General features: G+C 36.7%; 1 protein-coding gene across 4 annotated transcripts; it reads right to left on the bottom strand.

Moving 5' to 3' along the window:
- Nucleotides 1-26,795: 26,795 nt before the first annotated feature.
- Nucleotides 26,796-99,924, bottom strand: NRG1 (neuregulin 1). Of its 4 annotated transcripts, XM_053462945.1 has the most exons (11): nucleotides 99,197-99,924; nucleotides 77,071-77,260; nucleotides 76,678-76,796; nucleotides 44,312-44,426; nucleotides 42,529-42,596; nucleotides 36,979-37,002; nucleotides 31,843-31,945; nucleotides 30,690-30,816; nucleotides 30,257-30,387; nucleotides 28,603-28,803; nucleotides 26,796-27,582 (listed from the first exon to the last, which is right to left on the bottom strand). In XM_053462945.1, exons 1-11 carry the CDS (start codon nucleotides 99,303-99,305, stop codon nucleotides 26,910-26,912), a joined length of 1,860 nt encoding a protein of 619 aa, XP_053318920.1. In that variant the 5' UTR covers nucleotides 99,306-99,924; the 3' UTR covers nucleotides 26,796-26,909. The 4 variants fall into 4 exon arrangements, with proteins under 4 accessions (XP_053318920.1, XP_053318911.1, XP_053318938.1 ...); XM_053462936.1 differs by lacking the exons at nucleotides 76,678-76,796; nucleotides 77,071-77,260; nucleotides 99,197-99,924 and adding an exon at nucleotides 63,107-65,079; XM_053462963.1 differs by lacking the exons at nucleotides 42,529-42,596; nucleotides 76,678-76,796; nucleotides 77,071-77,260; nucleotides 99,197-99,924 and adding exons at nucleotides 41,993-42,051; nucleotides 63,107-65,079.
- Nucleotides 99,925-144,179: the final 44,255 nt, after the last annotated feature.

Here is a 144,179-nt window from a genome sequence, read left to right as displayed (position 1 = left end):
TGACCAGAATATGACTGATCAGGTAGCATCATAGTATTCTTATTACAGAATGTCATGAATTACAAGGTCGTCGTTATTGTAAGGCAAAAGTAGCAGTTGGCCCAGGCTAGATATACCTTAAGGACCCAAGACAGCTTTCCCTTTTTCTCCCCACCTCCATTGCTGTATGCATGCATGCTTCTGGTGGCAGGTAAAACTGGGCTGTGGGTGCCCCACTATGGGAGGCTTTTTTACTAAAGGTGGCCTTGACGAATATTGTGGAGGTATGGTAAAAAATGGTTAGCATAGAGTTAGATCAGAGGGACATTAAATGAATGCTCTGTGGAACTGTTTTCCCTGGGCACCTAATATATCAGTGATCTAATCTAATACTGACAGAAGGAATACAGCTGTTAAACAAACGTTAGTTTCCAAAAGCATTACACAGTGGTTGGGTTACAATTCACATTCTGTCATTGGATACAATGATTTTCCATGGATTATTCATTTTGTTTTCCACTGTATCAATTAAAAAGCATGCTGATAAACAATTTCTGTTTCTGTAGTCTGCTTTGTATAAATAATTCAAGTATTTTTTATAGAATAGAGACAACTCTAGTATTATATATATATATATATATATATATATATATATATATATATATATATATATCTATATATATATATATATCAACACAAATCTAGGGCTTTACCAAATCATATATTATAGTTCTACTGTAACTTCTAACCACTTCTAGAAAAGTGATTCAGAACTGTCTCAGAGACAGCAGCATCTTTATTTGAAGGTAGTGACTTTTATTGGGTCAACATAGTGTTGCATAAACTCTCAATGAGGTCCCATAAGCTTATGTGATGCTAGGTCTATATACATTTTATTTGTTAAATGCACAGTTCGCGTTTAAAAGTTAGGCTACGCTTTTGGTGATTTTCACACGTATGTGAAACAATCATCGGTGACTAATCCCACGCATGAAGACAGGATAGGGCTCAAATATCAACGCCATACCTACATTTTGGCGTTCTTGGTTAGTATGGTTTGTATTAAGACCGGAATTTGGTATATGCCTTTCTACTCCAAGGGAAAACCTCTGGCGTGTGAGAATATCTCAATTTAGAGGCTGAAGCGCCAAAAAATCTAAAATGTAAAAACTCTTGGGTATGCAGTTTTAACTTTGCATAAAGTAGTACGCTTTCTTAAACGTGTTACTTATAACAAAATAATTTTGTTTTTTGAAAAATAGTGACAAAATGAAGATCTCATCTGCTAAAAAATATTACTCCTGATGGGAAGGGCTCTGTTTTTTTAAGAGCAAAATTATACATTGTAAAAATGTTTACAGTTGTATACAGTATACTATATTAAATTAGCCAAAATATTTTTTGCAGCAACAGTTCTTTGTAATCGCATAAAATACTTGCTAGGTCATACAAGTTACATTTATTATGATGCCAGAACCTTACATTTATTGCCTGATTTAGAATGCAGATTAGCAGCTCAGTTTGACATGTCATCAGCTGCCACTATTCAATCAAAAAGAAGAAAGTAATAAAAAAATAATTACTTTTTTTAACTGATGAAACAAATATGTTTTCATTTCTTTTCTCAAGTCACTTAAGTAATGTTTTAACGCATTTCCTTTTTACGTTATAGCAATACAATATGGTTTAGTTAGTTCTATTTAACAATATAGAAATGCAGTTATTCTAAAATATGTATTTTCATGTCTAGAAACCAGACAACAAAAGTTATGCATAGGAAATAATGCTGGTAAAAACATCTGATGAAACGACACAGTTATTAGTTGTGACACCCACCCCCAGGTCCCCGCCGCTCCGGTCCCACAGCAGGTTCCTCAAGAGCATGGTCTCTATGTCCCTGCTGTACAGCGGTGCATGGCAGGAATGTTTTCACCTTGCCTCACCATGCTAATCTGCAAAGATTTATAGGGCGACACCTACCCTATGTTTTTAATGGGGAATACATGCCCAGATTTAATTGCTGGTATTCCCTTATACCTTTATATACCCTTACTTACCTTGTAGCCCTTGTCCATGAAAGAGTCTCTGGGTTATATTCCTTGTTATGACCTTGTCCTGGTTCATGCACCGGTTTTCAGTTCCTTGCCTTGACAAGTTATCATGTTGTACTGTCACCATTGGATTCTGAACTGTTTACCAGACCTCTGCTTGGCCTTGACCTTCGTTCATCCCTTTCCACTGATGTCTCAAGTTCTGCTCCGGCATACCTAACCTCAGACTTCCTTGACTAAGATTCTTCCTTTTACTGTTCTTATGTCATATTTTGCCCATCAGGTTATATTAGCTCTGCATTGCAGATCTATACCCAACACCTGTACCTGGTGTGACAGTAGAAACATTTTTTGGTAGGAACATGTGTCAAGTGATAACCCCTTATCTATTAAGTATTGCTCCCCTGCCCAGTTCATGGAAAATATAAGTTTATGAGATAACTTTAAACACAAACAAAAAGTTAACCAGTGGATGTTACAATCTATAAGATATATAATTTAAAAAGATTGCTGTCTGATGCCAAAGAGTAACAATACATATAGATTCCATTTGTCTAACTAGTATATACTGTGCATGTGGTATAAGTCAAGGCTTCTTCTTGCCCTGACATTTTGCTGCTCCATAGTATCAGAATAGGATGGAACTGTTTACTTATTTTTATTGTTTTATTTTTAGCGAATGGCCTTTCTTCTAAAAGGTTTATAGATTCCAGAAAGAAATGACCTCTTCTTGTGCATTAATTCCATCAACCAGGCCATTAAGTGTAAGTGACTGCTGTACAATCAAATTCTGTAGATGAGAAGGGGCAGTGTCTGGTGACATTTCTGAAGACAGATTAAAATGATATTTCAAAGAGAAACAAAAGCAGTGTACATAGAAAATGTCAATCAGGACAAATTTAATCTTTCTGTTTTTACTTGTTATAAACATGATAAAGCACAATATCAAATTACCTGTATGTCTACTCATGATTCAACATCTTGATTAAAAAATATGATATGGGTTAGGATATATTTCAAAATAATAGAACGCTTACTGATATGCTTATAAACTTCCCATCTTACAACAAATACAAAATATTAATCTGATATCATTAGTTAGTAACTAAACAGATTTTTTTTACTTGCCCTTTAATGCCTTTTTTGTCTGTGCCAGCATTTCTACAAATTTATACCTGTACATCTCTAGACTGTAAGCTCATTTCAGCAGGGCCCTCCTCACCTGTTGTCTCCGTTAGTCAATTTGTTATGTTACATACTACTTGTTATGTACAGTCTACCCATTGTACAGCGCTACGGAATTTGATGGCGCTATATAAAACAATAAATAATAATAACAATAATAATAAATGTATATATGTAAGTTACATAGGGCCATGCTTCTTAACATCAGCTCACAGGTTATTCCACCTGGGCACATTTTCAGGGTCTTCTCACATGATGAGTGGTTCTTTAGTATAAGCATGTCTGTCAGAAATACTAGGAAGCTCCTTAATTAACCTCTGGGCATTGATGTTCATGGCCTAGGTTGGCTTCTTGTGTTTGTGTGACTAGCTTGGATTTTGTAAAAGTCATTTGAATCTGTCTCTGTTTAATCTGTAAAAAATGCTTTTACAGATATTTTTGTGTATGTTAAATTGGTTAATTGGTAATATGTCATTTGTCAGTGATACAGATGACAAACCCACCATTTTAAACTACTTGGCATTTGCCTATGGAAATATTGAGAGCCAATTGGCCTAGGAAAATGTTCGTGAAGAATTCTTCAAAAATGTCACTCAACTCTTGTGAGAATGTACAAGTTCATTTGATGTTCTAACACATGAGTAATGAATGTGTCATGCACATTCTACCCCGTTGCATACAATTATTTGTAATCTAAGATACTGGATACACCATTCAACAAACCATAAATAACCATGAACCAAGAGTTTGCTCTTGGGTGGTATAACTTAAAAAAAAGTTGTTCACACAGAAATATGCCAAAAATCTAAAAATAAAATAGTTGTGAAGGACTAACATAGTTTCAACTTCTAATTTCAAACATTAAAAAATGTATTATGTGTTAGACCTATGGACCTATAGCAGATCTATTCTTAATCCAAACTGTCATTTCCTTTAACTTTATGATTTAAACTGGCTATGCCCACTATAACTATAACTATTTAAAATGCACCCCCAACACAACACATATATATAATTTACTACCTTAATTACTGCTCTTTACTGAAAGCATGAGATTTGGATGGTTGCCATACATGTTTTTCAGAGACCTTTTTATTTTTTAATTTTGGCAAAAAGAATGTATTTCATATTTTAAATTCAGCATACTGATGAAAAACATGATTCCAGCACCTGAAGCTGAAATCATCTATTTTAATCAGTCATTTATGCTAACATGACATTTTCGCTATCACCTTGGTTGAAGCACGGTACTAGTGTTGTGTACTTTTCAGATCTTGTTAGCATCCTCGTCACCTTCCTGGAATGTCAAGAATTTTACGTTTTACTTGAATTAACTGAACATTTTCTTCCAGACATTACAATATTATGGTCTACATAAAATGTTCTGCGTTCTGTTAATGTAAACTCTGAATCAGCAATCGACTTGCCATAACTATAAATTATTCAATTTACGATATAATCAAATTATGGAAATTATGACTCCAGTTTATGTATACAAAGAACAACTGGCCAAAGATTTTTTTTTCCTCACAACAAAAACATATAGCAAGTCAACAAAAGCTTTATTATTCAAATGTATTTAGCCACGTGTACAATGCTAGTGGGTTGCACTTTATGGATCTATGGTGCAGTATTATCTTTGGATGATGCAGCATTCTTTTTATGTGATCTTCTTACATGCCACATCACAACAACAACCCTAATATTCCAACTACAAGTGATTTCTTGAAAAACTGGAGTAGTGTCCACTAGTTTTCTGAAACCTGCGTTCCTTACATTTTGGCTGGAAACAATGTGATTTCATATTAATTACCAGTTGTGTCATGTGAACCTTTATTTTTCTTGTGACCTTACTCTTAATATGCCCATCTGGTATCTTTGATAATATGTAATAAAAGCCATGAATCCATTCATTGAAGACTTCTGCTTTTACTAAATACTGCAAGATCACAGTAGATACAGATGGGAATGTTACTAATTTCATTTTTTAATGGTTGGAGCCCGCAGGTACACGGAAATCTAAAAAATGCCAGTAGTATAAGAAATATGTGGGTGGCACATAAGCCCTTTTTGCCAATCATGTATCTCTTATGAGTTTACGATAAAATAATTAAGTTACAGCACATGATTAATATGTTCAAGTGTGATATGGACATTTCTAAAGATACTTCATGTACAGACAATCTCATAATATATACCGTATGAGTTGACTTTACTGAATTCATGCACATATAAAAAAAAATATGTAGGCATGGGTTTTTAACATTATACAATGTCTTCTTTCATGATATTTATAGCTTTTCATTGATAGTGATCAGGATTTACATAGAGATTCTGATTAGGCATTTATAGCTTTTCCTTGGTAGTGATCAGAATTTACATAGAGATTTTGATTAGTCATTCAAACCAGATGCTGTTTTAAACAGATGAATGAAAATGACATAAGTACATACCAAAACATATGAAACTACTGTCAACAAAGCAGAAATCAGCAAGTTTCCCCACCTGTCCCTACACAGGAAAAGTAATGTGAGTGCAGTCCTAAATGTTAGGCAACAATTCTGGTGAGAACACCCATTTAGAACAGAAACATATGCTTCCCAGATGGTGCCTGTCCATCTATTTTGCAACTGATTAAAGAAGGAAAGAATATTGTGAAGAACTATCGTGGAGTTTTGCTGTACATTGAGCAAAAAAACAAGATCAGTTACCAAGCCTGTAAATCAATCTGTTTACAAATCAATGGTTCAGTGGACAAACATCTGTGAAACATTTGCATGGAGTATTTTCAGTAATATTCAATTTATATCTTCAACATGTGGAGTTTAGGACCTGATAAAATGTTAAGAGTTAAATTGTTTTTTCATGAGTATTTATCTATTATGAATATATGTTATATAGTCTTTTTTATGAAAACTGAAAGATTAGTACTGTGAATGAACTCTAAGAGTTTATTAAGATGCCTTACAAATGGATTTCCTTAACTTTGCTATAGCTATGTTGCTTCAAAATATAAATAACATCATTAATTTGCATATCATTTGAACTCTAAAGGCAAGTGTAAACTAATTGGTGCATCTAGTTTGCCTCTTTTTGTATTTGTGAAAACCTCAAACCTTATTCAATTCTTGGTCTTGCCTTGTATTTAGATTATGCCTATATCTTATTCCAAATAGATACTCCTTGTGACATAAAACTTTCTTACATTAAATCCTCATGACCATACCTGTGAACTTTTGGTCTCCGGCTACCTAGAGCCTTCCCTTGCGAGATGCGACCAGGACTGCTGGAAACACTCCTAATTCAAAGGAAAATGGACGGGGAGCGGGCATGTCAAGACCCCGCTCCCTCGACCTGGCGCTTCACCCGGCAATCCCCGGGTCAAACCCGGAAAATGCCATGTATGCTCATGTCTGAAACTTTAGTTTAAGACCCATTGGCTAAGCTAACAATGTATATTTTTTTCTCACACTGCTAATGTCTTTTGTGTTTTTGTCCTCTTGTGTATCGCCCCCAGCCAGCCCTATGTGTATTGATGCCGCCAGCCCCCACATGTATTTCTGCACTCCAGTAACTCACCTGTAGCTCTCTATATGGCTGCTTACACACTATGCGAGCAGCTTTGCTTTAACCACGGAGTCACATAACACAGAGTTACGTGACCTCACTGCATTCGTTCTGTGACAGGACGACCTGTATTCCGACTCGGTACTCCTGCCAAGCTGCGCTTCCTTCTACTGAGACACCAGTGCCTTCAGCACCAGACAGAACAAGCGTTGTAGAGAGAAGGGGGATGAAGCTGCACCAAACCTGCGTTGAGGCTGTAGCTAGCCATAGCTTAGCGTATTCAGCACTTGTACTGTCCTGAACTGATGTTGAGGTGAAAACAGGACTGACTTTATTGGGAACAGCACAGATTTTTATAGACACAAACATAATTAGATCAGGCGTATAATCCCATCAGAGGGCCCGGCGCCTCCATACAGTTCTACAGCCAGAAATGCCCACCCAACAAATAGTCACTATTTTAGGGTGATTCTGAGGGAGTGTTGTCAACCCCAGGCTACCAGAGGAGAGCTTAGGGTCCAAGCATGTTATGTTCTAAGAAATTAGTTGATCCATCGTCTGGACTCTTAGTGACAGTGTCGAGAACCATCACTGCAATCCCTAGCCTCTGCACAGTTTCATGGATTTGCGGCTAGGTCTCGGTCAGGTGCATGAAGTGCTTCAGGCCGTGTAGAGCCACTATAGCCAGCTAGTCCATGGAAATCTGGTTAGGGCAGACAACACAGGGTTTCCTGTCACCCTGTGCCCCTCCAATGAGCACAGGGTGACTTAGACATAAGAGAGGATTGGGCAGGCAGGCAAGGAGTCTACTCAGGAATCCATCATTGCCCCCTCCCAAATTCAAACCCACCCCTATGTGTCCTGAGCATTGGGGGTTACCGTGACACTTGCCTCCCTGGGCCGGTTCAGAATTGTTCATACAAGCATGGTCTAGTTCCCACTTAAAGGAGCATTTTTAATGCCTTAACATAGTCCCCAAAATCAGGACTATTGTAAGGTATTCTGGCATATTCATGTATTAACTCAGTTCGTGCCCTCAAAGATGTACTGGTACATTAATATGTAAATACATCCACTCACATAATATGCACCGATAGCCTCACATTGACCAGTATATATATATATATATATATATATATATATATATACACACACTCACAGTGAAAGAAACACACAATTATACTTTGTCATCTGTGATATGAATCCTAATAACATTTGCTTACATTTTTATTAGGTAAGGGACATTATCATTTAGATGCAAGTGAAGCACAGATATCTACTTTAGCACTTTGCTTGCAATGTATTTTCATTGAAAGAAAGCATGTTGGGATATGATGCCATAGGCCTGCACTCTCTTTCTGTAACAGATATGCATCTCCCTCCACTGAGTATCACTCGGCATAGGGAGAAGGCACGTTACACAATTTGCGAAGGGCCTCCTTTACAGGAGCAGCTTAGGGACCTTGAGGTAACGATCACAGTTACCTCAATATTAATGTATCCCTATGTAATAATCTCAGGATTTATGTGAATATTCCCCAACATTAACATACCCCTGAATGCTTCCCCTGCACAAAGGATAGTCCTATCTAAGGATTTATCTCTGCTCCTTTTTCTTCCCCTGGTGTTCATCTTTTATAGGAGATTGGAATGTGCATCACAGTGTTTTACAGTGCCAAAATGCAGTACATAAAGTCACATAAGAAGGTTTTAGTAAAGGCATGCCTCTAATTATACCCACTAATGGTTGGGAAGAGTCAGTGGAACAAGCCAGGCAGAAAAAAGTTGGTATTTTAGATTAAATTGTTTACCTGAAGGAATCTATACACAAAAGCTTTAGGATAGATCCAGAGAGTTCCTGGGTATATACACAGACACACAGCTAGTATATTTAAAAAAATAATATGTAATGTTATGTAAGAACTAGGCCCATCTACTTTCTCTGGTGTGAAAAACTTTAATAAATACGACAATTGAGACCCTTAACGTTTTAAGGTTCTATAAACACAGTTAATAAAATAGAAAGTAATGCATCAGTGGTTCGAATTCATAAAAGAAGAAGAAAACACTGCAGTCACAAATTGCCTATTTTAATTCTGTTGTTTTTATATAAATAGTACTTTTTGTTTCCATCTGAATGTTGATTGATGACAATTTTCATTGACAAATAGTTCATCAGTGACGACCTTCTAAAAGAACAAAAACATTCAGACATTTCCTGCAAGTGTGGCTGCATCGTCTGATTGTCTGAGATTAATGCTTATATCAGGGAATTCTTTAAAAAATGTTGTTTCTAGAACAACTGTCCTGTATTGTGCCATATAAGAAAATACAAAGAATTCCAAAAACCTTACTGAGATATACTATAGAAGCCATTTTGCTATCTAGAAATAACATTCTATTGGAATGTAGCCTTTAAAAGTTCAAGAGCGATGAATTTATAACATATAGTCAGTTAATATAGCATCATTTATTGTTTTACATAGCACCATCATATTCCGCAGTGCTGTATAATGGGTAAACAAGCCATAACAAGTAGTATATAACATAACCATTTCACTTACAGAAACACAGGTAAAGAGGACCCAGCTCAAATGAGCTTACAATCTAGAGAGGGTTACTGTTAGGGATAGACCAGCCACAGTAGTATAAATAAGTCTGTAGGCATCCTTAAAAAAGTGGGTCTTGAAAATAAGGTAATCAAAACATTTGCTACTGCAAACATTTTAGATGAAAAAGTTCCATTTTATTCAGTGGAACAAAATAGTGATCACATTATTCTTCACGATATTCTTGTAAGAAACTTTTATTTCTTTATTAATTCATGTTAACATTTTTTTTATATTTAAGAAAAGCTGTGATTGAGAAAAATATTGTTTTTTTTTTATTTCCTTTTATTTGCCAACCTGCCCCCCAGTTATGCACATCTGCCCCCAGGCTTGCCACTCTGTCCCCAGAAATGCCTTATACCGCCCTATATACCACTCTGCCTCCCTGATATGCCTTATACCCTCCTATATGCCACTCTGCCCCATGATATGCCTTTTAACCCCCCTATATGTCACTCTGCGTCCATAAATGGCTTTTGACCCCCTATATGCCACTCTGCTTCCAGAAATGGCTTTTGACCCCCTATATACCACTCTGCTTCCAGAAATGGCTTTTGACCCCCTATATACCACTCTGCTTCCAGAAATGCCTTATACCCCTATATGCCATTCTGGCATATAGGGGTTAAAAGGCATATCATGGGACAGAGTGGCATATAGGGGGTTAAAAGGCATTTCTGGAGGCAGAGTGACATATAGGGGGTTAAAAGGCATTTCTAGAGGCAGAGTGGCATGAAGGGGGTTAAAAGGCATATCATGGTGCACTCTGCCTCCAGAAAAGCCTTAAGCCACACACACCCCTCCCCGACTTCTGCTTCTGGTGTCTGGTGAGGGCAGCGGGTGTAGGCCGGCATTCATGAAGTTAAAGGGGTCGGTGTTCACGCACTGCGCCGCCCAATGGTCGTGCCTCAGTTCTTCGTACCCACCCCTTTTAAGACGTGGGACGAAGTGCACACCGGTCCCCTTAACTTCATTAGGCGCCGGCGGTGTGAGGAGGCGGCCTGGGTGCTACTTTCAATGCTGATCTGCGGCTGTTTGGAAGGTTGGTCTGCCGTTGACCGGTCCACCGGGAAATTTCACGGTATCTCGGTGGGCCAGTCCGGCACTGAGGGGGAAAGATGGATAGGCCGGGTAAAGGAAGTCTTGTAAGTGTGAATGAGAACTAGAGATCAGAGGGGAGAACAGACAGAGATCATTGGGTGACCAGAGAGACTGGGTAGGAGAGATGAGTGAGGAGATGTAAGAAGGGGAACCACTATGAAGAGCTTTGAAGGTAAGAGTCAGGATTTTAAAATAAATTCTGAAGTGCACAGGCAGCCAGCAAAGAGACTGAAAAAGGAGAAAGGTGTTAGTAAACCTATGGTGGAGAAAGATAAGCCTGGTAGATCCTAGAGGATCATGGTGGATCCTAGAGGGGTAAGACGGGTATAAGGGAGACGTTCTAAGATTGAGATAATGAGGGCATGGACAAGAGCATTATTGGGAACAAATACTGGCAATGTCCATTTTAAAATGGAGACAGCAATTTTTTGAGATAGACTGAATATGGGGGTATGTTTAGAAAGGTAAGATGTTAACCAGAAGAGAGTTCAGAGACCAAGATCACAAAGAGTTTGAAGGAGAATAAGTTGCTCCACAATGTCAAAAGCTGCAGAAAGGTCCAGTAAGACTAGCATGGAGTAGTGACCCTTGAATTTAGCAGTGAGTATGTCATTAGTTACCGTATTTATCGGCGTATAACACGCACTTTTTTAACTAAAATATGAAGCTGAAACCCTACCTGCGTGTTATACGCCGATAAATCCTAGAGCCAGTGGCGGAACTACCGGGGTCGCAGGGGTCGCAACTGCGACCGGGCCCTGGAGTTCTGCCAGTCAGGGGGGCCCAAGGGGTGCCGAGCGGTTGCTGAAGACGACCGCTCGGCAACTCTCGGGCCCCCCTGACTGACAGAAATCCAGGACTGCTCTGCTGGCGGCGGCCGCCACTGCCGCCTGCCTCAGCGCTTCAACTCTTGTGTTGGAAGCGTGAGGCGTTTGTCTCGGGTGCCGGCGCTTCACGCTGGGCGCCGGCATATGACGTCAGACGCCGGCGCTCAGCAGTGAAGCGCCGGCACCCGAGACAAACGCCTCACGCTTCCAAAACAGGAGTTGAAGGTAAGTGACCGGGGGGGGTTAGGGAGAGAGAGGGGAGATCCTGAGAAGGGGGGTTAGGGAGGGAGACGGGAGATCCTGAGAAGGGGGGTTAGGGAGGGAGAGCTGAGATCCTGAGAAGGGGGGTTAGGGAATGAGAGAGGAGATCCTGAGAAGGGGGGTTAGGGAGGGAGAGGGGAGATCCTGAGAAGGGGGGTTAGGGAATGAGAGAGGAGATCCTGAGAAGGGGGGTTAGGGAGGAAGAGGGGAGATCCTGAGAAGGGGGGTTAGGGAGGGAGAGGGGAGATCCTGAGAAAGGGGGTTAGGGAGTGTGTGTCTGAGAGTGTGTCTGAGTGTGTTTGTGTGTGTCTCTGAGTCTGTTTGTGTCTGTGTCTAAGTGTGTGTCTTAGTGTGTGTCTTAGTGTGTGTCTTGGTGTGTGTGTATGTCTTAGTGTGTGTGTGTCAGTGTGTGTGTGTGTCTGAGTGTGTGTGTGTCTGAGTGTGTGTGTGTGTGTCTGAGTGTGTGTGTCTTACTGTGTGTGTCTTACTGTGTGTGTCTTACTGTGTATGTCTTAGTGTGTGTGTCTGAGTGTGAGTGTGTCTTACTGTGTGTTTGTCTGAGTTTGTGTGTGTCTGAGTGTGTGTGTGTCTGAGTGTGTGTGTGTCTTACTGTGTGTGTCTGAGTGTGTGTGTCTTAGCGTGTGTGTCTGAGTGTGAGTGTGTCTTACTGTGTGTGTGTCTGAGTGTGTGTGTGTCTGAGTGTGTGTGTGTCTGAGTGTGTGTGTGTCTTACTGTGTGTGTGTGTGTGTGTGTGTGTGTGTGTGGTTTCCCAGATAGCAGTGATTCTGATGAAGTTTTTTTTGTTCAGTGCTTTTTCTTTCATATTTGCCTTATAAGTGGTATAAATGTTATACCGTATTTGCTCGATTATAAGACGAGGTTTTTTCCAGAGCAAATGCTCTGAAAAATACCCCTCGTCTTATAATCAGGGTCGTCTTATAATCAGACCTCAAATAGGTCTGATTATGAGAGTAAGATCCAGATCCCCCGCAGCGATGCAGAGGACCTGGATCCTCCTGTGTTAACCCCCCCCCCCAACTTACCGGTGCTTCTGAGTCCCCGGTGCTTAGTCCGGGCTGCGTGTAGAGTTCTACGCGATACAACCGCGTAGAGCTCTACACGCTTCCCGGACTAAGCACTGGGGACCCAGATGCAGGGGACCTGGATCCTCCTGTGTTAACCCCCGACCCAACTTACCGGTGCATCTGAGTCCCCGGTGCTTAGTCCGGGCTGCGTGTAGAGCTCTACGCATAACACAGGAGGGTCCCGGACTAAGCACCGGGGACTCAGAAGCACCGGTAAGTTGGAGGGGGCATAACACAGGAGGATGCAGGGCACCTGGGGCTCAGATGCAGGGGACCTGGACCCTCCTGTGTTATGCGCCCCCCCAACTCAGAAGCACCGGTAAGTTTGGAGGAGGGAGGGGGAGTGTTAAATGGGGGGTGTAAGGCATTTCTGGAGGCAGAGTGCTCTGTGAAATGCCTTTTAACCCCTTTAATGCCACTCTGCCTCCTGAAATGCCTTAAACCTCCCCATATGCCACTCTTCCCCATAATATGCCTTTTAACCCTCTAAGTGCCAGAGTGGCATATAGGGTTAAAAGGCATATCATGGGGCACAGTGGCATATAGGGTTAAAAGGCATATCATGGGGCACTGTGGCATTTAGAGGGTTAAAAGGCATATCATGGGGCACAGTGGCATATAGGGGGTATAAGGCACTTCTGGGGCAGATGTGCATAACTGGGGGGCAGGTTGGAAAATAGAAGGAAATAAAACCAAAATATTTTTCTCAAGCATAGCTTTTATTAAAAAAAGTGTTTAAATGAATTAACATTTACTGGTAAAACTTTTTTCCTATAGGGTCGTCTTATATTCAGGCTTTTTCTTTTTTTCCTAAATTAATATTAAGATTTGGGGGGTCGTCTTATAATCAGGGTCGTCTTATAATCGAGCAAATACGGTAATAAATGTTAAAATGTAATAAATATTATTCCAACATTAAGTTCATAGCTTCCAAGTTAAAATTATTTTTTCTTACTCAAATTTCCTTGTTAAAATGGGGGTGCGTGTTATACACCAGTGCGTGTTATACGCCGATAAATACGGTACTTTTGTAAGGGTGGTCTCAGTAGAATTTTGAGAGCGGAATCCAGATTAAAGGGTGGGCAAGTAAGGGGTGAACAATTCCTTGAAGAAGGTTGGAGGCAAGAGGAAGTAGAGAAATGTGACGGTAGTTGGACAGAATATTCAATTTTTACATAGCCTTATATATCTATATAAATCAAATAAGACCTAGGGGAATAACTAAGACCACAAAAAGTGGGCTATTACAGGGGATAGTATCTATAAGAGATTTGGTAACCATCATACCTGGGGGTTTTGTGAGAGCTGCCCTTTTAAGTCTACTTATGGAATGAATTAAGATACTTTTTTATTTATTTTTGTCTCCAATTCTGTGTAGTTATATTATATTCATATATTTAAACACAAGTTTAATAAGGATTAAGAGTTAGCATCATATATAACATCCAGCTGGACACCACTGTATACCACTTTCTACAAATAACTCGTTTGTTTGGCTGTCTATGAACTCGTCAGTTAGGTTTAACAAAGAAATCTGCAAACTGACTGTGTCACAGTCGATATAAACAGAGGTTTAATTATGGTAAAAGAATGGGGCTGAAAACAGGGTGGGTACCTGACAATGGGACTAACAAACAAGAATACTTATAAATCCTATAGATTCATGGGTGCCATTTTATATCCAGGAACAATCAGAGCAACAGAGACCAGTGGAACTGATATGTGGGTTTATGTTGGATGAACATTAAATGCGTGTAATGTAATGAATGTCTAGAATTCTGCAAAGCAGCTCCTTATTAGTGATGGGAAGTTCGGATCATTAAAGTGAATCGGATCATTTCGATTCGTTCACTGAAATGATCCGATTCATGATCCGGATCTTCGGATCACTCAGTGTGTCTGCACGGAGTTACTGTTTTCCAGTAACTCCGTGCAGGCACACTAACGATTGGCCCCGCCCCTTTTATTATGAATCCTCCCCCCAGTGATGTCAATGAAGGCAGAGAGTCGTTCAAAGATTCGGATCTTACAGGGATCCGAATCTTACAGTGATCCGGATCATTGTAAGATCCGGATCATTGTAAGATCCGGATCATTGTAAGATCCGGATCTTTGAACGACTCTCTGCCTTCATTGGCATTCTAATCATTAAGAGAATGTCACCATACTGTTATAAATAAATATATTAATAATCACTGCTCCCAGGATTTACATTCCCCTTTACCTGCAACTGCACCTTAAGCTAACTTTATTAAATTAACCCTCACCATTAAATTAACCCTAAACACCCCATCAACCATGACTGCCCTAAAATTAACCCTTAACACACCATCAACCATGACTGCCCCTAAAATTAACCCTTAACACCCCATTAAGCATAACTGCCCCTAAATTAACCCTAAACACCCCGTTAAGCATAACTGCCCCCAAATTAACCCTAAACACCCCATTAAGCATAACTGCCCCCAAATTAACACTAAAGACCCCATTAAGCATAACTGCCCCTAAATTATCCTTAAACACCCCATTAAGCATAACTGCCCCCAAATTAACACTAAAGACCCCATCAACCATACCAATTTATTAGGTAATTTATCTGGAGTACATGCAATTAATTTAGGGGTAGTTATGGTTAATGGAGTATTTAGGGTTAATCTCAGGGGCCGTTATGGTTAATGGGGTCTTTAGGGTTAATTTCAGGGGCCGTTATGGTTAATGGGATCTTTACGGTTAATTTCAGGGGCAGTTATGGTTGATGGGGTATAAGGGTTAATTTTATGCTGATGACTGAGGGTTAATTTAATTAATTTAATAAAGTTAACTGTAGGTGCAGTTATAGGTAAAGGGGGGCAAACTCAGGGGAATCTAAATCCTGGGGGCAGTGTGAACATTATTAATGTATTAACTGGATTTTAGAAAAGGTGTAAAGAAGTGAGGCCATATAAATTGAGTCCAGGAGAAATAGGATTATTGAAGAAAACAGTTTGGAAATTAGAGAATTGTATGCCCATTCACAAGAAAGGCAGTCTGGCAATTACAGGCCTGTGAGTCTTACATCAGTAGTGAGGAACAGGGGTGTACCTATAGTATTTGGCACCCGGGACGGGTCCTGTACGTGGCACCACCCCTCACACTTTAAAATATATATACAATAATTAAGCAATATTCCAATATTGTTTCATAGATTAGACAGTGGCAGACAACAGAGACTTGCAGTCAATGAAGTATATTCAGAGCAAGGTCTTGTTACCAGTGAGGTACCTCAGTGATCTGTACTTGGACTCATTAGTGATATTGCAGAAGGTCTTGGTGGTAAGATATGTATTTTTGCTTTTGACACAAAGATTTGCAACAGGGTTGATGTTCCTGGAGGGAAAGGTGAAATGGCAAATTATTTAGGTAAACTGGAAAAATGGTCTGAGCTGTGGCAGCTGGCACTTAATGTGGATAAGTGCAAGATAATGCACCTGTGGTATAAAAACCCAAGGGCAGAGTATAAAATATTTGATACCGTCCTAACCTGTCCTAATCTGAGGAAAGCGTTTTTTAGAGGAAATTATTCCAGAGCACTTAAAGGTAGGTAGACAATGCAATAGAGCAGCAGGAAATGCTAGCAGAATGCTTGCTTGTATAGGGAGAGGTTTTATCAGTAGAAAGAGGGAAGTGCTCATGCTGTTGTACAGAGCACTGGTGAGACCTCAATTGGAGTATTGTGTACAGTACTGGAGACCAGATCTCCAGAAGGATATAGATACTTTGGAGAAATTTAAGATAAGGGCTACAGAAATGGTTCATAACCCAGGATAAAACTTACCAGGAAAGGTTAAAGGATCTTAACATACACCGATCAGACATAACATTATGACCACTGATAGGGGAAGTGAATAACACTAATAATCTTGTTATCATGGCACCTGTCAGCAGCTCTTGTGGGGTTTTCCCGGCCTGCAGTGGTCAAAAGTGTTCCAGAGAAGGAAAAGCAGTGAACAGACAACAGGGTCATGGGCGGCCAAGGTTCATTGATGATGGAGGGTGAAGGCTGGCCCATGTGATCAAATCCAACAGACGAGTACTGTAGCTCAAATTGCTGAAAAAGTTAATGCTGGTTCTCATAGAAAGGTGTTAGAACACACAGTGCATTGTAGTCTGTTGCGTATGGGGATGTGTACCCACAGACCAGTGAGGGTGCCCATGCTGACCCCTGTCCTCTGCCAAACCTGTCTACAATGGGCACGTGAGGATAAGAAATGGACCACGGAAAAATGGAAGACGGTTACCTGGGTCTGATGAATCATGTTTTCTTTTAAATCACGTGGATGGCGGTGGGTGTGTGCGTCGCCTACCTGGAGAACATATGGCATCAAGATGCATCTATGGATGCTTCACCTCACAGCTTACATGATTTAAAGAATCTGCTGCTAAAGTCTTGTGTCAGATACCACAGCAGACCTTTAAAAGTCTAGTGGAGTTCATACCTCGACAGATCAGGGCTGTTTTGGAGGCAAAGGGGGGACCTACACAATATTAGGCAGATGGTCATAATGTTATGGCTGATAGGTATAATTAGCCTGGAAGAAAGACGTGACAGGAGGATATGATAGAAACATTTAAATACTTAAAGGTAGACATGCACATAAATTTTTTGACAAATTTTACCGTTTTGTATATGCGTCAGAACAAGGAATGAACGAATGCAACATTGGACGAAAGAAACAAAAAAACAAATGTGCAAAATGAAAAATTTCGTTCATTCGTTCCGTTGTCATGGCCGCCATTTTAACTTCATTATGAGAAAGAGAATCTGGCTATTTTGCCTGCTGAGGGCTTGCCCAATGACTGTGCTGCATCGTTCAAAGGAAATAAAAGCAGACTAGTAAGGAAGAGAGCCTATATAAGAGCAGAGCAGGCAGGGGATCCGTTCATTGCATTGTAACACTGCTGTGCTGCATCTGAGCATTTTACAGAGTGAGATTCTTCTGTGTCAGCCTCAGCTTGCCATGTCTTACAGTGTCTAAGACTCTCTAAAGTTTTGATTTAATTAAGATACTTAATGAAATTAACGAATGAATGTAATTAAATAAGTTAATTAAGATTATTTAACAAGTTCACTAATATCCTTAACTGTAACCCTATAACGTAATTTTGACCCTCTTTCTTCCATCCATTGGTGTCTCTCTTGAAGTTCTTGTACATTCTTATTTTTGTTTCCATGGTAACCGGACAAACGAATTGGATTTCTGAAAACGAAAATGTTGAATTTCGTTTTAATACGAAGACGAATACGAAGAAAATTTTATCCCCGAAAATGAACAGGAGCTTTCCGCCGGTGCCCAAGTCTACTTAAAGGGAATCAACAAGATAAAAAGAATAAATACTACCACATACATACTATTTCAAAGAATAAATACTACCACAACAAGAGGACATTGTCTTAAACTAGAGGGGCCAAGGTTTGAAAGTAATTTCAGGAAATATTATTTTACTGGATGGGGGATGCGTTGGCATGAGTGAGCTGGAGAGAGCAACAGGAGAAGCAGTGCTACATGAGGTTTGAGTTACAGCACAAAAGTGTAAGGAACTAGAGGTGTAGTGGTCATGTATGGCAAAACATGCATTCTAGTAAAGTACAGTTAAAAGGAGGGCACGAGGAGTGGCAGGTTATGTGGATAAGATTATTGAGGTTTCTAAAACCTTGAGTGACAGAGGAAAGGGAAGAGAGCAGTAAGGGAGGCCCATGCTTTTGAAAGACATCCACAGCTGCTTAATAGGGGAGAAAGAGTTAGTCATAGTAAAAAGTGCCTGGAATGAGAGTTGCGGAGAAAAAACAATGTAATGAGGGAGCAATAAAAATTTAGTTTGGCTGTGCTAGTGACTGGAAAGAGTGAACTGTTCTACAGTAATGATAACAGAGGAGATGTCATGGTTCTGGCCTACTTTCACTGTCTTTCCTCCCCCTCCTTGTGGTTTTTTCCACCCACTTCTTGTTATAGCTTCTGAATCTTGCTAAACCACTCCTCTTCCTTCAGGTTGTGCCTATAATTAGCTTGCTGGTTCAGTAACTTATTGCCCTTTATGTGGTTTCAGACCTCTAATTGCGTTCCTGTTATCTCTTTGTGGATTCCCATGTATGACCTGGCCTTGCTGATTATCGTTGTGGTTCCTGACTCTGGCTTGTTCCTGAAATCGTGATTTTCCATACTTCTGAGCCTGCTTCTTCTGACTACCTACTCCAGTTCCTTTCTTTGGCTTGTTGTTGTGTGTTTTCCAAATTTTTTTGGTCTCCGTCTTGATTCTGTTATCCTGACAGGAGATTCAGAAAAGCAACAAGACAATTGTGGACAGAAATGGACAAAATCTAAACCATTATTAAGGAGTTGATGAAGGTTCAGTGAGGTATTGATTGAAGGGGTATTCCAGTTTCCTCTTTTCCTTTCTTGTAACCTAAGGAGCTCTTTGCTGAAATTATTTGGTAAAATCCTACTTAGTGGCACATATAAAATTGCCACGTAGTTGAAAAAGTTGACCTGTGCCCCCAAAGTCAGTATAGGAATAAGGGTTGGCTGTGTGTTTATTAACTGGTTAATTACCCTGCAATAAAATCACAGACACACAGTATTTTATATGACTAATATGATAGTGCTTTGTGAATTTCTGTAACTTCATTTTTTTAGTTTTAACAATTCTGTTTTAAAACATAACAACCTCCTAATATATGTAGTTTAAGAAAAAGAAATGCATTTAAATATGAAACAGTGATCCCTGGACCCCTATTAACCAAAAGGGCAATGATTGCCCTCCTCTACCTCCACATGAGCGGTGGGGTGGATAATAAAATACAGGGGTTAAAGGCCCCATGAATACTACATTTACCCCCACACTGCACCAGGTGCCCCATGCCTAAATTTCCAGGTATGGAATGGATGGACAGGAATGTATTATTCGAATGAGCCTTAGTAACAAAGTAACAATGTAATTTAGGTTGAAAACAGACCTTAGTCAACCAAGTTCAACCCTTCTACCTGTCATTCCTGCTTTTGGTCCAAAAGATGGCACACAAACACATTGTTTTTGCTTCAGGGAGGGCTCTTCTTGAATCCAAAAGGCAATTAGATCATTGATCCTTGGATCAAGAAGCTCTGAAATATGAATTTTTATTCTATCATTTATAGCCTATGATAAAGGTTCTTTGGAGGCCAGAGGCATAAAGGACATCGGCAAACCAGACAGTTACTCTTTGTGCTTAAGGAGATCCCATGCATCCATTGACTAAGTGGGTCTTGGTTCCCTTTTTACCTTTTTTCAAAGAACAGTAGTTATCCAGCTTTGAGCATGTCTATTTAACAACAGTTTCATTTTAGGTGCTGAAATTTAGAAGTGCTGTTCTACCCAGTCTGCCTAATTTAGCACTTAAATGCAATATTATTCCTTGTACTGCTGAATTGTCAGATTTGCTAAGGCTTGCTTGTTTAACGTACTAAAGTGTGATTAGTGTTTTGTGTTAGTAGAACAGCACCTCTAAAAACACAGAAGCTTAAGTATATTTTGGATCACCTGGTCATTGTAGAGTTTTGCTGTATCTTGGTCACCCTTATCCTGCTCAGCACTATGCCTTGTTATGTTTTGATCTCTGCCTTGCTTTGTTATGCATTGTTGCAAGGCTAGGCATAAGGGTAATGGTTCCCAGGGCGGCCTTGATTTGAGGATATTAGGGCCAAGGCTTGGATGGCTCTTTATTTCTGGGGGTGTAATGTACTTCCCATACAGTTTCTGCTGGACAGACCCACAAGTATATATTAGGTACCTTTGCCTGTTCAATGTGTTATAGGTTATAATATTACAGGGTTTGTCCCCTGGACTGAAATCTACCAGTCCTCCCCTATTGTATATTAAATGTACCTATGCTTTGACATACTGTACAGGTGTCTGTTTTTTTTTTTTTTTTTACTGTTTTTCCCACTGTTGCATGTTATATACCCCAAAATTAAAAAAGTGTACTCTTCATCATCTTTGTTTCCCTTTTGATCAGATAAACATGCCTTTTCTTTTATTTCTTGTGTGCATACTTCCAAACTTTCCTAGAGTCTTCTCTTTGTCATATTCCCTCTTCATTTGGGGTTTAGAGGGGCTGAGTTATGCTGGCATTTATTGAGAGTAGCAGCAGGATTATGACTTAAAAAAAAAATTCATCAGTGTGATACCTATACATAACAATTATCATTCTGAATACTAACTCTTTGAATATTATTATTGTTGTTGTTGTTTAAAGTAGAGTGTGAGTCAGTAATTATTACCTTTTTTTGGCCAATATATTCATTATAAATATAGAATTAAAAAAATCAGTACACACATGTGGCTATTACAAATGCTATAGCTCTTATTAAAACAAAGGAGAACAAACATATTAAAAGTTGTGACTCCTGAAATTCAGGTTTTGAATTTAGAAAATGCCGTTATTTCTGTTATAAAAAGTATGCACATATAATGTATGTAACCTGGTACCAAGTACATAATTGTAAGTGTTGCCTGTCCCTTATCCTTAGCTAAATAAGAACAAACCCAAGGGTTGGTGTAATGTAGCTCACTCAAATCTGCCTAGATAATCTGATTATCATCCTTCAGTGTGGGTGAAAAAAATGGTACAGTACAACCTTGTTAAAATTATTTCAGTTAGACATAAATTAAACATTTCTATATTATGCATGGCTAAGGCTAAATACATTCCTGTTATTGTTCCCTTAAGTTCCCGTAAATCTGCAGTGTGTGTAATGACATTAATAGTGTTAGTAAAATTATAACCCATATTAAAATTGTAACTGTAATTTTAACATAACTGTTATATTCAATTCGTTTATTTTGTCTTTTACATGAAGATTCAGTTGAGGATTGTTCTTATATTGTTTTATATAATCATAAATTCTATCAGTTTTTCAAGAAATCATTGTCCGTGCCATCATTTCCACTTGAATGTTGTAGCAAAATTCTAAACTATATATATATATATATATATCTATATATATAGATATATATATATATATATATATTAAACTTAGGCATTCAAAAGTAATAGAGGAACATTTTCCAAAACAATTTAGAAGAAATATCTAGATGGAATGTAATGTCACTCAACAAAATATAATTTTACCACACAAGCTGTGCAAAAATATATAGGTAGCAGCTCTGCATTATTTCAGTGTTTACACATGCCAAATCTCAATGAAATTGTCTTCTTCATTATGTGAAAATAAAAATACCACCAATTAAATTAATACACCTTTTAAGTTTATTTTTAGTGTGTTTTCTGCCATTTATATGACAATAGTCGCCAAGGTAACTGATGAGGCGCATTAATACAAATAATTCAAGAATGGATTATGACAACTACTCATACTTCATAACATGCTTTCTCAGTTAATCATTGGTAAAATGGCATTGCATATGGGACTACTTTTTATATAAGTGTCAAAATATAAAATTAGATAGACACACATCATACCATTGCTGCACAGTGATGGAATGAATCCCAGAGTTTATAAATTTCATTAAATTATTATGTACAGTTTTAACAAAAAAAAAGCATTCTACATGCCACTCAATATGATGTATTCCTTTCCTCGCTGCATTAACAGAAGGCTACACATATATTTAATGATTATTAAACAGGTAGTTTTTTTTGTATTTAACCTTATTACATATCAATTTAAAGTGTTGATGAGTTGCTGTGAATCAGCACATTTATTTTTCACATGTACAAAATTTGAAAAAAATTCAACCTGAAATATTCAGGAAACAAATATTTTTGCCTTCACAAAATAAATGACAACAAAAAAATATCCAAAAACATAGTCATTTTTGAGTATTTTAACTACTAACAGTCTGTACAATTCTGTAGTGTTCTGTAACATTCACCAAAACCTTTGCGACGTCTCAAATTTTGTGCATGTTCAAAATAAAGAATAATCTGAATAAAATATACCAATAATATTGTGAAAACGACAAAATAGATGTGGTATTTTTGATTTGCAAGTGCGAGTTATTATTAAATTATCCCATATATATACAATTTGAATACTCAACAATTGAATATGAATGTTGGATGTTGCATGCAAGTATTACGTTTACACTGTTGTCTACATATTGAGAGTGATGTTGCAGGTAAAAATAAGTCTGTTTTCCTCCTGTTATTATCCTGTTGTTTTCCTTTGTCCTTGGATTTCACCTGTAAGTATGTGTGACCTTTGTAACCAAAGCTTTAATGTTCTCTATCTATCTATCTATCTATCTATCTATCGAGATAGATAGATAGATAGATAGATAGATAGATAGATAGATAGATAGATAGATAGATAGATAGATATCCTGCGTTATTTATTGAGATGCACATTACAGTATTGCTTCTACAGTTTTTGGAATTACGTGTTCATTGACGTATTCTACTTACAATACATAAAACACCTTGTTGATGAAATCGAGTACTCCCTCTCTAATACTCTTACAACTCTCATTAATGTCTACCTACCACTGGGACACGAAAACCACAAAAACAATTAGGGGTTCATCTTTAGGTAGTGGGGTCAGGAAAGGGGCACCGGATGCTGGATAGAGCTCAGTCTCTGGCTAAGGCAAGGAGAATATCTAGCCTGGGTATTGTGTGTGGATAGTAGTTAATGGGTTACGTCATGGTACAGTTAGCCAAAAGAACAATGAGAATATGGAATCCTCTGTCTAAGGATGGTTGTATTATCTAACTCTATGGATATTTTAAAGAAAAATAACATAAAGGGCTACAGCTGTTAAAAGCACAGTAGTATTAGCAAGTTGATCCAGGAAGTAATCTGATTGCCACTATGGAATCAACAAGGCATCAGTTTAGAAGTGGGTATGAGTGAAAGGTTGAACTTTATGGACTGAAGTCTTTTTTCAACCTACTATAATATACTAAACTATACTAGAAGGTGGATGGAAAAGATGGGTCCTTTAAGCTGGTGACCGGCAGGCTAGGGCTGGCTATTGGCTGGCTTAGCTGCCATTGGTCTGGCTGGATCTCCATAGAAAGGTTGAACCATAACCAGGTTGGCTATGAGCGGTAACGGTTAAAGGGTTAATAAAAGTTTAAATGTTTGTAACTATCTGCTTGTTTCAGGTATCCGATTACCTAAATTTCCTGGTAAATAAAGCTGTAGCCTTCTCTAATCCAAGTAAAGTGTCTCGTGTCATGGATAATTATATGTAAGTGAAGAAACGTAATACCTATGATCCCACCTTTTTTAATAAACTAGATACATTACTTTTAAATAAATGAAACAAGAATCTGTGCCTTACCCCACCCGTATCCTCTGAAGGGTCCCTTAGACCATTGAAGGCTCTAAACACCATTTGAAAACCTGCTTGGGTTTTGCTCCTCTTCACAACTCTATATTGCACTTGATCATAAGGATATTTAACTTTTCTAAAACTGCTCTGAATTTGTTAGATTGACCATTAAACAAGATGTAGAGACTACTTTAACTGACTTCACCATACTAAAATGCCTCTGGTATTTAATACTGGAATATAGCTAAGCCATATTCCATTGTATTTGCCACACTGGAGTCAGACTGATTTTCACATGCAACATTTGTGTGCGGGGGTGTATATATATATATATATATATATATATATATATATAATCCTTTTGTAGGGGAGAACATTTACTTACACTGATATATCTTCTCAAATCTAGACTAAGACTATGTTCATGTGTTACATTTGATGTCGTCATGTCATCTTGCGCTAACAAAATCTCCATCGTACTCAGTAGCATTTTATTACATCAGCAGTTTTTTTTTTTTGCAGAAAATAACCTGAAATCATTCTTTGATAACTTATTGCTTAGTTGGAATAGTAAATTCTTTAGGACTTTCTTAGTACCTTGCAACATATAACTCTTATTTTCACTCATTCCCATCACATTCTTTCTTGTGAACAATAAATTACTGGAAAAAAAAAACAGGATACATAACATTCTAAAATAAATGTAGAAATTAAAACGTTTAAGACAATTATCATAAAATAATCTGAAATATCTCTCCCTAGCACAGTAGCCTAAACATAAATAAAAGGAATTTATTTCTTACATATATATATATCTTTGTACAGAGATGACTAGGAAAGAGCTAATAGACGATAACTGAAAAAGTAAATATCTATGAATATGTATTTACACAAAGAAAATATATATATTGGACCTTGTGATATGTGCCAGTTTTGTTGTTACCATTATTCTGCAGCTTTTTTTTTTTTTATTTTTTTTTTGTTTTATAAAGTACAATTTTATATTAGCCAATGTGGCTTATGAGGCAGAGACAGGCATTGCTACTATGCACTAATATTAGATATGCCCTTTAGAACTACAGGTGCAGATATTAAACAAGCAGACTATTTGAATCAGTATTGGCTTTGCAGGGTCCCACAAATGTAAGTACAATGTGTGCAACTGAAAACTAAGAAAAATAATAAAAAAAAACGCTAAAAAAAACATACAGAATCACATAAGCAAAACATCCAGCATTTGCTAGGGCAGACCACATATAAGCTATTATTAACTATGCTTTGTATTTTCCCCAATAACATACATTCCCAACTCACACTCCCTTATTTCCCTGACCTAATGAAAGAAAATTGTATAGCAATGCAACCTGATGTTTGAGACAAGGTGTAAATTGAACAGCATTACCCCCCTTCCCCAGCTAATTACAGTGAAAATGATGACAATGACATCAATATCCATATCCTTTTCTTTATATGTGATATTATTTACAAGGTTATTATGTTACAGAATTGTTTTTTATTTTCTCTCCGCATAACTTCTTAATAATTATTAACTGTGGAAAGTATTATTTTATTGTTATTATAATAAAAATAGGTAGGTTGCAGTATGCATGCTTAACAAAAAAAAATGGGAAAAATTAAAAGAAAAAAAGGATCCTTCTGTCTGTAAAAAAAAAAGTGCAATATTTCCAAAACGGATCCCAAAGTATTAAAAATTAAACAGTCACTAAGTCTCATGTAATTTCTGTGCCATGCACATTCAAAAACTAGATGCTCATGCGTGTTGGCCTGGAGAATGCAAACATGCCAGTCTACATATAAAGGGGTTTTGTCAAATAAATGCAAATGTCTTCATATGAAAACAGTACCCCTCACTGATAACTTGCTTTTATAACGAAAGATACTACTCCTTTCATTCTTATACTATATTAAGAAACACATCTGCAAGGTATGACTGTTGAAAGGCTAATCAATTATTTGAATAAAAAAATCTGCACACATAAATAATTTGTAATGTGTTTTGATGTCGTTCCTGTTTTATTCAGAAAAGGAAAGTAATATTACGTAGCCCCCAAAAAATAGTCAAGTATGGTAATAAAAAGATTGCGCCTTTATTTCCGTTTTCACTTCCTAAGTACCCTTTCTGTTTGGTTGTTGTAAAGGTATCTGAGGTAACTGAAACATAAATGTATGACTTTGGGGATTCATGCATTCAGCCCATACTAATTTGGTTTTAAAGCATGGAATTCAACACTGTTGAAATCCGTTTATACTACGTCATTTTTAATAAGTTATATCACAGTATTTCCAAAATGAAACATTAATTGTTTGAAGTCTGTGTTCTCCTTCTATTATTAATAGTAACATGCTGTTCAATCTACCGTTATATCAGATGCCCCATAAAGCAAAGTTTTAGATTTAGCTGGCAGACAGCAGACATAAACAGTTTTACATATTGAAAACAATATATTTAAAATAGCTTTTTCCCATATACAGTATGGTTATGAGTACTGCATTAGACACTACTGGGCTGGTAATTTGGGGAACTACCACAAAGCAAATGCTGCAGAGAAAAGCTGCAGCTCTTGGAAATCACACATCCAGTCAACAATTAATGTGATGCACAAAAACGCCTAGAAAAATGAAAGATAGAGAGCTTCTGCAAAATACTGTGGGACAGCTATCACTGGAACATACAAAAACGGTTCTTAACATAATATAACATAAAGGCACCATTGATGTCTTTCTTATTTTGAAATACTGTAAAAAATTGCTACATATGGCACATAACACATTTGTACATATACTTAATTTATAAAACTCTTTTTCTCGTTTTCTACTAGCAGAACTGTTAAAATAAAATAAATTGTTTAATTTAAGGTGGAATACTTCATTATATAAAATAAAGTTTTACAGGTGTATCTATTTTTACTTGTTTTATACCGCAATCGGGTCTTGATTAGCTATTACACTAGAGAGCCTTGCTTGTAACTCTTCTTGAGTTGAGAATCTGCTAGTTGGGTTAGTCCTACTGTCGGCAAGACGGTATGAACTGGCAGACTCTAAACTGGTTGCCAATGGGTTCTGTATGCTCAGGAAAGGTGTATCCTCGCCTATTCTTTCATCTTCTGTCTCACTCTCGGATGTACTGCTCTCTGAGCTTGTGTCGGTGTCCAATTCTAATCTGTTGGAAATGTGGCCATTTGGTTTTGTTCTTTTTGCCCTTCTGCTGTTGACTAATTTCTTTACTGGTTCCTGCGCAGGCTCATACTCTTGTGTGGTTTCGTATTCTTCATCCTCGACTATTCTTAAAGGGCTTGGTGGCAGGCTTCCACTGTCATGAGCAGGATTGTGATGGTAGGTGTTATACTGCTGGTTGAAATGATGGTGGTGATAATACAAGTCATATCGCTTGTCTCTTAAACGTGGTGGAGACACTAAAAGAAGTGGCCTTTCTTCTTCTATAAATGGACTGACTGCTACAGATGGAACCGATACAGCTAAGCTGGATACTGGTGGAGACATTTCCAAAGAAGGGGATTTTGGAGAGACTGGCGTCTGGAAGTCCACAGGTGACATGCGTGCCGGCGTAGTCATGGCTGAAACATATCTATACCATGAAGAACACAGTAAATTATGAAATAAGAAATGCAATAAGATTATGCAATTTGTATTAGGGCAATGCCAGTTTAACAGCAATTAAACTTTGTATTCTCATACCCCCCTTAGGTTTGTGATTCACATGTCCTCATTCTATCTCAACACATGTTGGCCTTGGCTCCTGTTTTATTTGTTAAATGAGTAACATGATCAGTTCTCATATTCTGCTCACTCCTAAGAATTAAAGCATAGCGTATGGATGTCAAATCGATAAGGGGCTAGACGTTTGCAAAATTATTAGTTCCTAGCAAAGCAAAAGAGGAAAACCATATTTGCCTATGATCTTTCTCCAAATGTCTAGTGTCTGAGCTATCCATATTAGGTACAAAATGGAACATTATTTATCAACCATTTTTCCACCAAGTGATCACCTTGCACCCCTTTTGTGAATTTTTTTGTTTTTATTAAGTACAATTAAAGAGGGGCTGACTACTAAACAGATTTTTAAACGTATTTATTAAAACTACTATGAGCTTATGGATTTGTTTTTAAATCATTGTAGCTGGTACTTTGATTGCATTAAGGGAATGTTTTACTTTAGAAAAAACTTCCATAAGGATTATTTGCTGTCCTTGAATCATCTTTCTTAAGAAAAGGTAAGAATAATCCAAACTCAATCTGAAAATCGCACATTACTTTAAAGAATCTGTAGAAGGCACCATGACTTCTGATGTATCGCATCTGCTTGTATGCCAGTATAGCAATAACATCTTTGTTTTTAATCTGTAAAACTTTTAGATAGGCTTACTTGACAATAAATTGTTTGATTCCGGACAGATTCTCAAATTAAACATGTAAATAAGTAACTACCCACTGGCACCAACAAGTTGATGTCCTAGATGAACACTGCCATAGATATAGGGAGACAGGCTTAGAAAGAGACATATAATAAATCAATAACCTTAATAAGTACATCCTTTTGAGTTTCTAAATGAACATACCATAAACCTCAGATCATAGCAAAACATACCTTTCACTGTGAGGTGAATCTCTATATGAATCCGGCGTTTCTCTAGCATGCCTGAGATAACTGCAGTCTCTAGGACCTCCTATGCCATTGAGACGTCCACGTGGTCCTGCTGGACTTGTGTGTCTGCTGTTTTCCACTGAAGATGTCACAATTACTGAGTGACTTTCTGAAATAATGCTTTCCGATTGACCATTACTCCAGCTATTACAAAAAAATTGTAAAAAAAAAAAAGAAAAATATAAAATTAAACCATAGTACTTATTTTAATCACCCGGACACTGAAGTATATAAAATATATGAAGTTATTCCTGGCTACCTATTGATATAAAACATATATAATAAAAACATTTTCAATTGACTAATTAGCATTATTTAATATTAAACTCTTGCAAATTCTTAAAAAATAGGCCAATTTGCTATTTCTATAAAATTTGTTGCATTGCTGACCACATATTTTAGGTGCTTTCACAACTTAAAAACAATATTAAATTCATTTTAATAAAAGTTGAAAAATGTAATCTATTGGCATGACTGTTGATATGCCTTTTGTTATAATCTGAGAAACACAAAGGGGTGACATGTAGTTATCATCAAACAATAGCATGGTGTCACTGCATAGGTGCCATAAATGTACTTATATGTTGCACTAGCTATTTTGATAGCAAATGTACAGATGAAAATATGTGTAGCTAGAAGGTATTTAGCTATTTTCTGAGGTAACACTGAGATATAATGTGCAGCTATGGCTGCTTTGAACAGTTTTTTATAGCCACAAACAAAGTATAATGAATAGCAATCTTGAACAAAAGCACCCAGACCAAGCAACATATTCTTACCTAGACAAACTAGGGACCAGAATTACCCTAACTGGAAGACTGGGAGGCAGATTGCCCTCTTGGGCAATCAGACGCCTTAGCGTGCTGCTGCTCAATGGGCTGGTTACAAGGGAGATCTCCCCAACAAGCCCATTTACACAATGGAACCGGCACAGCAGAATCTAAGCCAGGGAGAGCTACATCATGTCATATTTCAGTGGCTAGAAGGGGCAGATAAGGACACTGCTGAGGGTCAGACCTAGGGCAGTGCCCAAAGTAAATACATCACTGCTCATACCTGGGGATAGGGGATATACCTTATATATAATGACATAAACTTAGATATAGTAGATAAATAAAGGCTCCAGGCCAACGTTAAGACAAGAAACAAGGTTTTGACCTCACAATGAGGTCTTTTTTTAATGAGGTATTTTTTTTAAAAAGACCTTATTGTGAGGTTGAACCGTTGTTTCTTGTCTCAATAAATCTGCCTGCCGTTAGAACTCTTGAGTGCCTGGAGCCTTTATTTACCTACTGGATTTACTGAGGAACTGGCCCTTCCTGGCACAGTTAAGCACCTGGGTTCTCTTGGAGTGTGCAGATTCCTCATCCTGGTTATTCATAAACTTAGATATAGACAGCCTTGTACTTCATACAATGTGGATGTCAGATTCAAAGTAAAGTATGAATAAAGTTTGACCATACAAAGCAGTGCTAAACACATTTTATTTGAGTCAACATTCCTCAATACCTGCTTACATTTACATTTACAATGCCATCTGCAAGTATAACATGCCATTTTCAGAGGACACATTTCAACATATGTATGATGAACACACCTGTGACTTGGTGTTTGAGTAACTGTTGTTGAGTGATGTGTTGTTGAAGTGTAATGGCTTGTTGAAAAAGATGTCTCTGTTTCCCGCTCAATCACATGTTCACTGGATATGACATTTTTAGACATATATTGCTAGAAAAAAAACAATATATAAATGTTATACGCCATCATTTCAAGGATACATACTATATATTTTGTGCACATCCTAAAAACTACATTTAAATCTATGATGTTCTAATTGAAATATGCAAAACATCCTTCTACAGCAAAATCATACTCACTACTAAACTGATTAGGGCACACTTGCGGATATCCCTGATATAGTAATAGAGCAGACAAAACCCTATATTTACAATTACCCTACTTGTCTGTGGCCTTGTATCCAAGATAAGAATAACTTGTATTTTTGATAACATATGATAAAATAAACTTACATTTACCAGCTGGACATTCTCTGGAGGGGGGTTCGGGTGATGAGGTCCATTAGCCATATTTACCATGTTATTTCTTTCTGACCGGAGACTCTGCCTTAGACGATCATGTAACTTTTTCCTTTGTTTCCTGATGGTTGAAAGTTATATACTTATTACTCCATTGAATATCAGCCAATATTAATACACCTTTTATTAAATACAAAATGAAATGTTCCAATGCAATTATTTAGTCTGTCACATTAATGTTTTCCGAGATTGTCTACATAGACAAAAGTATTGGGTACACGCCTCTTAATTATTGAACGTACGTTTTTCAATCAGACCCATTGCCACATGTGTATAAAATCAAGCACCTAGCCATGCAGTCTGTATTTACAAACATTTGTGAAACAAATGGGTGGTTCTGGAGAGCTCAATTAATTCAAGTTGGGTACTGTGATAGTCCATGAAATTTCATCCCTGCTAGATATTCCATGATCAACTGTGTTATTATTGGAAAGTGGAAGTGTTTCAGCCGCAAGGCGGAAGACCACGTGACTTTGACTGGCCCGCACAGCTTTGGGATGAACTGGAACGGATATTGTGAGCCAGTCCTTCTCATCCAACATCATGCCTAACCTCACAAATCCTCTACTGGATGGGACAAAAAATCCCCCAGCAACACTCCAAAATTTTGTGGATGCCCTTCCCAGAAGAGTAGTAGCTGTTATAGCTGTAAAGGGATGGCCAAACTACATATTGTCTATGTCCCTATATTTCTATGTATTTAGAATGTGATACCATAAAAGTCCCTGTTGGTGTAACGATCAGGTGTCCCAATACTTTTGTCCATTTAGCGTATGTTTGGCCATCAAATTTTAGCAAATAGTAAATTAGTTATTGGGGTCAGGCAGCTTCATATAAAAACATGCATCTCTTGTAACTGGTTTGGCCTAATCATCTTTGTTATTGTAATATGGACATCAAGATCATATAATGGCATAACTAATATTAAGCAGTAAGTCTAAAACAATATCTATTGCTTAAAGCCATTCCCTGTTGCAAAATTAATACAGTGTCCACATCATCAGTAATCTAGGGCTAGAATGTTACTTTTATTTACTTTTTTTACATTCATAGATAAAGGAAAATATAAAAAAATAGGAACGTTTACTTGGTTTTGCAGTAGGCCACAACACACATGATGCCAACTACAAGAAGGGCAATGCAGATGCCAGTAATGGTCAACACTCGTTTCTGGTACAACTCCTCGGCTTCTAGAATGGGGAAAAAAAATATTCACATTCTAAATTCGCTTTTTGTGTTAATCTGTAACCCCACACTAATCATGCTACCCACTCCCAGTGCAAAACACTGGATATAGTTAAAATATATAAGAAATTAAATTACTTTACTTTGGAAATCCTCAAGACAACTTAAACAAATATTTCTGATGTTGATCTTGTGAAGACAGCCATTATATATTATAATAGAATAATAGGCAGTACAGGAATGTAAATTGTGTACTGCAGACAGCTTCAGACCTAAAGGCTACAATTATTGTTTGGCAGACTTTCCCTCCGCCACCACACTGGGTTGCTGTTATTTTTATCCAATAAAATCCTTTTCTCCACAGCCTTATATATATATATATATATATATATATACGCATTTAAAACTTGGTTTAGAGGGTTTAGACATAAAGTATATAACATTCTTATTATCTGAAACAAAGTTGGGGGCAGATAGATTAATTTCTCAGGAACATGCTCATTTACACTTAATATGATTGTTCCTCAAACTGGAGAAACCCCTTTAAATTAGTTATTTATTTTCTTTTTTGTTTATGGGGAAAGTACACAAACCATGCTTATAAATATATAATTCACCATTTCAGTTCTCAGCTGTCTCAACAAGATGAACTCAGAGTAAAGCTTTAAAACTATAATACAATTGATACTTGCTTGCATTTATAATTGTATATCTGTAATTTTTTGGTGCCTTAAGAGGTGCACTGCATCTTATTAATACTAACTAATTATACTGGACTTTCTGCCAACTACATGGTATTTTGTTATATACGGAAATCGTGTTCTGATTTAAATCCCTACACCTATTCACAAATATTTTAAATTTATAAAAAGTTGGAAATTGTTACACTGCAACCACAATGTTACAGTAACAAACATGTCTGTAAAGCATTTTACCTATTATTTTTCTCTCTAAAATCAGCTGGGTCAACATTGCAAATTTGTAACAAGTAAATTTGTAATAAAGCTTTATAGCTACCATGTATAAAATATCTAAGCATTCATACTTTTTATAAAGCACGTGCAAGTGTCTTATCATAACGTCAACTTAGTTGTGTTCCTCTATATAAAACACAGCACAGACCATTTTCCTGAGTTCCTGTTCTTTATATATATATATATATATATATATATATATATATATATATACGCACTGTAATTTAGTTTTTAGTTAGAAAACAAAGGTTAGGCATTAATCAGATGACATGACCCGTCTGTGATCTGAAATCCAATCAAGGCATTTGGGCTGACAGATCAATCTTTCATTATAGCTGAATAGGTTAAGGTTATGGAAGACATTCTGAAATGTCATACAATAATATAGCATAAATTAAATATGTTTTGGCGTGTTTTAGAAGAGCTAAAGAAACTGCAATCTACATTTATTTTGGTTTTATTAATTTATTAATACTATAGTTATGTTGTTTTTTTTAATTGTTGTAACTGTTTTGGAGATATAGAGTTGAAATTTCAGGACCTGTGCATCTCTGTATGGTTCAGAGGCAGTTGATGTTCTGAACTCACTATCTGTAATGCTTACGGAATAATCTTCCACAAAGGGTGACAAATACCTTATTGGTATTTCCGAGATTCCGAGCTTTTACAATAAAATGTATCATTATATTTGGATATATAAATAATAACAAAAATATTATAAATTATATTTGAGTATACTGTGTCACCTCGTCTAATTCTGGAGTCATGTTCTTTATTTAACCGATCGACAAATGACAGATTTGGCAGGAGCCATTTATTACTAAGTATTGTACAATGAAGCAGTGCACCTCTTAAATGGAAATGAAGTTCTTTCAAGCCAATGTCATGATTATGAGATATACAGTTAACACATTGTGGACATTATCAAACATAAATGAATTGCAAATATTATTAATAAAGATAAATAATATCAGCTTGAAATAAAAATAGGTGCTACAGCGAAGAAAAATAACATGAAAAACATAAGCAGGAGAACAAAAAAAAAATAAAAAAACATGAAGGACAGGGGCAAACAAGAGTTAGAGTGGGGAAAGTAGAGGCAAAACAAGGTTAAAGGTTAAGGAGTCAACTGTAGGCCTGGCACAGCATGCTTGATACTGGAAAAACAAAGTGAAGAAATGCTTGAAAAAAAGGTTGAAGCAGAGTTTGAAGGGATTTCTCATACAGCATAACTCCTGATCTACTTGGATCAAGTAATGTCTATGCAGATACACTTGTTGGCCTAATAAAATGTGTTGCTTACACTTCAAACTAACATTGGCATGTTTGATGAACTGATAAACCTTGTGAGTAAAAAAAACTAATTGGCACATGCTGCTAATTGTCATTATAACCAGTGACCATCATCACAAAGTGAGTGACCCCTTTAGTTACCGCAGATGTGTGCAGATCAAGTCACATCAAAGCATCACACTTGCATATCAAGGGTCAAAAGTCCAGAAACGTACTAATGCACATTTAAAAATGGAATTATATGTCTGTACACTCTTAACCAACATCTAAAAATATGTATTCATGTAGGAGTAACAGCATAGAACGTTTTGTGATGTGAAAGCAGAATTAAACCTACCCTTTCCTTACACAAACAGAAACATTTTCTTCTTAAATGATTAATTATTATTTATTAAATTACAATAAACATGTATGAGAAGGAATGACTATGGTGGTTAAAAAATGTTGCCTTCCCAAGCTTATTAACCTATTAAATTCTGAAGGTAATAGTGTTCCTACATAAAAATGACTAAACTATAGAAAAGTCTGTGATTTTACATTAATATTTTTGCTAAAGTTGTAAGTAGATTGATAAAGGATAAAAAATATTATCAAGACATATTTGTGCTAATACTATATATCAGTAATCTGACGTGGTAGTTGCTTTCTTAAAATGTTTATGACTCTGCTGCTTCTATTGGCTAAGGGTTAACTTTGATGTCATCCTTATTCTGTATCGTTTCAACAAGAGGGCCTCTTTTTATATATTCATGATTAATACCTAACCGTACCAGAAAATTAAAAGTGAATCGTGAAAAATCGTTATACTTATTTTTCAAGAACTTAAGTTTCATTTAGTAAATTGATACCAATAAATCTGTTTTATTTATGAGGCTTATGACATCGCAAGGAAGATTTTTAATACTGTTTAAATTAGGCAAACTTAATTTTGCTTTTAAGTCTCAATGTAATTAATATGTTTATAATTTAATATAATATGTTTAAATAAATGAATTAACTGTTAAAAATATATGTGCAATAAATATGCACATCTCTAAAATGCATGCTATGAATTATTATTTTTTTTAATTTACGTGTATTAATAGCAAAGTTTATGGAAACAAGCAACTGGTACCTTGACATTTTGTTACCAGTTATTTATCCAAGGGTGTGATTTATAGCATAACATGGTAATATTTGAGTTAGAATCTATAGTATCATAGATAAAATGTACTAATATGATGATGGCAATACATAGCCTTACTGCTACCACCACTACAATTATCTATAACACGATAATAATCATCATCATGATAAATATCTAAACATTGCTCTGTAAAAATATGATTCTCAAATACGGAGGTTCTTTAAATATGTATAGGATTATTATTAATGGAAAATGCAATTTAGTTTAAAAAGCATATTATTGTTATTGTTATCAATGACACTGTATTAGTAGCATTAAAGAAAGGAAAATGTTTTGATGTGAATCAAAAAGAAAGCATTCTAAGTATGCCAAAAATCAATCACATTTTAGCTCCTAAACTATAATTTATAGACCTTTAGTCTTTGCAGATTTCAGCATCTTGAGAAAAGGAGGTAGTACAAAAAATAAAAGAAAATATCTCTCTTCCTCCCTCTACAATACAAAAAAATGTTCTTTCAACTATATTAGTGTATACTAATATTTGTAAATGGCTGCAAATTATATTTTTTTAGAGGAGCAACAAAGTCATAATACATTTTAAAATTGAAATGTTTCTGTTTCCACAGATTATGTTTTAATAAATACTCATATACCTCTAGATGTATAATATATCTTGTTAATACATATACACCACTCAATATAATTTTTAAACAAGCTCCATTGTAATTCAAGCCTTCAACTCCTTCATCAATTATAAAAATATCCAAGTTTGGCTGTGTTTGTGAATCAGTAAAAAAGGGATTTAAACAAGATATCTAGCAATCACACCATAAAATCAAGGGTATTTAAACAAAAGGTTTCCAGTTAACTACTTTACTATTTCCCGTTTTCATTTAGATTCTGTGTAGAAAAAAATATTTTGATGTACTAAGGTTATTTTTTAAAGCCTACATTAATTATTGTAATTATTGAGGGTACCTAAATTATGCCGATTTATGTCATGGAGAAGAAACACATATTTTGTTTAAATTCTAATTATTTAAGGTATTTAACGTATACTGATGTCATGAAGAAAAAAAATACTTTGACAACATATGTCATAGACTTTGTAAAAATTCACTAAAAAATCAATCTAGACTTGCCTTTAAATTAAGAAGCATACTAACAACTATTTAAATAGATTTTCTAATACCACTAGAAAGAAACCTTGAAAGGTTTAAATCAAGGTAAACTAACTTCTACTTGTGACACAATAAGATGTAAGAGATCCTTATAACTAATAACAATATAAATATTAAAATGTACTTGTTGGTTATCTAATCTAATAATCTCTTTTTGATAAGCGTGTGAGTATTGTCTATCAGTTCAGTTTTTCCAAACATTACCTAAGTATTAACTACTTGTAGATAACGGTCAAATCAGTTTAGTGCAAGCCAATGCAACAGTTAATCGTCTGACCTTGGGTTATGTCATATAGATCATAAATGGCATGATTTTTAACCAATAATATCTAGGAATCTGACAGAGAAAAGTGTTATAGCTGTATGATCCCTTCCAAAGCATAAGGAAATTGGTTAGAAATTGAAGGAAAAAGAAGCTTTTAGGCTCTAATATCTGCAGGCTAAAAGGAATGATTGGTCCATACCCATAAATTCAATTCCAAGATGCTCTGCCAATGCAGAAAGTTGACAAAAAGAAAGAAAAGGGAAAAAGTTTCAGAAAAGAGCAATACACTGTACTCAAAACAAATTATACATGAATTCCATGACTACTCTGTGTGTGCACATTGAAGCGGGACACGTGACTCATGATTAAGGGGCAGATCAAGTGTCTATGTCCTCTTTGGGTTTTTAAAGTGGTAACACAGACACTATATGTCAACATGAATACAGGAAGAAATCTGAATGTATATAAAGGTTGGCTCATAAACATAATATTTACGTATAACCAATTTTAAATTTTGGTATCCGAATTTTTAGACATCTGGATATTTTAATATTGGATTTCATTATTCTATAAGTGATATGTATAAAAATGACTTTGTATGATAAGAAATATAATAGAAACAACAAACATTTTTCCTATGCAGAAACAACTAAAAATGAAAAGCTTTTAAATAAACAAAATGAACAAAATATTAGCATATGACTAAAGTTATAAATATACATTTGAGTACAATAATATGTAAGAAACTATATGTTCACGTCATTAAAACAAAAATATTAAATATTTTATAAAGCTAATGTAGTGCATTATTTTTTTTTTTAATAAAACATAAAAGGTTTAGCCAAAAAGATAAACAACAACAAAGAAAAAAATTGAAACTTTCATTGTTCGCAAAGTTCAGATGAATTAAATAACAGATTTTTGGTCCGCAATCAGTAACACTTCAAGGGCTATATAATAAAATAGAATCCATCCAGATTTCTTCCAAAGACAGCCATTATTAGAAGCCTACATTGACATTGCTAATGAAACATATTAGTTGCACAGAAAGCTTAGGTTAGTGGCATGCCCATGCATACATATTTTTGCTTTATGCAATTGTATATGCAGGAAATTTAGCCTATTAGATTAATGTTTGAATACGTTATTAGACTGCTTCTGTTTGAAATAAATCAATTTCAAATTGATCTGTAGAAGCAGGCTTTATTGTGTCTTAACAAGGAAACATGCTGAGAAAACATGCATTACTACAATTCACAGCTATGGCTGCTGTTATAATAACGGAAATCACTTGAACTGAATGGTGAACAATACATATATTGCTTTATTTATCATAGTTTAACCCCTAGTGTAGAAAATACAATGATTTGTAATCATATTTACAAATATCTTTGCAACAAAATCTTATATCTTTTGTTTTGTCCTAAGAAGAGAAAGGTGGAATGGATGGACTATAATGTAATGTTTACAATAATTACATCATTAGCAGGGGCACACTAAAATGGCACCAGGTGCCCCAGTAACAGAGGCACCCAGCAGGGTCATGTAACACATTTAATGTTATCCTGTGGTAATAGGGGCAGCTTGTATAAAGAGTGTGAGTGGCAAAAAAGAGAAAGACTCCATGTGTGAGGTAAGAGGGCGGGTGTACTATGTGAGGTGATGGGAGATAGGAGGGAGAGGAAGAGAAGAAGAGGAGAATAGAAGCAGAAGAGGAGAGGTAAGGAAGAGGGAAAGGGTGATGAGAGGGACAGCGTGAGTGTGTATGTATATGTATAAATGTGTATATTGTGTGTGGCTTTAGAGTGAAATGTATTGTGTTAGAGTGTGCGTGGGCATATTGTGTTAAAGTGTGTGCATTAGTGCATGGTGTTAGCATGTGTGTGTTAAAGTATGGTGTTAGCATGTGTGTGTGAGCGTATCATGTTTACCATGTTTAGATGTGTGAAAGTATGATATTTGCGGGAGCGTGGTGTTGAGTATAGTATGAGAGTATCTGTTACTGTATGCTGTTATTTATGATTGTGTGTCAGCATATGGTGTCAGGGGTAAGCCCATGTGGCTCGGAGTTGGTACCAACCACATAATTCTCAAGCCAGACTCGACCGCAACAGAAGGAATATCCGTATGGATACTTGTGTGGATCAAAGTGCTGAACAAGAAAAGAGTCCTTGTACTAATTTCTTTGTGACAAGGCCAATGCTGGCTCGTAACAAGTCTTGTTCTCAAATGTCAGACCACACTTTATGCATGTCTAACAAATAAAGCAAACGATAAGTCAGACCTTACTCTGGTCTATACAATATAGCGTAAATATACATTTTAAACATTATTCATTTATGTTTTAGATTTTATTTTTCTGTCCAAAAAATTAGTTTCATTTTACTACGTTGCACTTAGTTCTTTCATCTAGACATGGCATATTGGTTTATCTCTCAACTCTTTCCGCAAATACTGACCAAACTGTTGGAATTAATGCTCTGTAATGAAATTGATACTGATTATCAAATTCCAGACTATCAGTATATTGCAATATTTTTATAAAACCTGAAAAACATTTTTCTAATTTAGTGCAATCCTACACAAAAATGTCCTACACAAAATGTAGTGGCATGTTTTTTATTGTCTTGGACAATAAAAGATATTTTCTATGTTAGCAAACACTACAATAAAAGGCATAAAACAGGGTTGTCAGATGAACACAACTCTGCTCAGTTCAGCTGCGATTGCAGACCTAAAATCACATATGGATAACAATATTGTGCCCCTCTGTACCTGTCAAAATCGGTATATAGTGGCTAAAACTGAAACATATAACGCATGTTACTAATTGCTTTTATAGTGATCTTTTATTTGTTGAGGAATATTATAGTGTGGAAAAGCAAGCAGTAAAAAAAAAAATCAGTTTCCAAATGAGCTACTAAATATTTTGTATTATTTAGTATAAATTTCACTTGTAATTATTCAGCGATCTATAGTTAGGAAATATACTCTATTGCATAATTAGACTAAGGAAAAAAATTACTGCTAACTCACCAGCATCAGGTACAAAAACAGCGTGCCCAGATTCATTTGCTGTTTTATTTCATTTACTCCATTGCACTCGGTGCAAGGGTAGCTATTCAATTACTTGATATATTTATGTTTGGTATTGATTCTAGCCCCATGCATTCAAACACTTTTTGGGTTAGGGATGAAAACAACAAAATAAGTAATCACAACAAATGGCAACATTTTTAAAAAAAAATAAAGCCATTAACACTGTTGCTTGCTATGGTGGTTCCACTTACCACTTTGCACTAGATTTGATGATTTTTAAAAGTAAAAGCTAATTTGAGATTAATAGATTAATTATCTAGTTCTACTTTCTAGTTTTACTGTATATTATCAACACTAGTTACTGAATATGTTATGGCATACCAAGAAAGATTCAGATCAATTATATTGTTGTGGTTTTTTACACGGCTCATACGTTTTCAAATCTCACTGCATGTGGACATTTAATTGTGATTAAATTGCTTTACTGATGTATTACAATGCAGCATGCATTGGGTCTTAAAAACAAATATGACAAATAATGAAAAATATTGTGATCAAATGCTGTTGGAAATGAAGGTAATTGATTTGTGCAACATGTTCTAAATATACAGTATGTATGACATCATAAAACACGAAAGCACCGAAACAATCTCTTAACAGGTATTTATAAATGTTTTGGAATACTATCAAGTACTTGTGGGAAATTCTATTTTTTTCTAACATTTGTATTTTAAAACATTAGAGGTTACATTTAAAAAGGCGATTCTGGTGCAAAATAATTCTGATTCAGGAATTGAAAAGTGGTCTTATTACCATATCAACCAATAGAACCATAGCACTACTGAGTGCTATGGTCCACTTTCTGCACACCATTGAATTCATGCAGGTTTGCATTCTGCTTCTGATCCTAAAGCCACCAGCAGGTGGAGCATACGTAATCCCTGAAAGCCCCTACATCCGAATATATTATTGGTTTTGTACTTCTCTGTATCGTGTTTTAATGTTGGATACTATATTAAGACATGATATTTACCTTTTTAAATGTCAAAAGCAGATGTCAAGGCAGGTGTTTTAAACCTGTCTGAGATAAATAAGAGAACATATAGCAAGGGGTGTGGAAAGTGACAGACTGAGGATTTAAATTAGACATACATTTAAAGGCCAGCTTCTGATAAATGAGCTATGTGCAGCCACTTGCATTGCGCACATTTTGCACCATTACACGTTTGTAGTATGTATCCAGGCTGTGGCTAAAAGCCGAAATCTACTGCATAAGCGCCAATAAAGGTACATCAGATGTGGCATTCCAGTCTATGCCTCCGTATGAAATATGAATGTCACTGTATTCCCACCACATAACAAAAATCATTTTTTAATAATAGAGCCAATAGTCCATGATGCCTTCATTATATGTAATTAGGCTCAGGATGTGTAGAATGGGGCCTCTTCTTTCCATCTAACATTTTAGCTATTTATCAGTTATTGTAAATGTAGTCTGTTTTGTTTGATTTGTCTATCTTCTGCTGTTTTTCTATGCGCCCTAACATTTAATGAAAAAACTGTCTCTTTCGCCTTTCAAAAGCTTGTATGTTTTTACAATTTTGATCAGGATTTGATTCAAACACTCATTTGATTTGTATCACAACCATTTCATGTATGAGTTATAACAATAATAACAATAAAAAAAAAACAGGAAAATAGAGCTCAACATTTAGTATCTGCAGCCTATCCATTTGAAAATAGAATATGCTAGAACTATTGTGGGTAAAGAGTAATGATATGTATATGTGTGTGTTATATATATATATATATATATATATATATATATATTTTATAACACATATTAATCTTTAAACTAATACATGTATTATAATATATTTTTTATCTTACCTCCACGTGGCTATATATTTAATATTTAATAACGTATTAACATAATACTGCATGCATGCCCAATAACCTTACACTGAATGAAATATATATTTAAATAATAATAGTAACTATTATTATTGCTTTTTGGTATCATGCTACAGGCAGAGGCAAACAGTACTAAGCCTAGTAGAGAGAACAATAAACCAAGTACGAGGTGAGATCTGAAGAAAGATGCAGCAAGTGGAAAGCAGCACCATTTTGAGCATGCTCCTATTCAAGCAGAGACAGAAAGGAAGTGGACGTACTGTAGAAGCTGGCCATTACGTAGTTTTGGCAGCGATCACCAGTAAATTCATTTGGACACCTGAGAGGAAAGACAAAAAGGGTAGAGAAAACAGAGAAAAAAGAGAAGAAATGAATATATAACAAGAAAGGAGAACCTTCAAGTGTAAACTGATTGTTCTTGGAGATTCACTATCAAAGACAGAACCTCTGCTCCTGTTACTGGCATGGCTGTTGTTTTTTTTTACTGTTATGAAATCCATGAACACATAAAGCCCGGCAATATATGGACACATTTTTTTATGTACTGTTGACCGGCATTTTTTCTATTCCATATAAGCTCTAATCAATAACACGATCAGTAAACACAAAGTGGTTGGTGTCTAAAGATTCAAATCATGAAGCAATTTGGCTCTTTTAAGTCATGTGCAGAACAAAAGAGCAGACAGTTCTATCAGATAAGTGATGGCACCAAGTATAAGAACGTTTCATTTTTTTAATTTGTTGCTGTATTTGGGGGGAGAAAAAAAAAATCAAAGATCAGATTATTTTAACATACTTTCTGGTCTTATGACTCTCATGGGATCATTTTCAGCACATCTTGCTCCAGTGTATCCAGGCTGACACCTAAATGGCAAAAACTTGATGAGCAGAGTAAAAACAAAAAAAGAGGTTTCCACCTGCACCGTTCCCATTGGGCATGAGTAGTTTTCTAAATAACCTGATTCTTAGGAGGAAAAAAGGGTTCAAAAAGCAAAGTTGGAATGTACATAAGATAAACATAAGATCTAGAATAGTGCATTTGAAATAAATATGCATACACAAGATAGAGAACTTTAAAAACAGTGTTGTAGAAGTTTACAGATATCTTATGTTCTTCAGTACATATTCCAGGGTATAGAAAAAAACACTTAAAAAAGATTGAGTCAAATATACAGATACATAGAATGTAATATAAAATGTATACATAAAAAGGAAGAAATAATAACATTATCAGTTGTAAAAAAAAGTAACAGTTCATATTTTGAAGAGCAAAGTAAAATGTTCTACAAATTTCAAATTGTGTCTTGTCAAGAATAATTGATGGTATCTATACATATAACTTCTATTTATGTATTTGGTTACTGAAAGAAACAAATCATTGATGATAATTAATACAAATGAAAGAGTTAATGAATCTGAATTAAATTATATACATTGTTAGCATGCAATAAAAAGTCAAAATAATTAATTTATTCATTTAAGTTAAAGGGAATGTATAATTGAGAGACCAGAAACATCCAAAATAAAATGCTCAGACCTTACAGCCAATGTTCTTTTTCCTTTAACATAGTTGTTTTCATATATTTAATGATGTTTATCTGGCTTGTATTTTTTTTATTTTTTACTGACAATGTTATATGCCTTAAAAACTAAAAACATATATTCTGTTATCACTTTGAGTGGTGTAACAATATACATATTAAAAAAGAAAAAAAAAATTCAAATATGTGCCAGAGTTAAATGTCAAAACTGATGTCAGTGCCCTTTAAATGTATACAGGTGAGACTATAACTAGTAAGCAAAACTCAAAGTGACCTTGAATCACTGACATACCATATGTCTTTGTTTAGCAAATCGACTTTCTTTTATGGATTATGTGTTATATTCATGATACAAATACCAAAATAAATGGCGATCAATTACACAACTATTTAGCATATTAGTAAACATGGTTGTAAATTAAGTGGTACATAGGTGGAAAAAGACTATAGCATTAACACCCAGAGGTAAATAATCATAAAATTCAATGAATGACATAACTCAATAAAAATGTTCTGAAAATTTGCAAGGGTTTATGTAAAATCCAGAACAAGGTTAAGAAGATATGTGCATCCCACCTTCAAATCAGTTATCATTAGAAACTTCCCCTGTCTGCTTTAATATGGACTTAAAAAAAATTCAGATAAATTGAACATTACTGTTAAACACATTGAAATTGTTACTGTAAAACACATTGAATTCTGTATATCGCAGAAATTTGATGACAATAGAATGTTCCTTGCAGAAAATTTACCAAAACCCCACTAACCTTTATGTTTCTACATGTCAAAAAACAAGAAAAAAACGTTGAGGAGAGTTGGATATGAGTTTGTGTGTAGGAGGTAGTCAGATCCAGAAAGTATTGTGCACAGAACTGTGTTCTAATTACTGTCGAAATTATTTTAATAAACAATCCCATTTCTAGTTTTGTAACATTACGTTAAAGATTATGTTGAAAGAAAAACACAAGACTTTTTAAGTACATGATAATGTTAAATATTTTTTTTTGTAAGTAGATTTTGTAAGTAGGTTTTCCTTACTTGCACAAGTATTTCGTGCCGCTTGCAATTCCATTTAGCATATAGCATTCACCTCCATTGACACAGTATGTCTTTTCCTTTTCTGGACATCGTATAAGGTGCCCTGGAGCGGGAGCTGTAAAAAAAAATAAAAGCAGACTTATGTATACTTACAGGTACACAACTTGATCTCTAGATGATATCTGGTATAACATAATCCTACCTCCCCCAACACATTAATAAGGTTTTGGTAGCAGTATAAACTGCTTTGTGTGCCCACTATGTAGGAGGTGAGAGTAGGTTCTCACCCTATTGAGAGTGTGCCTTGACGTGGCGGGTGAGCTTAATTATGCTTTGGCCAATTCATATAACCAAAACCTCTCATTTATATTATGTTTATATATTTGTTGCCAACTTTATTAGGGTGAGAAGCGCAGACAGTTTTTGCTTTTTGTATACATTGTACAGCCAATACACTGTATTTGCAGTATGCTTACACCTGTTTGGTAGGCCTCGTATTATACATTTGTATTTGAGCCTGTGACTAGCTTAGCGCACCGACATTTTTTCTTTTCCCTATAACATAATCCTACCCCTGATGTGGTCACTTTTGATATTCTTTTTGCAAACTTGACTTTCATAATACGACAACCTCCTAGCAATTTTAAATTACACTTATTGGAACAGTTGGCATATATAAATGATCAGAGCCAAGAAAACATACATAAAGTGCATAAAATGCAAACTAAGATTTCAAAGAAATCTAGAATGTGACTACAAAACGTTTAGGTTAGTTTTTAAATTAAATATATGTATTATACATTAGCAACTGATCACTAGCAAGTTATGTAACGGTGGGTTTTTTAAGCTCCCAGATGCTGAAAAGTGGTTGTTCCTGAGTAGCTCCAGCAGCTCTTTCTGCGTTACCGTGCATAAAAGTAAGCAATGGATGCCACAAGGAACTGTGATTTCCAAAGGACAATGTTGAATGCTCTGATTCTTCAAACTGAATTATTACATTAATAGGTGATACCAGCGTTTCATCTTTGATCTATCCACAGTGGCTAAGAAATCCACACTATATTTTATGGGAACAATCAAAACGTTGAATCTTAAGCTTACACAGTATCATACAAACTACATTAACAAACAAGGGTGCTGCTCTTGAGCAGTACAAGACCAGCTGTGGAAACATATTTTGCACTAAGACCCCTATTGTCATCACAAACTGAAATGCCTTAAGACATAGACAATATGGTTCCACTGTGATATGCCACATGCAGCCATTACTAATTACTTGTAATGTGGAAAATGCATGATACATGAAGAATAAACTCATGTACAAATCTCTGTAACCGATGACAACATAGCCTTCATCTACAGTGTACTAAAACTACACTGTTATATCATTTGTTAAATAGGACAGGGTCAAAGAAAATGTGATACAAATATTTTCTTTAATACAGTGCTCTTTTGATATACTGAACTATAGTCGGTATAATGAACAAACCTAATTTTTTCTCCCTTTCACCCTTGTTCTTGGTCCTTGACAATGAGGACAGCAAATATTTGCATAATTTTTTTGTTGTAAAAACAAAATGCAGCCATATCGGCGTGATTAAATAATAATAATAATAATAATAATAATAATAACCAGTATACATGCATCAATGTCAAACTATCCTGGACTTAGAAACTTCCCTTGTGATATAGAAACTGTTTTAAAAATATACCTGAGAACATCTCTTTAGCTCTTCAAAATTGTGAAAATTGGAAAACAGCTAGTTTCCCCCCCCCCCCCAGAATACAGATAAGAAGATTTTAAAGCCTCGGTGTCCGTTCTAGTTATACCTTACAAAGAAGTTTACTGGTTTCTCTTACATTCTCTTGTTTTCATCATGTTTTTCCTTATGGGAATAAGCACAGCACAAGCCTCAGATACCATATCTAAAGGACAAACATTTAACAGATAACGCAAGACAATGTACTTCCTTAAAGCATGTCCAAGAAGACAAAAAAATAGACTGAATGAGGTTTTATTTTACTTAGTGATAATACCAGACGAGTATTCATGTTTTCCTTAAAAAAATGAAATACTTTTTATTTAGGGTTAAGCAAATAAGTCTTACCTGAAAACGTTCTAAACATTCTGTATTCTGCAAAGCACTGTAAAGATGAATCCAATCTCTGTCTCAACCAATAATGATTTCCTTGCTTAATATGTATTTAAAAGGCTACGTCACGGTAATATCAGCGGATACTAACTGCTTGCGTGTCAGGTTTAAAGGTACTTGAGACACCATGCCAGATACTGACACTGAAGATTTCTACTTCCAGTGGATGAATAAGCATATTTTGAAAAGTAACTTCAACTTAAGATGCGCAATGTGCCATAACTGCAATAACATTTTGATAAGACAAAAGGAAAAAGCACCCCACGGTTTTTGAAGAGCGCCCCCCAAGTCAATATGTATTAGTTTTGTTATTTGCTACTGTTTTGTTATGTTTTGTGTATATGTATTACTGTACCTGCATATAATATATGCCTAAGTGTCCTCAAATAAATAAAACAGACATATATTGATACAAGATGTCAAAAAATAACACATACGTATGCAAGCACGGGTAAACTGTATATTACACGGTGTGACTTAATCATAAACATTTAATTATGAATAAAACCCTTCTCTTTGAATAAAACGATACACATGAATGGGCTTAATTGAACGGTGAATTGGATAAACTAAGCTTTTTTTTTCTTTCAGGAGCAGCTGAAAGCTACCGAACCTAAGAAATCCTGAAGTTTCCGCACAGTTTCTTCATTTCAAGCCTTGTTGGACAGATTTGACATGAGCTGAAAGCAGTCACTTCTGTGACTGCAGATTAGCCAAATTGTTATCTCAGGATTTCCTGTGCAAACTGTAATGCTCAAACATTCAGTCTCTAGATGATAAAAGAGTCGTGTTATCAAGGAGCCTCACACATTCCTTGGCAGGTTCAGCCTCGCAGGTATACACGAGTTCAAGAAGAATACTTTTTTTTTTCTCAATAAGAATTTATATCTTATTTTAAAAAAACCTTACAAATGAGTTGCAGAACATTTTTAGTTTTTATTTTTTTAAGAAAAACCCATATCAAGGGTATCTCTGTATTTTTATACTTAAATATTTAAGAGACGTTAGAAAAGGCTTAAATACATTATGCCTGCATGTGTATGTATGTTCATTCCTCTGTGCTCTAAATCATGTTAAGATATAACTGCAACAGGGAACTTTCTATTTTCCGGAGTATTGCTTTGGCCTCTAAATGGAATTGAAGAAGAGTGGTGCCCCAGACAAGATACTATACAAGTCTTTTAGAGAGCCTTCTTTTAATTGTTTTCATGTTGGACTGTTAATCTTAATGAAAGACAGCTTTGGATGTATGAAAACAATTTAGTATTTATTTACAGGTAAGTTACCAAAAAGCATCTATGGTCCTTTGTTTACTTGATTTACTAAAGCTAAAATTGAGATTTGTTATTAGTAATCCAACAGAGTTTTAAATCAAATGTGGCAGGGGCCATAATCCTGAACTGTTGTTGCTATTGCTATTTGCTATTGCTTGGCTGATAATCGGGGCCATGACTTCTATGGTGCAAGATGGGCAGCTGCCCCAGTCAACAAAAGGTGAAGGATATACTCGAGCCATCTGGCCACCTACTTGCCCTTCCATCTGTTTCTGGTAACAGATATGACATGTATTTCTGTACGCACCCCAGGTTCTGAGATCCAAAGGTATGACTCTGATGATCATGAAAGTTGCAGTTTTGCAGAAGCATGTGAGTCATCTGATGACTGCAGTTACTCCACTGCAAATATATGTATATTTGACATGGAATGATTGAGGCTAAAGGGATTGCAGTCTGTGTGTTCAATGTATATCCAACACCTCCTAGTGTTTCTTGTTTAATGAAGTATGACTTAGGAAGACTATTCTGCCACCTGAACAGTCACGGGGAACTGATGTTAGTCATGGTAAAATGATAAAACTAACTTTAGTTCTGAACAGAAAATAATGAAAGAGGACAACACTTGCTTCTGATGTCTGAGACCTAACCTTAAATGTAGACATTAATGGGCTTTGTGTTGTAGGTTATTATCTTAACATCAAAACATTCCTTGTCCTTTGATCCTCTTTTTTGTGGTTTCCAAAATAACCATAAAAGGGAAAATGATGACAAAATTAAAAAAATATATATGCTAGCTGTAGAATGACTGCTATAATAAAGACATAAATTAATAGTCCAATTATACAGATGTTGTTTAATTAAAACTTCTAATTTAATAAGCATATAGAATTGGCATTGTCCATTCTAGTTTCGTTTCTGGAACAGCCAATAACCTAATTAGGCATATTGCTTTTCAGCACAAAAATAGCACAAGCTTCAGTGAAGTGTCACTGATGAAAGTGTTAATGGTTCGTAAAGAGTGTATAGGGCCCTGGGATTCAATACTTCAGAAAGGTAATGAGCGAGAAAAAAAGAATACATAGTCCTCTCAGCATCAGTATTTAGATCAGAAAGAGCTCAATGATAGTATCCGTAATTAATGTTCACTAATTATGTTATCCATTTAGCGATCATGGTTAGGATGCAGCTTATAAGGACTTCCTGTGCTGACTCAAACACTATTGTTGTGCTTACCCTGTTGTTTTAGCAGTATACAGCCCCTATCAAATGAATGTAAAAGCACATTCATGTGTCTGTTGCTGAATAGAAGTACAATGATTTACTTGCTTTTATAGAACAACCACAGTAGCCGAGCCATGAAGTTATTTAAAACTCCAGAAATTGTAGTTCATGGTTCAGTGGAAATGTGTTAGGCGTGCATCCAACATGGGAGTATGTTAAAATCACTTTTTCATCTCTGTAGATTAACCACAGTCTGAAAATATTCCACGTCCACGCATAATTCTGGATACCACCTTAGCAGAGTACAACTTTCTAAATGAGGAAATTCAAGGTATGTACTCCTATCACAGTCTAGAAACATGAGTGTGTGTAGACATGGTCTAAAAAGTACAGCACTTCAGAACCTCCACTTACTAACACATGTTCTATCTCTCCTTGTTATATTAAATATAAGGGCAAAGTTATCCCAACATCAATAATTGACACAATACCTTTCTTTTTTCGCCTAACAATAGTTAGGCACAATAAAGCCACGTATGGAATTGAACATTGTACGAAAATAATTTATATGCACTCAACAAATACTATATTTTTTGAATAATACGACTTATTAATTAACACAAAGTAATACAGACTTTCTGTTTTCTAATACAATTTAAATCATGTAGGTATGTTTTTATTATTTAAATTATTTAAAATATGTTCTAAAGAGAGATAATGAGAGAAAGAAAACCACTAAACAAAGCCAAGGTCGTTCTATAATACATTATTGCTCGGTAAGGTGAGGCAAAAATAGAATTGACTTTGCCTTTTTTTGAAGTATTTTATTACAATCATTTAAAGCTGACATGCTTTTTCCTCTGCATTGTTAAAAGAGGACACTAAAATCAATGCACACACACTATCCGGTTCTGAGAACCTCACATCAAAATTAAAAGCAAGGTTAAATCCTAATGATGAGCCGACAAATCTTCACTAATTCAACATTGTATCTGATTCTGGATCCTTGGCCCTTTTCTTAATGTTGAATTATAGCTTCATTCACTTTGTTAACATTATATTTTATTGATTTGTTTATCAGAAAGATCCTTTAATCTTACACATTTGTTTTTAGAAACAATGAACTTAAATAATTAAAAGGGACCTCTAGTAAAATCATAAAGGAACAGTGTTGTTGTTAACAACTCTGAGCATCACCACTCATCACTATCGGCAACACATACTCATTATAACTTATATTGTACATTTTCACAAGTCCTCTTTTAATTAACTCGGGGCCAGGCTGCTCACCTAACTAAGCGTACTGGATAATATAGATGAGGGTTTAACTAGGCCCCAATAATGATCTGACTGTACACGATGACATGACTTCACTTTTCATTCAAGGGTTTTTATTCATCCTCTGAAGGTGCTTAAGGACCAGATTTACATTAAAACTATATTAATCACCAACAAACGGCAAGCTGTTCATTTAACTGATATCTGGGTCTTTACAACTGCCCTAATTTAATGATTCAATTTTGTGCCATCATGGCCTCCGAGAGCTACTCCATCAATGTCACCTACGGACCAGGAGGAAGTGGAACAGTTTCATTTTTAATGATTACTTAATTAGCCTAAGTGGCTGAGGAACAGAAGTTTCCTTAATGCAAAGAAAGCCTATTTTATAAAAAGTGATAAGTGAAAGATGCACATCCGGTATGTGAGTTTCCCAGGGGATGTTGGGGAGGGGGAGGCTAGATCACTCATTCATAAACCAAATAGAAAGCATCAGATGGATGTGCAGAGACACCATGTACAATAGCAATCTAAGTAAATGTAGCGTACACATATTATAAATTTTCTTAATTACATTGACCAGGACAAGAAGGGCTTTCTTTGGATATCATATGCGATATTATATTGTAAAAAATTAAGATAATATGGGGAAAAATATTTTACTCATCTACAAAAGCTAATGAAACAACCTCCCCTATTGTTATATATATTTTTTTTTTTTGCTTTTTGGTTTGGCTTGCAAGTTATAGGGCAATAAGTAAAAATATCTTATTCCGCACACAATATCACCAAAAGTGACTCTCCCAGCACCTATCCACAACACCAGCTGCACCTTGTCAATGTGTTTTCCCATTCCACATATACCAAATAATACAAAATCCAAAACAGTGATAAAATGTGCAATCTGATTAAAAAAAAGAAAAAAACAACACAGAACCTGAATATAACAATGTATCCAAGGTATAGCAATTCTTGTAAAGATATCTTCAAAATACAACATAAAACAAGAAAAATAGTACAATACAATCCACCAATCCACTTGAAGCTAGCCCTCCCCCATAATGGTTAAATCACAAAGGAGAGAATAGTGTAGGCTTCTCAGGGTATATAACTAGGACCTCCAAGTATACAGTAACCGGTAGAAAAAAGAAGTATCAATTATTAGGCATTAAAGCATCCAATCTTTAATAAGGTAAATAGTATCTTACATATAAACTCGAAGTCTTCCGTTTATTTTGTTCAGAGTCATATATCCAAAAATAAAGTTTGCAAACCAATAATTAAAATCAAAACAATAAAATATGCTGCAGTCCTGTACGCAATGCGCTTTACCCATTCCGGGCTTCGACCAGGCGTTGAATATCTTATTGCCGTAAAATATCTTATTGCTTTTTTATAAGGGTGTAAAATGCCCCCTTACATTATACACTAATTTTTTAATGTTTATTCCTAGTGGGAGGGGCACAAGTTGTTTGGGCACCTATTTTTAATTTTTATTTACAGTTTTATTTTTTTTTATTTTTTTTTTTACTTTTTCTTTTTACATTTTGGTGGAACTGGATGGTTCTTCTTATGATGGAGAATCCTATTATATCAACATATCTTCGATGAAAAGCCTTAACAAGTCTGATGAGCTTATTACCTACTTCTAAGGCAAATACACCAATATCATTCTTGATATAGCAAGTACCAGGCAACACGTCTACATGAAATGATGTGCCATCACTCAGATTGACTTTGCAAAAACCATTGAATGAAAGTGAGTCACACATGATCCATTAGACAGCTGGCAGTAAGCCAACCTGCTAGCCAAGAGTCCTTCACAGCAAATCTTTAGGACAAGCGCCAGAAGCTAACAATTGAATAAAACATTTTGTTACATCAAGCACTAGGCAGGGTATACCAATCAGATTTCAAACAGCCCCTTCCTCTGAGTGAATTGGATGAGGAATTTAATACATTTAACAAAGCACAAATGGCATTGCTAATATTGTTTAACATCAGAGCCATTTTGACTAAAATGTATAATAAACTTGTAATTCTAACCAATCTTTCCTGGCAGCGTTGCAAATAAAAATGAATGCAGGTGGAAAAAATATAAAAATGAAAATCATTGTACAATGTAGTTTTATTGGACCAAAAGGTTCCCTAGAACATGGGTCTTAAAAATAAAAATATAAAATCATTTCAGCTATGAACGACCATGGACAAGTTTTCTAACTTGAATATGAAAGGTCAGGGGTGACCATGTCATGTGAGTATTTTTAAGAAATGTTACTTAGAACATATAAATTTACCATTTAGTTTCCAGATCCTATATATTTTAACCAGACATATAGAACTCCAAGCTAATTTTTGCTTGGAAAGCAGACAGGTGTATGAAAATAAAGTACACCTTGATGAGAGAATGGTAATATGTAATCTCAAAAACACTTGACTAATTCATAAAATATTGAAGGTATGGTACAAATTAGGCCTAGGGTTAAGTGAATTGTAATGTGTAAATGTACTTCACATAGAGAAGAATCATATTTATTTAAATATTTAAATACGTTATATTTAATAATATTTACATTTTTTTAAATAAGTATTATGATGACTCAAATCTGTCCAGCAAATACTGTCATCCAGATTGGCTGTTTATAAAAAATCTAAAATATCCATTGTATAGTGTGTTCTACTGCTAGTAGCTTAAAAATATTAATTTTTATTCAAAAGCATTGTATTTTGTTATAGTTATATATAGTATTTGGAAGAATCATGAGATACATCTATACGTAACCTTGAGATACCATAAATACTTATACGACTTTATGACTACTATATTTAAGAAGAAGCATATAAGGAGCCATGCCAAGGCCCCTCAGTATGAAATGGAAAAAAGTACAGCTTTTAAAACACATAACATGTCTTCATATCTAGCGAAGTAAGCACATGCTATAAGAAGTGGATAATGTCATTTGTTCATTCAGTTTGAAAAGACGGTTTATAGTGCATTGCCCTTCTATATCCTATATCTATATGCCTAAAGGGACATGTTAAATGGTAAGTCATCCTTGCAGCTTTTAGCATAATTGTATTCATTTATTGAGACTGCCTCTATCAGTGTAATTGCTTTGCAGATGTTTTAAAGTTGTGCTCATGGATGCTTGTGGCAGGGCCACGATTATCTGATGAATTTCCTGTCCTGACTCTTCCCCCACCAATATAAAGCCTACCTAAACCAATCAACAACAATCAGCATCATAACAGGATAACAGGAAAGCGATAATGGAGATGAAAAAATTATGCAGGTCCTAAGAAAAGGACATATATGGAAGGATAATCTCTAATTGTAAGCTTGCGAGCAGGGCTCTCTCCACCTAATGTATCGGTTTGGCTTCTAGTCTTCTCATACCCTTCAATATATGTATTGTATAAAGTGCTGCATTTTATTATTATTATTAATAAAATAACTAATAATGTATTATTTTGTTTGATCAGTTTATTCACATCAATAACTCATTTAATCATATTCTAAATATGTGGTTTTTTAAGTGTGATTAGAATCACATTGCATGGGTTTTACCTATCAGTAAACAGATTTATGAGATTGTTAACTAAATATAGGAATTATAGGTTAGTTGAGGTATGATATTTCATCTCTCCAGGGTGATCTTTAATCATAATGAGCTCCTGGACATGCATCATTTAGTGTGCCCCCAAACCTAATGGTGACCCCAGCCCTGCTATTAATGCCGCCACTATGAAATGTGCTGGGAGCTGTCCCTTTACCAAATGTTAAAGACTGGTCAGTAAACAACTCCACAGTATAAAAAGACCTAGCAAAGTGCGTACTAAGCTGTTAGCCATTTATATCACTAGGTAAATAGCTCCGAAACACCGTTTTGACTGATATCACACTAACATGTTGTAAAAAATTATGTTTGTAATGTTTTAGAGCTTTCATATATAATTTTTAATTAAAAGAGACAATCAACGCTGGATATAGATTCTAGTACTTAGCAATGTATTCCATGTCTAGTTTTTAATGCAGAGACTAAAGTTCAATGAATTATGTCTGCAGAGAGTTTTTCCTGTCCACATCAAGCATTCAAAGCTTGTCTGTTGTTAAGTGGTGAGTCAGCACAGACATTATAAATCTCTGGATATTAAAGATACATGACAGCATCTCATTGACCTCTTACATTACAACCAAGGATAAATGGAAGAAACCAGAGCCTTGTTCCAGGACATTTTTTTTCTTGAATTGAAATACATTATGTGTTATCAGGGCAAGCTTAACCTCTCATGTTCCTTGAGTTTGCAATTCTGTGGTTTACTGGAAATAATGTGATAATGGAATACTACTTCCAGCATAATAGAGGTGTGAAGAATTCATATCCAGGTCCAATTTGGATGCTCAGATATTTGAGTCAGTTCCATATTATATGATCTAGATATTGAAGTAAAGTAAAAACAGTGAGTCCCCACATATGTTTATATTAAATTTTAAAAAGAGTTAAAAAATATGGCATGGTCAGAAAGCCTATTCTATTTGGAAACAAAACGTGCAGCTTTTTATATCTTTCTTATTGTATTTTTATATAAAATCAGTATATTTAAATCACCTATTTATGTTCAATGTTAGAACAATCACTTTTTAGGGCAATATCAGATACTTCACATTATCTTTTGGTCTCAGTTACTGAACTAAAACCAAAAACTACATGGCAATAAATTAACATTGTAGTCTAACATTGTAATCTACAACTTGAGCGTGTTTTTGTCAACGTGCTTCTTATCTTTGATGTACCTAGACAGCAAAAGTGGATGAAGTTCAAAAGAGTCTAGGTTTCAATTATAAATCCGTTGGTGAATGTGTCATATTATCAATACCCATGAAACTTATAGTAAACGTGATCAAGTCACTTAATCAGCAAGTGTGTTACTCTGTGTACTGAATGCACATGCGGTGTATAATAATAGCATCTTCTTCCAATGATCAATCTACTGATACTATATTGATAAAATGTATTGCTGTTTATATTTTCTCCCCATTAGGGTTATTAAAATGCCTTATCCAGGAAATTCTTCATTACATTTTTTGCAGTGTCACCTACAGACAAAGGGGATATTGATGCTGGTTCAACCTCATTTTCTTTACCAACTAGCTCTTTCTGCAGGTCAACTGTAGTTTGTACAGTCATAATAGTGGTCACAAAGCATGCAAAACATAGTAACATCAAAGTATTTCAAGTTTTCAAATGTTTAGTCTGCCTTAGTGACTGAATACAGCATGTGCTACAGTTTCCTACTAAAGACTGCAGAAAGTGTGAGCTAATTAGGTGACTCGGAGGTGCATCCAGACATATCAAATAACTACCATTACATATACCTAGTAGAATGACACACCAATACCGGCAGAGACAAGGGGGCATTTAGTTTTACTTTGCAGGTAATGGCCGTTAACGATGCAGGTTTCACACAACATTTGTCAGCCAAGATGCTACCAATAACAAATACATGTCTGTCCTCTGTTAGATTATATAGCACATCTTTGTGCACTTTCTGGTTTTGTCCTATTGGCCTGGATTTGCTGTTATTTTAATAATTGTAAAACAAGGTTTATGTATAATTTTGTCAAAAGGCATGCTTAAAATAATAAATTAGCCACCTAACCTCATAATTACATTATTGATTAAGTGTTATACTACTCACATATTCAAAAACAGCAACCTGATCCACATTTTTTTAAATAATATAATGTTACAGGCATTGTAACTGTGTTTCCTTAGTCTAGTTTAGGAAGACTAGAATATTCGATGAGGCATCTGCTGGATGTTGGAAACAGAAGACCGTGCGATGCATTCTGAGATGCAAGGAGATGACTGAAAAGCTTTGGGAATCCTAAATGGATTACCCTTCTGCTAAAATAATTGATCATAAAGAAATACCAATCCTGAAGAACAGAATTGGACATATTAATGTGCTCCATTGATTTTGAATATTCTTCTACTAAACAAGTCTTGGAATTTAAACGTTTAAAGTACATCAAATTAACATAAAAAAGTGAATTTAGAATCTCATGGCAAAGCTAATCTGTATCCTTATAGTTCTACCAAGCTGAACTGTTACGCTTAGATGTTAGTAACACAGATGTTCCATATTGGTCCTTAGTAGCCACATGTGCTTGTGGACAAGTGCAATTACATTAGTACGACACTAAACCGGGATCACAAATATGCCCCTGAGGATAAAAGCTCCCAAAAGGTCATTAGTTATCTCTATTGCTATCTTATTACGTATTCCTTCCGGTTATGATAGTAACCTGACCGTGAGCAGGCTAACTCATTTCCAGAAAAGTTAATTAAATTATTAGCTTTATTAGACTGCTAAGTTGAGGTTTTCCCTACTTTGACCAATTTGTGTCCTATTCTTCTTTCTGTTTGTTTTGCTTTGCAGTTTTGGTTTTGGTTTTTCAACAAGCAGAAATCAGGTTATATATATCTTTATGCTTACGGGGCTTGGTTGTCTTTGCCCAACCCAAGGCTTTACAAAGAACTTTTATGTGTGTGATCCTGTTAATTAAGTTGTCACTGTCTATCTACAGGGCCATGCTGTTAAGAGCAAGCTTTCTTAGTAACAATTATCCCCCTTAAACTGTACTATAGTGATATTTATTATTTTTAATTTATATAGCACCACTGTATTCTGCATCTGTTTAGTTTTCTGTTATAAAGCTATATTTTATTGTACTGCTAATGAACACAATGTATGTATATATATTTATATATATCTATACATATCTATATATATATATATATATAGATATATATAGATATAGATATATATATATCCTTGTTATTGTGTTTGCTCTTTGATGTATAATCACTAATATATTTTTTTTATATGTATCTAATTACAGACCATATGTAATTTTAGATGGATTTTCACTATAAATAAAAATATACACTTTATGTAACAAGCTATTGAAGATTAGTTTTAACAAGCTAACACATGCTGCTTGGAAACCAATATCCTCTAAAATAAAAGAAACCAGTCTGATCAAGACAAATGCATTCAAGAAAATAACATTATCTCCTCCACAAGACATTTTTGAAGCCAGAGAGTCTGAAATAGGTAATTTGCCTGATTTAAGGTGAGTTATAATTATATTATAATGGATTTTTTGTCACGGCTAAATGTTACTACCGTGCCATTAAAATTAAATCTCATTCCAGGAAAATTCCATCCCGTGAGTTTATGACAAACAAAATCAGGGATAGATCAAACCATTCTTTGTTTTATAATTGTTTTGAAACCATCCTGTAATGATCTAAGAAATGCAAAAGCTTTGAAGTCGATAATGTCTTCATATAAAAAAAACTTGGCTATATACATTTTAACACACCTTAAAGTGCTATATAAGATTATATATAAGTGCTTATAAGTTATAATATAAGATTACATCTGGATTTCCCTTAAATAAGCCAGTACAGAAAAATACATGTTTTTGCAACATGTATTAAGACAACTGCCTTGAAGAATTCAGAGATGGCTTTTGAAGGGTGGGAAACAGATCACCGTACTTTCACTAAAATGTTGTCTTGTAAACATCTTCCTTGTGTTCTTAAATCATGTAATCAGTTTGCTTCCTGTAATATCTAGCCTTGAATATGCAAACCAGGGTGAAGAAGGATATCTGCCAAGAGAGGAATCTCTAGGGTTGCTTACTTTGCACTTGAACGAGCCATGTTATTATGTAGCAAATCATCCCTTCTGAGGGTAAGATATGGATAGAGTGGATAAATAACCCCTCATCTATACAAAAATCATTGGAAACTCCATAAATAGACAATACTTGCCTATTATCACACATCACCTAGACAGTAAAGTGCAATATGCTGCAGTAAATGCAATAGGTGGACCTTCTATTCAAGGTTTTTATCCAAACCAAACAATTCCAGGTAGGCTAGGCCCGGACATGCCATCTGGTACAAGGTCATTTGTTCAGTGGTCCTCTGTCTGGCAGCACCCCATAATCACTCGATCTGGCAAACCAATGTCATATTGTGTGGTGCACAATATTACATTTAGTAATATTGAAAAGTGTCTGAAAAGAAACACTGATTGTACACCAATGATGCCTGTAAGACCTATTACCTTCATTATTTTTCACATAACGAAATTCTTCCATCAAAACTACCTACATGTATAACTTTTTGGAGACACTTGGTTTAAACAGATACATAACTAATTCATTTGCTCTGCTGATGTTATCTCTTCTTTCCTCATCCCACCAACCAACAACAATCAGCAACTTAACAATGGCGGGAAGAGGAATTAATGGAGAATAATAATCAGGTGGGTCCTGAGTACATGAAGTTAAAATGATTACTAAACACACATTTATTTCTATAAGCATAGAAAAACCATTATATATGAATGTTGTGGGGTTTTTTTTACTTTTTCACCCACACATTTGAGCCTTATGTGTACTTCAACTAAACTTCAGCTGACACATGATAGGTAGACTAAGTGTTAAGTAGTTCAAATCACACAGTAGCATACAGCCCTTCACACCATAACTGACAAGATTTTTTCTTAACAACACTTACTCTCGCTTTAAGTACTTGAGTACTGAGTTATTTAGATGCGGAGATGAAAATAACAATCCCAAAAAAGATTCATCAGAATATAAAGTCACCTTCTAAACATTATATACTTTTTAATGCGTTTTGCTAATAGTTTTCCCTAGTTCAGAATAAATTGAACACAATATCAAAGTTAGGAATTTCTAATTTAGGATGACCTACAGGCATTAATGTCTGGATACCAGCTAGAAGGCCCTTTAGGATTTATAATGGCTCCTAGCCTGCATAAGCCATCCACAATTCACTGTATAATTCATAGTGTCCGGCAACCGACTGCACAACACTATTATACAATGATATGTCTGCCATACAAAGCTGAAAAAATTAAAATCACCAAATTTTATTAGTTTACTAGTTTACTATTACCTCTCTCCATGGATAATGATAAACTGTTTAATTTTTACTTTTTTCTACCAAAATATTTTTGGCCAGGTATATAAGGAGGTCACACTAATTTTAAATATTTCAGGATGTTTCTATTTACATTTTGGATTAATAATGAAAATTACAATGCTTTATGGTTCTATCCTGAGGGTCAATTTTATTTTTTGTGAAAAAGGCTTAATCTCCTAATTTCTATTCTCCAAAGTGTTATCTATTATTGGCAAAGCTGTAGAGAGACCAGCCATCTGGATTCAACACCCACAGCTGCTGCATTTTGTTCCTACTGACCACTAACAAGTCTTTTAAAAACAGCAGATTTTTAGTTGAATTCAGACACTATGCAATAATGCATATAGGAAAAAAATGCTTAAAACATGAAAAAAGCACTGCATTGCACCATGTAGATGACATAATTATGTCTGGTGGGCAGAACATCAAATCTGTAAAGCTAGAACGGACATTTTATGGTTAAATCGGTACGTAGAGTTTGTTGAGTGATGCTGATGCACTGGAAACTGCAATGGACAAAAAAGATTAATCTTAATACATTTAAGATATTATAATTGAATCTTAATTTACCACTACTAGGGTATTGCCACCGGTCCAAGTTATTCATCATCAATCCATCTGGACTATTATAAAGAACTAGGTGGTCAGTGAGGGGTGTTGTACTTTATGGGAATCCATTTTTGTTGTTTAGCTTTATCGTAATTTGTTTTCTTAATAAAAAATGTTAACCATACTTTTTCGTCTTCATGTATATATTTTACAAATCTGGGCACTGTAGAAAAACAGTCAGTTTAACAATACTAGATCAACTAGATTCCAAAATTTTCATGATAAACAGCCAACATGTTGTTGATTTTAATATTATTTAGAAATAAATATATGTAGCTATAGTTTAATACATTTAATACAAACATTTAATAAATATGTGTATTTGTGATTAAACAAAATTGATCACTGGACTAAGTTGATCTACTTAACGCTTTAGAGTAATGTGTATCCCTGCTGCTTTAAATATCAAATAGCAAGCACTCCGTTGAACTGGTATCCAGCTGCTTACAAGGAAACAACTAGGAAATCATAGGGGAACAAAACTAATTAAAGCCTGCAATGTGTAACTGAAGAGATGAATAGCCCCAAATGCTTTTAATGGCTTTGTTGACAATGAACAACTAACACATCAGTGGCAAGATAAATTCAAAATTCCCACAAAGATGCTACCTATGTAGTAATATTTTACTATATTGCACAAAGAGTAAAAGTTGTGTATGACCAAGTATATTCATGTTAGGGATCTATATTACTTTAATATTAGTTTAATAATGTTTGATAATTGCTATGAGATAAATAATCTTATTTTCCACATTTTCCCCATAAATGATACATTAAAAATGAAAATGCCAATAAACGGTTAACCACAGAGTCTGTTATGCTGGCTAGGTCTGTATTATTAAATAAGAGTTATTAAATAAGAGTTTTTTTGCATATATATATATATATATACACACACACACACACACATATATATATATATATATATATATATATATCCATATATTTATATCCAAGAGTGCATTGCATAATATTATTATTTGTTGATATAACAGTATAACCCTGTGTTTGTGAAAAGATTCTGCTTTCATAAATCAAGGGGAAAATCTAAAATCCTACGTGCCATAATGAACATTCGCACTGATTTACAAGAGTACTCTAATTCACCAAATCAATACTGTGACAGACTAAAATGCATGTGACAGATTTAAAATCTTAATGTGAGTGTGTGTACCAATGTATGTCTCCCAAGTGGGGGGATTCGGTACCAAGTATGCTATCTACAAATACAGATAGATATACAGGAGATGGATAGATAGATAGATAGATATAGATAGATAGATAGATAGATAGATACATAGATAGATAGATAGATACATAGATAGATAGATAGATAGATAGATAGATAGACATAGATAAATAGATAGATAGATAGATAGATAGATAGACAGATAGATAAATAGATAGATAGATAGATAGATAGATAGATAGATAGATAGATACTCCCATGCATGGCACACTGGTTTGGAATTAAAACATGCAAAACTGCAGGCAGTCAATATTCTTATATACTGAACTGCCATAAAAAAGAACTATCGTATACACCGAGGTGTCAAAAAATGATAACCTTTGCTGATATTTTATTTTATTCACATATCCCCTATTCAGAGGCCTGAGTGAGGTTATGCAGCATAAACTACAGACCTCCCGAATAGCACATGTTCTCTCCATCCTCCCCAGATTATTAATAATGCATGCGGAAGCATTAAGCTAGGATAGGAAGATACACATCAAAATAAAATCTTAAATTAAATCCAATACTGAAAGCAGAAAAATACCAAAATACGAGTATACATGGTATATCTTAGTTATCAGTTGAATTGCTACCGTTATGACTTTAGTGCTTTCTCTTCGCATGCCTTGTTCGACCTTAATTTCAATCTTTGTCTCCCTCCCCCATCTTCGACGATAAAATAAAATCAATTATACATTACCGGGCTATGACCTTGAAGGATATACTTACAAGGAATCTGCTAACTATGTAGTGATCAATTTGACAGGAACAAAGAACATGTTATGCTTATTTAAAATTTCTATAAAAATGTGTTTCTTAAAAAATTACTTTGAACCAGGGAGCTCTATCTAACATACTGTATAGTTTAGTACTTTATATTGTATCATTATTATACAGGCTGTCCTATGGATTAGTAACTTGCTTCTATAGTAAGCATTGGACACGTTCTCAAAAAATTCAACCTTTATTTTTTTCTCCATAAGTCAAAACATTTTTTAGATGGCATTTACTAAACCTTGTTGTAGTGTGAAGACATCATAAGAAAATCAATTTATACCTCCAAGTTCAGCAAATGCATGTAAAAATTAATGAACAGAGATAGAGGTTGTTTTTTCACTAATTGAGATGTCAAACGGGTAAGTCATTCTTCCACCAAATAACACGCTTGTGTAAGTAACAAAATGGACGAAAGATCAGATGTTTGTCATCAGACAAGGCCTATTAATTAGGTACTGGTTGTCAAGAACATTAGTAGATAATTTACGTATTCAACAAGTGGTATGTACAGCTGTCTAAACAGTGGTTCAGTAGGAAACCTAGCTGAAGCGTGTCATTCATGTTTCATATATAAGCAGATATATAATGCACATATGCCATGTTGTGTTAGAATTCAAACACCTTACATAAAATTAAGTGCTGTGCTAATCAAGAAGGCCAGAAGAGAATTCATGATTTCCTAGTGTAACTAGGGACTGATGAAGGTGACAGCTATTCAACGAGTAGATACCTGGCAGAGATATAGTAGAGAGAGAGGTCATGTTAGTCAGCCGCAACTGTATCCATATATATATATATATATATATATATATATATATATATATATATATACACATACACATATACTCGACAGAATACATCATTATGTTCATTGACATAGACATACTGGAAAGCCATATGCTGCCAATATAAGAGAAGTTTTTACCGCAGTGAGAAAAAACTCAGTTTTTTTCAGTTATTCCATGTGCTCTCTCTTGCCTAAGTACATAGGCTGTGTGAAGCACAAAGAAGAGCGTAATAGCTTATAACATTCTGTTTTACATTGTCTCCAAATGGATTTGGGTATCTCAGTCTCGTGGCCAAAGAGCATGCAACGCATTGCAGCATGTTGCGTTGCCCTTCCCCCTTCTAGTGATCACAGGATTGCATTGAAGCTAGAAGCAACTAAATATAGTTTTGCATTAATTAAACATAACAGTAACACCATCTATACTCACCTATTTTTGTAGAACTTGCTATAGTAGATTGTGACACTGAAACAGTAGAGGGCTCAATTAATTTTTCCACGGAAGTGCCCTTAGACACAGAATTTTCACGTGAAAATGGATTGAAAGTAGGTTCTGTGGGTAAAAGAGATGAACCAACTTCTACCACAAAACCAGTTTCCGTTTTAGGCACAAGAAAAGGCAAAGTATATACAGATGAGGCTACCAAGGTAGGTGGTGTCGAGTCAGCATAAATGATCGGATCTTGGCCTATTCTTCCAGGGTCCAAATGCGTTGGAGAGTCATATTCAAATATTTTATCTACAAATACCCACTTAAGGCCAGCAATACACAGACAAAGACTTATCAGACATGCCAGTATGGGAAGGATGCAGATCTTTTCAGAATTAAGGCAGATTCTAAGCCTGTCTGCATCGAGACACACGCAGCAGGTAATAGCAAGGCCTGCCATTCCCTGGGTAGTTTCATCCTCAGCTTGAGTCTCTGGCATGTTTCCTTCATCTTGAACTTCAGAAGGCGGCAGGTCTGAGCTCTGCTCAGAGCAAAAATTCTGAAAACCTTCTGCAGTATCCCCAGGCATCTTAAAAAATTTTCAGTCGACTTGTCTAAATGAATCTTGAATCCTCATGTGGTCCATTAGTTGAATAACAAGGGGTCCGTAAAATAAAAAGTAATGATTCATCTTACAAGGCAAATCAAGGTATATTTTAAGGAGATGATTTCTATCAGGGTAGATACAAATTATATTTCAGTAGCTGAACAGGAGCCTGAAAAAGGTATTTAACTTATTATGTTCTTCTTTACTGTTTTTGCAAGTACGTGCCTTTTATGCCCTTAAAGAACGGGCTTCTGTTAGGGTTTAGGGCACATAAAATCAGTTACTATTTAGTTAGGTATACAAATAGCCCGGAGTGAATTGCTGGCGTCTCACCTGGAGCTTCTGAAGATGGTATCTGTTGGGTAGAAAATAACTCTTCTGAAGCAGCCAAAGGAGAAAAGGCTGTGACAACAACACCAGCAGATCATGCAGCAGTGACAGCGACAATAGCATCCTGTTGTGTTAAAGCTACCAGTGGAAGAGCCTGAATCGCTACAGAGCAGCAGGTGCCTGCTCCATGAGCATCTCTGCTAACGGTATTATTGCAGGGTGTGATTTGAAAGCAGGGCAAGCAGTAGCTCGAAGGTTACTCCCTTCTGTTCCTTTCTGCTTCTTTAGTCCTTTTCAGCATCCTTGTACTGCCTTTCTCTTTTTTGCACATAGAATCTTTCCTTTTTTCCACTCTCCCTGTCACGATTTCTAGCACTTAGTTTCTCCTTTCTCTTCTGACTGCTCTCCCCCACCCACTGCAGGGTTGGTCTGAATAAAATCGAGTACATCCAGCAATACAGTACTACCAGTGACTTCCTACTTTATCCAATTAGAAGGAATGAAGGCCATCAAATCAAATAGGAGCCAGAAGGCAGCGTGTATGATCTCCTCTCTCTCTCTGTCTCTATCTTTTTTTTTTTCTCAGCTTCAGAATCCCTGTTCATGCGACTTGGTTAGAAAAAGGTGTAGCTATCGAATATACAGACCTAACAAAGCAGGGATTGGGAGGAAGTGCAGATATTATCTTTATGGGCTGGTCACAAAGCTCAGCTAGTTTGATATCTGAGACCTCCCAAGAGATGCACTTTTTCGAACTGCTGTTTCTTCCTCAACAATACATTTGTAAAATCTATGAATGGAATATCATTGAGCCGTATTAAAAAAGCAAAAGCCAAATACAATTAATTGATAAATAGATAGATAGATAGATAGATAGATAGATAGATAGATAGATAGATAGATAGGATATATATTTTTTAATTTGACAAGCTACTAGGTATATTCTGGTATATTCATTAACCAACTTAAAAAAGCTAGGTTCTTATTTAGTTTATAATAACACTTTAAAGAATAGAAGATTGAGGATGCAATATAATCATAGAGACATCTGATTTACTGCATTATTAAATGCATTTTGATAAATAATAATATAATATAATATTTTCATAAATACACTCGGTTATTTGGTTGCGTATATATACCATTACAACGCAGCCATTAAAACTGAAATCTGAGATATTGATATTGCAAGCATGCCACATTAGCTTTTCGTTTCACTTCTGCAGATTAAAAAAGAAAGGTGTGGCTAGGATTTTGCTTAGTCATAATGTATTTTTCCGTACTGCAATATGTTAAAACGGCATACAATACAATTACAATGCAATTTTAGTCGGCCGTTATAAAGTGCTCGATCTGTCAATAAGAAAGTAGGGATAGTTAAGCTGATTTTAAAGGGTCAATTCCTTTCATATAACACTATCAGCACAAATAGATACTCCTGATAAATCTCTGCTATATCAATACAATCAATTAAAAATATGCAGCTATCGGCCCAGAAATATTCAGGGTAATTGGGGTATATGCATCACAGACTTGGTGTATTTGTATATCATACTATTATTAGCAGAAAGCCCCATGTTTGTTAGCATCAAGAGATATATCCCAATCTGGCAACTCAGCTATTGCCCTGAGAATAACTTTCTCCCAAAGAAACATGCTCATAATCGATAACATTTCATTTTGCATTTGATAAAAAAGGCTAGATGGGTAAGACAACATGAATGATTAACAGATTTAGATCATATAGATTATATATAGATAACATATTTTATAGCTGTAATAAAAAAAGTATCACACTTTACAAGACCCGATTTATTTTCAACACGTTCAAGGAATGACATGAAATTGAACCCCGATAAGGTATAAAAAAAAATACAATAACAATTGAGCTCTGTAGCACATCTGTCATTCTATAATATTAACACATAATAATCAACTACTTCACACAATGAGTGTAGTCTAGTTAACTACAATATTTTGGGAGAATGAAACATTGGGAAGCATTCAGAAAACATGCAGGCTCTCTTTTACCCAAACACTCAATATAATAAAAAAAATCAGACCAACACTGATATTCTATGCAATATGATACTTTATACCTCCGTTTTGTAACCATGTGTAAGATAAACGTACACATTCTTCAACCACAAACTATTGTATAAGTAGCCTTATTAGTAGATCCTGATGGCGTCTATATACAAAAAGATATTACAGTAGCTCTGTCCAAAGTATATACATAACAGGTTGAGAAATTCTGCTCTGTAAGTATGGTAAGCAGTGCTTTATCAATTTAAGAAGGCGATATTATGCTTAAGGTTATTCTCCAGACATACTGCAGTTGCAAGAAGAAAATTGCTGAATAATTTAAACTAAGCCAAAAATTGCTTTGATTTGAGGTCTGATGTTAAGAGTAACATGGATACCTACTTTGTTTTTTTTTAGTAAGCGTTATTTTCATATGCAGACATTAGTCACAATCTGTCATTCTGTACATCAATTATGAATCATTATAGAGAAATAATCACAAAGATTAACGTCCGTATTCTTCTATTAAAAAAAAAAAATGCACTTGTATTGAAAGAATTTAATGCATGGAATGCTGTGAAAGTTGGATTTCACAGTAATCCTAAAAAACCACAGGGATAGTTTCCGGAGGAGAATGCCACTCATTAGAACGGTTTGATTTTACAATTATACACCCACATACATTTCACATCTTTCCACACTGAACTGAAATAGAAGTAGTCTTGTCATTTCCACCAAAGGCAGAAATCACTCTGCTCTAACCTAATAGAATTAAAAAGCTGACATTAAAAAGTGAATGTCAGGTGGCTGGAATGTGTTGCATCAAGTTGCCCACACGCTGAGAATTTATGTTGAGGTGTGAGCATATGTAACAGTTAGAATGGAAACATAGATTGCGTTTAAATAGCTTTGGTTTTGAAATTATTTCAAATAACTTTGAAAAGAGCTTTAAAATCTCTATCTGGAACATACTCCTTTTTAATGCCTGAATATTTTTTGCAACATTTACAGTAGGATCACTTCATTTGTATATGTTGTGTCTGCTTGTACATGTCTGCTTGCAAACTGTTTAATTATACAATATACAATTTCACTATTTAATTATACAATATGCAGGGCCAATGTTGCCCTTCCTGCAGAAGAAGCTCATCAGGGATGACTCTTCACAATGTACAATAAAGTCAGCAGTTTAGAATGTTTCTACTCACCATAACTCAAATGCAATGTCAACTCTAATGTGGTCAATAAGTAAAACCCAGAAGCCAGGGTTTCAATGGTATTGAGTGATAGACAAGAATAAGATGACCTGAAATATTTTTTTCTTCATTAACAAAGACAAAGCTGAAGGTATGATCCGGGCCACTGATAGATAAAGTTATGGTATGGTGGTGACCTACCGTATGTGATCTAGCTCAGTTTTGACAGCTGCAATTGCATGTGCGGTCTGTGATAAAATACTTACATGGCAATGCAATGAGATTGTCCAGAAAAAGTGTTTGGTTTCTCTTAAGGCAGACCGACAACCTTAAATATAATAGTATCTTAAACATGGCATGTGCAAAGTATACATGAACAATAATTATTTAAATATTTTGTGGTTTCAAGACAACGTTGGTCTTGAATAAAGTGTGGAATCATTTTTGGGGTCACTTAGGTGTTATGGAAAACAATACATTTTTTTTCGCCGTGCTAACATAATTGCAAAAAGCTTTTCTAATCATAAATGAGCCTTTTAAACTTAAACTTGGATTAGAAAACACAAGATGCCATTGGAACACAAGAGTGATGGTTGTCTATGAAGATATTCCATCAGAAAATCAGCAACAATGGTCATTAGCAGTAACAATATCAGAAAAACACAGTTTCGTCACAGAGATTGTTATTTTCTAAAATTATACCAGCTATTTTAGTAGAATAACATAAAGAGACAGGAACTTTAAATAATTGCATGCTACGACTGCATCTACCACATTACTGTCTGATAATTTCAATATCCTGGATAAAAAATTCAAATCAGTCTGCTAGCGCATGTAGTTACAGGAAGTGGGATGCATAATTTAAAAAGCTGCAGAGGCTATCTTACTAACCACTGCAGTGGTGTGATTCAGCTATTGGCAGCAGGATCATTGCCAGTTCATTAGGGAAAGACTAGACATTTGCCAAAAAATAGCATAGTAATAAAAATTATTAAAAATGGCAGATTTCACCTGCTGCGTCTGCCAACATACTGCAGTTAGCTGGGGGAAAAAAATGCAAGTCATTTGATCTCTTAACTGTTTGCCAAATTTTGACAGCCATGGGTTAATTCCACCATGTGCATGTGGAGAAATAATTACTGCTGTAGCAAATAGAGTGATTAGACATGGGAACTGTAAATCTGTCCAGCTTCTCCAGGTACAAAAGCTGATTAATAAGCTAAAGGATCATAGGGTGTGGGGAAGACTATTTTGCTCCACCCGCTACTTCTTGGACCTGTTTACAACCACCTTCTTCACCACCAAATGGGGTAACCCAGCCTTGAGCAGGCTCCAAACCTTCAGCTATACGAAGCAGGTGAGAGGACTGCTTTGATATGAAAACAATTTAACCTTTGCAGTGATGTATTACTAAAGCAATCCAGAAGTCTAGGTTTAGAGTGCACATCTGGATTTATCTGAATTACAAAAAAATCAACGACAGAAAACATTAATATGTTCTAATTAAGTCATCCTTACTCAGAGAAATATAGAGAGGGTGTTTTATGAAACCCAGTCTGACATATAGCATTGTTATAATTATCCATTAAGTACAACATTATATGTCTTACAGTAATAACCACTAGATGCTTTCACCGCCAAGTATTGGTTTGCTTTTTACCTACTATCTATGTATAATGGATATTGTGGCAGGAAGAAGCACAGCCGCAAATCTTGAGGTGACTCCATCTGCCCCAAGTGGTTATCAATTAAAGGCAACCTTATTTAGGATATTCTTTTGGGTTCTAAAAGGCCCTTCAGCACCAAAATGATGAACAGCACCCTGCAGACATTCGCAGACTTTTACATCCTTTCGTGTTGTTGTAATAAATACAAAAACGATCATACATTCGGTCTTATAACCTCATAACATAGTGTGCGATCTGACTTCATTGCACCTCTTATATTATTACTAGCATTATTTTTTTCTTTCTGAGGAAAATTAAGATGAAAGGAAACAAACACAATAAAATCTTAAATCTAAACAGTATTTTATGATTGAATTACATTTTCTCTATTTAAAGAGAATGTATTTTTTTCACAGCTAATATTATTTCTTGATTTATATAGTACCATCATGTTCCACAGCACTGTACGACAGGATTTAAAGATTGTAAGATGTCTGCCCAGTGCAATCAGGCGACCGTCATATCCTTAGGCCGTTATGTTTTAGATACCAATTGTTTTTTATAAAAACTTATTAAAAATAAAGAATTGCTTGGGGCATAATGTCGAGAAATTGAGGGGAACAGATGTTACCATTTGCTTTGTAGTAGTGCTGAATATGAAAATATTCTAGCCTTCCAATGTTCTTTAAAAATCCTTTTTATTTTATGTCCTTATTCTGGAGCCGTGATCCATTACAACCAGCGTTCCAAAATATGGTTGTCATTCATTGTATTTATACATAGGGCCACATTTTCACAAGTCAGAAAAGGCATATATCTAGAGGGTCTAGCAGCCAGAGTGGGAAATGCTTAATTGTGGCCCTTTGCATTTTTTATAGGTTTCCCACTTTTAATCAATTACTGTCTTTCTTTTGCTCAAGCATCATCTTTTGTTTTCGTAATATCTATGTGCATAGTATTACAATTGAAAAAATTACTTGTCAAATCACATTTTATCTAATTTCATGCCTTAGCGTTTTCATACTATGTAAATTATTGTAATAACAAAATAGAAACGTTGCTTGTCTCTATACTGTAGTAAGACTTTTAATTGCATTTCAAGTTTTATCATCTCATTTTCCAGAATTCTTTCCGAAAAGCTGGAGTCCTACAAAGGTCAAAATGTAGATGATGCTGCAGTTTGTCTCTGGATACTCAGCATCTTCAGCGCCAAGGAGCTATGTACCGAATAAATTGCCCTTGTCCATTGGCAGTGGGACATATTATTGTTAATAAAAATAATACAAAAAACTATTTGTCAAATTCTGGCCTACTTGAAACTATATCGTAATAAAGATTGATTTTTTTGGTGAATATAATATATAATTTTTGAAATAAACAATATTGTGCAGATTTTTTTTTTCTCACTCTACCTCTGTACAAAAATGTCTTACCTTGTTATGGTATTAATGATATTGTTAATGCTAATTGTTAAATAAAAAAAAATAATAATAACGGTGTTATCTGCTGTCTTTCCTGGCAAATTGTTGCAGAATTCACTTAAAACAGGTTCAACCTTTTCAGTGAAATGGGGCTGAACAGCATATTTCAATGGAAAACTGATAACAAATTGTATGTTGCCCACCTGACAATATATCCCATTGTCCTTTGTCCACCTTCCTGTTTTTTTAAGTATAGGTGATGTACACATAGATGCAGACTTGCTAGGTTATAACCATTTGTCACGGAAGCCTCTGTGCCATGGCCTCCTGGAGGGGACTGAGTGCCAGCCTCCTTCCTACAGACTATGGGCCCTGGTACAGAGTGCCAGAGTGGCTTTATGTGTCTATTGTATGTAAATTACCCCTTCTGCTGTTTAAATACCCCTGCGTTTCCAAATAAACTGAGCCCTGTTTTCACCTCAACATGAGTGTTGTCTGAAGCTTGGAGTGGGCTGCTATGATCCTTTATTGTCCTTTTCAGGACTGTGTGGCTAAGCTTTGGCTAGCCACAGTACCAACCCAGCTCCGGTGCAGCGACGTCCCCCCTTCTATCTACAATGCTGGTTCTGTCTGGCCCTGAAGGGGTTAATTGCTGTTGTCCCGGCAGGAGGAAGCAACGTTTGGCAGAAGTACCCGGTCGGGGTACAGGGCGTCCCGTCACACCATTCAACAGAGCATTTTACAAGGTTGCTCTATAATAGTTCACTGCTTCTACAGAAATAAGCATTACTTCAAAGGATAAAGGTTTAGATATGATGTAGTTCTACAATTACAACTCTTTGATGAAAATGGAAGCTTTTACAGCATCTATAAAGGTTTGAGTACCGTTGTCTTTTTTTAAAAGAGTACTTATTTCCATGTGAAGCCCGCTAAAAGCCAACTGCTAAGTATAACAGGTAAATGTGCTTTTAGAGTATTATGGAATGGCATTACATCTGCATTGCTGATTATCCATTTAAGATTATTTAAATGGTGCGACCAATGTAGGAAACGTAGTGTACTGATTGTGATTCTTAATAATACAAATACATAGAAATGAATGCTTATAATAACATATAACTGCAGTTGTATGTCTGCAAGTAAATGACTGCAGATAACGTATATATATATATATATATATATATATATATATATATATATGCATTATAAATAATGCGCAATTACTACTGTGTTTTAGTCATGTTCTCCGCTATCAAGCTAACTTGCTTAAATGTGCTTTATTTGATTAAACATATTTAAAATCTTGGAAACATATAGGATGATCCCATTTGTTCATTTAGGAACTCTGGATGCAAACATTAGATTTTCCATGCATAATTGACAGCTGCTTTAAATAGTGACCTTTGACATACTTGGTTTGAATTAAGAAAAGGAAAACATAGTCGAGAGGGCAGAACAAGTAGTTATATAGCCCCAATTATATTACCATAATGTCAATCACAAAATTAATATACAACATACCAACTTACATTTTCTATATATACCTAAATTTTTTTTTTTTAAATGTATTGTATAAGACAAAAATACTGTCAATATCCCTTATTAAACAGGTTGGTTAAGCTTTTTGGCTACGAAATGGTGTGATATTATTCATTTCTAATGAATAGGCTAATTAGGACATTTGGTATGTAAATAGTCTAATGATAGACGATAGATGATTTTTTTGATGTCAGTATTCCATTACAAAAGTGTCATATCTATTTTTTTTTCTTTGTATGATATCAGATATTCTGCAATCGCCAGCATAAAATGTGCAGTCCCATTCCTAATTGATTTGAAAAAGAGAGCTGTTGCCTGTCAGGGATTTCTCTAAGGCCACTTTGGCTCTTTAGATTAAAGAAAAATGACTTCCTCTCTCTATCTGCTTATAGGTGCTTTAAGTTGACCTTGGCAACTCTTATTAATGTTTGCAGGAAGAATTTCAATTACTAAAGATTTGTTCACTTGCTTCATTGAATCATGAAAGGAAATATATTTTTTTTTCACACAGACACACAGAAATGACAAATCAATAATCTTTGTAATCCCCCTCCTCTTTGCTATTAGAAGTACTAGTGATAAGGATGTGGATTCTTGCTGTCATTCCACTAATTGGCACAAGTGGATTGTGTATGTGTGGTATATCGTATTAACTTGCTCTATTTCTATGTTGTAGCGAAAATCTTGTGTTCCTTCTTAGAACGTTTAACCCCTTAATGACAAAGCCCGTACATGTACGGGCCCAAAATGCATTATTTTCAATGGGTTTAGGGACCGCCCATTGTCCTTAAGGGGTTAAACCTAATATTTGTCACATTGCTTATCTGCCTGCATCATACGTTAAGGGCTCAACAACTGTGCATCAGAAGGTCACACCATTATGGTACACGGCTCAATGTGCATAGCTGAAGAATTCAGTTTATCAACTAGCGCCAGACTAGAATCAGGGCATTAAAGTGGAGCCGTGCAGAAGAGGGCAGTCGGGGATAATGTCCAATGAATTTTCAAACAGGGGCAATAGTAAAGATATAAGAAATGTAAAAAAAGTAAATGGTCTAAGGTAACCATAACGTAGATATGGGAGGTAAGCGATAAAACGACTACACAATGACCACTGCCACCCCCATTTTTATTACAATGTTATAAGGGAACATAGGGTAACGCTGTGTTATGTTGTCAGAAAAAAATAATAGGTGTGACATAGCAGAAAATAGTGTGAATACATATCCAAATATGTATATGTCATATAAAACATTATATGTGTAAAATAAATCTGTTGTCTTTCCTTTAATGTGAACAGAGCAATTAAAAATGTGTTACAGCCTCTAACAACCTTTTGTAAACGCAAGAAGTGAAAACGTAATAAATTCAATGTAATATATTCAGTACTAATTATGATGACTGTGTCTTGTGAATGTCATAAATATGTATATGCAGATACAACTCTAAAATAAATGATATTATATGTAATTTATTTCCGGGAAACAGAGACAAAAAAGCAATATTGGCAAGGGACAAAATAAAGTGCATTAGTACTACTTGTTCTCCCTCTGATTGTTATGATGATGTTCCCATAACAAGGAGTTATAGTACCGTTTAAAGGAATTCTCCTTTAGACAGACACGATTATATGCTGAGCCCATCTATTCTTTTTTGGTGATAGACATGCAATTTGATCAATGAATACCTTGTGCAAATCATTGAAGGCATTCTTTACTTACTGGCCTCTACTAGCTGTCTCTACTGAAAGCAGGGAGCATACTGTGGTATACTTCCTGAACTTGATCAGTAGAACGCCTGTTCTGGTCAATGGAAGCTGAGCTCCCATTAAAGTCAACGGGAGTTTGGATGTTTTGTTGTATTTAAATACAACAGGCCGCTGTTTGTGTGACTTCAATGGGACTTCTGCTAAGCTTGGACAAGAAGCTTACATACTAACGTCTGGGGTGAAGGATAAAAAATACAGACATTTAAAAATGCAGTTACCATTCTTGGGACTCGATTTTTGTTGCTATAAGAAATCAGATAAGCATGCCTACATGTCTACATTATTATTTGCTAGTCTGCCATAATTATTTGTTTTGTCCTGTTTCCAATATGTGTTTCTGCAACTAACATCAAAAGCTAAGCTTTCTGGCTTGCTGAGTAATTTACCTTATTGGGGAAACTGCAAGCCAAATTATATGATCTTGCTTGCTAAATGCTTTGGTGAAATTTTCTATGTTTTACGGGCCATCACAATGTAATTATAAAATCATTTGCATAGGAATGGCAAGAAATTAGCATAACCAGGAATTTACAACAAAGCATGTGTTAAATGTCTGCTTTGTTTATTGCACATGCTACTTGTTCATGGATTTATTGAATCTGTCAGCCAAAATATTCCAGTTTGTCTCCTATTTTAAAACGCTATAGTACATAATTAGAAAGCAATTTAAAGCACACTTTGATGGTAAAGGATGTCTATAACTTCTGCAATAACCCATTCACTTGTATTGTATTTGTATGCTCCTTGGGTAAACGTTCCACCAACTGAAAAGAGGGATGCTTCAATTTAAGAGGTTGCGGCTAGAGGAATGGCTAGGGGCTTTTTATGCTACTTTGTGACCAATTATTAGAAGAATTATGTGTTTAATTTCTAAATATATTTGTATTTACATTTTTCTGTTGGTCACGGAGATACTCTCCTCACCTGCCATTGTGAGTTCCTGGAAAAAGAGGGACTTCAGGAGAGTAAAGAGGGACAATGGCACACGAGTGCCAAAGACAGACTATCTCTGCTAAAGATGAACACATGGAAGGTATATGATTATTAATTTAGACATTACTCTGACGCATGCCAAATTAGACATAATAATAATCTTGGAACAGACTAATAAATAAAATGCATGCTGTAGGAAAAGTGCTATACATTCATTTAAAGTGAATTTATGTGTAATAATGAGGGTGATTGACTGAAAAACGAGCACTTGAATGCATGATTAAGTGCTTCCATACTATTATATAAAAATAAGATGTATCTTTGACCTTATAGGAATGCATTTGTTTGCGTTAAGTAGAACTCATGAGAATTAATTTCCTTTGCTATGAGGCTCAGAATAGATTCTAGAAGGAGGGATCATTTGATTCTTTTTTTTCTAACTATGACAACATGTTTTGTAGGAATGAGCATTCCCACATATTTTACAGGTAAGGTAAAGCATTCATAAAGGTAACACCAAGGCCCATCTGGCCTTGTGCAAGAAACATCCCAGGCAACCTGTCAGTTGCAAAAAAAACATTGCTTTTGGAGTAAGGGGGAGAAAAATGGGAGCCCACGTTGCCCTACCCTGCAGATGGTTCCACTGAAGCAATAGGTTCTTAAACATGTCAAGATTTAATTCATATCCCACCAAGAAAACAACTTAAGCAAAAACACCTATTAACATACATGTAAAGAAAAGTTCTATGCTACATGGTGCCAGGTTATCAAGCATGAAAGAGAACTAAACTTCCATGTCCATTGTAAGCAACCAGCAAGGATAACTGACTTCTTAAAATACAGTGACTTTATATAATGCTGCATGATGTAATTGGTGTCCTTGGACTGGCAGTGAGCAGTGAAAAGCTAAATTTAATTTTTATTAATATTAAAATATAATAAAAACATTTATACTGTAACTTCAAAAAAATAGTTATGTATATGTTAAATATGGGTTTATTTATATACATACATTTAACTTTAGTTCCAATTATTTTTAACTGATTTTTTGGACAGATTTACAAAAAAAGCATACAGTTACATTCATACTACTGTTCAAAGGATTGGAGTCACTTACCTGTTTTCATGGAAAACAAGAAAGTTTCTAGTAAGTCTAACATAATTGCAAAAGGGTTTTCTAATGATCAATTGGCCTTTAAAACTAAAAACTTGGATTAGCTAACACAAAGTGCCAGATAAATTAGATAAATTCCATTAAAATCAGTTGTTCATTTACAACATTAACAATGTCTACACAGTATTTTTGATCCACTTTTAATGGAACAAATTTTCTTTTGTTTCAAAAACAATGAAATTTCTACTTTTGAACAGTAGTGGATACTTTCACTCTAAAGAAAATACAGTGTTAGTGTTTTCATTCTTTTAAGCTAAGTTTTGGCCAATGACGGTCTTATATTTTGCACCAGTAAAAAAAAAAAATCTAGAAGATCTAGTTCATGAGCCAACAGCTCTTGCTGAAATCGTATTGTCTCTGAATTGTGTGTATTCAGTGGGAATGTGCATTTCCATAAATCAATAAAGAAGAAAAAAAGAAAAATGTGTATAACTAATGAGAATTGCATCCATAATAGAACAATATGGCAGTAATTGCATGCAACGCTTTGTAAATGGTTGACTGCAAAAACAACCATTGCCATTTTTTTGGGCTATCAGGCGTGCTGCTGCTCAATAAGTCACCTACGGAGGAGATCTCTAATCTCTCCAACCTCCCTATTTACATTATGGACTACTGTGGCAAGCATGTATAGGCTCCATAGCAGGCAATACAAGATACTGTATTTCTTTAAGACATGGAGTGCCAGAATATGATGTCATATCCTGAGTGACATCAGAATATGACGTGATATGATGTCACTCCGCAGTGAGGACATTGCCCCCTGTCAGATCTAGAGCAGCACTTAAAATACATCATTGGGAATACACTTTTTCAAGTTTCCATTGCATGTGGATCTGAACTCACACATTCAACACGAGAAAGCTTTTCGGGATTAATTGCAATAAAGAAAAGAAAGATATACTGCTTACATGGAATTATAGTGACGTTAACTTTCATTGTGTCATTCCCAAGCTGGTTGGACACCGTACACTTATACTCTCCAGCATCTGTTTCAGAAGCTTTGCTTATGTGGAGTTCGGAAGACTTTCTGTAAGATAAACAGAGGACAGGGGTCATGTATTCATTTTCCCATAATCAACTGAAAAACATGCGTGCCACATCATTTTAGTTATACCCAACATATTTTGTGATAAGAAAGGACATTACATTAAATGTAATCATAGCTCCTACCTATTTTGCACTTTGATAATTCATAGCACTTAATTATCACTTTTGTTTCATGATGAGGCCGTGAATGCTTCACAAGCATTCCTCTTTTAATTTTTATACAACTTCACAACTTTCATATAACTAAAACTTACTTTGTTTTTTTCCGTATCTTAATGTTTTCGCCCTTGCTGTCCGATTTGCCTCTTGCAGTAATTTCTTTTTCTTCTTTGAACCACTTAAATTTCAAGGAGGGCTGTTCGGAAGTGGCTTCACACTTGAGAACCAGCTTTTTGCCCTCCGGTATACTTTGACTCTTCATCTCTTTCAGCCTAGGAGGTGCAGCTGAACAAAATGAAAAAAAAAAATGGAATGTGAATATTGATGCACTTTACAGAATTATATTAAAAACAAGCTAGTTCGTTTACAGGAGAATTTGGGTTTTAATGTGATTACAATAGACCAACCCCATTGACCTGCAATTACAACAAAAGCTTAATCATCCCTTCTTGCTGGAGAAAAGTATCAAAATGAGCCATCATAATACATAGTGAAGCCAGTGAGTTTAAACACTGCAGTAGGGAAAACTCATTAGGTAATATATGACAAATTGTAAAACCATAATCACCAGAAAGTTATTATGTTTGTTGATCTACCCTACGTTCCAAAAGTTTCTAAATTTATTTTGGATGAGTTGGACAAGACTCAAAATAGCACCATCTATTAGCTATGATCACACAACATCCATCTAAAGACAAAGTCTCTTATACAAGAAAGAACTTCACAGGGAACTTAATAAAATATTCCTAGGTATGTATACCTCTAATTCTCTATATAAACCTATACAATAATATAATGACCTAACACACTTGCAATAACTTATCACCTATATTCATTATCACTAAAGCCAGGTGGGCCGGCCAGTCCGGGGCCGGTGGAGCACAGGAACTGGCCACGCCCAGGGTTGCCAGATAGATGAAATTGAATTCAGCCAATTGGATTGTTAAAAATAGGCCAGAAAAAGCCAGGCAAGAAATTGAAAAAGAGAAAATATAGCCAAATAAAAACATGATAATTTACACCTTTTAAAAACAATTTATTTAACAAATGACATTATGGTATATCTCAATATGCTCCACGTATATAGTTATTAGTTACATCAAGAGTGAGATGACTTCTGGTTACATGGTACCACACAAAACATCAGAATTCATGTTTCTTAACATAGAGGTTGTTGTGAAGAAATCACAACAACATTTATCTTTAAACACTAAGCAGCTTCTGATAAAGATAATGGCTTCCAGCATCTTCAAACCAAGTCGATTTTGTTGTTTCATTTTAAAGTTCGTTACCATAGAAAATATTCTCTCAACAAAAGCATTGCTGATTGTTAGTGACATGCACGCCAAGGCATACAACGCAAAGCCACGAAATAAACATCCCCCGCTACATTTTGGTACTGAAGAACCAGTATTTGGAAGAAGCTAAGGGAACCTTGGCAATACCATAATGAAAGTGGTGTGGTGGTAAGTGAGAGAAAGAATAAAATGAATAATATTGTAAACCAATATACTGTCATTCACTCTTGCAAGTGAAAATTTGAAGTAAAAGAGGCAGAGGCTATAACGATCCAAAAGCAGCTTCAGTGGGCCCCTGCAGTGTGCCTGGACCCGGGGCAGCTGCCCCTTTTGCCCTGTGTTAAAGACGGCCCTGAAGCTAAATTGGTGAGATATTCAACAGGTTTCGAAAATTACACTCAGACACCTTAAGTTAAATGATCCCCTTTTCGGGTAATTACCAGGTTATTGGCAACAATGTGCTAGTCTCTACACCAGGTTCCCAAAGCACCGTGTGACATCACCGTGTGACATCACCGTGTGAAAATAGAATAGAGGATTATAAACTCGATAACAATTCGAGCAGTGATTGGTGGGGCCTGAGGAGGAGACTCGGTATGGAGAGAAAAACGCAAGTACCGGTGTCCTCCGACCAGTGTACAGCTACAACAATAAACATAATACTTCACAACTATAAATATAACAATAAACCTAATACTTTTACCAAATAAAATATTTGTTTTGCTATTTTCTCGTAGTTCATAAGGAAAAGCCAGAAATAAGCCAGATTTGCATTTTAAGCTAGCGTCAGGAGACGTTCTCAAATCTGGCTTATTAAAAAGCCAGATGGCAACCTTGGCCTAATGCCTGACTGGGAGCATAATTACTCAAGGTGATGGAGGCAAAAATACACAATTGGGGAAAGTCTGTGTCATTACATAAATCAATACTAAAGAGGGCGTTGGCTAGGAGAATACATACACAATGGGGGGAAGGCTGGGGGGTGGGTACTTATTTGGGCATTTTAACACTTGGTTCCTGGGATTTTAATAATAATGTGGTATTCTGTTATCGTTAAGGAACAATTTAATGTAATTTTAAAAATAATGATTTATAGCTATTTGGATGGTAAATAGTGTGGCTCAGAAAGGCATGTGTAAGGGGTGTGGTGTGTGGGCACAAGAGCTCGACCATGCGATACAATACATGGCGCTGGTGTCCAAATATTTTCAAAGCTGCTTTTCATTCCCAGTCCGGCCCTGACTAAAACCAATTGTAGCAACAGTCCAATATTTTATTCATTTCAAATTTTTATTTGCCTTTAGGGGAAAAAATGAACATAAAAAAAGACAACCGCACCATGCAGTGATCTCCTTTTTACCCTCATTTAGGAGACAGGAGGAGAAGACAAGAGCTAAGTCAGCAGTAATAAACCTAATTCAAATTGATTCCTATTCTTAGGAAATGCTGTCTAGTATCTTGTATTACATTTATACTTCTGCTTACACATGCAGTTTAACTGCGACAGATAGATTAGAACAGAAAAAAAGAAAGAGATTGGTAGATAGATAGATAGATAGATAGATAGATAGATAGATAGATAGATAGATATGGAATAATAAGATAGATGGACACAGACACACAGCTACAGAGACATACAGAAACGGATGGAGTTGATGGGAGCCGAGAGTTTGTTCCTCAGTATCATTACTCACACCCTTAGCACTTGCTAACTTCTGAGAATCTGCACAAGTTATTCCCAGATTTAGGTTTCACAGATGATCAGGGATTGGTGAATACTGTCCAAAGAATGTTGGGAAATAGATTCGGTTAACAATCAAATATAGAAAGCTACTTGTCCCAAATATATCATCCACAAAGTGTTGCAGGCAGGCTGAGACCTGCAGAAGACCCAATGGCTGATGACATAGCAGTGCATTTACAAAAAGCGCAGGCCACAAAAAAAGCTAATTCATTTTAGCAGCCGGAAAAGGCAGGCACAATGCATACAATGTGGAATATGCGTGCTGGGGTAGACTCCTCACTCGTTTGTGCAATACGAGTAAGTAAAGCTGACATGTCTGATTCAACAAAAAAGGACCAGTCCTGATAAGTTCCTAGGGCTTAAAATAACTAATATGAAATTGTATCAAGTTCTTTAAGTTTGTGAGTAGTGCATTGATCCAATATTATAATAAGATTTCTGTACTTTCCGTAAGCTGAACAGGAACAAAGAAATAAATCCTGATGCATTTATTTATATTTGTTTATTTTTACGTGTGCTGCATTCCGATTTATAATCAGCAGATGTAGAAAAAGGCCTAGGAAATATGGATCTGTCAAATCGAATTTATTATTTATTTATTTTTTTCCGCCCCGTTTTTCATTTTAAAGAGGTTGAATGACCTTAGTGTCTTGGGCACAATTTACATATTTTACAGTCTTGTTTTAGCAATGCGAGTTCCAGATTGACAGACACAGGAATTTCAACAAGGCTTTGAAAACATTATTCATTTTATTTTTAGCTATAATCAGACATGTTTGAAATATAGACAGGACATCAAATTATTCCATTTGTTACGTGAGTATGAGAAGTTTAAATGATACACTAGTTTTCCTTTTTTTTTTCTATTTCTATGAGGTAATACATTTATTTTGCTAATTTAAAAAGTGCAATAAATGGAACAATATTTTTATATTATTCATCTTTTATGTGGCTCAGTGCTAAAATATGTAAATGTCTTATGGTATCAATTGTAACAAATATTCCATGGCAATATTCATTGTTAATAATGAACTAACAGAGAAGAACAACCTTACCCGATAAAACATAACACTTAAAAAATAGGTATCTAATATATCTGAAGGGATGGATGCAGACAAACTAAACCTAAAATAACATAAAGCCGATGCAACTTTGACCGTGGTTATCCCTACAATATCATCAGGGGATTTTTGAGGGTTCCTTCTTAGTTCATTAATTATTAGGGTTTGAGTACCCAGTAATCCTGTCTTTGATTGTGATTTACTAGAGCCATTATTAGTGTGTGTGGTATTGTTAATAATGCCATATTATTGGAAGGTGGAAATGAGAATGATTAACACATTGAATCAGGGTCGGACTAGGGAATAAAGAACATATATGCAACCACTGGCTGGATACGCTTGTGTACAAAGGTCAAATATGAGATAAAATAAAAATCATCTACAGTCAAATAATAACCAATGTAGATTGTGTACAAGGAATTTCTACCCAATCTGCATGAGTACCATACGGTAAAGCACAGTAAGTCATTACATAGAATAGTGTACTATAAAAAGTATAAGGCAATCATAAAAAGTGATGTTAAATTTGGCTGTTGGCCTGAAGTTCTTATGCAAAAAGCAGCTGCCTTGTTCGAGTTTGTTCATTATGTTTCCCACCACAGCAGCTAAAAACAAAGCAGGACTTGTTCCTGCGCTGTGCTTCAGGCACAAGAAAAATGTCTCTGAATTATCTTTCCTTGCATGACATAATTGTGAATATGATATTTTTACACACTTTACAACACCCAATGCATAAATATTCACAGTTGACAACATATACTTATCAGGAACTCGGCAAACCTTGCAAACTGAAGCAAGGTGGCACAGCACACAAGGCCTGCGCTATGTGGGCCATCAGGGAGAAGGAAACGTTTGTGCCGTAGAAGACAAGAGATCTCCTCCTCTATGTTTCCACTAGAGGTGAATGAGCAGGCTGAGGTGCTGCACCAGTTGAGCAGGGGCAAAGCTAGATCTTCAAGCCAGAATCATTTCTGAATTCATTTAGTATGCACGGCATAATTTCCAGAGAGGCAGATATGTTTCTTCCTGGCAAATAGACTCAAAAACAGAAGAGGAGGATGTATTTTAGCCAGCTTATCACCAGCCTCCCCTCTTGATAAACAAGGCCATTACAGGGCTTGAGCCCACACCATGTGTAAATACACGAAAAGAGAATCAGCACCAGCGAGGGGCCCCTTTCAGCCTAAGATGCTCCTGCGGCCTACTATACGTTCTTTTAAGCATATATTACATTTTTATAAAGTTTATACAGCTACTGTTTACTGTGCCTAGAACATAACACGGCTTAACAAAGCACGGCGTTGCCACAAGTATGTTCCCACTATTAAAGTTCACTAAATCCCAGCTTTTAATCAGCTTAGACAAGCATGCAATATTAATTTTGTACACTGTAATTAATGGTGAGATTTTCTTGTACTTAAAGACGTCTTCACCGCCACTGCACATGAAAGGCAAATTTACAAGCTTCACAGTGCATGCTTGAATGGATGCAATGCATGATTGATTATGGTTGAAAATGAATGTTTAAAATACTTTAGGTGCATTAGTTTATGCTCACCCTGTTCTCACACCTTCTACTGTCCGTGACCTAATATGTACTTTATCAAAGACAGTACTCTAATTCATTAAGCAGTTCTTCATTTATGAAACTCCAGATGTTGGAAACTTCAAGCTCTTCAAACTAGTTGGCTCAACATAATAGGTAGGACAGGTGGTCTATAGAAGAGATATACAAGGTTAGGCCACATAGGCATTTCAACAGTCATCCTTATTAGTTGCTCCTAGAAAAACCTCAACTGGGGCACTCCATTTTAAAATATAGAAACTTCTTAAAGAAGGCTATTTCCTTATTGCCATGTTGCTATTATGAATGTAATTCTCATTAGGATTGAAGCAATGCGAGATTGTTCATCACATTAGCTATAATATTAGAGGTTAAACACAGGACAATGTCGGGATACCACTCGAAATGCATGATTAAAATATCTTTCCCTGGGGTAGATTACACTTTTGTGGGTCTGTTGAAATGTCCATTAGATCCATCTAAATAGTAAACTAATTTAAATGGCATGGGTGGGCTATAGGGAAGTACCAGCTGTTCATTTTGTCCCGATCCGATACAAAAATATCTGCAAGGTCAATTTTCATTATTGTTCATTATATATTCATTATAACTTCTTATACTTAGTTTTGTGGCCGTTCTAATGAACTCCATTTATATGGCAAATCTATTTATAAAAGGAAAAACGATTTCCTTTGTTCTTTTACAGATGCTACGCATATGGTTTTATTGTTATTATAGTCCTTAGCGTTAGAGGGGTCTTTAAATAAAATATAATAAGATTCGAACTAATACTAACAACACCCATGTTTTTCTATGCTAGATTAGAACTATTTTGTACATAAAAGGCTTATTGTTATTAACTGCACTCTTTTCATCTTGAGACATTTGAGAGAGTTCCATGTGTTGAATGAGACATTCCTAATTAGATATCTTGGACCCATATTGGATGTAATTGATGTCTTTGCGTGCTTACTAATTGTTAGCCAAAAAAGTGAATGTTTGTGTATTTTTACCAGCTAGGAGGGTAAATAGGAGAAGAATGGTTTATTGGCTTCTCTTTGTGTTTCCTTATTAAGTTCAGTGCACTAAATCAATTAAAATAATCTTCCTGGATGCTTGCCCTAGATAAAAGGAAAAAGCATTTAGTAATATTGATTCCCTGCTTGTATTAAATGGAGCTGTACATGATAGATTACAACAGCTCAGCTAGCCAGCTACTTTATATGTCCCTTTTTGAAACTGTAAGCTTTGAGCACTGCACAGCACTGCAGAATTTAGGGAACTGAGTTGTCAACTGTAGCCCCATCGGTCAGACGCAAAGCACAATGTCTTTTTCCAACTTTGCATGCCATTTTACCTCTTGACAGTAAAAGACATCTGATTTGGGTCCCTTTAGAACAGGGGCGTCCAACGCGCGGCCCTCCAGCTGCTGCAGGACTACATCTCCCATAATGCTCTTTCAGCTAAGGGGCTGGCTGAGGAGTATGGGAGATGTAGTCCTGCAGCAGCTGGAGGGCCGCAGGTTGGACGCCCCTGCTTTAGAATAACAAAAGCATAACTTTTGATGGCAAATAACAACTGCTCAGACAATCTAGTATACCGAATATTCTACCTGTTATAAACCTTAACCTTGTCTTATGTTCACGATAGCCTCAGGTCCCCCCCAGGAATGCTTAAATTCCCTTAATCTACTAACCTCTAGCATTTTTGCTAGACAGATAGTTCACTTATACATTGCCCTCCAAGAATGAAATATTGGTATCTCTAGTCACCTTAGTTTTGTGCGTCTTAAGAGATAAACTGTACTCTCGTCTAGTGTAATGTGATATAAAATATTACACTACATATGTGAACCTATCTGTCAAAGACATACCTTTTAGCAGATATAACTTTGCCAGATTATTTGTTAGAAATATATGCTTTTTGGTTATTCTGAAAACAAGTTTTTCCTGGTCTGCGACATTTACACCCACAACAACAAAGTCATCTTTTGCTTAACTTTTCAAAGGAAGCATGGGTCACTAACACTTTGTCTTCCGTGTACTATATCAACATTGCGATGTCAGCACCCTAATACAGTACTTCATACACCATTTTCTTTCAACAAATAACTGTTTGCCAAACATATTTTTTTCCATATGTAAATCAAATATCTAAACACCAAGCTAAAGCTCTAAAGAAAAAAAACAAAAAAAGTCACACAATACTGCTTATACCGTATAGTGCCATCCAATATATACTTTTTCTAATTTATATCTTTTTATTGTAGAAATAAAAAAAAAAAAATAAAGTGACACATTTCCAAATCATAATCTTACAGTTAACCGAAAGCAAATTTAGTATTAGATCATGAAATAATTGACACTATTCTGGCTCAATAAGAATATTTTGTTTGCAACATGAAAGAGAACCAAGGTAAAGGCCGGTGCCAATGAATCCACAATGTGGCAGTGTTGTTCTACTTTGCAAATTAATATTTAGGCAATGATTCTCTTTGCTTCCTTCATCCTTTTAGGGTGAATTTATATTTTAACTATATTTATAAGATATATACGTCCTTCAAAAATACATTTTTATATTGGTTAAATAAATGTATATATATATATATATATATATATATATATCATTATTTTCTATTCAATGTGTGCCTGTTCGGAAACAGGTCTGTAATGTGCTGGATAACCTTTATATAATAGGATGTACTGACTTTCATATATATGAAGGTGGTTTGACCTGCAGAGCAGAATATGTAGAATACATATCCTAAAAATACTTTTCAAGCTGGTCAGATGGACAATGTGATCAGCTATCAAACAATACACTCCCTTGTATACTACAGTGCTACATACTGCAAAATCAGCAATATACAAGTCTAGGTTGTGGCCACAAGCTTAAAGTATATGACCCCTATGTGTAAAGTGTCAGTATTGGTTTTTGGTCCCAGTTGGATCCTGTATCGAACCAACAAAGGCATAGCACAGGATGTCTAGATCTTATCGAGTAGATGCATTATTGTATTGTGTAGCACACTCCATTCTAGATCATTAGCAACAAACACACAATGTTATTTTATGGTTATCTTCTGTTTGCCAAATTGTCTGGTTGTTTCCATCAGTGCCTTTGTATCACCCCATAAATTAGAATAGCCTCTACTGCTTTAACATTTGGGTCTCGGCTTCTGAACAGTTAACCGTCTATGCCTCTTATCAAGAGTTAGACGTTACACCATCAATATATACATCATGTGTTCCTGTATTTTCAGAAGAATTAAGAGAAATGCATAAATAGCCCACTTGTTTTATTACCTGTTTTATAGTTTTACATTGTTCAAAGTGAATACTTAAAAAAAAAGATGGAAGCTTCAATGATTATACCAAGCCAGTAAGTAAAACATGCCCTGTAAACAGTTTTTACTTTAATCATTGTTGAGAATAATGTTGACAGGTTTTTACATGTAGCTTACAATCAACTCATGTTAAGAAGTATGACATTTCTTAACTTTATGATAAACGGTTTTCCTGGTTCATGAGAAACCAAGAACAGTTGATGGATTAAAAGGAGCATAATAGAGTACCTGAATGTCAAGTCTTAATCGTGACAGATGTTACAAGTTTTCTAATTAACACAAATTCAGACAATTTATTCATATCTCTGTGACTTCTATGTCTGGAAGGACTTGAGCTGAATGGTTGTGAGGCTTACATGTGTGTTTAGATGTTTAGTGAGCAAGACTTTAGAATATGGTTTATGGTACACAACAGACAACTACAATCAGAGCCGGCCTTAGGCGTTGTGGCGCCCTGTGCGGACTACTCCTCTGGCGCCCCCCCCTCACTACCCCCCCTCTCTGCCCCTTCAAACTACCCGCCCTCTCTGCCCCTTTAAACTACCCCCCCTCAAACTACCCCTCCCCTCTGCCCCTTCAAACTACCCCTCCCCTCTGCCCCTTCAAACTACCCCTCCCCTCTGCCCCTTCAAACTACCCCCCCCCCTCTGCCCCTTCAAACTACCCCCCCCTCTGCCCCTTCAAACTACCCCCCCCACTTACCTTGGTCCTGCGGTAAGAGCGGGAGGCATCCGTCTTCTCGCTCTGCCGGCATTTCATGTTGAGCGCCGGTATAGTCCGGCGCTCAACACGAGATGCTGGCACCGCGACGGAGTCACGGAGAGTAAGGGGCGCCGAGCGGTTGCCGAGAACTTCACGAGCAACCGCTCGGCGCCCCTGACCGGGACTTAGATTAAAGCATCGTTTTTTTTTTTAAACTTTATTTAACATCAATGATGTTAAATAAAGTTTAAAAAAAAAACGATGCTTTAATCTAAGTCCCGGTCAGGCGCCCCTGCAACCATGGCGCCCTGTGCGGTCGCACAGGTCGCACACCCCTAAGGCCGGCCCTGACTACAATACAGTCTTTCCAAAGTTATATGATGTCCAACATGCTATGTTTTCCCGAGTGAGTTCACATACATCAGTAGTAAATTGGCTTTAAAAAATTGAAACCTTTTCTAAAGCAATATATATGGAAATCCTACTTTGGATCAACATGCGGATAGTGAGAGTTGTGCCCATCTTCTTTTGTATTTGCTTTTGTTTCAGAATAATGCAGGGGACATTAATGTTTTGCGCTACCTCTTTTGGAACATCCATTTAACATAACATTGTTTTGGGTATGCTTTTCACTGAATAATAATGTAAAATTAGAAGACATCAGAATGTTTTCAGTATATAAGTTATATATGTAATTGTAAGCTAGTGATAACTTTTCCAGTAACCATTTTTTTATCAAGTCAACTATAAAAATGAATTGGCCAGCACAAACATAATGTATCCACGTTTGACAAAATCTACCCAGCATACAAGGTTTAGCAGAACAACTAGTGAACTGAAGAGAATGCAATATATTTTCTCATGCGTCATCTGTGGATAGCAACTTTCTCCAGATTTCTTGCCATCCAGCTGCTGAGAGATTTCACAGTACTGTTCCCTAGGGCCTATTGATCTTACAACTTTCTTAACTTGCATGAAGCCACAAATTAAAAATGAAAAAAAAAAAAGAGAAAGAGATGAGAGCGTGAGATCACATTTCTGTGTTCTGAAACTTCCTGTTCTAAGTAATTCCATGATGTAATGCTACTTAATTGCTAACATTAACCAAATGCATGTGGAAAGAAAACCCACAGTCCAAGGTAGTGAGTTGGACTGGTGGTTCCTAACACATGGGTATTGGCGACCCTCCTGGAATTGTTATTATTCTGTTAATAGATTACATAATGGCATAGGATGACCATTTTTACCAGTTTGTAAGGTGAAATGGACAAAATGCTCTTGGAAAAAACACAACTCTGTTTTAGTGATTAAAAACCCTCAATTTTCAGTATCTTTATTACCTACTATGGAGCAGGAGATTTAATTATAAGATACACAGAGTTGGTCCTACCGTATTGGTGGTACCACCTCCAGGTTCTTTTTAATTGATTGCACCATGCATTAATTTGTATTGATTTTGTAACTGTAATACCATCTTCACTTTAATTGTAATTAATGAGATAAAAGAAATATGGCTGTAAATTATACAGACATTTCAGTGGCTACTCTCCCAATCTTCTATTTCATCAAGTCATACTGCAGTGCTAACGATTAGCATTAATCTGTAGTACTCTCTGTTCCGCATGCAGGGGTGTTGTATTCACTGTAAGCAGACCGCACTTGATCTTGTGTATTTGGCTTCATTACCTATTTTGCTACAATCTGCAGAACCGTGTGCTTCATGGGTATCATCTTTATCTTCATCTTTATCTGCAGTACAATCCACATGTCTTTATTAATTGTGTGTGAAATAAAAAATAATGCTATCTCCAGCATATTATAATTTTGAAAACTACCAGTAGGTAAACCCTTTAATGGCATACGGTGAAACAAATATATTGTTATCCATAACATTAATAATGCTATAACATATGTCAATAAGTAATAATATACTACAATACTACCTCCTTCCCAAATTCCTGGTGTCCAATGTATTGGGGTATGTAAGCCCGTTTGAGAATGGCCCTCCTCACCTGTTGTTTTGTCCAGTCCACCCATTGTACAGCGCTACGGAATATGATGGCGCTATACAAAACAATAAATAAAAATAAAGTGGCAAGAGGTGGGGAGGGGTGAGGATGATCCTAGAAGTGTCAATTAATCGAGCATCTGAGCCTCATGGAACATACATGCATACACATATCTGTACCATTCTGCCCCTTTTCATACGTGTCCTGTCTGGTTAACCATGCCATGTCTTGTTAAGCCTTTTTTTGGCACTGAAAAACAAGTTCCCAGCTGACAGGCATCCTTCTTTTTTGTAAATGTGTCTGGCACTCGAAAGGAAATAATAACGTTTGCATGTAGGCGTTCTTAAGTGGTGTACTGTATACAGGCTACAATCTAAAGACAAAAGGAAAACAGACTGTATGACAGGAAATAAAGTTCTGCTCCCCATGATGTTACTGGCAGCCGCTTATCACAGCACACACTGGCTGCAGACACACATTGACACTTCACCTTTATATAAAAGGACAGAGGATCAGTGGATGCAAATGCTGAATGCCACATGTTGGTTACAACTATCTCTGCTAAGCTGGCAAGCTGGTATCTGAAGTGGACCATTTTAGCGTGAATTTATTGTACCAAATATATCCATCACATACATTACATAAACTACATAAACGATAACATACATTTTCTTATGATGCCTGACAATGGTATGTAATACTAGCCACTAGCCAATCTGTATTAGCCACCAACAAGTTCTAGCAGTTTCAGTGGTTCTGCGCATATAAAAAAAAAGTGCTCGCAACTGATTGGCTGCTTCAAGCTGCCAAAAGTAGTATGGAAATGGCACTATAGATGTGGCAGATCTGTGAAGATTCCTTTAAAAGTAGGTGTTATTCCCTTTGTCTACAGGTCAAGAATGCCTATTAAAGTACTTACAAAGCACTTTAAGACTGCATGGGATTGAAACCTTCCCTTTAAGCACTGTACAGGAGGAATGTTTGGATTTTACAATATGCCATTACAAAAACCCTCCCTTTTATTGTGTATTATACTTTGTGCATTATACTTAATACGTAGGACCTAAAATGCTTGTTGAATGTGACAGCATTTCAGGGAAGATACTGACACGTGGAATTACCGAATACTATTCCAAAACATGAGCCTACTAAGTACGGACTACTAAGTAGAATAACTTATTTCTAAACATGTTTACATTACTGTAAACAAATTAAGGTAAACATTATGCTTTGATTTTTAATGAATTCTGATCATTTTAAAACAAAGCCGACAAGTCACTTGTGGCCATTGTGTCACAAGAAGGTATTATGTCAAATTAAAACATAACATTTAACATGCGTTAGTTACAAATAACTTTTTTTTCCTCAATATCATATACTGACTGCACCTTTCTGTAAACAATGGAAATAAAAGTGTTCTTTTAAATTGGTAAATGAAATATATGCGTGTCATACATTGAATGGAATGTAGGTGTATTTGCACAGGTCAGGAATAGCCCTCCTTTAGTACACACATCCGTTTGTGCCTGATGAACAAAATACACTGATGTCAAATATTTGTGTATGAGTAAACTAACTATTGGTAGCTAATATCGTTTTCATGTGACAGCGGTTTTCTGATCATCAATAGCAAAGTGCGGAAGCATCAGCTGCTTTCCGGGAGAGAATAAGAACAGAGACGTCTTCTCCATAGCAAGTGGAAAAAATAGAAAAAGATTTGCCATGCAGATTTTATTTTCAAGCCTAGGGAAGTGATGGTGACTCAAACAGGTGTCAAAGGTCAAATATGCTTCATGAACAGAACTTTACCAGTGTTATATACATTTAACCCTTTCTAACTAACACATGGCTATACATACATATTTCTCAAACTGAGAGTGTACCGTACAAGCCTCAATACGATACTGGGATAGCAGATATACCGTGATCTCCACTTAGAGGTAGTACTCGCTTAGAACCACCTCCACCACTTATAATGCCTCTTCCTACTCTGCTAGTCCATCCAAATGCCTGTACTTCTTGTTCGGCACCTGCAGCCTCTCCCCAGCACTTTGTGGCTCCCCTATAGGACAGGGTGGCCAGCTTCCAGGTTGGCAGATAGACAGGCAACTTGTAATCATGTACAATAACACTATCACCTTGAGCAAACTGCAATTCTTCCAGATGCAAACAACCAGACATCAATATTAAATCAATATATCAATATAATCAATATATCAATATCAATTAATCAATATTTAATCAACATTTTAAATAGAGTATATTGCCAGAGGTATACTAATAATTAAAGGCAAATGTCTTTCCAATTAAGCAAAACCAAGTAAAGTATGGAAGACTGAATTTTAGCACTGGGAGGTTTACATGAAAAAAATGCCCACACAAGACAGTAAAGTTTCCACATCTCTTGAATATAGCAAAAAAAATAAATCAAAGACAATCTGCCACATTATGTTCAGTCAAAAAGGCCACCATGTCCTGTTGAGACTGTTTCAATGGAAACAAAGATTTAACACTCTTGACATAACGCTAATTAGAGAATTTTCAAAGTTGTTAAGCTTCAATTACTCATGGAGCATTTCAATATGTTAAAGGTGCTAAAAAAATGACTCCTCTCCCACATATTGATGTCTACAGAGCAACAGCTGTGTGGGGCGAGCAGCTGCGTGTGCTAGTTGTGAATTGAGATAGCTCTGGGAAGACTGTCTTTACTCTCCTAGGGGATATGTGGAGAACCTTATTAATGAGACTAATATATAAAACGCAAGATTAGTCAGCAGGTAGCTTCCTGGCTGTCCTTTCACTACAACTCCCATGATCTCACTTGGCTCTATTCAGAACAGCAAAGCATCCTGGGAAATGTAGTTTAAGAACAGTTGAGTAGACTACATGTGGGCTCACTTTGCTATTATATTGCTATTATATTGAATAGAAGAAAGGGATTTGCTAGGCTTGAGATACAGTCTTTGTTTAAGAATAAACACTGCCTGTCTTAATGGGTACCTGTACATATGTAATAATGCATGTGCTATTTGAGCCTTCAAAACAAAAATAACAAATAGCTTCAATAACAAATTTACTGCTGGCCAAAGCAGATGGTCAATGTTTCTTTCTTCTTCAAAAACTTCATATAGGTCAAGAAAGGTAGAAAAAAAACCCCTTCTATGTTTGTTCTAGCTTTTTTATATCATTAATACAGCTATGCTATGTGGTGGCATGGTTGTTAATGTGTAACAATCAATGCATAATCCTTTTTATTTTATTAACTGGCAGAAAGATAGTAACAGGCTAGGTTAACTAGAAATTAAGTTTTCCTTAAAAATAACTGTCAGTTAAAATCATTAATAAAATGCTATAAATGTTCTGTTTAATTATTATACAATGCACTGTAAAATAAATATAAATAAAGAAATCGGAGACAGATGGACATATATATATATATATATATATATATATATACATATATACCTTTCCCACATAAGCTGTTTCTTAAAGGGTTTACTGTGTAACCCTACAGAATACCTCTAACAGCTTGAGTGTATCACACTTAATAGTGACACATGGTTTGTTTTCCTGTACCATAATGGAACATGATAATGTATCAGTGGTGTTCGAATAGTATTCAGTATTGTTCTTTTTGGAATGCTAACAAAACATTGATTGGGTAGCAACTCCGTACACTTCCAGGGCTCCTGGCAAATCTTTCGTAAATTTTATTTCACAGTTTAGCTCAAAACCACCTGCACTCCAGCAGAGATAAGAAATCACACAGTGACAAAAATGCGTCACAGACATTTTTTAAAAAAATTTTTTTACAACATTTTGTTTTGCTAATGTTCTTCATTCTTTCCCTGCTAATCACATCCAGTGAAGATAACAGATAAATGTTTTGTTCGCAGGCTGCATGGACTGGAAGCGCTACATGGTCACATTGATACACGAAATTGAAGGGAAATGTTTTATTGTTAGTTTAAAACACTTTGAAGCCTCCTTTATAAGACAATGACCATAAAGTTAGCTGATGCAGTAAAAGAACTGAATGCCTTCAATAAAAACCTCAGTGTTTAAACTATACAATTGGCTTTGTAACAAGTAACCCATCCCCAATTGACTTTCAAGTGTTTCACAAAACCTATTTCTGAATGGGTATACCTTTTATGGCAGCATGCTAGAATAATCACTGAATTAGCATGCAAGGAAATTATACTCAATTATTCCCACGCAAAACGCGTTCACAACACTTCAAAACTCTATCCGATAATACAACTGGGAGAGATGCAAGGCAACTGATATATATATATAAGTATTAATCTACATAATCGTGTAGAAAACACAAATCATCACATATACAAGGTAAATGAAGTTAAAAAACTATCTAACCTAATCTGGAATCCTTTGTTTTCAGTTTCTGCTATAATGCATTGTTACCTTGGCTACTATTTTTAGAGCGAGACAAGCAATTAACAAGCAAAAGATCAGATAGTAAGCAGCATGCAATTCTTCAGTGAGGTCGAGCACTGCTCTGCTGGTGTCCAAGGATGTGGGCCAAAAATATTAGCCTTCTTTTTCTTTACAAAAGTTATTTAGCATAGTAGTTTCATGAGGTCATGTGGAGAGCTTGCTGTCGGTTTTCAGCAATTTGTATTACCAAATTTTTTCCACCACCTGTACTTGCAATCTACTTAAGTACCGTAAGGAACGAAGATACAAAAAAGTTATGGAGCTGGACAAGCAAGATGAAAATGATTTGTTCCACATTATCTGAAAGTGGAGAATAATGTTATTCTCCTGGGAATTTGTGAAGAAACTATAGTATCAGTGATTCCAATTGCTCTAGTATTTATGAGGGCATTTTCTGTATGACTTCTTAACCTACATTAGAACCGGAAATAAAATGTTTCCCTTAACCCCTCTGTGACCGATGACATCAAATGTACACCAAAAATTTAATCCTACAGGGCCTGCCAGGTACCTAGTAAGAAATCAGTCAGAAATTGCTACCACGTAGTAGAGGCACAATTGATTCCAAAGACTCCATGATCTGAGAGGTCTATAGCCTGTACCTCCACATTTCCATGCATGTGATTGCTTCTACAGTGTCTACTATCATCCAGGTATAATGTCAGATTATTATTTATTGTTTTATATAGCACCATCACATTCTGAAGCACTGTACAAAGGGTAGATAGGACATAAAAAACAGTATATAACATAACAAGATGACATACATAAACAACAGGCGAGGAGGGCCCGGCTCAAACGAGCTTACAATCTAGAGAGCGTTAGGGTGTATTGTACAAGAGGTAAAAATGCTGTTGTTAGGGATGGACCAGCCACACTACTATAAATATTGCAAGAAAGGGACTAGGACAAGGCTTTTGTCTCTGTTCTCTGTCTCTCTGCTTCTTACTTGATCAATTTTTTTCTTGACCCTAAGGGGTTAATGAATATGTTTGTGGTAGCTAGAGCCGTGTACAATCTATATATATGTGTGTGTGTGTAAAGCTGTGATTAATTTAATCTTTTAATCTTTCCCAACTTTTTCAAATAAAAGTTTATGGAGGACCAAGGAGATAAAAAAATGTGAGCACATAAAGAGCGTACGCAATCAGCAGTTAAAATACAACAAATCAGGATCGAAGACAAGGAGCATAGGAATACAGATCCACAATGGTTCGTATAGAAGACATAGGCTGCCCAAGGCAGAGTTACAACGTTGTCGACATACCAAACAATACGGAGAAAACTCCTAGTCTTTCCCAACTTTTTAAAGTTTTATATGTCTCACATAGGTTAGTATGATTTCAAAAGAAAGCCCTTTCCTGCTTAATTGAGAAAAGGAGAAATTACAGTTGGAAAAAAAAGATATAGTAAAATCACAAAACATTGCTCTGGTTCTTTAGTGTAAATAACCTTGGTGCTGAAGGGGTTACTTCACATTGGTTTTACAGTCCAACCGTAGCCAATTATTCTCCAAAAAATACAAGATTAAATTTGTTGTAGAGTTTGAGTAGATGCTTATTATTACGTATTGATTTAAATAGCACCGTTAAGTTCCAGAGAGTTGTACAGTATATGTTTAATCTTTTTTTTCTACAGTATGTCACTTAGATATAAAATCACAAGAACCAGGGGCGTTTGCATATTTGCAGGGCCGGCCGAAGACTTAACGCCGCCTGGGGCGAAGTTTAAAACGCCGCCCCCCCCGCCGACGCCGGGGGGGGCATTTTAAACTTCGGCGACGCGAATCCCATTCCCCCCCCCCGCAAAGTGCCGCCCCTTCTAAAGTGCCGCCTGCCCCATTATAGGGCCGGCCCTGCATATTTGCCAACACTCTCCAAATTGCTTGGACAGTCTTGACAGCTGGTCTTACACACTGCTAGTGTCTGAATTCTTGGTACTCCATAGCAGAAATGAGGTGTTCCACTTGTACATCACACGTTACACACAGACACATATTTACATGAAAAACACAGATATAAGTATATGCACATAACACACAGCTGCCTTCTTTTGAGTTTCCCATAGCTGCTTCTTGAACAATTTCTATTGACACATGTCTTTAAAGAGCTTCAAAGAAATGTCTTAATTAGACATGTAAGATGTTTCTTTTCGAACTCCCTGCTATTTTTTATGACCCTAATCGGAACAAGGTGGATATGCATGTGTGTCTTCATGAAACATCAGGAAATCCCCACATTTCATTTAGGAAATGAAGAAAATGTGTTTATTTAGCAAATTACTTATAAACATTTCTAAGACGTTTTCAGTAGCTCCATCCCAAAAGTAATTCAGATTTTTGTCCTTTATGTTCCCTTTTCATCCAGGAAGATATCCCTATGCTGATTAAGTGTGAATGCTCACGGAGTACCCTTCAAAATTTCCTGCTTAAATAAAAAGAGTCGGTCTGAATTATGATATTTCTAGTGAGAAAATTTACAGCAAGTGAGCCTGCTGTTTAAACAAGATGTAGCCCCTCGGCACTTGGAATCATGCTGGGTTTAATGGAATCCCATTAACAGCTGTCACAAGCAGCTGAACTAGAGTTTCTTCACGATATAATGCATTGTAGGGGAAGTCTATTGGGACTCAACCAGGTTGACCTTGGCGGAGTCGTGAGCATATAGGCAAATTGTAAAATTGCAAATTCAGAAAATGTGTACCCTATTTGCACTCTGAATGACTCATGATTTAGCTTCTTGACTTAAGATGGCAGCTATAGATCTACATCCGTAGAAAGAGAAGAAAACAAAATTTACTATGTTTGAAATGTGGAAGAAATTGTCTCACATGAGTTCATATGTAAATTCCTTTGCAAATATATATTTCATTGACTTTTTTAGCCTAACCTGCTTGAAACTGAAGTTGTGTTTACTCAAAAATGCAATATTACATTATAGATGAGAAAACAATTAGGCCAAGGTAAAGCAAAAACATATATTGTTGTACATATATGTACATATATTTGCATTGCTTGACAACATACCAGCAGACAAGTTATTAGCCTCTATTCCCGTATTGCCTTTTCCTCTTCAATAAGCCTGGTTAGTAATTAAGCATTGGTGTGATGGCCTAGTTAAGACATAATAGTGCGCTGGCCAATCTAGAAGCAATATATTCTGGAAATATGATCACTTCATGCTATCTGAGTTGCTTGCTCCCTTCATATCGATAAAGGACATTATTTACTATATTTAAAATTCCTAAAGGGAATTGTGCTTCTTAATAATAATAGACAGACTTTCTGTTTCCTAATAGTATCACCAATGTTTTATTTCATGGAAGGAATACAGCTCATGTGATTTAAGGAAAATTCTCACCTATTACATGCCAGTTAACACAAAACTGTCTGATATGATGTCATTAGTGTGTTCAGGGAACATGGCAAGTTACATAATCATGCATGCCTTGTTTGCTATTAGAAACCCAAGTCGAACATTAAACAACTAAAAAATACAGTCACTCCACAATTATACAAAATTAAACTTTAGGTTACGTAAGAAACTTCAAAGGCTATCAAAGAGCGGCTACAATAAAGAAAGTGGGCCATAAATTGTTTAGTGCAAAGCGTTCAGTTATAAAAAACCAAACAAACCAAAAAGCTGAAATGCAATTAGCGTGGTGTCTGCTATCCTCCCGCCTTGTGTCCAGTAAGCAGGTCATTGTCCAGTGGAATGTTAGCCCTGGAGGCAGGAGCTCCTGTTTTGTCCTGACTACTATGCTGACAAGATCTTAAAACCAGAGATGATTCTGATAAGCAACTGAAACAGAACAATATGTATTACTTAAGTAAGTAACATCTTCAAGGGGTAGGAACACCCTTGTAATGTAAAAGTTCTCCTCTTAACAAAAGAAAGTTCCATAGCTAATAACTGTTTCTATATTACATCAAGAATAGAACGTTGAGAACAGAATCCTGAGAGCTATTCTCAAAACTACCAATGACCAGTTTGTACACAGTTTGTGGTGCCCTGAGTGGCAGGATATCAGCTATCGTGAACGTTTTACACCAGTCTATCACTGTCCAATTGATGGATGTGCTACACTTTAGCAAAACAAACGTACTCTTGATGGGTCAAACATCTAAATGTTTCTGATAGCATCTTCCAGTAGGATTTTGATAGGAAATGCCTTAAGGGTCATTTCCAACCATTTGAGATGGTAACACTAGGTTTTAGATAGCAAGCACAAAACCTCTTTTACAGAGTGACTTATGTAAGGTTTGTGTTGTCATGAGTTTTATATAAATTGTATGCCCTGTTCTTCATATATAACAAGAAACTAAAAAGCAGTGCCATCTATTGACTTATTTAATACAGGCATCAAAACGCCTAACATACTTGCTGGAATGTTTGTGCACTAATCTAAAAGACCTCTCTGTGGCTATTAGAAAAGGCTGCCCAGTAGTCCCTAGCGATAACACAATTATGTCTTCAAAGGGCTGTAGTATAGACAGCTCTAGGGTTCTTGCAGAAAAAAAGGATTACAATCCATGGCAGCCTAAATCTGTCTCTGTGAATCTCTCCATTTAAGGGTTTAAACAAAATTGGGGGAAACCATTCAGTAAGCATTAAAACCGTGATTCTAATACAAAAATGTAACATTTACTCAAGCTATATGAAAAAGGTACCTTTAATGTACTGCAGATTATATTCTTTATTTTCATATGTAGCAGTATGAGCAGAGAAACAGTGTGAATGAAAAAGGGATATGATGTATTGTTATTATTATTATTATCTTTTATTTATATAGCTCGAACAATTTACACATGGCTTCCTACAATACATGTATTCAGAGTATATGACTAGAATTGACAGACTAAGACTAACCGATACATTGGGTAGAAAGGAACCTGCCTGCAAGTTTACAATCTACAGCATGATTGAAATCTTTCCTCTTTCACACCTCCCACGTGGTATGTAAGAAGGCAGCATTTGACACAGGCTTTACTTACAATTACAATACAATGGAAGCTAATGCTACAACTGGCAAAAATACCACAACTACTACCACTATAAATGGTGATTTTTTTTTTCTAAATATCCCCCCCACACACACTAAATTATTAAGTATATAGAAATATAATCCAATAATAAAAGCAAACAATATGTTGTTGCATAAACTTTGTATCATTTAACAATTACTGTTTTGTAGGTTTTCATTTTAAACCAGTTTGCTTATTTTTTAGCTTCGCTATCTGCTCTGGCACACTGGTGGTTAAAACATTGTCTGTTATATTTGCAGTCTCTGGTGACTACATAGCTTTAATGCATAAATATTGTATATTGAAAGGGAAACCTTTTTAATGGATAGTTATTAATGCATAAACAAGTCATTTACATATTTGCCTATAATAATATCTATAATAATAGTTTTAACTGAGTATGTTTTGCTTTTTCTAATTAATTATCAAAAAGTGTTTTCTGAATTGAATTTACAATTACGTTAATACAAGTAGAGTCTACTATGTGAATTTTACAGTTTAAGGTACACAACAAAACACAACGGTAAATTGCTAATTGGGTTTGGTTAATAAATTCTGGTTTAAATATCTCAATGCAAAGTCCATAGCTTTAGATTTGAAATAATATAATCCAAGTGCTTCTCTATCATTTTATCACTAGAGGGCAGATTCAGAAAGCAGATGAGGCTGAAACTCAGTGAGCCGGCAACATTTGCACACAGTAATTGATCTGATAATCCCAGCACATTTAAATGGTTGTGAGAACTGCTCTTTCATTTCTTATGTACGCTGAGAAAAAAAATCCTACATTCCTGTTCTTGTTTTCCCTAAACATTCTAATTTCTAAAGTTATACAGTGCATGGTACATTTGACAGTTTAGAGAATGGTAAAACTATAGCCAGGTAACTATACTGTGTCCGTGATAATGAATTAAATATAAAACCACATACTTTGCTCTCAGCAGCAACTGCTAATCTAAGAAAATGTACTTGTCTCAAATCAAAGGTCCACTGGTTTCAAACATTGGACAACTTACCTGGGACATCTTCGGTGCGTTCTGCTTTTTTTCCATCACCTTTCTTTTTCCCTTTTCCCTTTTTTCCTTTTCCTTCTTTCCCCTTTCCTTCTTTTTTCTTTTCTGACATGGCAAGGGATTTCAGATTTCTTGATTGAAACGCAAAATCCAGTTTCTTTTCTTAGTTATCCAGAGATGTGTCCTTGTTGCTTGCTTCTACCTGCTGTGGTAGATAACCTCAGAATACTGGAGCTGACCCAAAGCCCTTGGGACTGACCCCAACACAGTTTATCCTCTCACTGGCTTGTACAATGCCGTGGCTCCCACTGTCATTAGCCTCTCTTATTTTACTTGCTCCAGCAGACTTGTACGTAATTACAAAATGAATACGGTTAGACCATGGGAATACACAAAAAGATCACCAGAGAATATCCACAAATCCGCCTTTAGCCAAAATGTTCAGGAAAAATTATATTCCTTCTTTGGACGCGTTATCAAATTTATAAAGTCACAAAACAAAAGTTTAAAAATGAAATACAAATTAGAAAAAAAAAATCCAAAAAGTATTAACAGAATTAATATTTTCTGCTTCTATGTAGAGCAAAACACCCTCCTCTTTTCTCATTCACTACTTGTTCCAGGTTCTCTAGAAATCCTTCTGAGTTCTGTCATGGACTGGAGAAAACTTTCTCTCTCCCATTCTGTAGGAGTACTTATGAGTTTGTAAAGTCTTGCCAGCCACCTATGTCAAGAGAATTCCACACCCCTCTAGGTGGAGCAAGAATGAGCTATTATCGTGTTCAGCCCTTTCCTTGCACAGTCAATTCACAGACAGTCCAGTATATAAATCTCCCCCAGAGGTCGCTAGTCATTTACTCAACAAAAAAAAAAAAAAAACACTTTGTACTTTTAAACGCAGTTAAACCATCAACTATCCTTTTGTTCCTATTGTATAAATCGAGGGATACTTTAAATAAATGTGTGTTGTGACTGGCCTTTTAATAGAAGAATATACAGCGTGCAAAAACAAGTTTTTGTTGGTGCACGCATGTCATTTTTTTTTTTCTTTTTAAAAATGTACTCTGATCTGGCATGTAGTAAAGTAACAGACGCCCAGAAAAAAGATGTAACAGCGAAACTTTCACGTCATTCTACTTAGTTACAGAGGTAGTAGTTCCAGGATTACAGTGACAAGTGGCAGGAGTAGCTGTTGATCTTGTTCACCGGTAAACCACCACAAAGTTGTGGAGTGCATAATGTTAGCACTTGACTATTGGCGATGATGAGAAGGCAATGAGTACAGCAAGTGAAGTAAAATATACTAACGTCAATAAGGGTTAGACATGCAATCTGTACTTTGTAAGGGCCTTTGACAAAACTTCATATTAAATTAAAATTCATGGTCTAAACTATTTTGTCATCCAGATCCCAACTGTCCACCACTTCCACTGGCATGTTTGTTATAATACATAGCTAAATTTAACAGGTTGAAATCAGTGGTTGCAAACGGGACTGAAACTTTCAAGGATCAAGAGGGGCAGCTGACCTAGTTACCGCATTGACAGCAAAGTAATATTTTTCTATATTTTTTTAATTCTCTATGACATACATCTTCTTTTACTTATGGCGACTAAGGAGTACTGATATAGGAATTCTGATTAAAGCTACTCCAATTCACATCCAAAAATGGATTCCCTACAGTTAATCCAGAGTTCCCAACATTACAAGAAGCAGACGATGCCTTTTGAATGTTTCTAAAATATGGTTCAGTAGTGTTTTTCTCCAGAAAAGGTGCCTCCATTTCCATCAAGTCTGCAATGCAGACCATGGTATCGCCAAGAACAAATGGTCATTTCATATTACTATTGTATCTTTTATCATTTACATTTCGTGATTTCACCAAGGACTCCAACACCAGATAATGTCCTTAAGCAACTGTGACAAAAATGATACCAGCATTGTGCCTTCACCTAACTGATGTCTTAGTTAATTGGCACAATGCACCACAACATATGATCACCTCTTTTGCCCAGCAAGTACCATGCTTATACTAAACTGTTGATTTAACATGACTAGATAATATACTAGATACTTCTGCCAAATTATTTGAGCCTGCTTTCCGTCTTTATTACACTTTATTCAGAACCGAGTGTATTAAAATGGACATATTCTTGAAAAAAAACTACCAAAGCCCTGATTTTCCTGAAATAACAACTATTGTGAACGTGAATTCATGTTTATAGAGAGAAGAATTCACAGGAGACACCATATTGTCTATGTGTCCTGTCTACACTGTATTGTAAGATGTCTTACATGCAGAAGCACTTGTTAAAAATGTACTTAGAAAAACAAAAACTGAAAATAGTTGAGTTGTACTTCTTAAATTAAATCTTTCTTTGTTCCTATTCTTTTTTTTATTATTATTAAGAACTATTATCATTATTAATATTAAGATGCAGTTTATTGAGGACTCCCTCTGAGCCTGTTTTAATTTAGCAACGTGTGGCCGGCAGTATCTCAGAACAGGAATTCCCAGGACTGAAGATATCACTACCGAAAACTGTATATTTGCCACTTTCTTGGTTCCCCTCTGGCTTCATATTTAGTTTTCTAAGTCTACTACAGTTTCACATGGGATTCACTTTTTACATTCTGCAATTCAACCATTCTGAAGGAACAGTATACCTATCTACAATTCAAGTAAAACATCAGGACTTCATTATTAACATACTATAAATAAACGTAAAATGACCATTTTGTGAGAGCTTTTTTTTCATTTGCTAGTATTTCTACTGGAACAGCTGCACATTTGTGTTTGTTCTGTTTTCTATCACAGTTCCATGTCAAATTTGTCCTTGGTTTTCAGGGACGTCCTTGCTTTCACATCCAATTTTTGTTATTTCTCTATTTTGTTTAGTGTTGAACACAAACATTACTATATTTCATAGCAGATACATATTCAAAGGCTAATGAATATGTAATTATAGAAAGTGATTGTAACTGGATGTAAACTATTTATTCATGTTTAAAAATCGATATATATGAGAGACTCTCAGTGATTTTCTCCTTCACAGATATTTCATTGCAACTCATCACAAAGTTCACATAGTGACTCCTATTAATTATAATTTGGATAACCTTTAATTGCTGCTTTTGTTGCTGGATAGTTGAAGGATATTAAAGTCTCCTTACTAAAAGATCCCAACTAAAGCTAAAACATGCATCTCACTCATGTTTCCTTTTATTTAACATATCGCCTGGTTTAAAAGATCTCTGAGTACACCAGTATTTTTCTTCTAGCACCCAGAAGTTTCATATTTTTGCATGTTTTTTTTTTTTTTTTTTTTTTTTACATACAATAGAACCAAGTGGCATGTCATTCCATTTACTCCCTCCTAATCACCTGTGCTAGCATGTTGGATTTTAGGGCCCAGATGATCTGGTGCATTAACCCTGATTCCCTGTTCTGCCCTCACCTTATGCATCACAGAATAATGCACATAGGCCAAATAACATGCTTTCCAGTAACGTATTTACCTCAGGCACTGTCCTGGGTACATATGACATAACACCCCAGTGTTATGTGTCTTGTCTTCTTCTACCTACTATAGCTGATTATGTCAACATTTGCTACTGTAGCTAACTGTCACAGGAGCATTTCAATCTAGTGGCAAAGATATCCCTGTTGCCCCACACACTACCATAAAGAGAGGTCGAATGGAGTTTAGAAGACATCCCAATTCCACCCTAGTTTACAAAGCTGGTTTCTATCTGGCTACAGGAACATGGATTAATTTAGGAGCAGGACAATTGCATATTTTTTAGGGCTGAAAAATACAATACCAAAAATGACCACACTGGTGAAAATGTGGAAATTAGCTACATCCTTTGAAACTTTTAATCGCAATTTAAAAGATCAATTACATAAAATACACAAGAAACATAATGTATTTATTTTGGTTGTCACGTGACATTTTGCACAGGAATAATACATCACAAGTATCTGTTCAGTATAAATAAGGTGTAAAATCATAACCTCTAATGACCTATGCAGATGAAAGAGTCTGGCACTCTGTGGCCCTTAGAGATATATTTATGTGGGATGCTCTCGGGATAGTGCCCACACCCCCTCAGGGCCTACTTTGATTTCGCCATCAGCAGCATGGCACTCTAGGCAGTTCCCCCTTTGCCTTTATTGTAGATCTACTGGGGAAGTGGAGCTAGGTATGCAGGGCTTTTCATGAGTAGAAGGGCAGAGCCAACACAGATGCTCCCATCTGGAGTTGAAATTTCATTAATCAGTTATCATACCCCCAGCCTTTGGTTGAAATCTACGGAGTTCCTCTTCAACTCTGCAGCTACTCAGAATTAAATGTTAAATAAAAAGTGGTATCTATATAAATCCTGATATTACATTTTCAGAGCTAAATACTAATTGAAAGCAAATTCACATCAAATGTAATCTTTGTTTAATGTAACCAAAAACCCTTTTCATGACAAGAAATTCCAACATCTAAAAACTGCACTTTGGCAAAATGCCACATTTCTGCTTTGGTGGGAAAAAAAACGTATTGCACATTAACCCTACACACACCCCTCTATAACAGCACGCTGAAAATATAGAACTAACGCTATAAAGAACTTTCAACTGCTCCAAATCGCATTTACTATTCCGGCTTTGAAAACTCCAAATTACTCAGCTGGGACGTTTCATCAAACTGCTTTTTTCTATCATCACAGAATGTTTTTAATTATGCTGTCGTAAAGCCTGAATCATTCATTTGTAAAGTATCTTACTTAAAATATTTTACTATTTCTTGAATTATCATTATAGTGTAACTACTCATAAAGGTCTAGGATATACTTTACTTATATACTCTTATAGAAACTAATATGATTGACGCCACATTATACTTCACAAGCGAACTGTCACAAGTTTAAAAACATTTTTTTATCACTTAATTAGTTAACAGACAGACATAGATCTACACATGGAAGATGTGGAATTCAAGTGCGCACAATAGGAAATAAACACTGATATAAACAAGTTTCTGGGTTAAGTAAAACGACTCCAGGTCTGGAGGGTAGTTAGCAGACTGTACTTTTAGTAGTATTCTTATACACACACACACACAAGAACATAGCTCAATCATTAAAAATCTGCAAAAATAGGGTTAGTTCAAATATTATGTCAATTTGCTTGACATGATGGTAAGTTGTTTCACAGACCATAGGACATTTTTAATTAATAAATAAATTCTATTAAAGTGTTTTCAAGATTTTTCTTGAAAAGATAATTTGCTTTGATCTACTTTTGATCTGAGTAAAATTCAGGTCACTCACTGTAGGAACAACTCACTGTTGGTAACCACATTTGCAAGAAGGCAATGTTTGTCACTTTGATAAAGCAGCTTGCAACTTCTTAAAGTACATGCTGCTTTCTCAAAAATTGTAAGACAAAAAACGGCTTCTTCAAAACAAGCAACATTTATTTGTAACTTAGCGGGTAATTGAATTAAGCCCACATTGTGCTCAGGATCGAACAGCCCAGGAGGTAAATGTGCCATCTGTGCTTCGGGTCAGAACATAAATAAACTGGCAATAATTACTGAAATGCTTGGATTAAAAAAAAAACCACAGATATCTAGTAAATACTATTACAGCAAGAAATTGAGGGACCATCACACATCATTTCCACTGCTCTAAAACTATTCATGGGTTGTAGTCTGGTTTAAAAGCCATTTTATAAAGGTTTCAAATTGTAACTAACAGAGGTTTCAAATTATCTTCCAGGTTGGAAAGAAGGCCCTATAAAAATAGAAGGGCTTCTGAAATTTCTCACATCTGGCCAGCTTTATCAGTATTCAGTGAATCTTAAAAGAACACCGACACATATCTAAGAAGAGGATAGCTTGGAGCATTCAGCTCAAGGTGAGGTCCAGCCTGTATTAAAGGTCCTGTCCAAAACACCTTTAAAGAAAGGAGATGCATAAAATATTCATTAAAGCAGCACAGAGAAGATCCTATCATGGAAATACTACCTTGTTACCCCCTAGTGGCTTTATGTGAATAGATGTAGAATATATGTAAAAGCTTAAGATGGTGGCCCAAATTCTTTAAATGAGAGCAGCCCACTGGGCTACCACCATTGTCAGCCCACCCCTACATAAAACACATGTTATATAATGTATATGTGTAATAATAATAACAACCCGAATTGTGTTATTTTAAACATTCAATAATTTGTTTGTAAACAATCAGCCAATAGGTTAATAATATCGGAAAAGAAGAGAATATTTAACACATGGTAACTTCACTGTTTCATTTTTATAGTAAATGTTTCCCTAGTTCTCTCTTTAAGGAGTAACAATAACCCTGTGGGACTAAAATCGCTCTGTCCCGGTTTCTTTTGTATCCTCATTCCTTCTCTCTTCTATTAGCTCAGAATCTTTGTTACTTTATGCTGTTTTTATACACATTACTGTATGTTTCCAAATTAGTTTGTGCAAGTAAAATACTCAGCTACATAAATAGCTGTCAACATGCCATAAAACAAAGTCTTCGTAAAATCCTGTCTCTGGCCATTCAGTTAACCGTACCCCTAGAGCAACAATGTCCCTTTTTGGCCACTTGAACTTTACAGTGTATTAAAGGGAGTAGCAGTTTATAACAAAGACCCTGATTTATTTATTAAAAATAAATTTATTATTTATTTTATTCTTTGGTTATTGGTATATATATTGTAAGACCTTAGTACCATTTCACTATCTCTACCATCACCTTTACCCACCATAACTTATGTAATACTATCTCTACCAGAAAGCAAACATCCTGCACATGGTCAATAGCACTCTCATTGAAATCAATGGGAGCAGAGCTATCATTAAAATCAATGAGACTAGCAGCAGCCAATCACGTGTATTCTAGCAAAGTATGTGCGTTCATATAGCATACACACGTCACGGCTGCCACTCCCATTTATTTCAAAAGCAGCTGAGATCCCTTTGATTAACATCAGAGTGCTTCCTCCTTTCAATAGAGGCATCCAGGAAAGGCGCTAATGAGACAAAAGTCTCGTTTTTCTAACTTCGATGACTAAAGAATACATGCATTGCTTGGCAGACAGGAGAATGCAATAGCATTTGTTACATTTAACATGAAAATATGGCTAGAGTGAACCAGTAATTTTACTCATCCAGCTCCAGCCTTAAAAAAATTGTCAGCTCCTAAATTAACCCATGTTACTGCACCACCTGTGGTCATGTTTTTCTTTATATCTTATCAGGTTTGTTAAAAGTTAGTGTAGATACATTTTTTTAAAAAAATAGAATTATTACGTATCTTTCTAGGTATGGTAACATCTTCAATTAATCAAATTTAGGTATTTCCAAAAACACCTAAAAAGCCAAAGGGGCTACATATATTGTCACAACAAACACAACAAATGTATTACATATTTTATTATCATGTGTTCATTGTCTCTTGATGAACAATGATTCTCATGATCCTCAGGCAATGTTATGATTTCAGAAGTTGTAGTTTAACTGCTTTACGTGGATTCAAATTACTATATCAGATTATACTTTGAAGGTGCATTACTTGATAGTTTGATTTCCTTGTAACTAGGGGAATAATAGGTTAAGACACAGAATACATTTATTGCATAGCTTGCATCTCATAACTGGTAGCTCCGAAACGGGAGGAAACCAGACTTCTATAAGTGGATGCAGGTTGGTGAAGCCTGGTCTTAATGAGTTTTATGAAAGATATCTGCGTAGTTAAGTTAGTATGTTTATCCTCGGGATCCCAGAAGAGGTCACTGCTCAGCAAGAAGGAAGTTTTATGCAGCTACTGCATGGAAAACCTTTTAGTTTAACTGTGCATTCTCACTGTTAACACTTTTAATGCCTCAAATATAACAATTTGCAGGCTTTTTAAACAAAATGAATGTACTTTTCTTATTTAAAAGACATTCCTTCAGGCACAAAGTCAAAAGTCTACCATCTGCTTTATTCCAAGAAAAAAATGTCAAATCTGTGTCAATCAGATTTTCTTTTGAGCATTCCTGTGCATTCCTTGGCATGTAAGTATTGGTTTTTTTCAATGTATTTTTCTAGCAGGTACCCCAAGTACTATTTTGTTGACATATAATAAACATAATCATTAATTGCCATATTAGTTATTAAATCCGTTATTGTTGTTGAGGATGTCATCAGTAAAAGAATCATCAGTAGATTCTTCTGGCTGGTATTCACACATGCCCTCAGCGTATGCCTCTTCAACAGAAAAAAAACTTCACCATTATAATATAATTCAGTAACAACTTAAGAATTTCAGGTATTAGTTTATACCTAAATCTATCCCCAAATGTACAAATTTCACACTAACTACACAGAAATCTAACAATTAAATATAACCACCACCCACTACATCATGCTACCAGCAACATGATCACCCACTACATAATTAACAACACAACAAATAAGAAATATGATAAATAACCCCACTAATTACACATAAATGTAATAATGCCTCTAAAAACACATAGGCTAACTAAATGGCTTTTTCTTTCCATCTCTTTTTTTGTTTTATCCCTGGACAAACTATCACTAGCTGTAATTATTTACTTAACTACCAAACAACCTTATAAAATTCAATTAACCTCATACAATCCTCTACTTACAAAACTATAATTAACTAACCTATGCAACTTTTTTACTAGCTAACTTACTAATGTTATAATGTTAATAATTGTATTAATGAATTAAAATAACATTACAATTCCCCACTACCTCACACAATTTACTAACTTGTTTACTACTTATCTAAATTCCTTACTAAATGAATCTGAGTATCCATATTAAATTAGTTTAAGATTAAAAGATAAAAAATGTAACTGAAAGGGTAAAAACTAACCCTTATAACAAAGCATCTGTATGAACTAGGTAACTAGGCAGTGTGCCTGGTCTCTGGCATCCAACAAGAGCCTTCTTGCAACCGACGACCGCAAACCACAGAAGAGCAACATCTTTTAACAGAGCATCCTAAAAGAAAGGAATTTTAGGACGCAACAATACATCTGTCATCCTGAATGGGTTAAAGCACATTGTAGAGGTGCCAGTATAGGAACAGCAAAGCAGCAGTCTAGATCACTAATGTGGACATCGAGTTTGGGCAACTAGAAAATAATAAGACCAGGACAGGCCTTACATTTGAAATGCCTGTAGTTACCAATGGCATAGGGACCTTCACAGCCCTTTATATCATGGAATGATCTAAGCAATCAACAGCTATAAGAGTGTTAGAGAAGATTACCATTCATATGGGCCACCATTTACCCTAACCCACAGACTCCTCAATTTTGTGTATATACTTATTTTTTACATCACTTTATACATTGCTAATAGTTGTTGCACAAGAAAATAGAGATTATGTAGGATATCAAGATTTGATTCGTATAATTCTAATTAAAATGTGTATTTGTCATTGTTATGGTTGATGTTAGAGGGTATACATAAGTTTTGCGTTACAAAGTTCCCAACGTTTGAAAAACATTTTCAGGGACAGTTTGCACCATAGCTTGAAAAATGTACCACACCCACTGCCCCAAAAGCCCCACCCACTATACTCAACCCACGTATAAGTATAATTAAGCTCCACCTACTTATTATGGCACAGATTATATCACCAAGTTCCCACTAACACTACCACACATCCTTGGAGTGTGTAGATACATTTGCAGTGCAGCATCTATATCAGGCAGGTGAATTTGATCACATTTACAGGTTATTTTGAGGAAAGTAGAAAAATGAATAACAAGGAAATTAATCACATTAGATTAGATATTAGAGTATTAAAAAATAATAGTAAAACAAATGTCCTTAACCCAGTAATTTATTCACATCTTGTGCTGGTCGAGGCACAATGGATATTAGGGTAAAATAACTATTGGCACTATTATTTATTGTTTTTTATAGCACCATCATATTCCGTAGTTCTGTACAATAGGTGAGCTAAAAGGTGAGCTAAAGGAATATGGGGGGCATTAATGTGTAATGTTAAAAGAACTGGGTCCAAAGGGATTTTATGAAAAACCAAAGGCAGTGAGAAAGACAGATAGGCCAGGGGACGGCATTCCAGTGGATAGGGGCAGCCCTTGAGAAATCCTGTAAGCGTGCACGGCTCAAAATCAGAGGAGAGGACAGAAGGAGATCACTGGATGAGCGGAGAAACCAGTTAGGAATGTATTTAGAGATGAGTGATGAGATGTAAGTAGGGGAACCTCTATGAAGAGCTTTGAAAGTAAGAGTCAGGATTTTGAAAGAATTAATTAATTAGCACAGCCTTCATCAGCACACTGTTAGCCAGACCTAAATATGATACAGTGCAGAATGTAGTGAGCATAAGCACTGTGAGCCTGACAATACAGCATAAATCCCATTACTATTGTAACAACCGATAACTTACCTTCTGCCCGCCTGAACCGCCGCCACTACGAGGTCCCTCGATGCCAGCAGCCGCCGCCAGGATCCTCTGACGCCGACCGCATAGTTTCTTGCACTAACGGGCACGTGCGCGACCCCGTGTGGCCTCTTAAAGGGACATGAACCTTTTGAAGATTGAAGATTAATTTGCAAGGACTATTTAAACCTGGTTCTTATGCAGTATTAGCACCTGTGATAGTGCCTTGTGCATTTGGCTGCGTATAATTAATATGTATGGATTTTTGGTTCTGACACTGGCTTGTTTTATGTTCTTGTCTAAGCCACACACTGAGGGCAGTAGAGCATAACTCCCATCACTATATACCGAGCCAGACATTGACAGTGGTACAGTCCAACACCTGTCCCCCATCATCACTTTCTCACTCTCACTCATACTCTCACATCTTCACTCACTCTTAGTCACGCTCTCTTACACAGTGCCCCATGCTTACCAGATCTGGTGCTACAGTGTGTGTCACTCCCAGTCCGTCCCTGTTTAGATATTATTCTAATTAATGTTTTCTGGCTAGAGTGTAATGTGCTTTTAGGTGCTAGATCTTTCAAATGAAATGAAAAAGCATCATGAATAGGATCAAAGCATTACGTTTTTCAAGAAATGGAAATGTTATTTGTTTATCAATCCTTTCAAGACTAATATTAAGCAACTGAAAAAGAGTGGCAAAAAATACTAATCCTTTAAACACTAGTTTATATTGAACTTAAAGGATATTGAACCAAATAAAATAATTGCTTTAATTATACATCTCTCTTTATATATATATACATAAATCATAGGATATATTCATCCAACTACAATTGATTATGAAGATGATACAATGCAAATGGGTAAAAAATAGCGATAAATATGATGCAATAAAGTTACATTGATGTAACTTGTAATGTAAATATTCATAACACAGGCTTTTTATATACAGTATATTTGCTTGTCAAATATAATATAACCACCATACAATGCATGCTAAAAATAAAATAAAAAAAAAGTTGAGAATGGTTTTTTGTTCTACTTCTTCTAAAAACTTTCTTTTTCCAATATAAGTAAATGATTGGTACGGGATGAAATTTCACATAATATTTAATGATGTCATGTCACAATATGTTGTGTTGTAAATAAAAAAGAAATTACTATATTTTCCAAAGAACTAAGTATGTGTTTTTGTTTTACACAGTTGTATCCTATACCTATAGTTAAGCTAAAATTTTGCATTTATATTGACATACATTTCATCAGGTACATTTTTAGTTTCAAATTTAGTAAAGTGAGTATATGCCCTATATAGTTGTAAATATATGTGATAAGCGACGTTGGATGGTTACCAAAGCCTCATACAAGCTGAACATAATAAGGGCTTCATCTATTATCAGGGACGCTTGATATATCCCCATATATCCATATAATATAGACTTATTTTCACTAATGTTTCTTTCGTCTCTCTTTTATAATACTTGACTAATCAGAAAAAGGCTACTACTTAGCAACAGTACTTCTTCCAGCACTGAGGTGATGCAGGGAGTGTGTGGATTCACCCACCTATTTTTCACACTGTCAGGGCCTGAACAGATCATGCAAAACTGACAATTCCATTAAAATGTGACAACTGGGACACAATCTAAGTTATTGGGACTATACCAGCAAATTCCAGACTCTTTACAGCTATGTTTCTGTAAAATACAGTCCACAATATTTTCTCTAGAAAAAGATTCATAATGTCATGACATGGATTTCCAAATGGATATTATGTTCTAGTAATATATTTTATAAGTCTGAAGGCTAAAAAAATCACTTGAATGGTAGTAATTTGTATATAGCTTATATGCAGAACAAAGGAAATATACTATATTACAGTATGCCAAAAAGGTTTATAAATCATGTTTTGTAAGTGCTGACTTTACATTTGCTTGCACATTGTGTACCCGAATGTAGTCTAGAGAAGAACATGTCCAAACCAATGTACTTCATCACATCACCTCAAAGGCATGATATAGAACTCCTGAAGGATAGCTGAAAAAAAGCAATTATTTGTGACAGGGATGTATGGTACACTAATTCTTTTGGTATCTGACTATAAACCTGATTTTTATAGTTTTATTTCCAGTGTACCAAAGGCTTCACTAGACTTCAGCCCCATGTAATATAGTTTTTATAAGCCATGTAATACCCATGTTTTGCTAATGTGAGATGTTTGCTGTACTTTACAAGCTTTGATGTAGGTGCATTTGTACCTAATATGGTACTAAGGTAATACCTTTGTGGCATTTCTGCAGTTTCTAATCTATATAGGAATCATTTACTTATAAACATTTACAGATCGCAAGAAAATACTGTAATATCGGTGATACTGATACCCCAGTCTCGATCAAGGAATAGTTGGTTCAATAAACTGTGTAAATGAAATAAACAAAATTTGGAGAAGCACGTGATAGAATTACCAGGAACAAACTGGAGCAGTTCTCAGATTATCAGAGGTGTAACATCCTGGTGCACAAGCAGGCCCTTTGGGGCTGGCACTAATGATATTTTCTGTGGATGACTTCTCAGCTAAAATGAATACATTTGTTAACATATCACTGAACGGTGTGTAAAACCATCATTGGCTTTTATTTGCTATCGTATTTATTTAATCGACATATAGCAACATTTGTGTAATGGATCTAACATATGCCCAAAGGCAAGTTTTAGAGATAGCTTTAGGTTATCTGAAATTGCAACCACTGCATGGCTTTAATATATACAGTATAAATAATATTAAATTAGGACAGAACATGGGTTTTGAGTAAAGAGTTGGTTCATAAGATATTTTTGTCTCTTTATTTTGTTTTGAGGTTTGGGTCAATTTAGTAATGTTTACTGTTTCTAAAACCATATCAGAAACTCAGCACAAAAATGGCTACTAATTGTCTACTTAAACGTTCTAATGAAATGAGTATAATTAGAATAATTAAAAATGAAAACCCAAATTTAAGTCAATAGTAATCTGGTATTCCACATAGTAGATGTTTTTATGAAGAAATAACATTTCGTCCTCTTCGTTTGCTTATACAACATATGTAGAACATACAATGAAATTGTGTTAATTTTGTTCTTATGTGGTAAAACATGAACATATTTGCTATAGAATATCCTTTCAACACATAAACCAATTGTGAAAGAGTCTTCTAATTGCCATTCTATACCAATGACTCCCACATGCTTGACATTACAATTGCCCTAGAGAAGGAAATATACAAATATAGTTTTCCTTCGGTGACTTCCTGATTACACACATTATCCAAACAGAGGGATTCTAAGGTTAAATCTTTCAGACAAGTCATTCTGACATCAGTACATGTTGGTGGCAGTGATGGCTTTTCAGTGTTTTACTGAAACTAAGATTTGAAATGTTTGTATATATGTGTTTGTATATACACACGAGTGATCAGGATCTGACAACATCTGATTTGTCACAGGCTTTATGGGTTCCAACTGGAGAAGTCCAAGAAAATGTCAAGATGTGGGAATGTAAAACATTGGTGTTTATTATTTTGGAGCTCTTTGGGTCTTTCACAAGGCAACCAGAAGTCACGTAAATAAGCAGGAAACTGACACACTACATGGTATGAACGTGGGAGGAAATAAGGGTTTTTTGATAAATAAAAAAAACAGATGTAGGTTTTAGAAATACACAAGAATGAGCTAGAAATTTATGTAAAGCGCAATATATGATACACAGTTTACGTTATTTAACTCAGATGACAGAGGACGCTAAAAGAAAAATGTAGCTTCTATAAAATAAGTTGTTACTTAAATACTGTTCATCACACCGATTATGGCGTGCATCGGGCACACTTTAGATCATTTGATCAGTTATCTTTTGTTCATTAATTATTTAAATAGCTTGTAGACATCAGAAATGTCCGATTCTAATATTATTAGTCCTACATGTATTATCTTTGTACAATACCATAGTTTAATTCAACATTTAATAATAATCTTTACTTTTAGTAATTTTACAAAGCTATTACAATACCTCAACCAATACTTTTATTTATACCGTATATCTTAAACGCTTACAATAGTATGGAAGATAATTGTCACAGAAGCCTCTGTGCCCTGGGCTCATGGAGGCTAGCCTCCTCCCTACAGACTATAGGCATCCCTACAAACGCCTTGGGGGTCTGCTGGGACTACGTCTTCCTCCTGGTACAGAGTGCTACATTTCCCTGATTACCAGAGACTCTAGAGACTGTGGAGCTCGGACACTGATTTTAAGATGGGGTTTTATGTGTGGTATGTTACTCCTCATCGTGTCAGGACTTACAGGACAGAGACCTCCATAGCCATTATTTGCACCAAGATCTGATATCCAGTCAGTCAGCGAACCACTTGTGTTTACCATCTTCCCCACAGACTATAATACCGACCACCTACTGGGCTGAGTGCAAATACTGAGCCTTGTGCAAAGGAGGGCCTGATAGAGAACTATGTGCGGTTTGCTGTGACGATTGTATTATTTTATTATTATTATTATTATTATTATTATTATTATCTTTTATTTATATAGTGCCAACAATTTATGCAGAGCTTCATACAATACATACAGTATATTGAAGGAGTATGACAAGACCCCCTTTTACTGTTTAAATACTGGTGTGTTTTCAATAAAACTAAGTCCTGTTTTCACCTCAATATTGGTGCTGTCTGATGCTTTGGGTGCTATAAAAACTCACTGTTCTTTTCTGGACAGTACATGCGCTGAATACGCTAAGCTACAGCTAGCCACAACGCCAATGCAGCTCCGGTGCAGCGGCATCCCCCTTCAAACTATCACATTAGTTCTGTCTGGTGCTGAAGGGGTTAACCACTGGCGTCCCGGCATAATGAAGTATAGTTTGGCAGGAGTACCCAGTCAGGTCAAAATTATAAATAAATGTACATTAAGGAGGCCTTGTCACCTTAGAATAAAATATATCATTCAACAATACTTGTATATTTATGACACAGTACACTTGCTGTCAATATTGAATATGGCTTAAACACCTACCTTATTATCTTTCTGATCTCATTGATATTGTTCATCTACATCCTCTTTCAAAAAGTTAAATTTTTTACTATGAAAAAAAAGTCAACATTTTCTCTAAAGCACTTCAATCAGCCTAGAGCACAAATGTCAAACAATCAGATGAGGAAACTTTTGGCAGCAAGTTTAGCCAAGAAAATGAAAATGATTGGCAGTAAGACTTTTATAGTATATCTAGTTCCGTTCTCCCCTCTTGTTTTATAGTCAACGCTTTGGTCATTTATAAGTATATCTCTATCTCAAGAAAATCTACATGACTATGAAAGTTTCTTTGAAAAGTCCATGGCTTCGGAGACAAAATCATGAGGAGAAGTCTCGACAGAATCATGGAATTTAACAGCATATAAAAACCTATACGGTCCATCTAGTTTGCCCATTTTTTCCTACTGTAAAGCTTTGGGCTAGTCTTAAATGCAGAATAGACTTATACCTATCTCATAAGTGTTTAAATTACCTCACACTAGTAACTTCTAACACCTCAGATGGAGGGCTGTTTCACTTACCACTCCCCCAGTGAATAAAACTTCTTTATGTTTTACATGTAAACCTCAGGCTCTCCTTTAAAATATACTTGTACTGAATCGCTCTATTCAATTCACCAGAAGTAGTTTCTAGTTTTGTTCAGTGCTGTTCCAGGTTACTCAGTAGTCCTATGTGATTGATCAAATACAGTACTTAAGTTGCTTTTCCGATTTAAGCCTATATTTGTTAACCTGTCTCTCCAAACAGGTTAGATCATTGTTGAAGTTTCCCTTGGTTGCTTTTGATAAGTTGTCTAATGATGTTAGATGAGAGGGAATGGCTTGTCCTTTTTCTTCATCCCCTCCCAACTTTCTTGTTCATCACTCATTACCCTTTATCGGTCTTTCATTATTTTAATCTTAATGTGTGAGTATGAATTGTTAAAAATACCATAATCACTGATTCCTGTAGCACCTATAATAGGGACACCATACCAATTTCCTTGCCCAAACTAGGTGTAGAAAGTCATATTTTATTCTCAAGTCTGATCTGGATAACAGCCAGCAGGTTATCCCAACCCCTACAATGAGGAAAATCGTTTACCTGGCATCAGGGGCATACCTCTAGAGTATTTGGCACCTGGGGCGGATCCTGTATGTGGCACACACACTTTAAAACTGCATAGCTTCTATCATTACGCAAACATTGACGAGTGTACAACATAACTGTTATCATTATATACTGAAGCAAACATTGACGGGGGGACAGCATAACACCTATCACTATATACTGAGGCAGATATTGACAGTGGTACAGCATAACTGCTATCTTGTATACTGAGGCAAACATTGACGGTGGTACAGCATAACTGTTGTCATTACATACTGAGGCAGACATTGATGGTGGTACTGCATAACTACTATCTTACAAACTGAGGCAAATATTGATGGTGGTACACCATAACTGTTATCATTATATACTGAGGCAGACATTGACAGTGGTACAGGATAACTGTTATCATTATATACTGAGGCACTGACGGTGGTATAGCATAACACCAATCACTATATACCTAGGCAAACATTGACGGGGTTACAGCATAACACCTATCACTATATACTGAGGCACACATTGACAGTGGTACAGCATAACACCTATTACTATATACTGAGGCAAATATTGATAGTGGTACAGCATAATCCCTATCACTTTACATTGAGCCAGACATTGGCAATAATGCAGCATAACCCCTATCACTATATACCGTATTGGCTCGAATATAGGCCGCACTTTTTTCCCCCCACTTTAAGTCTTTAAAGTGGGGGTGCGGCCTATATTCGGGATCTAGCGCCCAACGCCCGGGACATGCAGTTCCGGGCGCCGGGCAGGCAGCGGGGTTAGGATACAGACCCCCCGCAGCGGTGCAGGGGACCTGCATGCTACTCTCTGATACGCTCAGACAGCCTCCCCTGCCAGCACTTTCCACGGGGGGGGTGCCGGCACGGGAGGTTGTCTAAGCGCATCGTGCGGACAGTCACCAGCTGCGGCGATGCGGGTAAACAGCCACCGGCAGCGGAGGTTGTTTATCCGCATCGCCGCAGCCGGTGACCGTCCGCATGATGCGTTTTACCTCTGCCCCCAAGACTTACCAGAGCAGACTCCCGGGTGTCTTGCGGGGCCAGCGGGGGACATCTACGCAATACGCCGGTGCCGGCACATCCGCTGAGTGCCGGCACCGGAATTTGTATACGCGTATTGCGTAGATGTCCCCCGCCGGCCCCGCAAGACACCCAGGAGTCTGCTCTGGTAAGTCGGGGGGGGCAGATTGGCAGAATATCTCGGGGGAGGAGGAGGAGGACAGTGGCAGCATATCTCGGGGGGGGAGACAGAGTGGCAGCATGTTTTTTTGGTGCTTTTTTAAAGAAAAAAACTTTTTCTTTAAAAAAGCACCAAACTATATGCGGCCTATATACGGGGGCGGCCTATATCCGAGCCAATACGGTACTGGCTTAGTATATAGGGATGCACCGAAATGAAAACTCTGGACTGAAACCGAAAATTCTGCTTTTGTTTGGCCGAAAATGACCCCCCCACACACCTTTAAAAAAAACCCTTTTATTAACCCCTTCAGGACCGGCGTTGGCAAACTGCGTCTTCCCTTGAAGACCGCAGTTTTTTAAAAAAATATTTAAATTCGTGATCACGTGCTCGTGATTCACTGCAAAGCGATCAGGCGCACGGAATTGAGGGGGAGTGGCTGCTACGGATCGCTGGGGACACCCAGCGGTCAGTAGCAGCCGCCCCTCGCGATCCCAGCGTCCATAGCGACGCTGGATTGCGCATCATCGATGACGTACCTGGTACGTCCCGATCTGCCGGTGTCAGGGTCCGGGTCCGGGTCCCGGACCCCAACGTAGCCACTCACCCGAATACCCGTTAGCCGCGGGTATTGGATCCCGCGACGCTTCTCTCTCTGAGACGGCAGCCGGTGTGTCTGTCTCTAGAGGCGCGCGCGCGCGCCTCCAACAAGCTTTATGCGTCCCCGAGTGGAGACGCCGGGGAACGCGCCTGAATGACGTCACGCTCGGGGGCGGAGTATGCCCAGAGCGGGAGATTTAAAACCCAGCACTGAGCAAAGCTCAGTGCTCAGTTATTGTGCCGTGTATTGCGTTGCTAGCTTCTTTTTGATGATCTCCTGTGTACCGACCCTGGTCTACTTAACGGCTCTCCTGATCTCCTGTGTACCGACCCTGGTCTACTTAACGGCTCTCCTGATCTCCTGTGTACCGACCCTGGTCTACTTAACGGCTCTCCTGATCTCCTGTGTACCGACCCTGGTCTACTTAACGGCTCTCCTGATCTCCTGTGTACCGACCCTGGTCTACTTAACGGCTCTCCTGATCTCCTGTGAACCTGACCCCGGCTTGTATACAGACACTGCTATTTTCAGTACCTGTGGATTTTTCACCTGGCGTATTCTACCTGCATACTGGACTCCTCTCTCTCTTCAATCCTTACATAATAACTGAGCCCACTATGGAGCCCGCAGGTTTTCCTGATGCCATCTCTACTCTGTCCCAACAATTGGCTACTATGAATCAGTCGTTTCAAGAACTCCAGGCAAGTCATAACCAATTACATCAGCAGGTGCATACGCTCCAAGCTCAGCTTAATGCTCCCGCCGAACCAGCCATGGCTCCCCAGGCACCTACCCTGGAGGGAGCCTCGGCCCTCGAACCTCAGGTTCCCCTTCCGGAAAGATTCTCAGGGGACCGAAATAAATATCGTCCCTTCATTACGTCATGCCAGATTCTATTCAATTTAAAGCCAAGAACATATACCACGGACTATGTGAAGATTCATACGGTAATCTCTCTTTTGTCCGATGAGCCTCAGTTATGGGCTCACCATCTTCTCCATAGCAGCAGCCCACTTCTCGACTCCTGGGCCTCCTTCCGGCAGGCTCTTGATACCCTTTATGATGATCCATACAGGATAACCTCAGCAACTACTACATTAAGGGCCCTCAAGCAAGGAAGACGACCTGTAGAGGACTATATTACAGAGTTTAGACGTCTAGCCCTTGAGTCCACGTGGAATGAACCGGCTCTGCACGATCAATTCCGTTGGGGTCTATCTGAGATGGTCAAGGACGAACTTGCTCGTACCTCTATTCCTCCTGGATTGGAGGATTTCATTAAACTCGTCACCATGATCGATCGCCGTCTCAGAGAGAGAAGGCTGGAGCGTGGATCTTCTACCACCACCTGGCCCCCGGCTCAGACCTCTACAGCAGGTCCTCCACTCCCTCCAGAAGAGCCTATGCAGATAGGCATTGTCCGAGGACCTTTGCCTCCTGCCGAGATTGAGCGACGTAGATCGTTGGGACTCTGTCTTTATTGTGGTAGAGCAGGCCACGTATACAAGGACTGCAGATCTCGTGCTCGTTCCTCCAAGGGTAAGAGACCTACCACTTTCATGCATGTCACTACTACGAAACTATCTAGCTGCTCGTCTCATCTCTCTCTCCCTGTATCTCTTCAGTGGAATAAGAGGTCCGTGAACCTTCCGGCGATGGTGGATTCCGGAGCTAGTGGCAACTTTATGGATTACAAAGTTGTACAGTCACTCTCCATACCGACTCGCCAAAAGAAACATCCCATCTCCATTCAACTGGTCGATGGCAGCCCACTGAAGACCGGTCCTATTGTTCGGGAGACCATTACATTGCTACTTCGAATTGGAGAGAGACATTTTGAGACTATTTGTTTTGATGTTGTCCCTTCACCCATATCACCTGTTATTCTTGGTCTTCCATGGCTAAGAACCCACAACCCCTTGATTGATTGGGAGTCAGGGGTTTTTCGTTTTTCATCTACTCACTGTAATAAAACTTGTTTGAGGAACACTGCAGTATGTCTCACGCACCCTTCTTCTTCTCCGCAAGAGATACCACTGCCTTATAAATGCTTCCAGGATGTTTTTGAAAAAAAAGGGGCAGATAAACTTCCTCCGTCGCGACCCTACGATTGTCCCATAGAGATTTACCCGGGAGCAGCCATTCCGTTTGGTCGTATATATCCCTTGTCGGAACCCGAGCTCAAGGTGTTAAAAGAATACATTGATGACAATCTAACCAAAGGATTTATTCGACCTTCTACTTCCCCTGCAGGAGCAGGAATATTCTTCGTCCACAAAAAAGATGGAGGACTTCGGCCTTGTATTGACTACCGAGAGCTAAATAATATCACAGTGAAAAATAGATACCCTCTACCCCTCATCCCAGAACTACTTGAGCACGTGAGAGGAGCCACAATATTCACCAAAATAGACTTACGGGGGGCCTACAATTTGGTGAGAATCCGCAAGGGGGATGAATGGAAAACTGCTTTCAGATGTCGTTATGGACACTTCGAATACCTTGTGATGCCATTTGGATTGTGTAACGCTCCTGCTACATTCCAACATTTCATCAATGATATTTTTCATGACATCCTGGATCAATTTGTGATAGTATATTTAGATGACATTTTAGTTTTTTCCCCATCCCTAGAGACCCACCGGAGACACGTATTTCAAGTACTTACAAGGCTGAGACAAAACGGATTATACGCTAAGTTTGAGAAATGCACGTTCGAGGTCCAAACAATTGAATTTTTGGGCTACATCCTTTCACCCACCAATATCCAAATGGATCCTAAGAAGGTTCAAGCTATTTTGCATTGGCCGCCTCCTACCGATCGGAAGGGGGTTCAAAGATTTGTCGGGTTTGCCAACTACTACCGGAAGTTTATCCGAGGCTTCTCTAAAGTGGTTCAACCCATCACTGCTCTCACCTCCAAGAATGCAAGATTCCTATGGACAGATGCCGCACAGAAAGCGTTCGACGGTCTTAAAAGTAAATTTATTTCAGCGCCTATCCTCCAGATGCCAGACCCTCAATGCCCTTATACTCTGGAGGTGGACGCCTCCGACACTGCTGTTGGTGCCATATTATCCCAACGACAAGAAGCAGACGGACAACTGCACCCAGTCGCTTATTTCTCCAGGTCTCTCTCTCCAGCCGAACGAAATTATTGTGTAGGAGAACGGGAGTTATTAGCCATCAAACTAGCCCTGGAGGAATGGCGCCATCTCCTGGAGGGTGCACTGTACCCCGTCACGGTATTCTCTGATCATAAGAATTTGGAATACCTGCGCTCCGCTAGACGCCTTCAACCTCGATTGGCAAGGTGGTCCTTGTTTTTCACTCGTTTCCAACTCCATATTACTTACCGTCCTGGGTCTCAAAACACTAAAGCTGATTCCCTTTCCCGTATGTATGAAGCTCCAGTTCCTCATCCTCCGGATTCTGACACAGTGTTATCCCCCACACATTTTATTGCAGTCACACGCACAATTTGGGACTCAGTCCGACATTTCTCTGCAAGAAATCACCCTGTTAATATCCCAGGATTACAACATCGTCAAGGTCTCTACTACCATCAAGACCTCATCTATGTTCCAAAGGAGGTTCGTCTTCAGATCATGCAAGCCTTTCACGACACACCTATAGCGGGACATGGAGGAATCACACAGACTCAGGATCTCATTCAACGTACCTTCTGGTGGCCAACATTAAGAGAGGATGTAAAAGCATTTGTTTCTTCCTGCCCTACATGCGCTCGCGCTAAAGAGCTAGCCATACGACCCGCAGGTCTTCTGCAACCCCTTCCAGTACCCCTAAAGCCATGGACTAACATATCTATGGACTTTATCACTGATCTCCCTCCGTCCAAATGTCTGACTACATTACTGGTGGTAGTGGACCGTTTTACAAAAATGGCTCATTTTATTCCATACGAACACCTTCCTTCAGCCACGGAGACAGCTACCCTGTTCATTAAAGAGATTTTTCGCCTGCATGGATTACCTGATGACATTGTGTCAGATCGCGGTTCACAATTTACTTCTCATTTTTGGAAGGCATTCTGTGAGCAACTTCACATCCAACGTTTCCTGTCCTCGGCCTTTCACCCCCAAACTAATGGTCAGACCGAACGAACTAACCAGACACTCGAACAGTATCTTCGGTGTTACACTACTTACCTGCAGGACGACTGGTCCCAGTATTTGCCCCTGGCTGAATTTGCATACAATAATCATATACATCGATCCATCAACATGTCACCGTTTTTTGCCAGCTTTGGATATCATCCTTCCATGCTACCCGGAGGACCTATATCTAGCCAGGTTCCTTCCGTTTCTGAACATGTACATAAGCTTACCACGAATTATCTGCTCTTGCGCGACACCCTGACCAAGGCACAGTATCGCTACAAGCATTTCGCAGATCGCCATCGTAGTACTGCTCCATTGTACCATCCGGGTGACAAAGTCTGGCTCTCCACAAGGAACCTCAAACTCACATGTCCTACGAAGAAGTTGGGTCCCCGGTATATCTGGCCTTTTACCATTCTACGTCTTGTCTCCTCTTCAGCGGTGAAGTTAAAATTACCTGAATCTATGTCCGTTCATCCGGTATTTCATGTCTCCCTGATCAAACCTTGGAGGTCCAATCCGTTTCCAGGACGACACCCTACTCCACCTCCTCCTGTACTAGTCAATGACGCCACTGAATATGAGGTGGAGGAGATTTTGGATTCCAGGTATCACCGTAACAAACTACAATATTTAATCCGATGGAAGGGATATGCCCCAGATGAGGATTCCTGGGAGCCTGTTCACACTGTACACGCCCCAGATCTACTTTCTTTGTTTCATCGTCGCCATCCAGAACGACCAGGTCCAGAGAGAGGCCGGAGGTCTCTCCTTAGGAGGGGGAACTGTCAGGGTCCGGGTCCGGGTCCCGGACCCCAACGTAGCCACTCACCCGAATACCCGTTAGCCGCGGGTATTGGATCCCGCGACGCTTCTCTCTCTGAGACGGCAGCCGGTGTGTCTGTCTCTAGAGGCGCGCGCGCGCGCCTCCAACAAGCTTTATGCGTCCCCGAGTGGAGACGCCGGGGAACGCGCCTGAATGACGTCACGCTCGGGGGCGGAGTATGCCCAGAGCGGGAGATTTAAAACCCAGCACTGAGCAAAGCTCAGTGCTCAGTTATTGTGCCGTGTATTGCGTTGCTAGCTTCTTTTTGATGATCTCCTGTGTACCGACCCTGGTCTACTTAACGGCTCTCCTGATCTCCTGTGTACCGACCCTGGTCTACTTAACGGCTCTCCTGATCTCCTGTGTACCGACCCTGGTCTACTTAACGGCTCTCCTGATCTCCTGTGTACCGACCCTGGTCTACTTAACGGCTCTCCTGATCTCCTGTGTACCGACCCTGGTCTACTTAACGGCTCTCCTGATCTCCTGTGAACCTGACCCCGGCTTGTATACAGACACTGCTATTTTCAGTACCTGTGGATTTTTCACCTGGCGTATTCTACCTGCATACTGGACTCCTCTCTCTCTTCAATCCTTACAGCCGGTGACCTTTGACTTGGAAGTACCAGGTACGTCCTGGTCTTGAAGGGGTTAAAAGTAACACACCAAAATAAGACAAAAAATCAACATCATGCCCAGGCATTCCCGGGTTCCAGCACTAACAGCAATCACACTCCTATCATGCCCAGGTTCTTGCATGTACTGGCTGCCTGGGCATGATAGGAGTGTGATTGCTGTTAGCAAGCTAGTGGCAAGGCCCCTAAGCTGATACTGAGCCACAAATATTTTGTGTTTTTTTTCCCTTTTTACTTGCTTTTACCTACTATCTAATTATTAACTTGAAGCATTTGTCCAAGTGCAGCATTTTCTAAATGTAGTTATGCAACAAAATACATATATTTATCTTACTTGAACTAGACTACATGACATAGGTTCCATACAATGATGATTTAACATTTTTTTTTATATCACCATGTGCTATATTGACCCAATTTCTCTATTTAGATCTGCCACATCAAACAAATCATATAATCAATCTAATTAATCTCACGACTGGCTAAATCACGTCCTTCTTTAAATTTATCAAGCCTATCTAAAGTATATTAACTCAGCATTTTTCATGCAAGCATAGCATTCCACCTACTTCTGTACCAAAGCTACATATAACCTTTAGTTCACATAAATGAATAAACATGTTATTATTTATAGTTTTATAAAACGCCATCAAATTACGTAGCACTGTACAACAGGACATAACAAGTAGCATGTAACATATCAAATTGATTGATATCAAATATCAACAGAGACAACAGCTGAGGAGGGCCCTGCTCAAACGAGCTAACAATCTAGAGAAACTTGGTAACACCAGGTAAAATTTTCTTCACATTTCCAGCAACATTGATGGAAATCCTACCTTGCTCTGAGTTCTTCCACATTTTAGATAATCTGTAAATATGTTTCGTAATTTTTTTATAACACCAATGGATACAGTATGTTTGTATATAGTAAGTACATATGCACAATATGTACAAAGATATCAAAAACAAAATGTGATTATTCTAATCTGAGTAAAAGTTCTGTTATACTCTGATTTCACTGTTTTTACTTTTTCCTATTTACATTTGTAAAAAGAAAATTTCCAAGAAAAGTACTGTTGCAAACATAAGCAAGATGAGGCAGGTTTTAGAAACAGATAGGAAAGTAGAATAAAAAAGACAAATTTTAGAAAGAGATGTTATTAAAATAAGGGAAAATCAGGAAAGAAGGGTATTCTTGTGTTTTAACAGCTTATTATGGAATCAACTTATTAAAAATATGCCTTTAACAGGACCAACCAAGCTATTTTTGCAGGAAAAGCTAACTGAGCTTGGCACTCCATAAAAATGAAGTAATTAAGTAAAGTAGTTGAAGTTCTCATGCAAACTTCCCAAACACAGATTTCAAGTAACAGGAAACAAAAGCTACTATGATTTTTCCAAAACACAGTTACACAGACACAGTTACATAATACTATGTAATGTGTAATTCTATGTTAATTGATTATGTGTCAATTATCTCATGCGCTGGTATGTTAATCAACTTTTGTTTAATCCATAATGTTGCCTGGATATGCACTGTATAATTGAGTTTCAACTATACCCATTGCTAATAGTTCTTAACAATCAAACTCATATGCAACCAATCTCCAAAACAAACATTGGCAGTAGAATGGGTCATACTGAAGAGCTCAGTGACTTGAAACATGGCATTGTCACAAGTCAACTCATTAAATATCTGCCCTGTTAGATCTGCTCTGGTCTGCTGTAAGTGCTATTATTGTTAAGTGTAAAAACATCTCAGTAACAAAACTTGAGACCACGCACAGGAGCTTCATGAAATGGGTTGCCACGGCTGAGCAGCTGCACACAAGACAAAGATCACTAAGCACAATGCCAAGCAGCAGCTGGATGGGTGTAAAGCACACCGCTACTGGACTCTGGAGCAGTAGAATAGTCTTCTCTGTAGTGATGAATCAAGTTACACTATCTAAAATTAAATCTGGGATTAGTGGATGGCAGGAGAATGCTACCTAGCGGAACGCAAAGTATGGCAGAAGGGTAATGGTCTAGGCTGTTTTCTGGGTTTGAACTAGGCCCCTTACTTCCAGTGAAGGTTGATCTTAATGCTACAACATGCAAAGACATTTTAATCCAACTCCGTGGCAGCAGTTTTGGGAAGGCCATTTCCTGTTCCATCATGACTGCGCCCCTGTGCACAAAGCAAGGTCCATAAAGACATGGTTTCATCAGTGTGGTCTGGAGGAGCTCAAGTGGCTTGCACAGAGACCTGTCCATAACCATATTTAACACCTTTGGGACACATCAGTCCATTTACTCGTCCCATCTGTTGAATACATATACAGTATAAAGTATACCTTTTTATTTTGTATGCAAATTATTCTGGGTCAATCTGATATGTGTCAATGACCACAGAGCCTAGACACAGCAGTATTTTTAATCAGTTGGGAAATAAAAGGTCAGGGTTTTCATAGTTCTTTTGTAGTGAAGGGATGTATTTGCCATTCTATCTGAACTGAAAAGAATTTATTGAGGACTGATCACCAGTTTAAACAAAAACAATATTGGTAAAGGCAATAATCCTACAGCGGGATTCTAAAACTGGAGTCTAGTACATTATAGCAAAACATTTTTTTCAACCCAGATGTTTGATCTACAGTGTAATTTCTGGATCTGACTTTGTGCTTTGTCATCTTACCTGCAAATCTTGATAGGCTACCCAGAGCTTTTACTGTTTTGTGGGAGTATCTTAGTGAATGGGCAGCACTAGTCACATGTAAGGCATGGGGTAGTTCTGCTGAAGGACTTTAGTAGGATAATGGTGGACATGGACAAATACCATGCCCGGAGAAAGAAGAACATGATCTGGAGGCTTTACCCGGCAAGTTCCTAGTAATGTTTTTTCATAGACATCTGTGTCCCAGACCTGTGACAGACTAATGAATGAAAAATTTTCATCCCTGGGAATGGTCACAAGACTATGATCGCCTTTCTTTCCCTTAGTAAAATAGTTCACCCTTTAAGAGATCACATTTTTCTCCCTTGGAGTCACATTTAACAGTTTTGCTATAGTTAGAGGACATTCTTATATAAAGCTTACATGTTCCTTATGGAAACATCCAGAACAAATTAAGCTATTTGTAGATGCCAAATTATATTAATATATATTATATCCTTTGAGATTGGGACACGGCTGCCTCTCGGCTTTACAATGAAACTGGCAGTTCGACTATAGACATATTTGTTTAAAAAAAAAAAACACAATCGCATTAGGGGTTCAGAGTGCAACCTTATATGGACATAAAGGGTTAGTAATTATATATTTTTTATTTTTTTTCCATATTTCATTATAAAACTCCTCTTTCTTGCATCCAAAACTATAAATGTTATCTAGTTAAAATGCAATTGTTAACATTCGTAATGTACAGAATAGAAAAAAGTAGTAATGAGTAATGACTCATTTCTTTTTACCCTTTCATGATTCACACAGTACTGACCACAGCTTTGGAACATAACAGGAAACGCAGTTTATATATTTTAAAAGGATTAAACACTGCGTGGTATATTTTATCCTATATTGCGTGATTGGAGTGTAACAATAATCCAGGAATGTCTTAGTTATTGCATGTCAAGCTATTTATGTTCACAGATTGTGATTGCATCACTGAGCGAGTAGTTGAAATACAGAAAGCAATTTAGTGTGATAAGTTAGTGTTTTGGCATATGGAAGTATTCATTTATCATCAATTATTCTGTTAATTCTATGAATGATTTGTTAAATTTCACTTTATTTTGAAACATTGGGGGTGGGTTATAACTGTGACAGTTGCAAGTACAGGAACAAATGAGCATGGCCAAAAATGCTTACAATTATTCCATAAGAAGTGGCACGTCTTGTATATATATATATATATATATAAATATTTGGAGGGTTTTTGCACTCCGTAAACTTGTCAAAATCAATAACCGTCAGAAGCAGTGGAACACTTCCACAACCAAAATATGTATAAAGACTGGTAATTATGTGTGGCACCTTTTTAGATCACATCCATAGATTTGTAAAAAAAACCAAAACATAATCTATACCAAAAGGTCTTCTGCTTTAAGTACTTTAGTATATTTTTTATATTAAATATCTTAAGCTTAAGGTATATATTGTTTGGTTAGTTTCCTGACATGCTTTGTTAGTCTTTGTTTGGTTTCTCACATTGCTTTTATTTCATTTTGGATATTTATGTGGTGTAAAATTATATTCATAAATTTTAAATTTTCCTGACAGTATGCAACATTAAAACTACATTTTGCCTATTTGAATTTTATATTTATATCATTATTTTGTAATTCATTTACAGATTCTCAACCGACTGCAACTGTACTGAGTGTCAGTGTTCTAGCATTACGATATAGCTTCACTCTTAAAAGCCCTAGTTTAATTTGTTTAAACAAACGGGAAATATGTCAGGAATGTACAGGCAAGTTTTAACAAAGACATTTCCTAAATGTGCCATGAAGTCTCTTTTGGTCTCATAGTTTTTAAAATGCTTTTGGAAATATTCAATCCAAATGGGAAGATTATAAAGGCTGAGTCAGTAGCACATATTTTTTTTTTATATTTAATATCTCTCATAGCATTGAACAAGAGTTCATAACCCTAATCCTTGTATACACAACCTAAAATATTGTCAACTTTTATTTGTTCCTGAATAATGTATGTTTGTTTATTGTAAGCGCTTTTACTTACGGATTTTTCTCAATATATAATACACATAAATATGTATCTCTTTGATCATATGCTTGTACACTGCAATGCATACAGTATGGGTTAAAGAGTCAGATGCAAACTGTAAACTCTAGAAAGACGAGCTCTGAACAACATATGCTCATGTTTATGTTTTTTTCAGCTTTTGTGTACTTCTTTTCTTGTACACATCTGCAGGAAGATAGGGTTAATTAATTATACTTGCAGAAAGATTTATGGATTTCCAGATTCTTACTGTGGCAAATATCTTCCCTAAAGGTGTCTACTTAGTCTAAGTCCTGCCTCAGTGATCAACTCAGAATGTTTCAGGCTGAAGATCTAACTGATTTGCGGTCATAATAAGAGAACATTTTAATACTATGATAGCAGTAGAATATGTGAATGCACAGAATCACACAATCTGAGAAAAAATAATACGGCAGTGTAAAACGTACGAAATTCCACATTCACTTTCAGTTAAAATGATGTTTGCTATCAACTAAGGTTTGAGAGAAATCAGTCTGAAGGGTGGTGTTGTGTAAGAGGTGAAACAGCTATGCAGGCATTTTTAAGTCTTCGGACTTAGCATTAAAACATAGGTTTATTATGATGAATTATATAATAATGGTACACTAACACACACCATAAACCTACGGAAGGTCAGGTTAAGTATAACATTGTCCCGTGTGGTTTATGGCATGCTATGACATGTGAGTAGATGCAAAAGGAGATTGAAAGGAGTGGGTGGAGTGGAATGAAGGAGTGGAAAGAAAACGTATGAATGTGTGAATGAGTGGAGATCATATGACTAGTTTCTACAAAGAAAAGGGTATGTTGACAGGGTTGACATGAGAGAATGATCAGGAATGATAAATCTAGAGGCTAGCCTAGATGGAAAGAGACATTGTTCAGCTAAGAGATGGGAATAAAAAGGCGGTTCATGTATTAATTCCAGTGTCTGAATAGTAAAACAGAATTTAGGGAGAGGGGATCCAAGGTGCTATGTGTCTCTCAGAGCATAGAACTGTTACAAGAGCACAGAGGTTTACAAAATGACATTTATGATCTTCATATTTGTCCTTTGCACTCTATGGTATTCTGTTGAGTACCGTCATAGATAAATATATGATATGTGTATATCTATGCATAAAACAAAACAGGTATTTTAGTCTCACTGCTGCCATTTTTGTTTTATTTTTTAGTTGATGCTGACTATGTGACTTTTAGACCCACCTGTCTTCACCTGGTACTGCCCACGCTGTACTACTTCTTTCTCCAAAGCTGTCTGATAGTTACCCAGCCCCTTCAGGGTTTTCTCTGTATCCTCTTGCTTTAATATCAAATGAGGGGGGTCTGCTAATTTCAGTGTGCAATGTTACTGTTGGGGAAACCCTTCCCTGATGTGATGACCCACTGCATCCTATTAATGGTCCTCTCTTTCCCTACTATACCTATCCCTTCCTATTAATACAACATCCTATGAAAATTGCTGTCAATGGGGAACCTTTTATGAGCAACTGCATGCAGTCAACTTGCTCTGGTTCAAAATAAGGCCAAAGTGTTGCTAGTTGGATACAGTCAATAATACCCTTAAATATTAAATTAATAAACTATCCAGTCAAAGCTCACTTGATATAGCAGGTCAAACATTTTCAAATAACTTAAATGCCAAAGAAAAAAGCAGCACCGGACAGGATCATTTAAACTAAAATACCGCTATTTAACCTCATTGGTTACCAATCAGTCATCAGACTGCCAAACAGAGAAGTGTGATTCCACTGCTCCATAGTCCAGTAGCGGCGTACTTTACTCCACTCAATCTGACGCTTGTCATTGTACTTGGTGATGTAAGGTTTGTATGCACTGTCTCAGCCATGGAAACCCATTCCATGAAAATCTTGCCACACAGTTTTTGTGCTGATATTAATGCCATGGGCAGTTTAGAACTCTTCAGTAATGAAATTAGCAGAGCATTGGTGAGTTTTGCACACCATGCACCTCAGCACTCGGTGACCTCCCTCTATGGGTTTAGGTGGTCTACCTCTCTGTGGTCACTGCTATTCCCAAACACTTCCTCTTTCCAATATTAATAGCAGTTGACTGTGGAATATCTAGCAGGGTTTGCAATTTCACGAACTGACTTATTGCAAAGGTGGCATCCCTTCATAGGACCACGCTTAATTTCACAGAGCTCTTCAGAACAGCCCATTTTTGTTTGTAAATGCAGACTACATGGCTAGGTGCTTGAATTTTTACACCTGTGGCAATGGGTCTGATTTAAACATCCAAGTTAAATAATTAAGAGATGTTTCACAATTCTTTTGTCCATAGAGTGTACATGTGCAGCACAGCATCTATATCAGGCAGGTCATTTTATCACCTTTAGGTGGGTTGAGTATTAATAGTGATGCTGTCAGCTTAGTACAAATGACCTTGTGCAGATGTGCTACACATCTACACCATAGAACAGGCATTAAGTCACAAAAATAATTACATTGGGGGCTAAACATAGCAAAGGAATAGGAAATGAAAGGTATAAAAAGAAAATTTACAGAATGGAATTTATGAGAGAAATGAGACCTAATGGAAAACCTATGCACATATGCAATTAGCTCTTTTTCATGCCCCCGCTTTAACACATCCATTATGTTGCATAGAATATCTCAGATTGAGGCTTCAGTCACCACTCCACTGCTTCTGATTCCCTCACACGTATGACAAGGCTGGGTGATGCAGGCTGTTAAGTGGATAAAGGAAGAAGAGCTGCTGGAAAGTGAACCCGAGAACATGTCTTTGCAGCCTGATAGCCACCTAACACAGGCCCGCTGCTTAGCGCTGTGGAGCTCTCACATTGTGTGAGGAAACTCTTTTCCCGCCCAGGTTCCTTTCCTTCCTGGGCAAGAAAAGGGAATTTCCTCACACAGTAAGCTGCGGGCCGCATAGACATCTGCCCTGTGCTGCTCGACCAGCCCCCGGATCCGTGAAAACTGCAGGAGAGGTAAGGGGTGGGGAAGGCTGAATGGGTAAATGAGTGAATGAGTGTTTAGAAATATAAATGGGGCAGGCAGGCTGTTTGGGGGGGGCAGAGATGGCACACACAGGCTGCTTGGGGCTGGAAATGGCACATACAGGCTGTTTAGGGGCAGATGCAGCACTGGCAGGCTCTTTAGAGGGACAGAGGTGGCACATGAAGGCTGTTTAGGGGCAGAGGTGGCACAGGCAGGATGTTTAGGGTGCAGGGGTGACACAGGCAAGCTGTTAAGGGGACAGAGGTGGTACAGGAATATTGTTAAGGGGCAGACGTGGAGCAGGCCAGCTGTTTTCAGGGCAGAGATGGCACAGGCAGTCTGTTTTAGGGGCAGAGGCCTACCACATCAGCATCTGGCTCAGTATCTAGTGATGGGGCTTATGCTGCACTACTGTCGAAGTCTGGCTTAGTGTATAGAGATAGGACTTTGTTGTACCACCATCAATGTCTGGCTCAGTATGTAGTGATGGAAGTTATGCTGTACTATATCTGTTCAGTAAATGTTATTTATTTAAAATTATTTTATATATTTATAAGCTAATCATTTCTTTTTTTCAGATTTCTATTTATTTCCAGCTGACATAAAGTTTATACATTTATAAAATAAATATTCTTGCCAAAATAAATTTTTTTAACGATGTCTGTAAATTTGGGGTGCCACATACAGGATCCGCCCCGGGTGCCAAATACTCTAGGTACGCCCCTGATTACAGGTGCAGTATTTTTTTTTCACCCAAATTTCTGATGCAGCTACATATGCCAATTCACACTGACCTGACACCCTTGACTGGACAGGTTCATTCTGGCAGGGTAAATCACTGAGCAGTGAAGGTGAAGGTTTACAGACAGACATGTATAAAGATGCAATGCATACTGCCTCATTAAAGTTAACTGTTATAGAGGAATGCAAGTGTTAGCCACTGAAATATATCTTTAGTAACTACTGAGGGACTTACCATTTCTGAACCATATATTAAAATATAGCACAATGGATCATGCATCCCTTAGAGTGATGAGCCCTCTTTATGGAACATTGTGCCAAATAGATTATTAAGTGGAAGATTTCCAGTATGATCTCATTAACTGCAAACATTTTAGTTGTCTGATTTTGAACATTTTAAGTGTTTCACTAAAATGAAAGTTGACTGCATTTATTAATCATCAACATGCTTAATGTACTATACCAAAATATTAGTAATGAAGATCTTAGAATAACTACAGGCACTGTTAGTTAAAATGGTTTAAGTAAAAATAAATGGAACTAATTTCAGAATATATATATATATATATTGTTTGTTTACTTCATATAATGTCTTTACGTTTACTAACGTGTAAAAAAAAATCATTCCAGATTAACCAGGCTATACGAAGGCACATCTCAGACAAAACACTTGCTAAAGTTTCTTGTGCCCCATCTGAGAACTATTGTAAAAACAGTAGTTCAATGAGTTGCTCATTCTAGTGGGAAACTGGCAAAAATCTCCTACATGCACACAGGTTAAATGTCCAGTGGGTCTGAGCCAGATAGTGACTCCCACCAACCTTTAGTGTGTAACTGTATAAGTTTAGTGTTATATAAGTTATAATGTTTATATCACATAGTAATACTACAAGGCCAATGAAATGGAGAGAAACGAAAAGTCAAGAAAAATAGTCAAGAAGGTATATGGTATGTCAAGTCCTGCTGGACACTCTATGAGGATTCGGGTCAATGCCCATATGGGGGTTTTCACTGATGACAAACCCTTTTTCTCAAGGGTTGAGCCTAAAAACCACTAGCGTGATACGAGGTGAACAGACTAACCACATGGGAAAGTAGGGAGGATACAACTGTTGCAGACTTCAGGGTCCAGGCCAACTCAGAAGCAGGGTCAAATCACGAGCTGAGGTCAAGCCATATTGGAAGTAAGATACAAAGGGCATGAGCAACAAGCGAGGTCAAATTTACAGATAAATCACCAAAATGAGTGCAAGCTCAATGATTGGGGAAGTCAGTGGTTTAAATAATCAAGCTTGGCTCTAAATGAGTGTCCGGGATGTTATATAACACCAACAAAATGGCGATGCCCAAAGAAGGTACCAAAAAACATGGCAGTCGTGTAAAAAGTCACTTCCGGTCCCACTGTCAAACCATCGCACCATATGGCGGACCTGACATTGGGAGGATGTGCAGTGTGGGAACGCGTAGCAGTTAAGTGTATAACAGTTGATTGATGTCAGCAACGGTGTTCTTTTACCGCAGACACTGTGAAAACTCTTTTTAAGTCTCAACACAGTTTACCAAGTCTTGACAACTGATTTTACTTCTAAACTGTTCTCTACAAAAGCACCAAGGATTCATAGATTCTGTGAGAAAAGCCCACCATAACACTGCCTACATAGCATGAAAGGATTTACATATGACATCACAATGACAAATCAACAGGGATGTCATCTATTATCAGTGTCAGGGACACGTGAGTAACAAGCGTTACTGTCGGTTTGGCGCCCCTGGCCATCCCTTGCACCCCTCCATAGAACATTCTCCGCTGGCAGCATGTCTAGCCGCTAGTCCCTTCAATACTTCTAGCAGCCCGACAGCAGCAGCTCTTGGGTCAGCTAATACACATGCGTGTGTCCCATACACGCCTCTTAAAGAGACATTACTCCCTTTTGCACCTTGGGGGTAATTATGGTGCATAATGTGTCCCGCCATTCACCATTTTGCTCAATTGTAGAGCTAGTTTGCTACAGACAGTGTGTCTTGCGTATCATTTCTATGAAATACTGTCTGTGAACCTTACTCCCTGCCCTTGACCTTTTGCTTGCCTGACTATCAGACTGGATGATTCCCTGGTATCTTGCAGCCAGCCTCCCTGCATTTTGGGCTCCTCCACCTATTAAGCCCAGCAATCAGGTGACCCAGTACAGGTGAGACAATATTCTAGTCTTAGATATATCCCATTATACCCACCATGCATATTCTCTACTAATAGTTTCATATTTGTGAAGGACAATCTGTATAATATATAAGTTAAAATGTTCAGCACAAACTAAAAAAAATTTATTGTGATGCAGAAAGAAACGGGGTCAGTTTGACCTTTTGAAGATTCAGGCTGGCTCAAGACTACTCCTTTTTGCCTACTCTGGTTTCTGTTATAATATGTACAGTCTTTGGTTGTTTTTTTTTACATTCAGCAGCCTTTTGCCTAAACAAGAATGTCTTTTGTCTTTCTTGTTTAATATTTGTGGATGCTATCAGATTTATAAATTGGAACATGACTACAGAGAAAGAACAACCTGTGCAGCAAAAATGTTGGCTTGCATGCAAAAATACAAAAACAAAACACAGAGGTTCAGGCAAAGCCAAGACTCTTGCTTTTTTATGTTTTTCCTTCATGTATTTAGGTTTTATATTCTTGTATTATAGATTCATTATTTTGATTTGACACATTACTTAGACTACTCTGTAACATCATGACGCTACCACTAAACCAAGCAGACGGGTTGCTAGGGATATATTACATGTGTTAAAATGAGAGAATGTGGTACAATGGCCCGTGTCTAGTATCTTGAACACTACTGCTTCTACTGATGTATCCACACCTGTCAAATATCTCTCATACCTGTTGATATCTGTCAAAGACCACCAACAGTGCATGTTTTGGACCTACTTGCTGATGGGGTTCAACAAGAAGTGAACAAGACGCTCTCCACACAATCCAGCTAAAGGCAAGGATCCTCCCATATAGAGAACATATTAAATAAAAAAAATATTTTATAATGCATACAGATCACAGGCTATCATGGTGTTGGGAATGCTTGTGTGGTACACATTAGATTGTACACCTTGGTACATACTGTTGTTATCTGCACACATATGTCTATAGCTAAATAATATCCAAAGACACTAGTTTTACTTCAAGTATATATAGTTATTTCTGCTAATGGCATATGTCCCAAATGTTTTCAACAATTTTTAATTGACAAGACATTTAATATGAGCATTACGTGTTTTTCAAAATTACATGTTTTTCATTTGGACATGTATTAATTCATCCAGTTAAGAAATTGTGTGACATACCCTAAGCGCTAGAGATGCGGTATCACCTTCCTGTCTCGGATAAAGCCTTTTGCTTATTTTTCTTACGTGACCAGACCTGTCTATCTATAATAAAAAAGAATTGCACGTAGATTTTTGCACGGAAAAGTGAAATATCCTGAAAATATGTCCAACTCATCCAAACAATTACGATTATTGAAGAATCAACTTGTTAAATAAAAAGGCATTAATCACAAATTAATTAATTACAGTTTGAGACGATTACCTGTATAAGTGAGTAAAACTCCTTTTCAAACGCTACCCGATGGAAGTTGGGGAGAATTTTAGGATTTCAATAAATTTCTCTTGCACGTGTGCAAAAGTTTTTTCATGAGGAACATTTTACTAATTTTACTTATGTTCCCTAGACAAATGGTAATTTAACAATGAAATTACTCAGCTATCTTTGTAAAACAAAAAAACTGGTAACAATTAAGAACTCTTACATGATCACATTCTCTATTTAAAACCATAGAATTTAGCTCACAGGAAGTGTCTTACATTTTGTGTGTGCTGTCCAGCACCAATTACAAAATAGGTTAAAGAAAGGAAATGTTAAGAAGACCATAGTGTTTAGCTATATAAAAAATAATAATGACATTCATTTTTATAAAAATGCGTAGCATCAATTAACAATATTAATTAAAGTCAAATCAAATAACGTAATCACCGATGAAATTATAGTTGGTAAACAAAATACAAATTTGCAACTGATTTATAAAGTGGGAAAGTTAAAAAAGTTAATAATACCAGTATTCTACATAATAAAAACTAATATTGTTATGTAAAACATATCTTTGTATGTAGTTTCTACCATTTACCGAAGCTCTTTTTTCGATTTCATCACATTGTATGTTTGACCTTTAGTATTTCACAGGGCCGTGTGTTTTTAATCCTGGTAGGAAACTAATATATCTGTCATGCCTGTTTAAAGTAGGTTTCCTTTTATTATGAGAAACAAGAAAGAAGAAAGAAAATAATTTTCAAGCCTCAGCACGCCCAGAGGAAAAAAGGTGAAATGCAAACAGCTGTCATCTCTAGCACACAGGCACTGAACTAAACTTCACAAGGAGGCCTTCTGCCATACAGGATATATCTCCTGTAACACTGATCAAAACCAGTTGTGACTGTCTTACTATGACCACTAAAAGCAACCAAATTGTACCACCAAATCATAATCCAGTCTTCCATTGTCCAATTTTGGTGAGCCTGCGCGAATTGTAGCCTCAGTTTCATGTTCTTAGCTGACAGGAGTGGCACCCGGTGCGGTTTTCTGCTGCTGTAGCCCATCTGCTTCAATGTTCGACGTGTTGTGCGTTCAGAGATGGTATTCTGCATACCTTGGTTGTAACGAATGGTTATTTGAGTTACTGTTGCCTTTCTGTCATCTCAAACCAGTCTGCCCATTCTCCTCTGACCTCTGACATCAACAAGGCATTTTCATCCACAGAACTGGATATTTTCTCATTTTTCGGACCATTCTCTGTAAACCCTAGAGAAGGTTGTTTAAAAACCCCAGTAGATCAGCAGTTTCTGAAATACTCAGACCAGTACGTCTGGCACCAACAACCATGCTATGTTCAAAGTCACTTTAATCTTCTTTCTTCCCCATTCTGATGCTGAGTTTGAACTTCAGCAAGTTGTCTTGACAACGTCTACATGCCTAAATGCATTGAGTTGCTGACATGTGATTGGCTGATTAGCGATTTGTGTTAACAAGCAGTTGAACAGGTGTACCTAATAAAGTGGCCAGTGAGTGTATGTGTACCATTTCTTAAATGTGCGGTTCCACTTTAACTTAGTTAATTAACATTAACTACGTTCAATTATCTTCAGGAAACAAACCTAAGCAGAGATGTTGTTAGGGCCCGGGTCAACAGGTCGGGTATGAGCCTAATTGCTGAGGCTCTGTCTGTACTCCGAGATGCATATTGACAGACAGGTAAGTGCAGACAAGAGGCTGGTATACGAGAACAGATTATATTGATGAAAGCTGGCTGATCAGGAACAGGACTAGTATATACAGTGGAATAAAGCACAAACAGGGTAAAGTTTATTGTAACACATGGACTGGAAAGTCTTGCCAGACAGGCGTGAAACTGGTGACCCTCTGGCAGGACACAAGGCAGGAAGCCCCGTGGCAGGTCACATGGCAGGAAGCCCACTGGCAGGGAACACGGCAGGAAACCCTACGGGCTGGGCACACGGCAGGAAACCCTACTGGCCGGGCACACGACAGGAAGCCCTGTGGCAGGGCACACGGCAGGAAGCCCTCTGTGTAGCTGGGCTCAGAAAACCCAGATACGGTATGCAGGAGAGTGGTCAATATCAAGCCGGGTCGGTAGCCGAAGGACACAATCATAAAGTCAGAAAGGTATGCAGGAGTGGTCACAATCAAGCCGGGTCAGAAGCCGAAGATGAGAAGCAGGATGCTAGGAACGATTCAGGACCAGGTACAGAGCCACAACAATAGGCTGCTAACACTGAAATGCAAATGCCAAGACTGAGATGCTGAGCAGTAAGGGTAACTCCCAGGTAAGCAGGTGCAGGAAGTCAGGCGAGATGATTCCTGACTCCTCATATGGGAGAGTGGCCTCTAGAGGTTGCAAGGAAACATGACAAGGGTATGATATAATGAAGTACAAGGTGGCAGGGTAGAACTCTGACAGGTGTCATCTTACTTTGCACCTTGAAGCTTTAAACACATTAAACATGCAGGGATCCTTTCTGATGCCCCACTCTTAGGAGGACCCCACGGTGTCACTGTTTACTGTTTTTCCTCAAGCCCAGGGTCTTTACGTGTCTAAGTGAAGTTGAGTGCTGGAATATGAGATCATATCCCAAGCTCTACTTGTGTGTCTCCTCTACAATCCATTCTCAACTCCAGAAGAGTAAATTTTCTTCCAAACTACCACTTTTCACTATGATAATACCATGGTTTACTCTATAATTAAGTGCAAAATACATAGAATTATACATAAAAGTATGTACACTTTGAAAAAATATTGATATTGATACTATTTGTAGGGCATTTAACTTAATAAAATGTCTCCAAATTATTTTTGCATATTCCCTATTGACAATGCTTAATATGTTAATATGTTGTAGTTTTGTAAATAACTGTATATTAGACAATAGCAATAATAATAAACTAAGTATGATAAATATTGCCTAACTTCAAAAATTCTACTCTACAATGTATTTTTTTTCTGTGTAGTGCGTTGCATGTTCTTTATTAACACTGTTCAATATGGTGTGGGCTCATCTGGTGTTCTTCCTTTAGAAGCATATTAACCAACAATACACAGCAAGCTTTTATTCTTTATCATATACCTAACCGGAATATGAAATGAAGTTCTTTGTTTAACTGGCATGTGGGTATTACCGGTATTATATAAGTGGATAATATTATATTTGTATTACTTTGGTAAATAAATAGGTTAATTAATGTTGCATTTCAGAGGCATATTAAGGACATATATTATATGGCAATTCTTATTTGATCACCATTGACATTTATTCAGTGACTTTCATCTAGACTAGTTCACTTACCTAAACCAATCATTATGGATTAGGAGAACTTCCCTCACATTCGTTTCTGTAAATCCAAGGTGTTATAATGTACTACTTGTCATGTCACGTTTACCCGTTGTACTGTGGGATTAATAAATAAATAATTATAGTGACTATATTTCAAAACCTAAATTAAACACAAAGAATTAAACAAAATATTACAAATCAATAAGATTATGTAATAAAAGATTCCAAAATCCTCAAACATGCCCTACATCAAAAGCAGAGACTTCCCACCACCACCATCTCTCCTTTTAGCTTGCATGGGACCCTATTTATGTTTCTACTGACTTTCTTTGAATATATATTCTCTTTTATTACCATACTAGTATTTTAAATTTACATAATATTGCTTAAGAAGCATTCTGGATGTGTCATATGCCTTTGCCAGCGATATGAACTTGCCCCACTAAGACACTTGTAAAGACATTTACAAGACAAGACATACTGAAAGTATCTTGCCTATTGCCTAGTATATTTCCCAAGTGTAAGGTGAGTAACTGTTTTATGTGGAGACATAAGTAACTCTTTTGGTTGCAAGAAGTAATTTGCATCCTTTTCATCTTATTTTCAATAACCCCTTCCTGATGTTGTATCATAAGATTTTTTCACATATTGACCAGGAAAAGAGTTAAGTGGCCCAAGCCTTCTTGCACATGTGGGCCCTTTGAAGCTGGTGCTAATAGCTTTATGCAGCTAATGATTTATGTAATTATTTATCAGGCATATGTAAGGTGTTTGTTATGATACTTCTGCTTTATTTGTATAACATACTAGCGGTGACATGTTCCAAGCCATAAAATACAAAACAGGATTTGTACCTGAAAAAGGGGCACCTGAACACAGGCTGGAGTTATGGGATTTTGTGATTGGTCTGTTTCAAGGCATGCACATTCAAGACTGGCTGGGTGACAGGTAGTAATAATAATAATACAAAAAAGAACTCATAGATATATATATTAAATTAAAGAAAATCATTATATAATTCACTTTTCTATTAACAATATACTTGCTTACTCAATAAATAAATATCCCCAATAAATGTGCTGTTCTGTTTAATGTTGGGTTCAACTACTTGCCTTGTTCACATAATAGGAAATAGCCAGAATATACACCCATTAGAGGTTAAATATACCACAGGTTCATAAAAAAGTGCTAGCCCTTCATTTTCTTCATGAAAACTTAGCTCACAGAATATACATTCAGACAGCTGCAGCTACTATAAACATTTTCTTCACTTTGAAATACTAATGAAACAGTGAGCATGTCCTATAAACTACTGCTAATTATCTGTTAGGATTATGCCCCAGAAATTAAACCAAAATAACTGATTTACAAATATTAAGGCAGGATATACCATACAATGTAAATATGTCCTTCCAAAGCACTCCTTTGTTAAATAAGTCTGGAAACAGAAAAAAATCTAAAAATCTGGAAAAAAAACATGGCAAAAATATTGTGATATTAAGCATTCCATTGCTGTAAGAGGGGATTTGCTACACAAAGTGCTGATTTAGAGATCGGTGCCCAGACTTCTAGAATAAAGAAGTTCATAAGGAAAGAAGTAAACAATACTTAAAGCATAATAATTATCTAAGAAATGTGACATAAAATTCCAAATTATTGAGCAATGCCTAATGTCTTATATCTTCTCGCCAGAGGTTCCTATCACAAAATCCTGATCCATCACTAGTAGTGACCATGCCTGGGCAACATCAACATCTAAAGGACAAAAATGATCAATTTCAGTTAGGTAGAGGAAGTAACTACCCCCTTAGCTGATTGGATTCACAGATTGTTAAACCACTACATGAAGCCTTCTTGTGTGTGTTTACTTGCAATTCCATCTACAACCTACAGGCTGTCTAAAGCAACTAGACCTTTATGATTATTTGACATTGTTGCGCACCTTTATAGTTTACTATGCCTGCTTCTGACATATTTATTTGTATTCACGTATGCATATAGATTCCAGTTCCCCTTTACCTTTTGTTTCTGGAACATATTTTAGTAAAATGTATTTGCCACAGCCATTGCAAGCTATGAAATGTTCACAGTTTAACCAAAAATGAGCACCTTGTGATTCATGGAGTTTAACATCAAAATAAACAAAAAAACTATTATTATTAATATATTGCATGAAAGCACACCGCTTGATTTTAGAGACATCCTATTTGCCCACAGCAACCATGAATCCTCCAAGACGAGATTTTTTCCCCCCACAATTGTTAGGTGATAGAGTAGGGGCAGTGTTGGGGTACTGTTAGTGAATAGTGCTAGGTGTGGTTAGCGGTAAGGATTAGTTTATAGTGTTAGTGATAGGGGTGATGATCAGATTAGGTTATTGGCTCATCATCAATTAGACTGCAGAGTCTAACTGACAGCAAATTACACTTTCGTCTTTTTAACTATACCAATGCTGGCCCCCATAGTACCATAGCATTTATTTTTACTGAATTCTGTGAGCATCTAAGACACCCAGGATGTCACAGAATCTGCATAATACCTCACTGTACCCCAAAACTATCCCTTATGTTGTCCCCTACGCTAACACTAGATACAATCACTAAGATGTTACATTAATTAGTTGTGCGCTAGTTGGTTTTGAGAACCCCCAAAAAACATTTTCAAAATGCCCCCAATCCCAGAGAATGAGGTCCACCAAAACTATTGCCCCCAGACCCCTAACTTATGCATACAAAAAAAGGACTCAAACATGCTATGTTTCTCTTATTTCGTGCAAACACGTGAAAACAATGACAAAAAAACCCTCAATATCATGTATTACTATTAGATTTGTGGCTGTGGTGTTCAACCAAGAAAGGTAAATGGGGTGTCCACAAGAGCTGCGGTTTTGGAGACACTCTCACCCAGTAGTCTAGCCATCACAATTTGGCCCTTGTCAAAGTCCCTCAGATCTTTATGCTTGCTCATTTTTCCTGCTTCTAACACATCAACTTTGAGGATGAAATGTTCACCTGCTGCCTAATATATTCCACCCACTGTATATTGGTATGATATAGCTCCGGTGGGGAGGTCTAACGTGACACATGTGCGACTGTCCGGAAAGTGCTTCCATTTATTTCAGTTCTTTCCCGCTTCAAGCATGCCAACAATGAAAGTCAGACCACAGAGGTGTCGTTCTGCTGCTGCTTTTTCCTTCCTTTCTTGCTGGTTAAAAGAATTCATACTAAAGTACTTACATAGTAAGTACAGGGGGACATTGTATTCTTAGTATACTGTCAATCCTAATAGCATAGTGACAGAATCCAAACAAGAAAAGAAAAAAGGAGGTAATGAAGGACAGTATTGGCATTTTATTTGTATTTCTTATTTTGTTTAATGTGAACACTGGCATGGTAACTTTAATCTAGTTTTACAAGAACCCCTTTCATAATATGAGTGCATTAAAAACATTTTAAACAGAAACTGGACACTTTTAAATAAGTATTTTTTTTAGTTTTTTTTAATTAAATATCTTGCTTCTTTTCTTGGTAGTCTTTTGTGTATAGTTAGCAGTGATTAATGTGTTGTTGAGCAGTAACCACTGCAACATCTGGATTTATACAATACTTGTTTTCTGTAAACACACGCACATTTCAACATGATAAGTATATTTCTGTGTTGACAAAATGTTAACGGGACACTACAGCTATCATATGTACTTTAATGCATAAATTCTTTAGAGCCTCCCATATGCATTTGCTTCTTTCCACATCCACTAGCTACTTGGCTTGCAGGACATGTGTTTCAGTCCTGACTCATCAAGATTTCTGGGTTTAAGGAGGCCTGCACATGCACAGAAAATACTCCCTTTGATTTTAATGGAAACACAGTCAGAGCCGGCCTTAGGTGTTCTGGCGCCCTGTGCAGACTACTCCTCTGGCGCCCCCCCCCCCTAACAAGTAGCCTTTTTTCCACTGTTTCAGACTTACTCAGCTGATGTTTAATGAACTGACTTTCCATTTCTGTTACCACGGTTACCCACTTGTCTATTATAAGCCAGCCCCTTTCAGGCTATTTAACACACATATACATACCTCCCAACATTTCAAAATGTGAAAGAGGGACACTTTTTTTTAAAAAATCTTGCGGAACTCACCGACCACACATCGCCACTTAAAACACGCTTCGTTTTTGTCTGCACAGTCATGCATATTAACCCCTTAAACCAATTAAGAATAATGCATTGTGAGCCGTTACACATTGAATTGAATTCGCATGAGGCTCAGCCAGACATACTGCTTCCTTGATGCTGGCTGAGCGTTATGGAAAGTGCAGCAATAGTAAAGCTGCAGATGCTAGCTGTGAACTAAAATTCCTATGATTCTCAGCCAGCCAGGTATCCAATATAATGCTGGCTGGGCATCATTGAAAAATGCTAATGTTAGGCTCCCTCCCAGGCCCCTTACACAATGCCTTTACACACACTTGCCCATAAACACTCATAAACACATACACTGCATTTACACACACACACATACACTGCATTCACACACACATATACACTGCCCTTACATGCACCTGCCCATCAACACACGTATACACATACACTGCCTTTACACACACACACACACATTTACACATCGACTGCCCTTACACACACACATATACACGTACACTGCCCTTACACACACACATATACACATACACTGCCCTTACACAAACATACATGTACACTGCCCTTACACATACACATATATACACGTACACTGCCCTCACTTCAGACCTCGCTTTACTACTCCCTTATCAATACGCGCCAGCTATTGCTGCAGAGAGCAGGGATGACATATCTCCGCAATCTGCATTATAATTATCTGAATTGACAGACCTCACGCTCCCTAATGTTGAGCCGACTAGCGGGAGATTGCGATCTCCCAGCTAGTCTGCAGCTGCTGATTGCGCAGCTATGCCCCAACCAACCCCCCCCCCCGGCAGCTGCACCTGAGGTGAGTATGGATCTGAGTTGGGAAGTTTCCTGGCTTTACCCACTCAGACTCTTAGGATCAGCTTCATCCTTCCCTAGGAGAAAAGAGATGTGTAGCAACACCCACTCAACCTACTTCCCTCTCAGCATAGGCTGGGGCTAGTCCTGCTCCTACACACAATAAACCTCACCCCTTTACAAAGCCACTCCCCCAGAAAAGGCAAAGGTTCGGCTTGCCTAGATGGGAAGTTCCCAGGGTATGCATTGCATAAGACCATAAGCTACTTCCAGAAATATGTTGTGGCATTACATTATGGTAATTTAGCAGCTTGCTCACAAAATGTTAAAAAAGATAGCTCTCTCATGAAATAAATAAATACATCACGCATCATTTTAGTAGCTCTTTGGTGAATCTTGGTATGTAAATTAATTCTGTGTTACATGTAACTTTTCAGCATATGCACCAAGAATTTTGTTTGTTTGGGATTGATATCTGTATTTGACTTTGTATTGTTCTGTGACTTTGCTGCTGGCCATAGATTTGGATAGCAATTAAACTCATTTTGAACTATGAAATATTTAAGGGAGCATGTCCCAGCCTCCAAACATGGTTTAATGTTTAAACTGCCAGCATTCACGCAGCAGGCATGGAC

Source organism: Spea bombifrons, chromosome 1 (assembly GCF_027358695.1).
Source record: "Spea bombifrons isolate aSpeBom1 chromosome 1, aSpeBom1.2.pri, whole genome shotgun sequence".
NCBI lineage: Eukaryota > Metazoa > Chordata > Amphibia > Anura > Pelobatidae > Spea > Spea bombifrons.
The sequence above is the reverse complement of the archived record's forward strand: the minus strand, read 5'-3'. Positions and strand labels throughout refer to the sequence as shown.

What these genes read in the sequence shown, in the direction of transcription:
- NRG1 (XM_053462936.1), bottom strand. Translation starts at nt 63,695, where the DNA reads ATGCCTGGGGATACTGCAGAAGGTTTTCAGAATTTTTGCTCTGAGCAG. An exon ending in AGCAAGTTCTACAAAAATAG is followed by an intron (nt 44,427 to 63,106) that starts GTGAGTATAGAT and finishes TTTTTTTTACAG; the next exon opens with CTCCCGCTCCAGGGCACCTT. An exon ending in GAGAGTCATAAGACCAGAAA is followed by an intron (nt 37,003 to 42,528) that starts GTATGTTAAAAT and finishes CTGCATTGGCAG; the next exon opens with AGCATCTTGGAATTGAATTT.